The sequence below is a fragment of the Tasmannia lanceolata genome, unplaced genomic scaffold (assembly GCF_043159265.1).
Source record: "Tasmannia lanceolata isolate RefF3 unplaced genomic scaffold, GAP_Taslan_0.1 ptg000012l, whole genome shotgun sequence".
Classification (NCBI taxonomy): Eukaryota; Viridiplantae; Streptophyta; class Magnoliopsida; order Canellales; family Winteraceae; genus Tasmannia; species Tasmannia lanceolata.
Genome location: NW_027518689.1, coordinates 11,583,764 through 11,727,942, shown reverse-complemented (window position 1 = coordinate 11,727,942; position 144,179 = coordinate 11,583,764). Strand labels below are relative to the sequence as shown.

Genomic DNA, 144,179 nt, shown 5'->3' with positions numbered 1-144,179 from the left:
ACTGTCTTCTAAGCCAACCCTAAATCCAGTAGAAATATTTTTTAATCTAATCACATATTTTAAGACCTAAAACCATATTTTTCACCCATCCTCTTCACCTAGAATGTTCCTCACATAGATCCGTTCTACATCAAAATTGGGCAAAGTATTAGTCTTTCACTGGCCCTATATCAAATTTTGTATCAGAACTTAGGTTGAAAACAAGTCATCTGAAGATCTGGCGCAATAATTGAGTTGATAGAATGCTTAAATGTAGCATTTGAAAGCTTACAGTCCCAACTAGATTGGGTGGATCGTACCTACCGAGGTTAATTTTCATGCACGTTTTCTAGCCTTAGAGACTCCACCGACTGTACAAAGTCGAGAGTTTCTGCTGTTACAAAAATCGTTGATACCTTATATGGAGAACGTGAAATTAGAGTAACAAACAATTGCCACTATTGTCATACATAGCCAGTTCTGACGATAAATAGCTCATAAAATCCCAACACTTGCTTCCTTTAGAATAGCATTGAAGAACTTTGATTTGTAGGTGTGTACTTGTAAGCCCATGGGTTCAACCTTGGCAATCTTCTAAATGATGTTTTGATGATTACAAACACAAGTTGATTATTAAGTAATTTAGTTGTACTAATGATCTTGTGTTTAAGTTGAAGATTTCATCTAAGGATAAGTCAAGTTTCAAGTCTTAGAGTGTATAAATCTAATCCCTCATGAAAATTCACTTACATGCACTCAAAATAACTTAAAATAAGTTACATGAGTCAAAGAAATCAAGTCAAGTGGACCAAAGTCGAATGCCAAAGCAAAGTTTAAAATGGAAAATTCCAAAAAATGATAGGTGCTCGATCGACCATAGAATGGTCAATTGACCGAAGGTGGGTTTGGTCGATCGAACCTCAAGAGCTAGATTTTTTTATATACGCCTAACAGTTATATCTTCGGTTGACCGAGATGACCGTTTAAGGCTAGTCTTTTTATTTTGGGTTACCTTCTCTATAAATAAGGGTGTAACTTCTTTAAACCCGGAAACAACACTCTTTAAACATATTTGAACATATTTTTGAGCGATAAACACCCTTGTGTGTCTCATTGAGATTATTTTGAGGGATTAGAATAGGATTCAACTTGTAAATCTTTTTGAGAGATTTGTAGTGAGCATTCTGTGTATTTTCCTGTGTGAAAGCTTCATTTCATCTTCTTTATACTTGGTAGAGGGCAGCGCATCAACCCTTGAAGTCAATCTTGGGATCGTAGACGAGGCATGGATTCAACCTCGGGAAGCTTGCAACGGTTTGGACTTTACACGTAAGAAGTCCGGGTTAGTGAAGCCACAAAGAAGGGGATATCTTCGTGGAGTGGATGTAGGCTGGTTTGAGCTGAATGACTATAAAAATCCAAGTGCACTTTTCTTGACTCTTTCTTTCTCTATCCTTATTGTATCTTGATTTTTATCTTCTTAGTTTAAATTGTTTTTGTTCTTTGCTTTAACTTCATAATTAATCTTTAAAAAGGAACAAAAGTTTTAATAACCCAATTCACCCCTCCCCTCTTGGGTTGCCTACCTAGGCTGCATATTCCCAACAATACATTTATTGGTGTAAAAAATGCATTGGTGTGCACTTTTATTGGTCTAAAAAGCACAACAACCCTCTTTTCCGTGTTTAGAAAATCCATCGGACAAATCTAATCTGATCGTTCGCAAATAAATGGAAAAGAAAAAATAAATGCATGCACAAGATGAACACCATCATTTTACGTGGTTAAGCCATGATGCCTACATCCACGAGGGAGAACACATTATGAGAAAAACTACAAGGATTACAACGGTACGAACCTGAAAACCCACAACCCTTTGCCTTGTCCTCTCAACCAAGACCGTACCCAAGAGAAACTGTTTACACCCATTTTGGGTTTTACCAGTCATAAATAACTGGATCAACAGGTGACCGACCATGTGGATTGGGTCCACTTAATTGCGTGCCACGATGACACTTAATGGGCATATAGGGAAACACTCATGACCAAAAAATTGTATAAGATGGCGGTTATGGAAGGTATCCATCAGTGCACGTTCACTCTAAAGGAGAGAATTAGTCAAATGGGAATGAACTAGCATGATACTATCTGTTTGAACGACCTAAATATGTGGAATGTCTGTCGCTAGTCATGGGAAGGTAGAAGATGACCACCTGGACTATGGAGGATGTGAAAATAAGGTAACCCATCGTGGGTAGTTCCAGACGGTTTGCAGTAGCTTTAGCTATAACTCCGATTAAGGAAGCAAAGGATTCATCTTCCTCGATGAGTCTCTCTCTTTAGTTCTTTTTATCCCTCACATCAGTGCTGGGTCTGTGCTTGTTTTATTGTTTGGTTTGAGTCGAACGGTTTGTCGACCATGAGGATCTTCCACGCCCCGTGTGTGAGCCCCCCCTCACTCTTGAATTCCTTTTGTTTCGTTTTGCATTGCATAAGTGGATAAACGCCGCGCTTCCCATATAAAAAGTCCTCTCCATCTGCGTAAAACCAGTAGAACCCAAGGAAGAAGTGTCATTCCCCTCTTCTTCTCAATCGCTTGAAATCCAATCCCAGAAGACGGAAAGGTTTCAGTCTTTGACCACCCCCTTTCAAATTGAATTTTTGATCATTGCCTCGGGAGAGGCTGGCACGCACGCACCAACACGCGCACACGATCTAACACACGAACCCTGAGCTCACATACACATGCCCCCGGACCGAAGGAGGACCAAAAGCCGCACCTACACCATTTTTGGCACGCCCGGTGGGACATTGTGAACTTGCATGGCGTTAAATGCCCATAATACACACACGATCCGACCGAAGGAGGGCCAAAAGCCGTGCCAACAGAAATCTAGGAAACAACCCAAGAGAAAAACCTGAGAAGAAGCACTCTTCTCTCTCCATTTCTCTCTTTTTTTTCTTTTTTCTCACGTCTCCTCTTTGTAGCGGCCACACAAAGAGTCCCCACCCCCAAGAGAAACACATTTTCTCTCCTTTTTATAAACCTAGGTTTTTTTAGAAACTTAGAAAAACTTCCTTCTTTTGGACTCCATCGGTGATCACTCTAGTGTCCATAGCTCTGAGTCGGCGTATATAAAAATTGAGGTGTTAGTTAGAGAACACATCACGTACTACATTCAATAAATCTTCAGTTGATCAGAACAAATGCGGATGAACACGGCCCCACATGACATGTATAATCATGACTGTAATTTTAGTAAACAATCCCAATATTATAACTGATAGGACACAAATACGGCGTCATTCTCAGATATCGCCACGTGTTGCCCATGCAGAAGGAAAACCTAGCCATCATGAAGAAAGACGTTGGAAAATGATAAAAACCATGCAAACGTGACACGTGTCACCATCTAGGCCTCATCATCACAACTTATGGAAGGAAATGGCAGGCAAAGCCACGCGCGCCGGTGAAGCAGGGGGACGGCCCAATCCTGCAAAGGAAGACTTTCCCTCCATAATGATGAAAAGGGCCGCGCACCTCCCTTTAAAAAGGAGGGGGAAGGAAGAAGAAAGGGATCCACATTTTTCTTAAAAAGGATTTCACCCATTCTCAGCTTCACAAAAGAGACAACCGGAAAAAGAGGCGAGGTAACAACAGAGGAGGCTAGGAACTCAATCCTACTCTTCCTGCTAGTCCCCTCCGACCCACTCATTCATCCACCCAGAAAAGAACCCGCGCGCTGGCCCTGGTAACCCTGATCGAAAACCCCTTCCCCCTCTCGCTGTTCTTTATATTGATTGGTCGAAGGATCTGACTTGGGTGTCGAAGTGGTCATCCGGGACCCACCCCGGACCCCCTGACCCCCTTTGTTTGTGATTGCAGACCCCACGGAGGCCCTCTACCGACCGCGCGATCGCAGACCCGGATTCAGACGCCATCATATTGGCGCCATCCGTGGGACTCGTCGATTACTGAACGCCTTATAGCGATGATAAACCACACCCAACAGCAAGAAACAGGGGTAATCACCAGGAGTCAGGCTCAGCGCGCGCAAACCAACAGCTCAAGCTCCCGAGAGCCCAACTCACCACTCTCGGGCAGACACGAGCCCTCCTCTAGCGCACCGCAGATGGTCCCCACCATGGAGATGTTCAACGAACTCCGCCGGGAACTACTCCAACGCTTGCCTCCTCCGGCCACGGAGAGGCCCCCGACAACGCAGAACCGGACAGAAGCCTATGACGAAGGCAACGAGGAACAGCCAGGGGAGCGTCATTCCCGGCGAAAGCGAGCACCGACTCGTCGAACGCCGTCCCCGTCAGCGAATAGCCCTTTGCCCCCCGCAGCTAGGGGACGCCAGCGAGACATCGAGAAGCAGGCCACGCTAAGCCGCGCTCCCCCTGTCCAAGCTGTCCGTCTCCAGGAACCGCCCCTGGCTCGAGCGGAAGAAGTGGCAACCTCAGCGCAACCGCCCAACGTGGATCCAATAGCCGACCTACAGAGGCAGATTCGAGAGGTAAAATTAGAAATGAAGAAGCCCTACGCCCACGGCATCCTCGACGAATGGGAAAGGGAAACGGCATCCCATTCACCGCGAAAGTCCTAAAGACCCCTGCAGAAGCAGGCATAGACCTCTCCCGTTTCGGTCTGTATGACGGAAGCACTGAGCCCCTTGAGTTCCTCCAAACCTTCAAAAGGGTAATGACGCTCCAAGGCGTGTTGGACGAATTCATGTGCAGAGCCTTCGCCTCCCTGTTAAGAAAGACCGCTAACGAATGGTACATGAGATTGGAGCCCGACTCCATCGCATCCTTCCACGAATTCGGGAGGAAGTTCAGCGCAAGATTCGCCAACAACCGCCTCCGCCATGATCCAGCGGACGCCCTCTTAGCTCTCCGGCAGGGAAGAAACGAGACCCTAAGAGACTTCATGTTAAAATTCAATGCCGAATTGGCCCAACTCTCTAACATGGACGTCCAAATAGCGGTCGCCACACTGAAGCATGCCACCACCGATCCGAATTTAAAGCTGCATCTCACCCTCAAGCCGCCACGGGACCTATAGGAACTTGAATCCAAGGCCAACAAGTTCGTACGGGCAGAAGAAGCCTGCGCCCGAGAGCAGAACCAGCCCGGCCCCGATGAAAGAAAAAACAACGACGGCCGAAGGATCCTGAGGCCGAGGGCCGAGGAGAGACAGGCGAGCCGGAACCCCAACCCCGTCTTCAAAAGACTGGGAAGCGTCCCGCTAAAGGTTCCCCTCTCCCATGTCCTACTAGCCATCAGAGATCAGGGTCTTCTGACCCCCCCCCCCAAACGAATCGCCACGGACCCAAAGAAGCAGTCCGCCAAAAGGTTCTGTGAATTCCACGGGGATCACGGCCACGAAACTGACCATTGCTTCCACCTCCGCCTCCAGCTGGAAAAGATGGCCGAGGAGGGCCACCTAAAACAATATCTCAGGAGCCCTGGCGAAAGCTCACGCGAGGTCCAGCACCCACCTGACGAGCCCGGAAGCAGGCATCGGTCACCCGATAGGCGCCGGTCCAGCGGCCGCCGCCGATCCACTAGCCGGCATCGATCCCGGAGCAGGCATTGCTCCAGAAGCAGACGTCGATCCCGCAGCAGGCATGGCGCACACCACCATCAGCGCCCCCGAAAAGACGAGCCCCCCGAACAACCACAGGCCCACGAACAGCCGCCTACCATCATAGGAAAAATCAATATCATCGCGGGAGGACCGGCAGCGGGAGGGCCGACAACAGCCGGTCGACGGGCCTATGCCGAGCTGGTGTTCTCCATGGATATGCCCTCCAAAAAGGCCCGAACGGATCCGCCCCGACAAGACCATATCATTACTTTTTCCAACGAAGACCTCGACGGGCTACAGGTCCCGTACGACGACGCACTAGTCGTCAGACTAGTCATCGCTAACTTCGACATAGGAAAAATTCTGGTCAACATAGGAAGCTCCGTCAACGTATTGCACCTCGGAACCTTGGAAGAAATGAAGCTAGGAAAAGAGAGACTGGGACCCGCAGAGTACTCCATCTACGGGTTCTCCGGTGCGTCCGTACGGGTCGACGGCAAGATCGACTTACCTGTGACCTTTGGGACGTACCCCTTCCAAAAAACCATTATGACCACCTTCATGGTCGTAGATATACCATTCACTTATAGCGCCATCATTGGACGCCCCGCTCTAAGAGATTTGGGGGCAGTGGTCTCCACCCCCCACCTCAAGATGAAATTCTCCACGCCAACCGGAGTAGGGGAAGTCCGGGGACAGCAGATGATAGCACGCCAGTGCTACGCAGCGAGCCTAAGAGGAACCAATGCTCCGGCCGAAAACTTCACAATCGGTAGTGAAGACCCCCAGCAGCGGGCCCGCACAATCAGAAGAGAACCCGCCGAGGAGCTAGACTCCATCCCAATAGCCGAAGATCAGCCGGAGAGACAAGTCTGGATAAGTTCCTTATTGAAGGGCCTCCTGCGAGACCAAATGATCACCTTCCTCAGAGCAAACAAAGACATGTTCGCATGGTCCGCCAAGGATATGCCCGGGATACCCAAGGAGTTGGCCGTTCACAAGTTAAACGTGAACCCAGCCCTTAAACCCGTCTGGCAAAAAAAGAGGAACTTCGCAGTAGAACGTCAAACTCATATAAAGGCCGAAGTAGAGAAGCTACTACAAGCCAGGTTCATCAGAGAAATCCGGTACCCCGAATGGCTATCTAACGTCGTCATGGTCAAGAAAGCTAGTGGAGGTTAGCGGGCCTGTATAGACTTCACAAACCTAAATCGGGCCTGCCCGAAGGACCACTACCCCCTCCCACGCATAGACCAACTCATCGACGCCACATCCGGACACGTACTCCTCACCTTCTTGGATGCGTTCTTGGGCTGTATCAGGTGAAAATGCACGAGCCAGACATCCCAAAAACAGCGTTCATTACCGATCAGGGCGTCTATTGTTACACCATTATGCCCTTCGGGTTAAAAAACGCGAGTGCTACCTACCAGCGGCTCGTAAATATCCGGGCACAAATCGGAAGGAACGTAGAAGTGTATGTAGACGACATGCTAGTAAAAAGCCTGAAAGCCACCAAGCACATCTCCGACCTTCAGGAAACTTTCGACACTCTACGACAAGCCCAGATGAAGCTGAACCCCACCAAATGCGCCTTCGGAGTAACTTCCGGAAAGTTCTTAGGGTTCATGATTAGCCAACGAGGGATCGAGGCCAACCCTGAAAAGATCCAAGCCATCCTAGACATGGAACCCCCGACAACAGCAGTAGAAGTACAAAGGCTCGCGGGTCAAATCACGGCCCTCGGCCGATTCATGCCAAAGTCGGCAGAGAAATGCCAACCCTTCTTTAAACAACTGAAAAATATACAGGAATTCGAATGGACCCCGGCCTGCCAAGAAGCATTCAACGCCCTGAAACAATACCTTCAGACACCACCCGTACTCGCCAAACCTGAGCAGGGGTAGGAACTATTTCTGTACCTGGCCATCAGCCCCACGGCGGTGAGTGCGGTATTGGCCAAGCAAAGCGACAAGAGGAAACATCCGGTGTACTACGTGAGCAAGACTCTCCATGGTGCAGAAGTCTGGTACCTAAACATAGAGAAATTCGCCCTCGCAGTCGTCTGTGCAGGCCGGAAGCTCCGCCCCTACTTCCAGGCTCACCCCATTGTGCTGCTAACCGACCAACCCCTGAGGAAAATTCTCCAAAAGCCAGAGACCTCAGGCAGGATGGTAAGTTGGGCCGTCGAGTTGGGGGAATTCGACATACAAGTCAGCCCGAGGCCAGCCATCAAATCCCAAGCCCTCGCTGACTTCATAGTGGAATCCACGGCCCTGGCCGCGGAGCCAGCAACACTGGAGAATGGCAAGGGCTCCACCGAACAGACAGCCCGCAGAGACGTGGCACCAGACTCAGCAGAACAAAGCGACGAGACTCATTGGACCCTGCACGTTGACGACTCAGCAGGCAAAACAGGGCATGGGGCGGGAGTGGTCCTCCACGGCCCAGAAGGATTCACACTGGAATACGCTCTCAGGCTAGATTTCAAAGCCTCCAACAACAAGGCTGAGTACGAAGCCTTACTGGCAGGATTAAGCCTAGCCGCAGAGCTTGGTGCGAAAAAGCTAAAAGTCCACAGCGACTCCCAACTCTTCGTCAACCAGGTGAACGGAACATACGAAGCCAAGGGCTTCAGAATGAAGAGATACCTCCAGAAGGTAAAAGAAAAACTGCAAGGAATGGGAGAGGTAGAAATCCTCCAGGTACCGCGAGACATGAACAATCGAGTGGTTGCATTGTCAAAAATGGCCGCCGAAGAGACCCATGACTTCGGCACCATGCTCACAGAAATACTGCCCCACCCCAGCATCGACGAGTTGCAAGTTTTGGAGATTCCACCTGGACCAAACTGGATGGACCCCATCATGCGATACCTGAAAGACGGGATATTGCCCGCGGATAAGCTAGAGGCCCGGCGCCTAACCACAAGAGCCGCCCACTACGTGGTCCACGGGCCCAGGCTCTACAAACGGTCATACACATGGTCGTACCTCCGATGCCTAGTACCCTCCGAATTGGAGTACGCGCTACGAGAAGTACATGAAGGAATCTGCGGAGATCACAGAGGCGGCAGGACTCTGGCTCAGAAAATTGTGAGGCACAGATACTTCTGGCCTACGATCCTCAGGGACGCCAAGGAGTTCATCAAAAAATGCAGCAATTGCCAAAGATATGCGACCAGCCCCCGCCAGGCGGCCACACCATACACCGCGATGGCAGGGCCCCTGCCTTTCGCCATGTGGGGCATGGATCTACTCGGGCCTTTCCTGAAAGCCTCCGGCGGGCGTACAATGCTATACGTCGCCATCGACTACTTCACCAAATGGGTTGAGGTTAAAGCCGTAGCAAAGCCCAATTCAAAAGCAACGGAGAACTTCTTCTATCACGATGTAGTCTGTCGTTTCGGCATCCCAACGACACTTGTAACAGACAACGGTCCCCAATTCGCGAGTGCTGAATTCGGCAGATTCTGCGATAGCCTAAGCATCGAGCACCATTTCGCCTCCGTAGCACACCCGCAGGCCAAGGGCAGGTAGAGGTAACTAACAGGATCTTGCTTCAAAGCCTCAAGAAGCGATTGGGAGAAGCCGGGAAAAACTGGGTAGAAGCGCTCCCTAGCGTCATCTGGGCCTATCGGACAACGCCGGGAACCGCGAATGGGGAATCCCCTTTCAACTTAACCTTCGGAACCGAAGCGGTCATTCCGCTAGAAATCGGCCTCTCCAGCTTCCGCATGGAGAATTATGACGAAAAGGAAAACTCTGAACTCCTACGGAACTCCCTCGACCTCGTGCTCGAAAAAAGGGAGCAGGCCCTCCTCTGAACCGCCTCCTACCAACAGAGAGTGGCACGGTACTACAACGCCCGAGTAAAGAAACGCTCGGTAAAGCCCGGAGACCTGGTACTACGACGGGCTGAGGTATCCGACCCCCACAACGCCGGGAAGCTCGCACCCAAATGGGAAGGACCATACAGGGTCGTTCGAGCACTCCGCCCTGGAGCCTACCAGCTAGAACGTCTCGACAGGTCCCCAGTCCCTCGCAGTTGGAGCATGGACAACCTCCGAAAGTTTTATCAATAAAAAAGGTAGGGTAAGTCCCTTGTTTTCCCTTAAAGTATGACGAGTGTTTTGTTTGTTTCCTTTTTTGTGTTTTTAGAAGCAAAGATGTATTTCCCTCCATAACAAATCAATGGAATAGCGTTTTTACCTGAGCCATACGCATCTCCACTTTCCGGCTCGTAGTAAATAAGGGACCCAAAAGAAGACAGGGAATGAGACAGAGGTATCACCGCCCCCCCCCCCCCCCCCCCAAAAGATACCCTAAAACGGTCCCCATGAAAAACAGGGAGTGAGACAGAGGTAGCATCGGGCCGATCCCCCTAAGAATACCCTAAAACGCTCCCCATGAAAAAAAGACCTCCCCTTTAAGGGCAGGCGGGACCCATTAACCCCGAATTGATCACTCGAAGGGAAGATAGTCCTTCCATAAAAAAGACACCCTACGAAGTGCACTAGGAGTACCCTCACCAGCAAAAATAGCCCGAAGAACAATACCGAAAGCTCAAAGAGCTCGCGGCACAACATGTATAAAGGAAAGAAAAATAGTTCAAATGTTATTACAGGCCAAACACGTCAAATAACACCAAAAAGAGAGAGCAAACTTCCCAAGGCATCCGAACACTACTGAGCCCCCTCAGAAGTCTCGGCAACTACAGGATCTGCCAAGGCAGCCACCTCCTCCTCACCCGACCCCGGCACTTCCACCGGTACTGTCGAAAGATCCTCCGGAGCACCTCCCTCAGCCTCATGCATCAGCTTGTCAAGGGGGAAGGAAGGATCGACCTCGCGGACGCGCCGCCGGCATTCAGCAAACGCATATATCTCAACGTCCACGCTAAACGCAGTTGCGGCCTTGAAAAACTCCTCAGAGTCGCGCCATTCCCCTCGCGCCTTCGCCAGCTCCCGGACATGCGTTCGTCGAGCCACCGCCAATTTGTCCGCCGCACCGCTCCTCCCTTCCATGGTTTTCCGGAGGTCCTCCCGAAGTCGAGTGACAGTATCATCAAAGGTCGCCTTCTCTGCCCGGGCTTTGTCCAAATCCTCGCTCAGCTGCCTGACTCGCTCCTAAAAAACACCTATCTCAGCCTCATCCTCGAGCAGGCACTGCACCATCCTCCTGGCATAGCTTTGGGACTACAAAAGCAAGCCATCAGAAAATTTTCAATGCACAGTCTCAAAAACAACAAAGAGAGAAAAATACAATCAGAAAAACTGGCCACCCGGTACTTACGCAAGATGTTGATTGAAAATACTGAGCCCCCAGGGCCCTACGATCAAAGCCCTCCAACTCAGCCTCATCGCCAGGAAGGGCGGTGGTCACTCCTAGCTCCACCCCAACCCGGGGATTTGCGAGAACGCTATCCTCAACGCCAATCTTCCAGTCAGGTTTAAACAACTCCCCTCGCACCTGGAAGCTCTGCGGCGGAAGCTCCACCTGCTCCAAAAGAAGCTTGGTCATAACCGCACCTTCCATCCAGCTTGGCGCGTCCTCCAAAAAGGCAAGAGGATGCGCCGCCCGATCAGTTTCCCCCTGTCGAGCGCCACAAGGGACAGCCCTCTTAGCAGAAGGCTCCAACTCCGGAGGAGAAGACCTAGCCACCCCCTTTTCTCCTACCACTCGACCAGAGGGGCTGGAAGGCACGGATGTCGGAAGCCTCGCTTGCGACCGGCCCAGCCTGGCCGCGGCCATAAAGTCAGAAAGGATCTTCTTGCGGCTCACCAAACTCTTCGTCGCCGCCGCAACCCCCTTTCCCTTACCAGCGTCACCAGAAGAAGACATGACTCCTGCCAAAAACGGGAGAACAACAACCGCTCAGAACAAAGGGAAACTACAACAACAAAAAAAGAAAAAAAATGGGGGCTCACCGCGATAACTGGCGGAACTCTCCCCCGTTCCCTTGCCCATACAGTGGGCCCTCCTCTCCACAGCTCTCAGCAAGCCAAGCCTCTTCAAGACCCTTTCCCATCTAAACTCAGAGACGTCAATAGCCTCCCCAGAGGCGAGCTTCCCCAAGTCGAAGTTGCTGTAATCAGACTCGTCAGGGAGGGACTTCCTCCGCCACTCAACGGAGCGTCTCCAAGAGCGAGGAAAGTCCCAGCCAACGCCCGGGGGAGGAATGATGGACACATACTCCTCCTTCCACTTTTTGATGGAAGAAGGCAAGTTCGCCGCAATCTTCACCTGAGGACGCTGGGTCAGATATAACCAGCTATCCTCCCCCTTCACCAACGAGCTAAGGGCAACGCAGGCCCGGAGCAGCGGGAGGGTAGGCTGAACCTTGTAAAGACCCGCCTTGGCCACAAAAGCCAAAAGAGTGCGCCAACTATTAGGCGCCAGTTGGGAAGGGGCCACCCGGTAAAACTCAAGGGCCTCTACTATAATGCCCAAGAGCGGAAACCTAACCGCCGCCCGAAAAGCCTCCACGTAGAAAGCTACCTCCTCCTCCGTGGCACCCTCGCACACCCCCTCCCTAGAAGAGGGAACCCTAATCCCGTATTCATCAGGAATGTGGAACTCCCTCCTAATCTTCTCCGCCGCCCCTTCTCCCAAGGTGTTCCTGAAACATGTTACCCGACCAGGACGAATAACGGCACCAGACCGGATGTCCCTAATCTCCGCCTCACGAGCAGGAGATTCCAAAGGAGCGGCCTCCACCGATGACCCAGAAGCCCCGGAGCTGTCTTTCAACTCCGTAGGCTGCTGTACATCTCCAGAGTCGCCACCCCCTCCCTCCACAAACAACTGCCTCCTTTTCCTTGGCAGAACCCTCTCTACCACTTCTACCGACTCAGAAGAGGGGCTCTGAGGAACAGTCGCGACAAACATCGCAAAACTATCAAATGTCGAATGAAATAAAAGACGCAGAAGTCACCAGAAGAAGGTTGGTGAAGAGCGATACGCACAAAAATCGCCGCGGAAGAAAACCCGTCTCACCCGAGGAAGACGAAGAACTAAGATATAGAAAGAAATCCCCAAAAAAAGGCCCTAAAAAGGGCTAGGGTTTCGACACGCGTCGATTGATCTCCCCTCCTTTCTAATCCGATGGGAGACGCACACATGGCGCCGATTGGGAAACCCAAGGGAACCTCCAAAAAGTCGAAGCGCCATACTAAAAGGACGTCGCTACCCCTACCGCTAAGTGACTTCCCCAACGTACGATGGCGAAAGGCTCGGAACCCTTCACAAGGGCCCGGCGTTCAAGTCCACAAAATGGAAAAGGCCACATACGATGGTAAAAGGCTCGGAGCCCTTCACAAGGGCCCGGCATACGAATCCACAAGATGGAAAAGGCCACGAACGATGGTAAAAGGCTCGGAACCCTTCACAAGGGCCCGGCATACAAATCCACAAGGCGGAGAATACAGCATACGGCAATTCCACCAAACAAGAAAAAAATATGTCAAAGCACAGCAAAAAGAAAGCGAACACAAGATACAAGTCATAAACCAAAAAAGAGCCATTCATAAATTACTTCCTTCCAGCCCACAGGCCTACAAAAGGGGGGAGTAAAAACAAAAAGGCACGTAGGCCCGGGCCCCCAAGGCCCCAACAAAAAGAGGCCTCCTCCAAAACCCTGCTCTTCCTGCCACCTCCAGCTCAGAGCGACTGGTCGCTAAAAGAATTTTCCGCATCAGAGATCTCCTTATCACTCTGCTCCTCCTCCGAAGAGCTCCCCCGACGGCGATTCTCAGCAAATCGGGCCTGGTCATTTAGCCAGCGCACTCGATTCCTCAACAAATCATTCTCCGCCCGCAAGGCCTCAATCTCCCGATCCATGTCAATCATCCGGCTGCAAACCACCATTTCCCTACGATGGACATGGGAGAAGAACGACCGGTGGCGATGAACAAAAGCTTCATGGGACTCCCTCTCATAGAAAAGAGGAAGGGGAGAGCGCGGGGAAAATCCTGGAGGCGGGTTCCTCTCAGGAATCGCTTGCCGGGGCCCCAACCCGTCGGGGTTAGTCTCGAGACTGCTGGGAGGACTCCCCTCGGTAGCAACTCTCCCCCCACCACTAATAGAGAGACCCTGGAAAGATGACGACATCTACGACGAGCCCGAAAATAGACCGAAAGAAAGCAAAAAAAAAAAAGGGGGAAAAGAAACGAAAAGGTAATCTGCATACAAAGCAGAAGGACTCACTCCTTATAAACCTTATGAAAGACCCATGGGCAAGAATTCAAAACAACTCGCCTACACGTGGCGGTTGCCCATTTGTTGGCCAGCTGGCGCCACATAATATCACCACAGTTCCTCGGGAAGGACCCGCCGGACGAAACGGCACGTCTTCTCACACCCCAAGGCCCCCATAAATGCTTTCGTCACGATATTCCTTAACCAGGTAAACAAGCCTGCCCCCTTGGGCCAGTCAAGGGGCCGAAAAGTAGTATTATGACGAGACATAAAAAACGGCGCCATTCTCAGCTTTCGCCGTGTGTCGCCCATGCACTCATGCAGCCAAACCTCACCACCTCAAAGCACCCCCGACTCTTCCCCACCAAAGGAGAGGGAGGGGCCCAGAGGCAGGAAGGCAAGCAAAAGGGGCCCGACCCCAATCCCCCCAAAGAAAAACGCGCACCCAGGACCGGGGCCCCGGCACGAGGCCACGGCCCACGAACACGACGGGCAAAGGAAATTAAAAAGCGCCAGGGACAGGTTCGAAACCCCGCACAGGCCCGGACTGACCGTCACAGGTCCTCACAACCAAGATAATTCATATCAAACAGATGGAAAAAACAACACAGAGAGGCGCAGCGCGAATTCATAAAGATCACCCATTCACATCATCCTGGCCCACAGGCCTACAAAAACTAAAGGAAAACAAGAAACAAAGCGCAGGGCACGCAGGCCCCAAAATCCCCAACAGGAAAAAGGAAAGGCACGCAGAAAGACAGGAGAAACCGGAGACTAATCAGAGGAAGACTCCTCTCCCGAAGGGTTCCCCTCCTCTTCCCAGGAGCTCTCCAGTAGGGGGTCCACCTCGTATTCAAACAGCTGCTCATTGAGAAGGTCAACCTTTTTCTGTAGAGCCTCGTTCTCCCGCTTCAGGACCTCGATCTCCTTGCCCATCTTCAAATTACAGCCACGTAATTCTGTTCCCTGGTGATAGGCTCGGGAGAAAAAAGACCACTCCCTAGCAACACGGGAATGGGACGATTTGTCTTCCCTAGGCAAAGAGGAAAGGCGAAGGGGGGGAAGCCGGAGAAAGAACCCGGGTTCCTCCTAGCCTTCTTCCGACGAGCCGCAAGATCCTCCCCCGGATCGGAAGACAAGTCGAGGTCACTCCACGATTCCTGGAAGAGGCGGGCCTTGCCCCTAACTCGCGGAGGAAAACCAGACATGTTGTTGAAGAAGGCACGAAAAGACACCTACTATAAAGCACCAGGGTAATCCCCCTTTTAAACTCAAGAAGGGAATCCTGGTGCCTCAAAACAAGGCAACCCATCTAACGACGCTACCGTTTCCCGGGGACAGCCGCCGGATAAAACGGCACGCCTCCTCGTACCCCGAAGTCCTCGTAAATGCCCTCATCATGGCGTCGCTCAAACAAAACGTTACTCCCTTGGCCCATTCAATGGACCAAAGGAGTAAGGGGGAGTTATGATAGGACACAAATACGGCGTCGTTCTCAGATATCGCCATGTGTTGCCCATGCACAAGGAAAACCTAGCCATCATGAAGAAAGACGTTGGAAAATGATAAAAATCATGCAAACATGACACGTGTCACCATCCAGGCCTCATCATCACAACTTATGGAAGGAAATGTCCAGCAAAGCCATGCGCGCCGGCGAAGCAGGGGGACAGCCCAATCCTGCAAAGGAAGACTTTCCCTCCATAATGATGAAAAGGGCCGCGCACCTCCCTTTAAAAATGAGGGGGAAGGAAGAAGAAAGGGATCCACATTTTTCTTAAAAAGGATTTCACCCATTCTCAGCTTCACAAAAGAGACAACCGGAAAAAGAGGCGAGGCAACAACAGAGGAGGCTAGGAACTCAATCCTACTCTTCCTGCTAGTCCCCTCTGACCCACTCATTCATCCACCCAGAAAAGAACCCGCGCGCTGGCCCTGGTAACCCTGATCGAAAACCCCTTCCCCCTCTCGCTGTTCTTTATATTGATTGGTCGAAGGATCTGACTTGGGTGTCGAAGTGGTCGTCCGGGACCCACCCCGGACCCTCTGACCCCCTTTGTTTGTGATTGCAGACCCCGCGGAGGCCCTCTACCGACCGCGCGATCGCAGACCCGGATTCAGACGCCATCCTAGATACTTAAATGGAAAGGATAATCTAATCAAAGATCAATAAGATCGATGAACCCGATAACAAAAACATTGTACATGCAACAAAAATTGACATTAAGGAAAGAACCTTAACAGCTACGTCTACTAAGCATGTTCATGCACCAGAGTGGTTCCTTGCACCTGCCTCGAGAACATAAGAGAACTACTCGTAGGAAAGGCACTATAACAATCAATCATAAAAGGCAATGTACGGGCCCATATGAGGGGACATAGAAGCTTGTCTGAAAAGAAGAAGGGACATAGTGGGCATATTTGTAAAATCAAGACCATTGATCTTGTAGAACATAATGAGACGTGGCAGATGATCTTGATCCCAGCTTGAACGGACATCCCAAGGAATACAAAAATCAACAGTTAGGATCATCTGACAAAGGTATTCTCAACAATTGTCTTCTCTTCTTGCACCGCCGTCAATAATACAACGATGAAGGGTATTATTGTCATTCCAAAAGAAAGTAGCCGATAAGTTCTGATGATTTCTGACGGCTGAAGCCGAGCCGCAAAGCACCGTGCTGGGTGTGTGGATTTTTGTGGGACAAGGTGGGTCCCAGTAATTGTCTTTACCTCTCCTTCTACGTTTTACAGCTGTCAATAATAATAAAGTGAAGGGTATTATTGTCATTCCGAAAAGAAACTAGCCGAGAATTTCGGCTTATGCCAAGCCACAAAGCACCGAGCGTGGGGCTGCAGATTTTTTGTGGGACAAGGTGGAGCCTACTGTCATATTGACATGCCTAGTGTAGGCCCCATATGAGCAGGAAAGAGTTGGGCCAGCTGCCAGAGGAGTTTGTGGGTCCCACTCCCAGAAGAGATGACACGCTCCGCTCCAATAAATAGAGGGCTGAGTCATCACTTCCCTAAATTCCGAGTTTCTCTCAAGAAAGCGACTGATTTGACGGGATTCCTTGTCTTTTCTTTATCCTCCCTCGTTCTCATCTCCATCTCCTTGCCTCTTGCACAATTACCAAACTAACCTCCTTTTTTTTGGCTCTCTCCTCTTTTCTTTCCGTTTCAATCTTTTTCTCCTCTTTTCTATTATTTTTCCCATGTGAAAAATAATTTAAATGACCAAAATAGCCAACTATAGAAATTTTCTATTTCTCCTTTTTTTTTTTTTTTTTTTTTAATGAAGACAAATGCTAAAAAGACTAGTTATAATAGAATTTTTTCCACCTCATATAAATTTAATAAGACAAAATCTATTGAAAAGTGAGCCAGTGAGCCTGCGTGGCTGCTCTCACATGCAACAACCAGCCACAAAATGCCTTTATGCAATGGACCCAAGCAAATCCCTTTCTATTATTTTGTGAAGACAAATAATAGAAATTTTCTATTATTTATACTCCCCTCAACGTCCCATATTTGTCAAAAAGTACAGTGAAACCCGCTTCATAGGACTAATCCAAACCATTCATTTGTTGGGCCACAATGTAAATAGGCTACATCCCATAGATCGTCTCCATAGGATGATTCTAACCATCCGATCAACCCCTCTATAGATCAGCGGGTTAGGATCATCCTATGGAAACAATCTGGATGACCTAATCTAGCATTTGTTGGGCCCTAAAAATGATCATACGTATCCCAATTATTGGTACTTTATCAAAAGAAAAAATTGAACCATTGATATTTATTTTCTTCCATTGGGTAGGATCATCCTATGGAAATGTAGAGTCCATATTATTTATGAGGGTGTTTCACCTTTCTCGCGACCAAGTGTGTCGCCCAAAATCAGCCCATCACTTATTGGTGAATGGCTAAGATTAATCTAACTGAAAAATAGGTTATTCAATCTCAACCATTCACCAAAAAGTGAATTGGATGATTTTGGGCGAGGGCGACACATCACAAAATTTAGAAATCTCCTCAAATTGGAGGGTTAGGATCATCTTATGGTATAGATATTTTGGGACTAATGAGCGTCTTTTCGTGCCATGGTGCACCTATGACAAATCCCAAAATATCCTTGTTTTTTTGTTGAAGAAAATGAATGTCAATCTTCCAAATTTCGATGATAAACTATCAATAAACGGAAATTTCGGAACATCTAACAGGGAAGATAAGGCCATGTTCAATCTTGTGAGATAGATTAGATGGAGGGTTAGGATCTTGAACACGTGGCATTCCCTCTTGAAACAGTGGAGTGGGGTCGAAGCACAATAGCATACCCTAAAGGCCCTGTTTTCAAAATATATATATATAGAGAGGAAACTGTTGGTGCGCTTAAGCTCACCAAACTTATGGTGAGCTTAAGCGCCCAATCACATGGGGGCCCACTTTGTTAGGATGATCCAAAGCATTCATTTTAAAGTCCCTTACATAGATAGGGGGTGTACCAAAAATCAGCTCCATAGGATCATCCTAACCCCTCCATTTGTGGAGGACAAAAATGGACAAACACAAATCTGCCCATTTTTTATCCTCCACAAATGGAGGGATTAGAATGATCCTATGGAGCTGATTTTTGGTACACCCCCTATCTAGACCTGGCAAAAGTGGCCCGTGCCCGCGGGTCGACCCGGCCCACCCGCAAATTTGCGGGCACGGGTCTAAGTTTCCGTGACCCGTCAAAAACCAACCCGCGGGTGACCCAACCCGCAAAAACACGGGTCGGGTCGGGTCAACCCGCGGGCACCCGCATTTTTACAGTATTTTTTAATCTTTTTGAGAATGTTATCATCACTGCTGTTTGTTTTTTATGAGTAACTCCTCACTTTATAAAAAGTACGGTATGTCCTGCACCGTAGGATTATCCAAAGTTCCAAACCGTCCATTAGATGGGCCATACCCTAAATAGTTTATGCCCCAAAATTATTTCCATCGGTTGATTCTAACCCTCCGATCTATAGAGGGTTAGGATCAACCCTCTAACATTCAGATTGGAGGGATAGGATCATCCTATGGAAATGATTTTTGGAGCATAACCTATTTAGGCTATGGCCCAACTAATGGACGGTTTGGATCATCCTATGGTGTGGGCCATACATAAAGTGAGAGTGCCCAGTAGTGTTGATAACATTTAAATGTGGTTTTTATTTTATTAGAATTTGCTATCAAGCTTCTCCTTTGGCAATTTCCCGGCAAGTGGTCTTTGTGTATGCAAAGATGCGCGCATCCAAATGTTGCTAAAATGTTCCTATAAAATGTAAAAAAGTAATCATTACACCACAAAAAAGTAAATTAGCTAAATTATAAAGTTTTGAATGAAAAATTACCTAGAAAGGGTTATAAAATTTTAAAATTACGAAAAAAATACCAAATCACATATCGGAGGTTATGACAATTACGGGAAAAATAGAGGCTGTAAAATCAAAATAATTATTACAATCCCATATTTGCGGGTGACCCGCGGGTTGACCCGGCCCACCCGCGGGCCGCGCGGGTCACGTAAATTTTGACCCGCCAAAATGCGGGTCATTTTCTCACCCGACCTGTGGACCCGCACCCGCATCACCCGCGGGTTGACCCGGCCCGACCCACCCGTTTGCCAGGTCTACCCATATCTATCATAAGACCTTGCAAATGAATGGTTTGGATCACCACATGTGATTGGGGAGCTTAAGTACACCATAGGCTTGGTTCGCTTAAGCTCACCAACAGTTTCCTCATATATATAAAATTATTGTGAGCTTGAAGCTCATATAGCTTATATGAGCTTGAGGGCCAAACACATATGGGCCCACATTTTTAGGATGATCCAAAGCATTCATTTGAAAGGCCCTTACATAGATAGGGTGTGTACAAAAAATCAGCTCCATAGGATCATCCTAACCCATCCAAAAGTGGAGGGCAAAATGGACAGACACCGTTTGCCACAAATCTGCCCATTTTTGCCCTTCGCTTTTGGACAAGTTAGGATGATCCAATGGAGCTGATTTTTGGTACACACTCTATCTATGATGGGGCCTTGCAAATGAATGGTTTGGATCACCACAAAAAATGTGGGACCCATGTGTTTGGGCCCTCAAGCTCATATAAGCTATATGAGCTTCAAGCTCACAATCATTTGCAATCATTTGCAATCATTTTCCTCTATATATATATATATATATATATATATATATAGAGGAAACTGTTGCTCACCAAACTTATGGTGAGCTAGCTTGCCCAATCACATGGGGGGCCACTTTGTTAGGATGATCCAAACCATTCATTTGAAAGTCCCTTACATAGATGGGGGGTGTACCAAAAATCAGCTCCATAGGATCATCCTAACCCCTCCATTTGTGGAGGACAAAAATGGACAGACACAAATCTGTCCCATTTTTATCCTCCACAAATGGAGGGGTTAGGATGATCCTATCGAGCTGATTTTTGGTACACCCCCTATCTATGATAAGGCCTTGCAAATGAACGGTTTGGATCACTCCTCAAAATGTGGGACCCATGTGATTGGGCAAGCTAGCTCACCATAAGTTTGGTTAAGCTCACCAACAGTTTCCTCATATATATAATGGAAAAAATTTCTTGGGAAATTTTTTTCTTTCCACAATTTGAGAGAAATTATATATGATGGGGGATTTGCTAGCGTCCATCGCAGAAGGCATTTGGCGGATGGTTTGTTGCATGTGAGAGCAGCCACATAGGCTCACTTTTCAGCATATTTTGTCTCCATTCAGGAGGAGGCAGCCCTCAGATGCAAGAGACCATCTGCCAAATGCCTTCTGCGCTAGAGGGATGTTATCATAAATTGAAGGCACCTTTAGTAAAAATTGAATGGGTTTGGTTCGCAGTATATTTTTCAGGTGGGAAAAAAAACCCACAGTTTGAAACTTCAGGGGTATTTCAGCCATTTCACAGAGTGGGTTGGAAATTTATACTTAAACCCCGTATATATTTTATTCTTTTTTTAACTAGGATGACGAGGGTATTTTCGTCAATTAGCATTCAAAACGTTCGTCAGAGGCCGAAACCCCTCCCTTCTCTCACTATTATAACCCCCAAGCTTCCTGAACCAGAGAGTAACAATCTCTCTCTCTCTCTCTGTTAGAATTGACGGAAATTTTTGAAACCCCGTTTTGTTTTCAGTCAACTTCTTTTAACTGAGTGATGGGTGTGAGTAGCCCCTCATTTCCGATCTCCAACATCTCCGTTATGCTTATCACCAGCTTCTTCCGCCATAAGCCGTAGGATCTGTTAAATCCTCACCGTCCAATTTCGCGGAAGATATGACTGTTTGAGTTTCCAATTTGGATTTTGAATTGATGGCGGGAGGCCGGGTCTATGGTGGTTCCAATTTGACCGTTATTCTCCAAAACAAAGGGATTCCTTGTTCTACAGAAACACTTGATTCTCTGCTCATTTCAAGCCCTTCTCCTAGGTTTCATGGTAACAACACTTTTTCATATTTTTTTTCGTTCGTCTTTCCTTTTATGTTGCTGTTATGGGTCTCCTTTTGTTATTTGATACTTGGGTTTTTCAGGATTCTTGTGTTGCACAATTGCGCTGTTTGGATTGCTGGAATTTTCTGGAAAAAGTTTGGAAAGGAAAAAATTTTGGAAAATTGCACACTTTTTTTTTTACCCATGAAAAAAGAAAACTTGAACCAACCTTGTTCAATTTTTATTTAGAGGGATCTTCAATTGACGATGATATTCCTCTAAATTAACCATAATCATATTATTTCCCTCTAAATTGTGGTAAGAAAAAAATTTCTAGAAAAAAAAAATTTCCATCAGAATTTTTTTCTTTCAATCCAAACAGGGCCTTGGTCACTATTTTTTTCTTGCATATTTTGGAGTTCTGGTGATTACTTTTTAATCAGTACCTCTGAATTGTAGTTTGATATGCTTGATTGATTACTTTTTACATGTAGGAGATGTTTGATTACTTTCTAATGGTCTTTTTCTTTTTCTTTTTCTGCTTGCTGTTTGGTTGTTCTGGTAGATTTGTAATTGAGTATTCTTCTATAGCTGTGATCTGTTTTTAGAGTTTGCTTGATGGGTTTGGATGATTTCATATGATCTATGGATTATTATTCTTGTTCCTTTTTCGTTATATCTTTACTGATTATTCTGAATTTATTTTATCTCTCTGTCAGTAATCTTTTTATACTTTTCCTTGATTGCTTGGGAAGCTGCTGTTATTTTAATTTTCTCTACTCAATCTCTCTTATTCTGTAATATCTGGATGTTTATATATATACATATGAGAAAACGTTCTCTCTCTCTCTCTCTCTCTCTCTCTATATATATATATATATATATATATATATATATATAGGTAAATGATTGTGAGCTTGAAGCTCATATAGCTTATATGAGCTTGAGGGCCCAAACACATGTGGGATATGATTGTGGGGAAAAGGTTTATGAGGTATCGCTGATACCTCACCGTGAGCAGCCCTCTAGATACCCCATTTCCCCTAGTTGGAGGACTCATCCAACCCATTGGTTATATATATATATATATATATATATATATATATATATATGAGAAAACGGTTTCTACACACATGTGTAGATAAGTTATCTACACACTAGCTTAAAATACAGTAGAGGGCATATTTTTTGGGTGATCCAAACCATTCATTTGATTGGCCCTCACATAGATAGGGTGTCCATAAAAAATCAACTACATAGGATCATCCCAACCCTACGATTTGTGGAGGTAAAATGGTGTATAAACCTTCACAAATCTGTCCATTTTTTGCCTCCACGGTTTGAAGGGTTAGGATGATCCTGTGGAGCTGAATTTTTGTGGACACCCTATCTATGTGAGGGCCAATCAAATGAATGGTTTGGATCACCCAAACAATGTGGGCCTCCACTGTATTTTAAACTAGTGTGTAGATAACTTCTCTACACATGTGTGTAGAAACCGTTCTCTCTCTCTCTCTCTCTCTCTCTCTCTCTATATATATATATATATATATATATATATATATATATAGGTTTCTACACACAAGTGTAGATAGTTATCTACACACTAGCTTAAAATACAGTGGAGGGCATATTGTTTGGGTGATCCAAACCATTCATTTGATTGGCTCTCATATAGATGCGTGTCCACAAAAAATCAGCTCTATAGGATCATCCCAACCCTACGATTTGTGGAGGTAAAATGGACGTGCATAAAGCTTCACAGATCTGTCCATTTTTTGCCGCCACGGTTCGAAGGGTTAGGATGATCCTATGGAGCTGATTTTTTGTGGACACCCTATCTATGTGAGGGCCAATCAAATGAATGGTTTGGATCACCCAAACAAAGTGGGCCTCCACTAAATTTTAAGCTAGTGTGTAGATAACTTATCTACACATATGTGTAGGAACCGTTTTCTCATATATATATATATATATATATATATATATATATGAGAAAACGGTTCCTACACATATGTGTAGATAAGTTATCTACACACTAGCTTAAAATACAGTGGGGGCCACATTATTTGGGTGATCCAAACCATTCATTTTTAACGCCCTCACATAGATAGGGTGTCCACAAAAAATCAGCTCCATAGGATCATCCTAACCCTTCGAACCGTGGCGGCAAAAAATGGACAGATCTGTGAAGCTTTATGCACGTCCATTTTACCTCCACAAATCGTAGGGTTGGGATGATCCTATGGATCTGATTTTTTGTAGACACTCTATCTATGTGAGGGTCTTTAAAATGGATGGCTTGGATCACCCAAACAATGTGGGCCCCCACTGTATTTTAAGCTAGTGTGTAGAGAACTCTCTACACATATGTGTAGGAACCGTTTTCTCTCTCTCTCTCTCTCTCTCTCTCTCTATATATATATATATATATATATATATATATATATATATATATATATATATAGAGAGAGAGAGAGAGAGAGAGAGAGAGAGAAAACGGTTCCTACACATATGTGTATATATATATATATATATATAGAGAGAGAGAGAGAGAGAGAGAGAGAGAAAACGGTTCCTACACATATGTGTAGAGAGTTCTCTACACACTAGCTTAAAATACAGTGGGGACCACATTATTTGGGTGATCCAAACCATTCATTTTTAAGGCCCTCACATAGATAGGGTGTCCACAAAAAATCAGATCCATAGGATCATCCTAACCATTCGAACTGTTGAGGCAAAAACTAGACTAATTTGTAAAGGTTTAAAGACATCCATTTTACCTCCACAAATCGTAGGGTTGGGATGATCCTATGGATCTGATTTTTTGTAGACACCCTATCTATGTGAGGGCCTTTAAAATGGATGGCTTGGATCACCCAAACAATGTGGGCCCCCACTGTATTTTAAGCTAGTGTGTAGAGAACTCTCTACACATGTGTAGGAACCGTTCTCTCTCATATATATATATATATATATATATATATATACCTGCGTGTGTGTGTGTGTTGAAATGACTCACTTTGGTGTTTTCTTTCCTGCAAAAAAAAAATCATGGATCTAGGTAATGGATGTTCAATGTGATTGGGGGTTCCAATAATCTTGGCAGTGTTGCAGAGAGGAGAGGGGGAGGGGAGAGCATACTACGGAATCTTTCTAATATTAAGGCTGAGAATTTGTTTTTTTTTTTTCGGGTTGAGCCTCTAGCTCAATTGGCAAAGACAATGTTCCAACCCTGAGGTCGGTGGTTGAATCCTAGCTACCTACCCAAAAAAAGAATTTTGGTTTTCAGCTAGAGATAAATTGATAGATACTCTTAATTTAATGATAGTAAGTGTGATTAAGTGGATGGGCTTCCCATGTTCATCTGCCATGGGATGATAACCAAGCATTTTAGCTCATATTTTATTATACATCTATATTTACCATTTAAAAGAAAGAGATACACTTAATCTATTTTGACACACTTGGATTTTCAAGACTTTTAATGTTAGCTATGATATTTGGAATCTAATTCTATATAGAATTTCATTTTGATTTGGGTTCATAGCAGAATGTTGGTTGCTGATTTTCAAGTGCATAATATTATAATACAATTGCTTTAGTTGGATTTTGTTCAAATGTTGCTTCTAGAGGCATTTATGCTTTTATTCTGTATATTTCAACGAGTCATGCATTTCCACTCTCGAGAGGATTATTTAGGATGGCATATCTGGAGCTTGAAAAGCCCTTCCTCTCATCGGGTCTTACAATGGAAAGAAACATGAGTTCTATTACTTTATATTAATAACAGTTGCTTCCCACTTCTATATCTGGAATCCCTTTGCAGATAGTGGGAGGGAGCTCCATCTTGTGGTTTCTTATTGTTGTTTCCTGGTCTGTGGCATTATATGATCATTGCATCCCTTTTGATGCATCTTATTTGTCGTTTGCCTCCCAACCCACTTTAATTTGGGGAGCATAGATAGTAATCATGATTCATGTCTAGCTTGCTTGATATGTTTTGATGTTTATGCTCAAGAGCTTTGATTTCAATATGTGGCTTTGGATTTTTATGGTTTGCCAATTTCTTTTGTTTTTTTCCTCCCTAAAAAATGACTGATCTCAGTTTACTCGATACACACATGTCGGCATGATCGTCCCATGGGAAATATGGACTATTGAATATGGCAAAACACTGTTTCTTGAATAGATCTTTTGCCTTACTTGATAAGCCTAGAGAGCATTTGTGGTCTTAATAAGCCTCTCACTAAATTTGGTGCCTCCCTGTCCAAATTGTTTGTATCTGTTGTATAATTGAGCTTTGCAGGGCATTGGGGGTTCTGGAACCAGGGTTTTTTTTTGGAAGCGCTAGGTTCTGTTCATGAAAATTACTTTATTTTCACAACTGGTTTGCTGGTCATAGACTACTTTTCTTTGAATTGCTGGATTTTATTCTGCAAAAAAGACTTTGTGATAGTATTACAAGTCTATGCTTACCAACAAAAGATAAGGGGAAAAAGGATGAAGTTCTCAGTTTCCTTAAATAATTTTACTGTAGAGGATCATTTTCAAAAACAAAAAAAAATAAAAATAAAATAAAATAAAATAAAATAAAATTTACTGTAGAGGATTATTACCTAGTTCAATACAAATGGTGGTGATTTATTTTTACATGATACATAATGTTATTTATTTACGGATTAATAGTGCATCAATGGTAATTTTTTCTGTTACTACAATTTGTTATTTATTCAAGGGAATAAGGGTCCAAATAATATCTTGGGTTTCATGGTACTTTTATTTCAATATAGGATGCTTTGGTCTTTTATGTCATGCTACGACTGCACTTGAATTCACTATTTCTTTTTTCTTCAGTAATCCAAATTCACTCCATTGTGACTGAATTTAGTTTTTCAGGTAATGAAGTTATATACTGAGCAAGATGTTCAACTTTTTTTATGTAAAAACAGAAAAGAAATGGTAAGTTATATAAATACACTAGAGGGGGCGGTCCCAAGTAAGAAAAAGGGGTGAATATATCATTTCCCAAAACAAATTACTGAAGCCGAGATATGTGATCAAGTATTTGATACTTAACAATGGATCCAAATTCTTTTTATCACCATCCATTAAGAGAAAGAAAACAAAAACTTTCTCTGGTTCCTATTTTCAGTAACCATTTGAGAAGAGAAATGCAAAGATTAAATGAAGCATTGAGAATCTCCACCATCCATTATTGTCTGGATGTAGCAAGAAAAATAATGAAGTCTCAAAAATCAACTGAAATTAAAGTTACTCTTAGGAATCGAGAATATAGATTATATGTGCTTTTGCTTTGATGTATGTTGAACGTTTGAAATTTGGGTGACTATGGTCCAGGCTCGAGATCCATGGTTAGTTTTGATCCGTTTGAAGATGCTTGCGGAAACACACCAGAGAGACCATTCTACCGGGCCCTTGATCAGGAAGAAGGTAACGAGGACTTAGACGAGTGTTTTCATCAACCTGAGAAGAAGAGGCGACTCACTTCTGTTCAGGTTCAACTCCTCGAGAGGAATTTTGAGGTCGAGAATAAGCTCGAACCAGATAGGAAAATCCAGCTTGCAAAGGATCTAGGACTGCAGCCAAGGCAGGTAGCTATATGGTTTCAGAACAGGCGGGCCCGATGGAAGACAAAGCAGCTGGAGAAAGATTATGGAGCTCTGAAAGCTAGCTATGACAGTCTTAAGTCTGACTACGACATCCTCCTCAAAGAGAAAGAGAAACTGAAAACAGAGGTAACCATTATTCCATTGTCTACTATCTTCTAATTTTAATTGATGCTTTGGTCTTTGAAAGTGACACCTGAACAGTATTTAATGAAATGCTTTTTTGATATGATTAGATGAGGAAGAAAGTAGAATAATATTCTAGGGTGCTTTAAGTACTTTAGTAATCTAGGATAAGCAAAGGCTGAAAGTATTCTTCACGTTCACATTGGCATCTAGGTTATATTTCTCATTATCGCTCAAGAATATCCAACATATTCTCTCTGTTTCTTCGATTGGTGAAAAGAAATTCTGAAAGTGTCCTTGATCACTAAGTGAGGAAAAGTCGAATCATTGTTAGTTAAAAGCCATGTTACACGGATTTTTCAAAATGGGTGACGTGTCGAATCATTGTTAGTTAAAAGCCATGTTACACGGATTTTTCAAAATGGGTGAAGGTACCCATGTCGGATTCCAATACTTCAAGATTCTCTGCGATACTTCTAGATCTCTTTCATCTATTTGTTTTTTCTAAAATATTGCTACCTCTACTTTACAATAACTGCTTGTTCTATTTTTTAGCCAAGTATTACAGGGGAATAAAACATTATATTTATTTAGCAACTTTAAAATTTGAGAATTGATCCAAATATTTTGGCAAATCCACGGATCTTTCTGTTTTAGGTCTGCTGAATCCGACACTGATATCTATGTCAGATTCTGACACTCATACCCATATTGATGCAATATAGCTTAGTAAGATAAATTTCTTTCGGAACTGATAGTAATATGCCTTGACAACCTCCATGTGAGACATTACAGCAGTTCCTGTGAATAGTTCAATGACCACATCGTTTTCCTTTATGTTTGTAGACTGTGGAGTTCTTGCTCAAATTTCTTTGCAACAATCAGTCTCACCTCATGAAACTTCCTTTCTCACAGGTTGCCGTCCTCACAGACAGGCTCAAAGAAAATGTAAAAGGAAGTTCAGAAATTTCTGAACACAGCAGCCTCAATTCTCATCTTCAGTCACAAAGACCTGCAGTTAATTCAGTTTCTGATGCAAAACAACCAGGTGCACCGATTGTAGCCTGTAAACAGGAAGAACTCAGTTCGGCCACTAGCGCCATCTTTGATTCTGACAGCCCCCATTACACCGATGGAGGACACTCTTCTCGATTGGATCATTCAGATTTCTCCCACACACAGGAAGAGGAAGAAGACCAGTTGAGCAAAACCATGCTGCCTCTGGCCTACCATTTTCCCAAGCTTGAAGATACAATTTACCCGGACCCGCCTGCAAGCTCATGTAATTATGGATTCCCAGTTGAGGATCAGTCCTTTTGGTTTTGGCCTTAATAAGAATTTGTACATGTTATGTAGTTCTTTGTTTTCTTTCCGGCGTTTTCTTCTTAATGTAGTGTGATAAGTACTAAGAAATAAAAGCCATTAATGGCACCTTGAATCAGATGTCTTGATGGGTTCTCTTCTCTGCTGCTTTCTGTCTGAATCATAATTTGTATTTTCATTTGCGAAAAATAGAAGGGCTTGTTATTAGTTTCAGCTCTTGTCAAATTTTAAATACCTGATTATAGTGGAACGAATTGAGGCTGCAACTGAAGTTCACTTCTGCATTGCATTGCATTCTGGGTGTAATTTGTGTGTTCCATTGAGGCTGCAACTGAAGTTCACTTCTGCATTGCATTGCATTCTGGGTGTAATTTGTGTGTGAACTGTAATATTAAAAGCAATCTTTTTTAAGTTAATATTTGTGTGTGGAGGCATGATAAACTGAAGGGCACCCCCGTTGGTTGCACATCACCAAAGTGCATTTAATGTCTTTGACTTCTACATTTTTCGGTTCTATTATAAATGCTCTTTGGTGATATGCAACCAATGGGGGTGCCCTTGCATCTGATATTTGAAAGGGCGTCCTTGAGTTTAGCATTCCTCTAAAAGTGAGCATTTGAGTTAATAATTTGTGAGTAAGTTGTAAGAGGTATTCTAAACTGAAGGGCGCCCTTGTAGAAATGAGGTGAAAGGGCGCCCCCATCGGCTGCAAGGAGTAGCTGTGCATTTATAATGGCTGAAAGTCAAGTGCATTAAATGCGAACCTAACCTTCCCCCCCCCCCAAGACAAAGGGGGTGCCACTTCACCCTATTTATGCAAGGGCGCCCTTCAGTTTAGAATAACTCAAGTTGTAATGTTAAAAGTGAAGTTTTAAGTTAAAGTAGCTTGGGGCTTAGCCTCTATCTCAATTAGTCCTAAGTCCTAACACCTAGTTAAATATTTTGGAAGTTGAATGTATACTGTAATTATTCTATCCACGTTGGTCTCTTTCCTATAATTAAAAAAATATAATAGGAAATAATATCAACACTCAACGTATTAATGGCCAACTGGAACCATTCACTATTATGAAATCATGAACGGTTCTTGGATTTGGATCTCTAATCTGGTTTCCTTAATGGCATAAGAAAATAAAATTAATACACGACTAATACTAATCAGTATCCATTATCAATTCTTTTCAATAATGAATCCTTTTTAATTTCAATTATGCAATTATAGCAACAATTATGTATAAGTAAACCCCAAGAAAGAAATTGTTACACGGATACCTTACGTAGTAAGGTATCTTATATTCCTATAGGCTCTGTTCACTTCTTTTCCCCGGAACGGAAAGGAAAGGAAAGGATTTCGTTTTCCTTTCCTTTCCAGGTGACATGGCAGAAGGAAAGGAATGAAGAGGAAAAGGCTTCGTTTTCCATGGAAAGCCTCTTTCCGATATATTTAATAGGAAAGCAAATCTCAAGTACTAGGGAAAAAGTCAATTTCCACTTCATTTTTAGCCTTTAAATAAGAAATTCCACATTTGATAGTAGTTTTCCCTGGAAAAAAAGTGAACACAGAAATTCCGTCTTGTCAAGGAAAAAAAGGGCTGTTTTCCAGGGAAAACAGCACCAGGGAAAAGAAGTGAACAGAGCCATAGAGAATCATCGTGATTCAACCTTTCATTGAATATATTGAATATAAAATTGAAATTATGCTATAGCACGAACGTGTTGCCCCAGGTGGAACTGGGATAATGGGATATGTGAATAGCTAGACGGCTATCTCTACATGTACTTAACAAATACAACTCACTCCTCTTACGTACATCAAGCGAATCATATTCTACTAATTTTATTAACAAATGGGTAGAAATCTCTCTTCTCTGCGAATCACATTTTAAACAATGAATCAATCAAATAAGTGAGGGAGAGTCATCGATGGGGTTTCACAGCGAAATTTCTGGAATGGGTGACAAATGCCTGTATATGAAAGAGAGACGCGTGTATAAGGAAATTACTAAATTTATGAGGACTTAGTCGTCTGTTTCGACTCGAAAACACACATCTAGTAGTTTTTTCAAAAAGAAAAAAGAAAAAAATCCCTATTTCCCTATCTTCTTATATATAATAGATAGATGGGGAAATGATATCAGTACTTCAATGTTTTCGTTTAGTATTTAAAGGGTTTGTAAGAGCTTTTTGATAACTGTATTATCCTTTTGACAGCCCTTAAAATACTAAAACGACAAGATGCTTTCTCTCTTTCCTATTTCTCATTCAACCATCTCTCTTTCATGTTGGGTATATAAAGTATAACTCTTATATATATTCTAATACAAGCCCAATAGGTGATGGATCAGGTGTAGTGGCCCATATGGGCTGGAGCCCATTAACCTCTTTAAAACCCATATTTATCTTTATAAATAAGGGTTGGGGGCAGCTGTCATAGTATTCCAAACTAGATACTTTGAACGCAATGCTTCAAGCAACTCCACCGCCTTAACATTTCTTGAAGCAAAGGAAACCCTAACTCTTAAAACGTTTTTGGGCGTGGGTTGCTTCCTCGTTGGGTTTGTCTCACACGATTGTGGTTCTCCCACAAAAATCGATTTGGCCGTGAGATTGACTCCCTCAAAATTCAATTTGGTCGTGGGTTTCTTCCCACGCACAAATCAATTTGGCCGTGGGGTTGCTTCCTCCAAAATTAGTTTTTTTGGCATGGATTTTCTTCACTCACAGTAAACAATTTGGGAATTTATGCCACTGGTTTTTCCAATTGGTTGAAGTTGGGTGGAACTTTATGTGGGGGTTTGTCAAATTTCATCTGTGGCTTATCTCTTGGATTGAAATTCTTGTTAAAACCCTCTTGGGTAGAAAGGTATTGCCGAAACTCTCTTGGATTCGGTTCATGGAGTTCGGCTTTGAATTCATCTTGGATTTGGTTTTTGGATTTGGTACGCGATTTGAAATCTCGCGATACGCAATCAGGTGTACTCTTTCCACTTTTTACTATTATCTAATTTATACAATGGAAAAGACTGCAGTTTCCTTTGAGATGGTCAAACTTCAATCGTTTGGAGGTCAAACTTTAATCGTTTGGAGGATCTGAGTTTGATTCCTGGAAGCAAAAGACTCAATTCGGTCTGAAATACGTGAATGTTTTCTATACCGTCTTGAGTACCTTTGCTGATTTGGTTGAAAGTGTTAAGGAATCTCAATGGATTCGAGATGAAGATTTCTGCAAAGACTGTTTGTTGAACTGTCTTTCAGATCGTCTTGCAGAAACCTATAGCAAATTTGAAACTACCAAAGAAATTTGGGATAATTTAGACGCTCAATTCAGAAAGGAGGAGGAATTGTCCAAGACTCACCTTGTGGACAAATTCATGAATTTGAAGTTCCAAGAGGACATGGAAATCACTCCTCAAGTAACTGATTTAGAGAACTTGAGATCTAAATTAACCAATGAGAAAATAGTAGTGTGTGATCCGTTTCTTGTGGGTGCAATCATATATAAGTTACCATCTGCATGGCACTCTTTCAAAACTGAAATGTATAGAAAGAAAGTGCAAGTGGAACTGGATGATCTCAAACGATGCATTCGAATCGAAGATGAAAATAGAGCTAGGAATAACTTGGAGATGGTTAGACAACAACAGTCAGCTGCTAACACGGTGATAAATTCCAAGAAATTTCCTCAAAAATCCAAGTCACCTAAGAGTGATATCCCCAAGTTGGAGGCCAAAAATACTATCTTTAAGAGAAAGAATGGCAAGTGCTACAACTGTGGGAGATGGGGTTACTTTGCAGCAGATTGTAGGCAACCTAAGAAAGTTAAATCTGACACACCACAAAAGGCAACTACTGTGCTGGTAGATAAGGCTGAGCCCAAAAGTTTTATTGTCATGATGGACAAAGATCATGCCAGTACTTCTTCAGAATGGTGGTTAGATACAGGTGCCACTTGTCATGTTTGCAACTCAGAGAAACTTTTCACTGATGTTGCCAAAGTAAAGGAGACTGTTACAGTGGCTAGTGGAGCAGACGTAGAAGTTACTCACACTAGTACTGCGAACTTGGCCCTTTCTTCAGGTATACTACTAACTTTAAAAGGTGTTAAAGTAGTTCCTACTCTTCAAAAGAATTTGATTTCCATTGGTCTGCTTGACAATGCTGGCATGTGTTCATCTTTTTTGGGTGGTAGAGTAACTTTGACTGTTAACTCTTATTATTTTGGTTGTGTTTTCTTAATCGATGGTATGTATAGATTGGATTTAGCAAATGAGACTATTAGTCAGGTTAGTTTACCACTTATTGATCAAAAGTTGTTACACAACCGATTGGGACATGTGAACTATCAGAAAATGGGTCAACTTGCTAAAACTTATAATATACTATTAAATATGCCAATTAAGTTTGACAAGTGTGAGGTTTGTGCTCAAACTAAGATCACTAGAAAACATTTTCGTCAGGTTTCTAGGAGCACACAACTTCTTGAGTTGATACATTCTGACCTCTATGACTTTAAAAGTTTCACTACTAGAGGTGGTGAGAAGTATTTGATCACATTTATAGACGATGTGTCAAGATATTGTCATAGTTATTTGTTAAAATCAAAAGATGAAGCTTTTGATAAGTTTAAAGTTTTCAAGAATCAAGTTGAATTGCAATTGAAATTGAAAACTAAGAGATTTAGGAGTGATGGAGGATGAGAATACACAACGACAGGGTTCAAGGAATTCTGTGCCTCTTAGGGCGTAATCCTTGAAACTACTGCTCCTTACTCGCCTCAATCTAATGTCATAGCTGAACGTAAGAACAGGACGTTAACAGAAATGTTAAACTCTATGTTATTGACAGCTGGTATGCCTAGATGTTATTGGGGAAACGCAACTTTGACTGCAAATCACATCCTGAATAGAGTGCCAAACTCAAAATGCTCATTCACTCCTTATAAGTTATGGCATAAGCATCTTTATAGATATGATACTCTTAAGACTTGGGGCTGTATTGCTTATGTTAGGATACCAAACCCTAGGAGACCTAAAGTGGGAACTAGAACAAACACTTGTGTTTATCTAGAAGGTGCAGAAGATAGTGCTGCTGATCGGTTTTTAGATCTATCAACCAATATGGTTATAGAATCTCGAGATGCAGTTTTCTTTGAGAATAAATTTCTCAGAGATTAGGGTTTGACCATACCAGGCGATACAGAGATGGTTACAAAATTGCTGGTTGAGTCTGAACTAGTTACTTCTGACACTAGTCCAAATCTGATTTCTAAATCAGTTCCTGTAAGAGTTTCTACGAGAGATAGAGTACCTAAAAATTTTGGTGCGGACTTTATGACCTACCATTTAGAGAACGATCCATCATCCTATAAGGAAGTGATGAGATCTGGGGACTCTTTGCTGTGGGCAGAAGCCATTGATGATGAAATGAGCTCTCTGCTTCAAAATTTAACTTGGCAGCTAGTCGATTTGCCAAAAGGGGCTAAGACTGTGAGCTGTAGGTGGTTATTGAAGAAGAAACTTAATCCTAACGGATCCATAGCTCGGTATAAAGCATGTTTAGTAGCTAAGAGCTATACTCAAGTGAGTGGGATAGACTACTTTGATGTCTACTCACCGGTCTGTCATTTGGCTATGATAAGAATTCTTCTTGCTTTGCCATCTATTGAGCATTTTGTTGTGCATCAAATGGATGCAAAGACAGCTTTTCTCAATGGAGAACTGTCAGAGGAAATCTACATTAACCAACCTGAAGGGTTAGTCATGAAAGGTTTTGAGAACAAAGTTTGTAAATTAAACAAATCTTTATATGGTCTTAAATAAGCAACTAAATTGTGGCATCAAAGAGTTGACGAAGTAGTAAAGAGCTTTGGATTTCTTATGAGTTACTCAAATAAATGCCTTTATTATTGTTCTGTGTCGAATAAGGTCGCAATTATTTGCTTGTATGTAGATGACATGTTGATTCTTGGTTCCGATCTCTCTGTAGTGAGTGACGTGAAACTAACCTTGGATAAAGAATTCAACATGAAAGACCTGGGTGTTGTTGACACCATTCTTGGTATGAAAGTAAATTTTAACAAGCAAGAGATTTCCCTTAGCCAAGCCCATTATATTGAAAAACTACTTTCTATATGGGGATGCAGTGAGTGCAAACCGATTGAGACACCATTTGATTATACCAAGAAGTTGATCTCTAATGAAGGAGACAGTGTGAATCAGTTAGATTATTCTAAACTGATTGGTAGTCTCATGTATGCTATGAGTTGCACTAGGCCAGACATAGCCTTTACTATTAGCATGCTGAGTCATTTCACTAGTAATCCTGGCCATGAGCACTGGGATGCCCTTATGAGGCTGATGAGATACCTTAAGGGTACTCAAGATTATGCTCTATGTTATGATGGCCATCCTCCTATCTTGGAAGTATATTCTGATGCATCAGGGGGCTCAAAATTAAGAGACAATAAGTCTACCAGTGGTTATGTGCTTACCCTGGGTGGAGCTGCTATTGTGTGGAAGTCGAAGAGATAGACTTGCATTGCTCTGTCATCTATGGAATCAGAACTTTATGCTTTAGCTTCTGCAGGAGATGAAGCAGAGTGGATAAAGAATCTGATTATGGACATTCCACTGACTCGGTTAAGGATTAATTTCTTAAGTGTGTTATGTGATAATCAAGCTACAATTATGATTGTGAAGAACTCACTCTTTAATGGTAAGAGGAGACATCTTAGGCTGAAATATGCCATGATGAATTATCTCATAGAACATGGGATTATCACTTTGATTGACGTGAGATCAAAGGATAATATGGCCCATGCTCTTACAAAAGGATTGAACAAAGATCGAATATTCAAAACTGTGAGGGAGATGGGATTAAAGTCTGTATAGACAGAGGAGATGGGTTAAAGTCTATGTAGAAATTACTTAATCTACATTATCCATGTTATGGACTTAATCTACATTATCCATATTAGTTTGAATTTTTCGAATCTTCCTCTTATGGCCCAGATAGGCACTTGATATGTTTTCCTAAATGTTTGTCGTTGTTGTGTGTCATTCCATACATAGATAACATGCCCTTTTTGGGGAAAGATTGTACATTCCATACATAGATGATACAACTTAATTCAAATTTTATTATCCTTTTTGGGAAGGGTTGGGCATTCCATACATACATGATTCAGCTTAACTCAAATTTGGATAAGAAGACTATAACATTCCAAATGGAAACATGAAATGGTTCTTTACAAAAGAAACTAGTTTGGTCTTGTTCTTTATTGAAACTTGACAAAAATGAATGGTTATTTACAAAGGAAGCTGTTTAGGTCTTGTTCTTTATTGAAACTTGACAATGATGCTTATGGTGAGAGTGATACTGATACTTTTCAGCCATTTTGAAATTGTATTAAGTTCTTCTTCAGGTAGAATTAGATACTTTCATGTTTACACTATTTGTTGGATTCATTTTCATGAAATCCATATTTGGTAATTCACAGGGATTGGCGAAAAATGAAGAGCTTGTCTTAATTTGGACTTTGATGAGGATAACTTACTTGATGAGTAAATCTTCTAAAGTCATGGAGACTATGCTTTCATTTCAGTATGTATAAAGTTCACTTGTTTGTTGAACTTTATTTTGAATTTCGATGAGAATCATACCCCATGAATGAATTCCTCTAAGATTAGTGGGGTTCACTTATATGTGAAACTACTTTTGGTTGAGTTTAGATTGTACCTACAACTCTTGGTTAATCATAAAAGTATTCGTGTTTTCTGATGGATTATAGATCTTTTATGATATGGTGATGTAGATGATTAAATATTTTGTTTGAACATCACACTATCTATCTATTGAATTGTGTTATATGTAGAACATAAGGAGGAGATTGTTGGGTATACAAAGTATAACCCTTATATATGTTCTAAAATAAGCCCAATAGGTAATGGATCAGGTGTAGTGGGCCCATATGTGCTGGAGCCCATTAACCTCTTTAAAACCCATATTTATCCTTATAAATAGGGGTTGGGGGCAGCTGTCATAGTATTCCAAACTAGATACTTTGAACGCAATTATTCATGCAACTTCACCGCCTTAACATTTTACACTCAAACACAGTCCATGTATCTCTCTTCTCCTCAACCCCTTTCCTTCTCCACCACCCACTCTCCCTCAGTAACTTCCAAGAAGTGGGAAACAAGTATTGCTCTTAGATTAAAAATGGAATATGAATCCCTAGCTTTTAATCTAGAGAAGAATCAATTCGGTTGTCACATTTATACTTCCCAATTAGAAGGAAGAAACGGAGCAGGGTTTCTTGGTTGGCATCTCTTTTATAGAATGGCACGGATTGTTCTTAGATTGGTAATAGGTTTCTTCTCCTACCCAAGATTGCTCTGGTTAAAGGTAAATGCCCATTTTGGGTCACTTACTCTCAAATGCTTTCTTTTTAAAAGAAAATGAGTCTCTACACTTGCTATGGTTCTTTTAATTTGTTTCCCTGTCTGGGAGGGTTTTCCTAATTCCACTTGATACAACAGAAGGCCATTGATGAGTTTCACTTGGGACAGTTTTGATTGCAGGAATTTTTTGGAAAAGATTGAAAAGGAAAAACATTTCAGAGGTTTTCTACTTTTTTACGAATGAAAAAAGATTACTTGAACCAACCCTATTCAATTTTTATTTAGATGGATCTTCAACTTATGATAATATTTTTCTAAATTACCCATGATCATATCAATTCACTCTAAATTGTGGAAAGAAAAAAAATTTCGAGAAAAAGTTCTGTCACAAACACTTTTCTTGTAATCCAAACAGGCTTTAATTTAGTATTTTTTTTTCAAATTCACTTATCAAATACAATATTCAATTAAAAGGCATATGTGCTTTTTTCATGCTATGATGCTCCACTCACTAATTCCTACCATTAATTATTAAAGTTCACAATATTAGATTAAGGCATAAGCATATGTTTGTTTACATTTCCATTGAGGCATTGCAAGGCTTTGCACCATCCCTCTTTGTGTGTGATATAATGTCAGCAATGTACTTGTTTTGAGATAGTAGAAGACCACCAGAAATGTCCTGAAGTACTATGCAGAGAAAGTACCGAGCTTTACCAAGGTCCTTGATGGCGAATTCATGACCAAGTTGAGCAAGAAGGAGATTGAGGGCCCCACTATTATTACCGGTAAGGATGATTTCGTTGACATAAACGAAAAGAAGAACTAGTATATTACTATGATGGTACAAAATAGAGACGAATGCGACCGAGAGCCATGAAAGCTTAAGCCAAACAAGAAATTGTTGAGTCGTGCGTACTAGACACGAGGGGCCTGTTTAAGTCCATAAATAGCTTTGTGGAGGCGACACACATGCAAAGGGGTGCATGGATCGGCAAAGCCAGAGGGGGTTGGGACATATAAACTTCTTCGAGAGCTTGCCATGTAAGAAGGCGTTGTGGACATCCAATTGTTTGAGTGGCCAACTAACAGAGAGCGCAAGCAAGAAGATAATACGTATTGTAGTAGGCTTGACCACATGGCTAAAAGTATGACCATAGTCTAACTCAGCCTGTTGTGTAAAGCCCTTGGCAACAAGGTGTGCCTTTAACCTGTCAATAGTCCCATCGGCTCATCATTTAACCTTTTACAACCATTTGCAACCAACAATATTTTGGCAAGGTGGAGGTGGAACAAGGGTCCATGTGTCGTTCCGTTGTAAAGCATTGAATTCTTCTGCCATAGTCGAGCGCCACTCAGGAACTTTCGACACTTGAGTGAAGCTAGTCGGGTCAGAAACAATATCAAATTCGGCTATCAAGGTCAAAGGGTAGTGAGTGGTTAGTAGAGCTTTAGGCTTATGTATCCACAAAGACTAAAGCAACATGATTCATCCTATGTGGGGACAATACATGTCTTAAGGACATCGAATTCAAATTCGTGCCTAGACTCATCGATAAGCGACGGTGTACTATCTGGTTCTTATTTTAGTTTCATCAAATATGTTCTTGCAATATCATCAAATTTATTATTGTAATTTGAAATCACACTATTCCTTGAACAAAATGATCAAATGGTGGAGACACAAAATCAAAGAATGAGGCATAAATTTGGAGATAGACAAGTGTTAGAAATTTTAAAAGTTAAAATAGTTGAAAAAGTCAAAGATGCATTTTCTTTTGTTTAAATTTGGAGGGAAGATTCAAATTAAAGTTTCCCTTTGTAGACACCCCATTTTGACCGAACCCAAAGATACATCTTGTTTGATTAAAAACCCCTCATATAATTGAATTAGTGTCTCACATTTCATCATAGGGTAGTTTAAGGTCCCAAGTAGGTCCCCTTTAAATTTCGTCAAAATCCGCCAAGAATTTTCTAATAAGATGAGCCGAGTTAGATAGTGCAAAAGGAGAGTGAAATATCGTGTAAGCTAGCCAGTTTTACACTAGAGCAGAAAGCGGGGTGCATTATAATGCCGCCCATGAAAAGTTTTACTTGAAATTATCCATTTTTTTTAGTTAAAACACAAAATATACATAAAAGGGGGTGTCTTGTAAACTTAAAGGGGTAAAAAATTATGCATAAAATCTATAAATAGAGGGTGTGGGCTCTCATTTGAAAAAATTAGGGTTCTTAATCTAATTTTAGAGAGGGGGAGAGAGAAGATTCTAGAGAGAATGAGATCTAGAGAGAGAAAATGAGGAGAAGAAGCTTTCAAGAAGAGATCCAAGAGAGGAGCCCAAGATATGCTAGAATTGAAAGTTTCTCACACAAGGTTGGTGGATTTTGAGTTTATTTTAAAATTTATTTTGAAAATTGGCCTAAAAATGATAAATCTAGGCTAAATATGCATAAAAATTGTTAGATCTAACAATCTAGGGCTAAAATTCATCAAAACATGTCTAAAATCATGTCTAATAACAAGATCTAAAGCAATTCACCTCGGATTTGAGTTCTAATTGAATTTCGATGTGAACATAGCAAAATTAGGTGACGTCCAGCCTCAGTCTTGCCATTTTTATCAATTCTTGGTTATAATTTGTAAATAATTTATACTTTAAGGTGTAGAGCTCGTTGAGATCTTCGATTTGGCATATTATGGCCTAAAATTGGACAAGAAACGAAGAAGTTATGTCAATTTTAAGATTTCAACTGAAAATTTGGGTTAAAATGGTGAATTCCTGGATGATTTTTCTGAAAACCTTTAGATCTAATGTGTTAGGCTTTGGAATTCAAAAATATATGTGTTAATATTTGTGTGATGTGAATATCTAGTGAAATTCATGATAGATCTAGGGTTTTGATGTGAAATGCTATTCTAAGAGGTTGAAAATATTGAAATACATGCTGTCCAGATTTGTATGTGTTTTTTTGTTAAATTCTTGTTAGAATTTACAAAAGTGATACACATAAAAGTAATAAAGCTTTTCAAGACCTTCAATTTTACATATTTTAAGCTAAAATTGGGCAATAAATAAAAAAGTTATGGTAATTTTTTACTATTTCAGCCACTTTCAAAGGCTCAAATGAGAAATCTCCTTGATTTTTCTCATTTCTATCATCTTAAGCTTTGAATTTGAGCCTAATATTCATTAATTCAAATCTAGAAACATATGTAATACAAAGTTTTAGAGCTAGGCTTCTTATATGTGAATTTTGGCTTTGAAATGTCATGAAAAACCTTAAAATTTCATGCTGTCCAGATTTATTTTTCACAATTTTCAGTCAAATCTGAAAGGAATGGACTACATAAAGTTGTAGAGCACTCCAAGACCTTCAATTTGACATATGATGGCCCTAATTTGGAAAATGAACGAAAATGTCATGACATTTTTAAGATTTCAACCAAAAACACCATATTTCCAGCTTGTGGCTTGACCGGAGATGGTCGTATTCCGGTCACTTCCGGCCAAATCCAGCCGGAGTTGTCAACTCGGAAAGTTTTCATCAATGAATTTTCTGAAACTTTGGTTTTGAATACTTCTCCTAAAAATGTGTTTTGGTTTCTCTGTTTTGCAAAACAAAATTGAAACTTTTCAAAACAAAACTGCATAAATGAAATCCGAAATCAGCCTAAAGATTGATATTTTCCGGCCACTTCCGGCAAGAAGTGGCCGAAGTTCATAACTAACCAAATGTGCCATGATGTGTCCCCTACAACGTTTATGTATATCACTTTTGCTAGTTTGGCCATTTGGATAGTGTGAGTTTTAATAAACAGTTTCAGCTTCCATGTAGAATGGAAATGCATGCTTTTGATGCTTGATTCATACTTAGCCTAGTTTGTGATTAATGAGATGAAATGCTTTGAATGTTTTGAGTTTAGTTTCTAATATTATACATGTTATAGGCTTTCACTCGTGCTTAAGTTAAATGTTTTGAGTCATGCTATGTTTGGATGCCTTGAATTCCATGCTTTGTGTAATACTTTGTGATGCAAAAATGTTAAATGCATGCAAGTGGAAATCAAAATTGAAATGAAAGATGTGAAAATGATTAACTAAAAGACGTTATGAGGCAAGCTCAATTACATTAGAAAGTTACTCATAGGAGGTATGTTTAGCCTCATTTATTGAACCATCTCTAAGTTGTACCCCAACTTGTACCCCCTACTAGTTGGAGACCAACTTGGTCTGTTAGTTGCCTCGTCCCTATTTATCATTGCAAGGACAATGATAGGGATACTTGGAGCCCGCTTCTGTGTCTAGTGGATTTAATCAGTCTCACTGGCACTCTTATTTACTCCTATTTTGGTAGTGTTATTAGCGAGTCTCTAACTTATTTGCCCCCCATTTTGGTAGCATTATTAGAGAGCCTGTGACTTACTTGCACCCCCTCTTGAGTGTTGCTTGTTTAGGAGTTTATCTCTTGGTTTAGAAGTTTGTCTTTTAGTTAAGGTTTAGCCCTATAGTTCGAGAGTATGCCTTTAGTTAGGAGTCTATCTTCTAGCATTGTCTTGTTTCTTGTATAGAAACTATCTCAGTCTTATTAGAACTTTGCTTATTTGGGATCTTAGATCATTTTTATTTTTCCTGTGACACTAGTTTACTCGTTTTGGGATCATTTTACTTGTAGTGAGTTTACTTGTTTAGGAGTTTCCCCTTCTAGCCTTAGGATTTGGCCCTAGGGTGCTGTTTTATTTGGTTGAAAATATTTTTAAAATTCAAAAAATTAGAAATTCAAAACTTAAAAACATTAAAACATTTGGAAAAGTGAAGATTTTGAACGTACTTTGAGAGTTTGTTTCTGAACTACGTTGGCTTGATCCTCTTCCACGAGGAACGCAGGCAGCTTGGGATCTTTACCCCAAGTCCAGTCAAACCTTCAAAATGAAACCTTTTAAACCTTAAAAGAAAAACATTTTCAAAAAGATCTTCCTCTAGAGTTAGGAGTTTGTCATATATAGAATGTTTTAGAGTTTTGTGTTTGTGTTAGAGTTAGAAGTTTGTCCTAACTAAGAGTCTGTCTGGTCAGTTGGCGATCCACATCGCGAACGAATGACTAGAATAGAATGCGTTAGTGATCCCGTTATTTTTCTTAGGACACAGCCTAGTTGCACATAGGGTATTGGGCCCACCTGCATTAGTATAGGACAAAATTTACATTTAGTTATGGCATATAGGGTGTCTTAAAATCTACAATCCACTTGAACTTAAGTAATCGCACAAGAAGCTTTAAAAACTAGACGAGTCTAGTTTATCAAGTCTAGGATAGCGGTCCTAGATGTGTTAAGCATCATAGTTTAGAATAGACGCGCAAGAACTACGTGACTTTAATTCCTGTAGAGGCGGGGATACGTAGGCGGCTTGGATGGATGTAAGGCTGTCCAAGATTCGGGCGAAAACATTTACAGTTTTAGGGTTTGTTGTTAGCATTTTAGGATTTGGGTCTGCTATTCAGCATTGTTTCTTGCATAGGATCATGCTAGTGTGTTTACTCTTTTTTCTGGTTATCTTTAATTTTTTACACAGCTTCACATGTTTACACACATTTAGCTATAGTGCTGAGTTATTTTCCTTCTTGCTCTTCACATGTTTAGACGTAGTGTTCTTATTCTTTTACTGTTTCCTTATTGTTTATTCACATGTTCAGACATAGCTTATTTACTCCTTTACCATCTTCTTTATAGCTTATTCGCATGCTTAGCTATAGTTATTTGCATTTTATTGTTGATTCACATGCTCATATATAGTTCTTTAGTGCTTACTCATTTATTATTTCATGATCATATGCTTAGCTGTACTTCTTTACTGCTTTATTGTTCATTATATCTGCTATAACCTGCTCAGTTGTAGCTATGCATGCGTATGTTTACTGCTTTCCTATATGTGATGAGTTAGAATTAGATTTGTTAAGTTAGGACCTGGATGGTTATTTTCTTTTGCCCATCGCCGGGTCATGCATGTTTAGGTAGACGTTTTCTCAGGGATGTCTGTTTTCAATTCACATGATTTTTGCCCAAAATTCTTCGAAGTTAATACAAATGACATAAGAAACCGAGTGCGCTCGGGCAAGTTGGATGCCTAACACCTTTCCAACTCGTAATCAGGCACGGACCCTCTCTTATGTGGTTATCTATTGCAAACAGAGCATTTGTTTTTTGTTCCGTGGCCTATCCATGGATGTCGACTCTTTCATAGTTTTAGGTACGTCTTGGTTTCGAGGCTTTTGTCTCTGGATCAAGAGGTATCTCTTATATCGCCATACATCACTTTATTTCGAGAGTTCCTTAGTAGAGCTCTCCTTCACATGTGGAGATCTAAAGGGCCGACGGGGACTCGTCCCTCGCCGCCTCCTCGGATCGGGGTCAACACCCTCTCTTGTTTTGAAAGCAAAAGACTTGTTTGAATGGGGACTTGAACCCAAGACCTTGGTGTGTGTGTTTGAAAAAGGGAGCTCTCATCCACAAGCAAAATCAAATAGCCTACATTGCTTTGGAACAAAATTCTTCTCATCCATATAAGATGGAGAGTTAGAGAAAGGCTTGGGCCTTCAAGGGGCTTTAGAATTTATTGGATCCTGGGCTTTTAGAAGAGCACAAGCCCATGTTCAAAACACACGCTCGTGCGCGCCTTGCCGGGGTCCGGTCCGTGTTTGGGTACAATTAAAGTATCTTTTTAGTGCCCAAATCGTATTTAATTTTTTCATTAAATTAAAACAGTTTTTAATCTCCCCACATTTTTTGTATTAGCACCCCTATTAAATGTGGGAACCGTTTTATATCCAACAGTCATATTTGTGACTGTTGGGAGAGAAACGTTTAAGTCACTAATTGTGGTGATTAATCTCCTTCCAACGGTCACTTCCTCATCTATAAAAAGGAGAAAATAACACCGTTTGGAAACAGATCTCTACACACCAATTCTGATTTCTAAAGGCAAAATACATTCTGTTTTATCGTCTTCTTCCTTCGTTCCTTCCGTGTCTGAGCACTATTCCAAGGTGGTTCTGGGTGGATCAGTCAGCGAGTGCACGTGGACTAGAGCCTTTCTGACTGTTTTATCTTGGAGCGTCGGTTCGCGGATCCCGTTGCACCTTAGGGGGCGAATACGATTCTTAAGGAGAGTGACCATGTGCCACAACTCAGCCTCTCTTCCTCAAATTTGATTTTCACAAGGTTTTCGACAAAACAGATAAGTACTGATTCATTTTTATTCTTACTGGAAATTTAAAACAGTACCCAATTTGGAGACCGAATAACCTTTTTCATCTCTGGATTTGATTAAGCCATAAGTCAGACCCTATTGGACAAATATAATTTAAAACAGTCTAAGAATCGTATATTTACCAGATCTGATCTTATGGCTTCTGAGAATCCAAATCCAAGTAATGTTCTTCCCATCTCTGTTGAGAATTCCAATCCAAGTTCGGTTGTTCGCACCCCTGTTGTGAACAGAATTCTAAATACCGTTCCAGATTTTTCCAAAATCGAACACCTTACTAGATTGAATTACAAAAGGTGGAAACAACAGATCTTATTTGCTTTCCAAGTGAAGATGCTGCTGATTTTAACAATTGGAATGATGCTGATTATGTCTGCAAGAATCACCTGTTAAATAGGTTATCAAATGAGTTATATAATGTCTATTATGCCTATGAACATGCTGTTGATCTTTGGAATGCTTTAGTAACTAAATATGAATTAGAGGATGCTGGAAATAGGAAATATGTGATAGGAAACTTTTTAGACTTTGCTATGGAAGATGGGAAACCTATTTCTGCCCAAATAGATGAGTATCAGCTCCTAATTGGAGAATTGGCTAAGGAGGGTATGAAGTTACCTGACACATTCGTAGCTAGTTCTCTTATTGAGAAACTACCTTTGTCTTGGAAAGATTTTAAGATCGGAATGAAGCACAAGACAAAGGAATGGACCTTAGACCAAGTAGTTATTCGGATTAAAATCGAAGAGAAAACAGACTAAAAGATAAGCAACAAAAGGCAAAAGAGTATACCTCTAAGGCAAACATTGTTGAAACCAAGAATGATGGGTCTAAGAACTTGAAACCGAAAAAGGAAAAGAACTTCAAGAAATCTGGACCTAAGAAGAAAGGAGTTTGTTTTTAATGTGAAAAACTCGGACACTATAAGAATGACTGCCGACACCAAAAGACTGGTTAGTCCAGTGCCAAGGTTAATTTAACCGAAGCGGATGTAATTGCAGCGGTTGTGGCTGAGGTAAATCTTGTGAAAAATCCAAAGGAGTGGGTTCTGGATACAAGTGCTACCAAGCACATTTGTGGAAACCAAAGCTCCTTCTACAACTACACCATAGCTAAGGAAGGGGATCAAGTTTCATGGGGAACTTACGGACCTCAAAAGTCGTTAGAAAAGGCAAGGTCTTGCTGAAGTTAACTTCAGGGAAAGTACTTGCACTTCAAGAGGTGCTGCATGTGCCGGATATAGGGCATAACTTGGTGTCAGAAGTACTTCTCAACAAGAACAGACTGAAGCTCACCTTTGAAGCAGATAAAGCAATTATTAGCAAAAATAATGTGTTTGTATGCAAGGGCTATAATGCCAATGGTTTATTTGTTCTCAATGTACTTGAAATCTTAAATGAAAAATCATCTTCTTCTACTTAAATAGTTGAGTCCTTTGATATTTGGCATGGTAGACTAGGCCATAGGAGTGCACCATATATTAAAAGACTGCAACTTAGGTTTAATAAATTGAAAAATTGAACCTAGTGAAGATAAATGTGAAATATGTGTTGAAGCAAAATTCACAAAGAAACCACACTTTAGGGTTGAAAGAAAAACTGAATTGTGAGAAGTAATTCATAGTGATCTACCTGATTTTAAATCACTTGATTCTAAAAGAGGTAAAAGATACTATGTAACTTTTATAGATGACTACTCTAGATACACTAAAGTATACATTTTAAGAACAAAAAATGAAGTGAAAAATCAATTAGACAAAAAGATAAAAAAGACTTCGAACGGATAGAGGTACGGAATACTCTATAACTAAGTTCTGTGACGATAATGATATTATCCATGAAACCACAGCCCCTTATCAACCAGAATTAAATGGTATAGCAGAACGAATGAACAGAACCGTAAAGGATATGTTCAATGCTATGTTGATTAGTTCTGATTTACCTTTGAACTTATGGGGAAAAAGCACTTTTGTCTGCATGTTATATCTATAACAGGATACCTCCCAAGAAGAAGGGTCATATACCTGTTAGCCCAAGGGTTCTTATGGGTTCATTCAATCACCTTGTTTTGATGATTAACAAACGCAAATTGATTAGTCATTTATGGACTAATTGTTTGCCTTGAATGTTGTGCTTCAGATAGGTAATTTATAAGTTAATTCATACTAGCACACACCTCTGTTGGCCTATGCTTGAACATGAACCAAACAAAGGACAAAGGAACTGGAGCATACTCGGACCAATCATGCCTTGGAGGTACAACCAAGGAGTAGCTCAACATTAGTCATCATAATGCAAGACAAGGTCATTCAAAGGCAAGATTAAGTTCAAGCCCAAAAGATGGAAATCAACTCAAAGGCCCAAGCTATGTTCAAGCATCAATGGAGTTGATTGAAGACAAGTCAAAGTACCAACAACATCGAAGACCAAGCTAAATTTAGAATGTAATGGTCAATCATGTACTAACTAGGTTAAAGGCACAAAAGAAGAGCTAAAACCAACCCTAAATTGAACTTAAATGGTTAGTGAATGATCATGGTGGTGTCATCACATATTTGGACCCACATGACATTCCATTTAACATGGTAGATGTGAGTTCCGAAGGCCCAAAGAAAATCAACACTTAAAACCTGAAAACATGTTGAAATAGCCTTCTCGGAGCTCTGAGAAATTGTCCAGATTCAAAATTTAACTTGTAATAGTCTACTCGGAGTTCCGAGCGCGGATTCTGAGAAGACCGTTGGGGAGTCTAAAAAAGTCATATTTCACTCTCCCCAACATATACGAACCTTTGGGCCTTTGGAAAAACACTCAATGACATAACCTAACATTCCTTGAGCATTCAAAAAGGTATTAACTCAATTTAATCAAGGATTTCACTCTCATCTTCTCTTGTGCCTTAATCTTTGCTAGTTCTTGAGAGACCTTAGGAATCCAACTTGTTTATCTTTCCTTGAGTGAGAGTGAGTGTGATTTACTTGTAATCAGCCTACTAAGAGGCAAGTGTGCTACATCATTCTTCTCGACATTTTACTTCGCAACAAAGGGCGCCGTATATAAGACCCTTGGAGCTTCGACGCTCGGATTGTACTTGGCGGAATGAACATCGTATTTAAGTTCCTTGGAAGAAGAAAGTGGATACCTCAAGGAGACAAACTTGAGAAGAGTAGAGTAGGTCTTAGGCTTAAGACCGAACCACTATAAAAACCTTTGTGTCAAGCTTCTTATCTATTCCTCTCTTCTCTATTGGTAAGTGTCTTAACTCTTGCATTTGAATCTTTTTCTCAATCATTTTTAACTAAATTAAAAACTAGTGCAAGCAAAGTTTTTAAATCCATAAAGTTTTAAAAGAAACCCAATTCACCCCTCTTGGGTTGCTAAGTGGAATTTCAATTGGTATCGGAGCTTGGGCTCTTACATAGGATTTCTCTTGAAAACCTACAAGGAAAAGATCCAAATGGCAACCTTCTTTCAAAATAGTGAGGGACAATCAACTACTAGACCTCCCTTCTTCAATGGCATAAATTACCCTTATTGGAAAGCTAGGATGAAAGTATTTTTAAAATCTTTGGATTTTGATGTATGAAGAATCATTAATAATGGATATAAAGAACCCACAAGTGACATGAGTCTTTGGGATTATAATAAAAAGAAAGAATCCACTATTAATGCTAAAGCCATGAATGCTTTGATTTGTGCCTTATCTCCCGAGGAGTTCAACCGAGTTTCTACTCTTGAATCCGCTAAAGAGATATGGGATATGCTTCAAGTAGCACATGAGGGGACAAATCAAGTCAAGGAGTCCAAGATGAATCTTCTCTTTAGAGAATATGAACTCTTAATGATGGACCCAAATAAAACAATAGCCAAAATGCACACTAGGTTCACCAATATAACAAATGGCTTGAAATCTCTAGAAAACAAATGTCAAACAAGGAATTAGTTACTAAAATTCTTAGATCTTTACCTAGAGAATGGGACCCTAAAGTGACCGCCATTGAAGCAGTAAAAGATGTGTCTAAAATGGGATTAGAAGACTTGATATGATCATTAATCACTTTTGAAATGGTTCAAAAAGGAAGAGACACATTAAACAAACATAAAGAAGATATAAAAAAAAAAGTATAGCTTTCAAAGCAAGAGTTGAGAGTGAGGATGAGAGTGAAGAAAACATACAAGATGATGATCTTGATCTCTTCACCAAGAGATTCAAGAAATTTCTCAAGTACAAGAAAGGAGGTAATTCAAGCCAAGGAAGAAATAGACCTTCCAGCAAAAAGGAGATGAGATGCTACAATTGCAAGAAGGTTGGACACAAAGCAAAATTGCCCACTCAACAACAACAATGACAAAAATAAGAAGAATAGAAGAAATGGTAAGAAGGCTTTGTGTGTGGCGGCTTGAGATGAAGGGAGTGTTTCATCTGAAAATGAATCAAATGGAAAAGATGAAAATGACCTTTGCTTCATGGGACTTGCCGATGTGACAAATGACATCTCCATTTTCGAGGTAAATGATCTTAAGGATATTTGTCATGAATTCTCTAATGATGAATTGATTGTTGCTTGTGAAAAACTTCATGAAAACTTAGATTTACAAATTGCAAAAAATAAAATAATGAAAAAATCTTTGTAAGACATAACTAGAGATTTTGGTCATTTGAAAAAGGAACTTGATTTGCAAGTCAAAACAAGTGAAAATTTAATTTTGGAAAATAAAGGTTTAAATGAAGAAGTTGCTAAACTAATTTTGGAAAACAAAAGTTTGAAAGAGGAAAATAAAAACTTGATTTGAAATGGAATGAAGCAAATATATCTTTTCAAAAGTTTTCATGTGGAAAGAGCAAATTAGATGAAATTCTTGAGAACAAGCTTGTTTCTCTTGAAAAAGTTGGTCTTGGATACCAACCCTTTTCTAAAGGAGAAGCTTCCTCGAAGAACAAAATTTTGAAGTACTCATCTCACATGCATGCTAGTTCTAGCTTATTTGTTCTTACTTGTCACTGTTGTGGTAGAGTATGACACTTAAGATTTGCATGTAATGTTAAGAAATAAAAAACATCTAAGTTTATTCGGGTTAGAAAAGATAAGCTTGATGATGTTGATAACCTTGAAGGCCCCAAGATGATTTTGGTTCCAAAACCCTCAACATTAATATATCTTGCTTATCTTAGATTTAGGGGTATGTGTTTTAATTTAAAAGTCTTTTGAAAAATGTAGTATAGATACCATGAGCTTATCTTTAATTGATTCACATGTATCTATATCCATATGAGCTTAATTGATGAATATCTTTTTGAAAATATTCAAACTCTATATGTTTAAACTTATGTACAATGAGACTTTGACATATTGTACTTAATTGCAATATCTATTGGAAAAGGTTCCCTAGATATCCCATTATGATATCTAGTTATATTTGAGCTTCAATGTGAAAATCATTAGAAATATGTGTCTAAATACATGTGTACATCTTAAACTATCTCTATGTATCTAGGTTGAGCCTAATGATGACATCAGTAGAAAATGTACCATAGATAAAAGACTTATATTGCTTGATTGGTACGTATCTATATGTATTTTGGCTAAGTGCACACATCATAACTTATACCACATTGCACTTAGAATAGATAACTTAATGTGAAAACCATATCTATGCTTAAATGATTATCAACCTCACCATTGTCCATGAGTTCATGTTAAACTCATAAATATACATATTTCATACTTGAACTCTAGTTTGGACAAATTTGGCTTTTGCTAGATTATTTGGCATTTATATATCATTTCTTGTAAAACTAAGAAATAAAATTCCATATCTAGAAAAATGATCACTTCTTAGACATCTTTAATGCCCAATGTGAGAAAACATGTCTATTTCCATGCACCTAGTTGTCCTTCACACCCACTGACAAGACTTTCCTATTATGTGATAAATGACTATCTCTTTATGTAATATGAAGTCTTTGATGAGTTATGTGTATGTGTTCTAAAAGCTTATATTGGATATCCTCTCATGACTAATATGAATCTTGAAATTTAGATATATTATGTGTAGTCATGATAGTTTTTGTTGGAATACATGTATCCAATGCGTTTATCACTTAATGAGTATATCCTTAGAGTCCTTGGATCATTTCCTAGATTCATATAAGAAGACATTTTGTAGGGAAGTCGAAAATTGTCTAGATTCAATGTATGAAACCCATTGAATAAAATTAAAAATATCATAGAATATTAAAGAATCTAGTATCATATTTTGGCATTTACTAAAAAGTGGTGGTTGTTACACAATGCATTGTGATGGGAATGCTTGACTCCGTCACATTTTGGTTTTCAATGGGCTTATGCACTTTGTGCTGAATGCCTTATCATGTTATATGTGATTTGTGGATGTAGATGTAGATGTTTGGTCCATGTACCTAATGTGTCATGTTCTTTGTGTCCAAACATAGTAGACTATCCATGGGTGTTTTAATATAGATCATCTTGCTTTTCTATCATTAATAGCCATGAGATCTACAAAATATTCACATAGAATGTTTAAACATGAAAAATGCCAGTATATGTGAACCTATAATTAAAGAAAGAACATTAAAAGTAATACTCATTAAAAATCTTTAATTAAAAGCATGTGGATCTAATTGTTCTATTCTTTGCCTATTATGTATTTTGATCTATGTATATCATATTAGAATACTCACATGATAGATCACTATACATATTCTATAAGTTTGAGTGATTCAACATATCTAAAAGCTCTCACTCGTATCTCATGATCTAAATTGAAAAGATAATCTTATTCATATCATGAGAGTGTGCATATTCTAGATTGATATATCACATAAATGCACATAAATGAGTACTAACCCAACTCGAAACTCAAAGGTTATATATCTTGGGTTAAAAAATGAACTTAAGCATTAGTCTTATCACACTTATACAGTGTTGATATTGATTATATTATGCAGAACTCTAAATGTACTTATCACCCCTTGATTGGTATTATCTACATGTATGAGATGTCAAACCTTAATGTCAAAAGCTATTCAATCGATGCTCATGCCTTCTTTTGAAGGAACAGTACCATCACCTTAAATTAAAACACTTAATCGTTTGGCCTTATGCCAACATTTCAATCATGGGTAGATATCTATATTTGTGTGATCTCCCTGGCTTGCTTGTATGTTACATATTTAGGGAAGTGAAATCCCAAAGGGCAACAACCAAGAGGGGGTGAATTGGCGTCTTTTAATTTTTTGTATTTGAAAAGCTAGGGAAAGTGAGATTAGCCTAATTAGTTCTAACCCTTGTTCAAGTTATATTCAAAATAGAAGGGAAAGAGATTACCAACACCACAAGAGAGAGGAGAAAAGTAAGAAGACCACACAATGATTTATAGTGGTTCGGTCACAACTTGACCTACTCTACTACCCAAGTACTTCGCCTTTCCTTGAGATTTTCTCCACTATAATGAGACTCCTTGACACCGCCTCACAAAGCGTATACAACATTCACCACTTCAACAAGGGGACACACCCTTGTATTACAAATCCACCTCCAAGGACGTTCTTCTTCGTTGCACTCCAGCCTTGAAGCAAGAAACTCATCTTTACAATCTCAAAAACAAATGAAAGAATGATGAAGGAAAATGAAAAACACTCAAGCATCTTGTAGGCGTATACAACTCTCAAAGCTCACAAACCTCCCAATGATTGAAACTAAAAGCTTAGGGAGAACCTCTTGGCAAGAAATGAATGCAAGTTTGAATGCTCAAGAGATTTGAAGAAGAATCCTTTTGATTTCAAAGAGTAAAGCTCTACTGTTTGATAAAATGCTCAGAAGATGTGGAATGCGATTTTTCTCCATTTTTAAATACCCATAGCTGATTTAGAAACCCTCAATGGCAAAATCGTAATAAAACTGGGTAGGTGGGGTAGTTGCACCCATGGTTTTAAATTTCGACCGAATTTCGAATTTCGGTGGAGACCGACACCGAAACCACCCAAAACCGAAATGGTCATTTATTTCGGTCGAAATTTCGATTTTTCCGAAATTTGACCCAAAAAATATTTTTTTTTCTAAATTAATTTAATATTTCACCGAAATTTCGGTAATTTCGGCCAAAATTTAATAATGAATAAAATATTGGTTTCAATTTTTGTACCAGATTTCGACCGAAATTTCAGTTGAAATTTTGAAATTTCAAGGTCCGAAACCGGTACCGAAACCGAAAATTTAAACCTTGGTTGCACCTACCACTGGCAAGTTCAAACGCCTCTTTCGCCGAACCGGCGCGGTCGCCCGCCCTTATCCGGCGTCTCATTTTTATTTTCAAAATTTTTATTGTCGCGGTCGACCGGGGTCACTGCAGTCGCCCGCCGAGGGCTACCTGTTCGAAAAAATATTTTGGCTCGAAAACAATATCGCGGTTGACAGAGGGGGTCGCGGTCGTCCGTAGAGACCAACCTCAATGATTTCGCAACATTGAGAAATCATCCCGCAGTCGACCAAGTTGGCCCGGTCGACCAGCCCTATAAATTTTGAGATGCCTTGGAATTCTAGGTAGCATCCCGCGGTCGCCGGCCTAGCCCGGTCGACCGGCCCTGCTTTAAAAACTCATTTTTAAAATATTTGTGAGAGGGACTTAGGGCCTTGGTCTTTGGGCTTTAAACATGTGTTTTCAAATACATTAATACACTTAGAAAAATAGTTTTAAATATGATTTAAAAACATCAAAACATGCAAACATTAAATGCCAAGAGAACTCTTATGCATTCTAAACATATAAACATTGAGTCTTCTTGATCTTCAATCTTCTTGGGTGCTTGCATGAGTCTTCCTTTGTCTTGAGATAGTCTTTGAACATGTTCTTGTGCTTGTGGTTCCCTTGTTTCTTCAATACACCATATGGCTTGGAGGTTAACCACCAATACTTGACTTTCTCCAAGACTAGCCCTTGTTCTTCTAGCTTCAAGTGTTGACTTCAGTGAAACCTGTCAAACACAATAATAGAGAAGCCATTAGCAAACTACCATGAATTTGGATTTATTGATCATCAAAACAAGAGTGGGATGTACCATTGGGCTTACAGGAAGTATATTTGAATTGTAGAATATGATATCGCACTTAGGGAGAGCATGAGCCAAAACTTTAATATCTTTTGTGCTATGCTTGTTTATCATGTGGAGCTAGACTATGATTATCATTTAATCATGATAAACTGACACTTGAAGTGTAAGTGTCATTATAGCCCAAGGGTTGAGTCTAATGTGTTATCTTTTGGTAAATATATCCAAAATTCCTTGAAGTCTATTTGTGGACAACTCTTTGGAGTCATACATTATATGATTCATTTTCAAAGGGGGAGCTTAGAGTTAAATCTTGTCATTAGGGGCTTATCATTTGATGTTTAATGTGTATATCATTTAACATATGATAAGCACACTCATTTGGAGCATAATTGCTCCATATATGTTAGATTAGGCTTGTCTTATGCTCTTATTCTGGTATCACCTAATATTTTTGGTATCATTTACCATTTCCTTTTGGTATAGACAAAAAGCCCATAGCCTAGGACCTTAGTGCCATATCCTCTTAGGCTTCATACTTATCCTGTATAATCAATTTGGTTAGATTTTAAATTTGGTATCATCTATTCCAAGGATAAGTATTCTCTAGAGCTCTAGAGTCTCCTTCATATGACATTCTTATAGTTGTCTATCAAATTCCCTATGAAAAGATCTCGTCATGTGCTTGTACAGTGATTTGTTCTATTTATTCATTATAAGTTTTATTGACCATGTATTCACTTTTATATTTTTAGCCTATTATGCCTTGTCATATCTTACCTCATAGGTTTCACCTAAGGCCAATGACAAATCTTTAGGGGATGAGCTAATTTTTGATATCTTTATGTTCATATGGACTATAATGATATGTTTGCATTGTCCATTTTGACATTCCCCACTTATTATGCTTAAATTTTCATATCTTAACAAAAAAAGGGGGGGCTTATCGTGCTAAACTTTACATTTACTCTATTCCCTTCATGATAAGTATAACATGAGCTTTATATTGCCATATTATTCTTGTGAAATTAATTACGGGTCAGAGGGTTACTCAATTTTTTGTTTTATTCATATACCCTACAAATTTGAGCTAAAATGTAATGTCTCTTTGTTTTTTCTCCAACATAGACTTGATTTACATTTCGTATCTTGTTTCTATGTTGTTATGCTCTTATCATGGCATCTATACCTTGTTTATCTTGTATTCATGATAAGAAATTAGGGGGAGCATCTATATTCATTGAATATCTTTCATGCTTTGTATTGTGCTTAACTGTTAATCCTTCCTTTTTGCACATGCCAAAAGGGGGAGAATTATGAAATTGATTAGATTTCCATAATTCATATGCATTCTATACTATAATTTGGTAAATCTAACTTATGCATATGTTGAGGGGGAGTAGTTATGCTTATATTATTTCTCTAATCCTCATAAATGATTTCTCCCACCTCTCTAATCAATTTGGTTTGTCATCATAAAAAAAATGGAGAGATTGTTAGCCCAAAGGTTTCATGGGTTCATTCAATCACCTTGTTTTGATGATTAACAAACTCAAATTGATTAGTCGTTTATGGACTAATTGTTTGCCTTGAGTGTTGTGCTTCAGACAAGTAATTTATAAGTTAATTCATACTAGCACACACCTCTGTTGGCCTATGCTTGAAGATGAACAAACAAAGGACAAAGGAGCTTGATCATACTTGGACCGATCATGCCTTGGAGGTACAATCAAGGAGTAGCTCAACATTAGTCATCATCAGACAAGACAAGGTCATTCAAACGTTAGATCAAGTTCAAGCCCAAAAGACGAAAATCAGCTCAAAGGCCCAAGTTATGTTCAAGCATCAATGGAGTTGATTGAAGACAATTCAAAGTGCCAACAAGATAGAATACCAAGCTAAATTTAGAATGTCATGGTCAATCATGTACTAGCTAAGTTAGAGGCACAAAAGAAGAGCTAAAACCAACCCTAAATTGAACTTAAATGATTACTGAATGATCATGGTGGTGTCCTCACATATTTAGACTCACATGACATTCCATTTAACATGGTAGATGTGGGTTCCGAATGCCCAAAGAAAATCAGAACTTAAAATCTGAAAACATGCTGAAATGGCCTTCTCAGAACTCCGAGAATTATTCTCGGAGCTCCGAGCTCAAAACTCCGAGACAATTTCTCGGAGCTCCGAGAAATGGTCCAGGTTCAAAATCTAACCTGTAACAGTCCACTTGGAGTTCCGAGCGCGGATTCCGAGAAGATCGTTGGGGAGTCCAAAAAAGCCATATTTCACTCTCCCCAACATATATGAACATTGGGGCCTTTGGGAAAACACTCAATGACATAACCTAACATTCCTTGAGCATTCAAAAAGGTATTAACTCCATTTAATCAAGGTTTTCACTCTCATCTTCTCTCTTGTGCCTTAATCTTTATTAGTTCTTGAGAGACCTTAGGAATCCAACTTGTTTATCTTTCCTTGAGTGAGAGTGAGTGTGATTTACTTGTAGTCAGCCTACTAAGAGGCAAGTGTGCTACATCCTTCTTCTCTACATTATATTTGGCAACAAAGGGCGCCGTATTTAAGACCCTTGGAGCTTGGACGCTCAGATTGTACTTGGCGGAATGAACGTCGTATTTAAGTTCATTGGAAGAAGATAGTGGATACCTCAAGGAGACAAACTTGAGAAGAGTGGAGTAGGTCTTGGGCTTAAGACCGAACCACTATAAAAACCTTTGTATCAAGCTTCTTATCTCTTCCTCTCTTCTCTATTGATAAGTGTCTTAACTCTTGCATTTGAATCTTATTCTCAATCATTTATAACTAAATTAAAAACTAGTGCAAGCAGAGTTTTTAAATCCATAAAGTTTTAAAAGAAACCCAATTCACCCTCCTCTTGGGTTGCTAAGTGAAATTTCAATACCATATGAATTGTGGCATAACAAGATGCCTAGCTTGACTCACTTGAGAGTTTGGGGTTGCTTGGCTAAGGTTAAAATACCTGAACCTAAGAAAAGAAAAATAAGACCTAAGACTTATGACTGTGCATTCATAGGATATGTTCAAAACAGTACAGCCTATAGATTTCTAGCTTTGAAATTAGTTGAAAATATCCTAAAATATAACACTATAATTGAATCTAGGAATGTTGAGTTCTTTGAACATCACTTCCCTATGAAGAAAGTAATTCATAAAGAACCTAGTAATGATTTAAGAAATCAAACTGAAACTGAAAAGGAATTGGACCCTGAGTTTTAAGAACTCGGAAGACGTAAAAGACAAAGGAAAGAAACAAATCTATGAGATGTGATGTTCACCTATCTAATAGATAAAGATCCTGTAACTTACTCTGAAGCTGTAACTTCTCCAGATGTTGTGTTCTTGAAAGAAGCTATAAAAAGTAAACTGGACTCATAATAGAAAACCACACTTGGGAACTAGTGGACCTTCCACCTGGAACTAAAGCACTAGATAGCAAGTGGATATTTAAAAAGAAGCTAAAATCTGATGAGACAATTGACAAGTTTAAAGCAAGGCTAGTGGCTAAGGGCTTTAGACAGAAAAAGGAGATAGATTATTTTGACACTTATTCTCCTGTTGCTAGGTTGTCCACCATTAGGACATTATTAGTTGTAGCTTCTATTTATAAACTGGTAATACATCAAATGGATGTAAAAACAGTCTTCTTAAATGGAGATTTATATTAAACAACCAGAAGGATTCATTGTGTCTGGACATGAAAACAAAGTTTGTAAACTAATTAAGTCACTGTATGGCTTGAAGCAAGCACCTAAACAGTGGAATGACAAATTTGATAGTATCTTAATTACAAATGGTTATAAGATTAATGAATCTGACAAGTGTGTTTACAGTAAGTTTAATGGTGAAAAAACTTGTAATTCTTTGTGTATATGTAGATGATATACTAATTATGGGTACTAGTTTGGACATAGTAAAATCAACTAAAAGGTTTTTATTGTCAAACTTTGAAACCAACAATATGGGTGAAGCTGATGTAATTCTAGGAATGAAAATCATCAGAAAAAAAAATAATAGTCTCAGTCTCACTATGTAGAGAACATTCTTACGAAGTTTGGACAATATGATAGTTCACCTGTGAAAACACCTTTAGATTGTCAGGTACACCTTAAGAAAAACAAAGGTGAGATGGTATCTCAAAAAGAATACTCAAGTATTATAGGTTCAATGTCATATTTGATGAACTGTACTAGACCTGACATAGCACTAGCAGTTGGAAAACTTAGTCAACACTCATAGACCAGGACATGAATAATGACAGGCTTTGACTAGGTTGTTGAGGTACTTAAAATGTACAATGAACTTTGGACTGCACTTTAAGAGGTTTCCTATTGTCTTAGAAGGCTATAGTGATGGGAATTGGATATTTGATTCATAGATTTAGTGTCTACCAGTTGATATGTATTCACCCTTGGTGGTGGTGCGATTTCTTAAAAATCGGTTAAACAAACATGTAGTACAAGTTCCACTATGGAAGCGAAATTTATAGCCTTAGCCATAGCAAGAGCTGAAGCCGAATGGCTCAGGAATTTCATGACAGATGTGCCTTTATGGCCAAGGTCAGTTCCCTCAGTGTCTTCACACTGTGACTGCCAAGCTGCTTTAGCCAAGGCCAAAAGTAAGACCTATAATGGCAAAAGAAGGCATATTCGCCTGAGGCATAATTTGGTAAAGAAATATTTGAGTGAGGGAACAATTGCACTCGACTTTGTCAGGTCGAAAAGAAATTTGGCAGATCCTCTAACAAAACCAAAGATAAATAAGGTGTTATATGAGGCATCAGTAGGAATGGGGTTAAAGCCCGTGGCTTAAACCATTAGTGATGGACACCCAACCTATGTGAGAGGAGATCCCTGGAAGTAAGTTCAATGGGTACTAACAAGTCACCGGATGGTTTGTTAACACTATCACCCCTACTCTTTGATGCAAAATGATGGAAGATAGTGTTCGCTGCAAATGAGGTAGGATGAATTATATACTCTTAATCAGTTCATAACTTGTATTGGGTGGTATGTTACTTGCAGTTCATACTTGATTACTGACCTAAGTGAATTTGGAGGTGAGGCCACTTCCTATGAGAATTTAACGGGTAATTCTTTAGAACATTCATGAGAACCAAGAGGGGAACAAGGCCAAAATATTCCAATACTGTGAATGAAGCACCAAGGAATCGAAGGTAGGGTGTGGGTGACAGATTAGTTGGTTATACATACGAGGAAAGGTTGAATGAGTCTAACTCTACCCGTACTCGGTAACATAATATGTTTATCCTAAATATCGGTTGAAGTCCAAAAGACACTGATCTGAATCCACTATATTTTTCTAATGTGCTCAGATACTTCTGTTTTCAAATTTCAACTGTATTTTGAATCTTGTGGAGGATTGTTAGAAATTTTAAAAGATAAAATAGTTGAAAATAGGTCAAAGATGCATGTTCTTTTGTTTAAAATTTGGAAGGAAGATTCAAATTAAAGTCTCTCTTGTTTTGAAAGCAAAAGACTTGTTTTAATGGGGATTTGAACTCAAGACCTTGGTGTGTGTGTGTGTTTGAAAAATGGAGCTCTCATCTACAAGCAAAATCAAATAATCCCACATTGCTTTGGAAGAAAATTATTCTCATCCATATAGGATGGAGAGTTGGAGAAAGGCTTGGGCCTTCAAGGGGCTTTAGAATTTGTTGGATCCTAGGCTTTTAGAAGGGCACAAGCCCATGTTCAAAACACACGCGCGCCTCGCCGGAGTCTGGGTCCAGGTTTGGGTACAATTAAAGGATCTTTTTAGTGCCCAAATCGTATTTAATTTCCCATTAAATTAAAACAACTTTTAATCTCCCCACGTTTTTTGTATTAGCACCCCTATTAAGTGTGTGAACCGTTTCATATCCAACAGTCATATTTGTGACTGTTGGGAGAGAAACGTTTAAGTCACTAATTGTGTCTGAGCACTATTCCTAGGTGGTTCTGGGTGGACAAGTCAGTGAGTGCACGTGGACTGGAGCCTTACTAGCTGTTTTATCTTAAAGCGTCGGTTTGCGAATCTCATTGCACCATAGGGGGCGAATACGATTCTTAAGGAGAGTGACTATGTGGCACGACTCAGCCTCTCCTCTTCAAATCTGATTTTCACAAGGTTTTAGACAAAACAGATAATTACTTATTCGTTTTTATTTTCTTACTGGAAATTTAAAACAGTACCTAATTTGGAAACCGGATAACCTTTTCATCTCTGGATTTGATTAAGCCATAAATCAGACCCTACTGGACAATTATAATTTAAAACAACAAGGCAAGCCAATTAAGGCATTCTCTTAAAGAATTTAATTTCCCCTCTTATGTAGGTGGCTATCGGGATATAAGTATTGATGATAGTGATACAATGCTTATGGGCTGCATCCCAAGTTATAGCAACCACTATGCTCGTACTTGGAGAAAAAAGAGAAGATTGAAAGAGGAGTGCCAATATCTAAAACAAAGAGAGTAAAAACACAATTAACAAAAGATTATTTGAAATGAGACCATAAGGCTTCTTTTATAGACAACAAAAAGACATGAAGGCACCGTTCCAAATGAAAGTAAGTCTTTTGAATAAACAAAATACTTTTTTCACAGCACAAGTGTCTCATACTCTCCATAATGTAAACTAGTAAAAAACCCAGTGCGATGCACGAGAGATCAAAAATAAATAAATGAATTATCTTAGATCATGATCACAATTTTGAATCTACAAATCAGTCAAAAGAGATGAAAGCATACAAAACTTGGTGAAAAATGCCCTTGCCAAACCACATCACAGAGACCAATCCCCGCAATTAATGAAAGTAAAAAAAAAAAAACTTCAAAAGAATCAACTTACTTTTCTAAAGTTATTGCACACAAATAACTTATCTGATGCAAGGGATTGTAGTAAGCTGTTAAAAGTGGAGAAGAAACATAAATCATACATCCAACGTACAATTAAAGATGTTTTCCACATGCTTTCCTATCAAGAGCTAGTTGAGCAACAGAAACTACTGCTCACCATTTTGTTAGTATTAACAAAGTAAACTTCAAAATGACTTGTAATTCTGTGTTAGTTTAAACTACAATGACCTATTAAACACGCTTTCCAAGTGCTCATTTCATCCCAATAAAACCAAGTTAAATTAAAAAGAGAACCTCAACATTTAAATCAAAGTTTTGAGGTGGCAAATGGCCTTTCCAAACCACACCAATGAGACCAATCCCCACAATTAATGAAACTGAATTGGCATAAAAGAATCAAGCTACAACCATGAACACCTGTTTGGATCAATTTACTTTGCCTTTTGATGTATCTTTTTTTTTTTTTTTTTGTATCTAATAGCTTAGGGGTCCCCCCTAGTCCCCTTGATTTGTAATCTCCTTCTTTGGGAATAAAATGTCACTTTTCAAAACAAAACAAAACTTATCTTTCAAAAGAGTTACTCCTTTAAAGGTATTAGGTGCAAATAACTTATCTGAAGCAAGGGACTGTAGTAAGCTAGTAAAAAGCAGAGAAGAAACATATATCATACCCCCAAACGTCAAATAAAGATGCTTTCCGCATGATATATGCAAATGACTACAATGACCTCTTAAAACCCAATTGAGCAACATAAACTACTTCTTGCTAACAAAAACTGTACTCATACAAAGCTGAGGCTGAGGTTATAGGCCGAGATGAACAGAATGTAAATCCAATTGATTAATGTGATATTATACACTATGAGTAACTTCAATGTAAAAGAATCAAATACAAAAACCAGATAAATTGCAATCGAAAAGCTTGATTGGACATGCTTTAGACATGCCTATGAAAAAACTGCAGTGAGTCCATCTCATGAGGGTCTCTTCGTCATGACAAACATTCAAATTACAAAAATGAAAACAAAGATCTTAAAGTCGGGCATCAAAATGAAGTTTCAAAAAAAAAAAGCAAAATCGTAGTTTGAGAAACCCCAGTCCCCATCCTCAATCATTTTGTCAAACAGAAAGAGTATTGTACAAAAATAAAATATCAGAGTTTCAAAATAAAAACATAATGAAAGCCAAAAATATGCAGAATTACAACAAAGAAAATTTCAGGATACCTGAACGAGGAAATGTGACACGGGAAAGAAAATTCCATGATACCAGCAACAATAAGGGACCATAGGTAGAGGCAAAAAAGATACATTTGGAAGCATGGATTAATTGGACCTGGAAGGTACCCCATAACCATACAGTTTACATTGATAGCAAGACAGTTAATTTATTTTTAGAAAATAACCATACAGTTACATGTTAAAGAATATGAGAAATTATGAAAACCTGGATTTCACTTCCACTTCTTATAATTTGTAGGCTTCTTTCATTTCAAAATATATATTAAAAAAAATGAGATAGAACATGCATCTGTTCTATTAAGAACCATACCAGAGTAGACACCAATTTCACTCAAATTCATTGAATTTAAATTACGAATTTCTACTGTAAAACAGATTTGGAATGTCTTCTATGCAAAAATATACAGAATGTCTAGATAAGGATCAAATGCCAATGCTCTACTCAAGATTTTCAATATGCAGATGTTCTCTATTCAACAATAGATCCCTAAGAAAGATGCGCCATGTCAATAAGAACTTTCTTCAAGATATATGACCATCTGATACAGAACATTAAAGGCCATGATATATCACACATCCTAGGCATTGCCAGTCGTGAGAGTTCATGGTAAAACTTGATGTGTTATAACACTACCAAAGAAAAAACATATCATGCGTTTTGATTTCTTGACTCTCAAATCTTTCTAAGAATCAATGTGAAGACCCATAAAACATACAGCTAGGGGAATGTAAAGAAACCTCTTCTCCATTTAATGGAATCCTTCTTCCACTCATCCCGATCCATCTTTCGCTTAATACAGGCTAGACAGAAATGCCAACAATATGAAAATGACATAATTATCAGCTTTAGAAAAGAAAATATTCAATAGATAACCTGGTTTGAAACGAAACATAGCATTCATAATTCTGCAAGGAAACATAGCACTTGTAATTCTGCAAGGAAACATAGCATTTGTAATTCTGCAATTTGATTTGAAGAATCTTGAAGTATATGCAAAAGGCAAATGGCTAAAATATAGGCGATGGAAGACTGAAGATTTATTTGTTCACGTGAACAAATGATAATATATTGCAACATTATAAAGTGTGTGAATCTGCAAATAATCTACACTGAAGTGATCATGACCTTATACTGGTAAAAAAAAATTAAAATTAATCCAAATCAGGATCAGACCAATTCAAAATACCTGATAAACATAGTTCACCTTCAGTCCCCAAGCACATCAAGAACATTACCCTTAACTGGTAGTAAATGGGAAACCATGAATTCCACAAACTTCGGTACCAATCAAATAAGAACTTCAAGGTGAAATTTATCATGGGTCCCAAAAATATGAATTGATGAAGATATCTATATCATGAACATGGATTTGAACAGAGATCATGCTATGTGAAATATGTAAGCTATCATTCAAGTGTGGAAGAACATCTATTCAATAAAAATGGGCTAAACCAATTATCTAATTCACTCCCTTTAGCGTAAAGAAATTCTTGGAATGTAATCAAGAGTATTATGTTTCATTCCATTGAAACAATCCAAGATATTTGCACGTTATGTTTCTAGAAGTCCGTTGGTCCATTTTCCTATGCAATTGGAGTACTGGGGTTTTAGGGCATTCCATCAAAACTGCAGTATTGGGGTTCTGGAGTACTCCATTAAAACCCAAATTGAAGTATTAGGGTTTTGGAAAACTCCTTCAAAACCCACATTTGCTTTGATGGGATTGCGATACACATAATATCTAGTTCACTTGCTTTTGGGTAAACAAATTGTTAGAATGTAAGCAATAGTTAGGGCTTTATGCCCATGAAACAGAACCCGCAAATTGCAAGTTACGTTTCAAAATTTTCAGGTAATGCTCAGTTTTCATACACAAATTCCAGTATTTGGTTTTCGTGTATTATGTCAAATTTTTAAACCTAACCGCTAATCTAATAAAAGAACGTAGCAGATATCAAATAAAGACAAAAAAAAAAGGGAAAACGGGCCTCATCTCTATGTAAATCTAAACTATTAAAAGCCAAACCCAACCATCTTTTTGTTGGGTTTCTTTTGCAGATGCATTTAAAGAAAGACCCATGAATAAGAAAACACTAAATTTCCAGAAATTCAGCAGATTATGACCAAACACAATAAAAAAATTCATTCAGAAATATTAACATAGAAAGCAACAAAAAAAACGGTGATTGACCTCAACAGCCATGGCGTCGAAGAAATCGAGGCTTTGAACTCTTTCCTCTTGGAGAAACCAGAAATGGAAAAATAAAGGAACATAAGCTACAAAAGAAGTAAAAATGAAGATGAAGAGCAACATACGTGTTGGGATGGATTGGGTACTAAGGGACTTGGGACTTGGGACAGAGGAAGAGAGAGAAGGACACGCGTTCGTTTGTCGAGGAGGGCTTAAAATATCTCTAAAAAAATCTCTGGTGCATGGAATAGATAAAATAGGGAGAGACGATCCTACCCTTGCATATAGCCGTAGTTTACAAATTGCAGTGAAGGGTTAAATGGTCAAAATATTCAACTATGACGTGTTAAATTGAGAGAGTTTACAGAAAATTCAAAAAAAAAATCATTCCTTTTCTCGAGAGAGAACGAGAAAGGAGATGGGACACGTAGCAGAGGAATCAAGCATAGCCTTTGGTCATTAAAAACCATACGAATATGAATCATTTAAGGGCATAAAGGTAAAAGCATATGAGAGACTAAAAGAGAAAATTCGGGAGAAAAAACAAATTTCCCTTTTTCTCTTCCTATATTGTAGTAGATGGTAGTAGATACCATTTCACACAAAAGAAGTGCCTCTATTAAAATAAATAAAAATATGAAAATATTTTTAAAATATGCAGTTAGCATGGATTGACCAAAGGATACTATTCTTATAATTCATAAGGAATTGAGCCACGACTCTAATTAGCATGGATTGATTTTACCACTGTGAACCCCACTGCGAACCAAAAGCTCAATTTTGCCAAGAGCCAGTTTTGGGCTCTCAAAATCCAAAACAAGCAGGGCCTAAAGCTTCTTTCGAAATTTAATTGATGCAACCGTTTCTACTTTTCTCGCAATCTCCTGACTATTTTTCGGGACAACCAAACAATAGTTCCGGCAGAATTCTGTTTCATATAGACTTCATATTCCACTACTCTCGAAGTTGATGTTCTGTAATCATATAGACTTGAAGTGCGCCTCTTGTGACATAGTGGGCCCTGCCTTAGGTTGATATGAACCGTCCAATTTATAGGCCGTGGTTTGGATCACGGACGCTACAAAATTCACTGCAATCAAGTTATCCTATTATCCGACAATGTGTCCTTATTTTAGTTAAAAATGAACCGGTTCCATATATGCATTTTCTAACCATCCATGTTCAACACCAAAAGATATACACATTTTTGGACATTATTATTGGGGATTTGCTAGGGACCATATAGCAGAAGGCATTCCTCATATGAGCAATTGCATGTGAGAGCAGCCACCTCAGATGAATCAAATAAATAAGACAAGATCTATGTCCACATTGCTTCTCTCACATGCAATAGCCCAGCCATGAAATGCCTTCTGCAATGGTCCCTAGCAAATCCCTTATTGCTTGGCATAATCTTTGGGACAAAGCAGATCAAAACCAATGTCTTTGAAAGGGACGGCTCAGATCAACCTAGTATGGGACCCACTATGCCATCGCGTCCTACCAAAGCATTCCTACCAACTGGATACCAAGCTAGGACATATCAGATGGACGGTCTAGATCAACCAAAGTGAGGGCTACTATTAGGGCTGCAAATGAACTGAGCCGGATCACGAACATGTTTGGGTTTGGCTAATTAAAAGCTCGACTCTGGCTCGTTCGTTTACTAAACGAGACGAACCCGAACCCAAAAATTAGGCTCGTCAAATAAACGAGCCAAACTTGAGCTTTGTATAGTTCGGCTCGGACAAGCTCGTGAACTTTTTAGGCTCGGTTCATAAAGCCGAGCCGAGCTTTAAAACTCGGATTATGTTCGTTATATTTATATATATTTATATATTATTTAATGGTATTTATTTGATTTTTTAGGCTCGGCTCATTAAAAGCTCAGCTCGGGCTCGTTCGTTTACTAAACGAGCCGAGAGCCTAGCTCGAGCTTTGCTAAATTTTGATGAGCCGAACATGAGCCAAAAAAAAGCTTGTCACAAGCCGAGCTGAGCCTCAAACTTAGCGAGTCGAGCACGAACACCCCAATGTTTGGCTCGGCTCGATTGCAGCCCTAGCTACTATCTCACAGTGGGAATGCCTCATTATATTGCAATGAGGTGTTTGATGTTGTTAGGTACATTACCGATACGCCAAAAGCTCCAGAGCTGATGGAACGTGTTAGGCAAAGCCCTTTAAACCTGTCACATAACAGGCTGGGTCCCACCCAGTCCCATACCTAGGCGGGCTCCCACCTAGGACCGTAACATATCACCAAGCTTCCGCACCCGCCGTCCTCGGCGGCCCACTCTGTAACAGCTTTCACTCTGGCCTTTTTTTTCAGGTAGCCATTTTTACAGGTTGCCCCTCTCGTGACTTGAACACGGGACGTGGTGGCTACTCTGATATCAAATGTTAGGTACCTTACCGAGACGCCAAAAGCTCCAAAGCTGATGGAACGCATTAGGCAAATACCTTTAAACCTGTCACATAGTAGGCTGGTCCCACCCAGTCCCATACCTAGGACCGTAACAGATGTTTGTTACTTTCGTTCAATCGACCTAAAAGAAGGCGAATCTCATTTTCCTAACACGGAAAAACACGCCTCCAATTCACCTCTAGAAAGAAACGTTTTTTTTTTTAATATTGATTTTGGCCGTTGCAAAAGCTACCACTGCCAAGCAAGAACACAGAGAGAGAGAGAGAGAGAGAGAGAGAGAGGGAGAGAGGGAAAGTGAGAAGAAAAGAAAAATGGGAGAGAAAGGAAACCCTTGGCCTGAAATCTTCATACCCAATTCATGGAAAGAAGCTGCAAATTCCATAGCCTTCAATTCCTCAGATTCGCCCCCAATTGCATTCATCTGTGGCGCCAAAAATAGCGGCAAATCCACGTTCTCGCACCATCTTCTCAATACTTTATTGGACAGGTTTGAAAATATGTCTCTAAAAACCTAAGTTTTTCTTTATACTTCATAGTTTCAAGAATGTGTTTCTCTGTTCTTGTTGTAATTTCTTGTATTTGTTGCCCTTTTGGGTTTTCTTTTACAAACCGGGCTTGACTGGAAACTTGACCGGTCGGGTACAGTTTCAGTTTTCGGTTAAGTGTTGTGGAAGTGGTCTTGAACCGGTCAAATCCGACGTTAAATCTTTTGTCTTCACATTTTTTTTGATGGACCGGTCTGCTAAACCGGCCGGTCCGGTTTATCTGAACGCTGTTTTTACTGTGGCTATTGGAGACTTGCTTATATTGATTCATTTGTTTTTTCAGTTATTATAAAGTAGCTTATCTTGATACTGATCTGGGGCAACCAGAGTTTACAACTCCTGGTTGTCTTTCACTTCACGTCATCGATGAGCAAACTCCAGGTATGTTTTTTTTTCTTTCTTTTTTATTTTTTGAGTTGTCATTTCTTAAGTAGTTGGTTGATTTTCCAAACAGCTGGAATTGGAGTGGGTTTTTTCTTTTTTCTTTGTGCTCGTATGACCAATATTTTGTCCTATTTCTTCTTCTCAGATTTGACAATCCTATCTATGAAAACACCAGTGAGGTATGCATTGCTAAATCTAGGTGTCCTCCTTTGTTTTTTTTTTTTTTTTCTATTGTTGCATTCACAAGGACATGTGGGGATGAAGGTCTTTAACAAATTAAAGGATTTGGTTCTTGTCATGTTGCTTAATCTATATATTTGTTCAAGACATTATGAATTATACAATATCTTGAAACAACATGAGCGTAGTATATTCATTGCCTAATAAGCTGGGAGGAGTATGATGCCATACATATATTAAGAAATCTTTATTTATGAAATGGGTCTTGATAACTCTTGGAACGTGCCATTCAAAAAAAAGAAAAAAAACAATGTTGGCATGTTCTCCCATCATTTTTCTGTTCAGTTGAAACTGGAAAAAGAAAATGCAAAACTGAAAATCAATGGGGACATAACATTTATGGGTCTTGATGACTGTTGGAATGGAGACTTTTTTTTTTTTTTTTTTAATTTGTCTAATGTCCGTTGACTAACTCAGTCATTGGGCGGTTGCCTTATTTTTTGATAAAGTTTTCATCCTCAAAAAAAAAAAAAGAAATCAAATCTCCATGCGTCCCTCATTTTAAGATATGTAGCATAATGCAGTTCCATCGGGCACAGTCTTCTCACTGCCATTCGACATGCTATCTTTAACCTGTTTCATGTTTCAAACATCTTGGATTAACTATAAAGCTAAACTAGTGTACATGGGTGAGCATCTATTGGCTAGTTGCATGTTTAGTTGGTTAATGCTATATACAGAGCAAGTGTACTCTTATCAATGCATGCATTCATCCTGTGAATCACATGGATCCATACGGCATATATTATGAAAACACAGGTTATGCTGACACAATTCAGGAGCATGCATAAATTATGCCGGCTTATCATAGGGGTATTTGATTTATGAGATTGAGAATTCTCTCTTAACTACCTTGCAAGTCTTGTGTGGGACATTCCTATCATACAGGCTCTTGTGGCAGATTTTATATGTTGAGCTTGATTAACTACTTTGTCAAGAAGGTTTCTTTTTTTAATTGTTTTTTATAAATGAATTCTCAACTAATGTGACTGGAATCACCTTCAATCATGTGTTTAACACCAACCTGTCCTTAATGATTCACAATTCAGTTAGCGCCGATCTCTCTTCAGCTTCATTCACATCTGCTACTCTACAAGGCTTAGAAAACATTTAAGAATCTCATTTGCATGATTCCTAAATATCCCCACAATCCCAGCTTGTCAAGGGTTGCCTTCGGAGCTACCGTCAAAATTAATGTTGCTTATGTCAAGCGCTATGTCACAAATATCCTTCTTGGGATTTTCTCGGCAAGGGAAAATCTCGGGATATATTAAATTTTTTTATTTTTTTCGGGTTTATATCGGAAAAAAACAATAAAAATAAAATTATTTAAAAAATACGTAAATACATTAGATTTAAGGAAAAATATCGTTAAAATATCGGGATAATATTGTGATATTATCGTGATATTTTGTGATAAAAATGAAAATATCGCTATCTTGGGATTATTTTGGGATTTTATCGTTTTATAAAAATATTGCAATAAAAACGCTATGTTTTGAAGATATCGGAGATATTTGTGACATAGGTCAAGCGGAGGGGGGCACCAACATGGCGATACTTTTTTATTTACTTTTCTTTCCCTTCTAATCCTCTTTCAGTTGTGTAAAGAAACACAAGAGGGTATCACCCATTTTATCTTTTGTACTCAGCTAATAGATCTACTTCGATTTCCATTCTATACTATATAATATGGTGAACCCTAAAATTCTCTGGGACAAATTTTCCCTAGGCATCTCAAAAATGCACCTATGATACTACATCTCATAGTAAAAATTTGCTTGTGTACATTTTGGTCCTTCAAAAGTTGCTTTTATGATGCTCACATATTGTGGACGTTCAGTCAAATATGTCTCATAAGGAGCCCAGTGGAGTGGAATGGATGAACGTGTGCAACATGTATGCATTTCATTTAAATCTTACATTTTTGTTTTATTAGTTCAAAACGATAAAAAGATATATTGTCAACAGCTAGAGATTGTCTATTCTTGAATCTTGGTATGATTGGAGCATAGCTTTGTTTAGTGTAGCGATACCATATAGATTATTGCTGTTCAACTTTGTTATTTGGGAAAGTCTTTTTCTTGTGCCTTTACTTCTTGGTCCAGTCATTCCTGTTGGAGTTACTATTCTGTGTTCCCGCTTAATGTTTTCTGTTAATTTCAGGTGCTTTTTCTTTGGTGACACTTCTTCAAAAAGAGATCCAAAAGCTTATTTGGATAACATCTTCCGCCTTTATGATTACTTCCAAATGGAGTACTATAAATCAAATGAGCTTGCAGATTCAAATATTCAGTTGCCTCTTGTTGTTAATACACCTGGATGGGTGAAAGGTGCATTACAACTTTGACATTATTTGCTTTCTTGAATTATAAATTACATTCTGACAAGTGGAAATTATAATGGAGTGCTTGGAATCTTGTAGCAGCTCATGTTAATAGGTAGTTCTATGGTATTTATGAATAAAATAGGGCAGTACAATTTTGACATTATTTGCTTTCTTGAATTATAAATTGCATTCTGACACGTGGAAATCATAATGGAGTGCTTGGAATCTTGTAGCAGCTCATGTTAATAGGAAGTTCTATGGTATTTATGAATAAAATAGGGCAGTGATAAATCAACCCCATATATCTTAAATCGACCCCCAAATAGCGCAGTGCTTAGGGGGTCGATTTATCGCTGCCCATAAAATATACTTCTATCAAAATCGCCTTACAAAAGTTCACTTGTTTTTTTTTCTATCCAAGGTGTCGGTTATGATATTCTGGTAGAGATGTTGAGGTATATTTCTCCCACCCATGTGGTTCAGATACGTATCTCTGCCGAGAGTAAAAATTTACCGACGGGGGCATTCTGGCTGGATGGGAGTCAAAAGAGGTTGGTTAATTTGATTGATATCAGTTCAGCACGCCAAGACTCCTCAAACAGATCGTGAGTTCTTATCTATATAAATATTCCGTCTCTATGTTCCGCCAAGCAGTTTTGCTTTTGCATTATGAATTGAACACAAATTTGATGCATTCGTGTCTTCTACTCATCGTAAATGTTTCACAAAATCTGTTTCGGCTTTTACTAAAATCCATTTCGTACATGAAATCTGTTGCTTGTACTTGCTTAGTTCTAATTTCATGCAAAAGCAAAGATTATCTATTCTATATAATCAGCTTATTATTTTTTTGAATGGTAATATAATCTGCTTATTATTACTGGAAATTTTATTTTATTTTTCTATTTGAAATGCTACACATTAACAGACTTACCTTCCACATACTAGGGTGAAGCAGATAATCATATGTCAAGTGTATTTTATTTCTGGGTTTGTCGCTGAAATATGTTGACGCTGAATGCATTGCCATTTTTCCATGTGAACGCATAGGAATACAGATTGACCCGATAGACATTGAACATTTGCTTCTTAACTTTTAAGGTTTGGGTTTAAGAGGAAAATCTAAAAAATTATTCGATTGGACCGAGAATTGCAATGCCTCTCTTTCACAATAGTCATCATCTTAGCATTAGATGTTGTAAGGAGACCTAATGGTATGAGGGAGCCGAGTGTAATTCCATGAATGTAAATAAAATCTGTTTTGACTTTTACTAAAATCCATTCCGTACATGAAATCTGTTGCTTATACTTGCTTAGTTCAAATTTCATGCAAAAGCAAAGATTATGTATTCTATATAATCAGCTTATCATTACTGGAAATTTTATTTGATTATCTATTTGATATGCTACACATTAGCAGAGAGCTTCCTCGTACTGGGGTGAAGCAGATAATCATATGTGAAGTGTGTTTGAAGTAAAACGTTGACTAGCAATTTATTTCTTCTGGCTTTGTCGCTGAAATATGTTGACACTGATTGCATTGCCATTTTCGCACGGGAATTTATATGAATACAGATTGACCAGTTAGACATTGGACATTGCTTCTTAAGTTTTAAGGTTTGTGTTTAAGAGGAACATGGTTAAAAAGTTCAGTAGCGGCCATATAAATTTGATTATGTGGTTGAAAAGTTCTGAAAACCATTGTAGACTTCTATTGTAGCATAAGAAAAACTTCTAATCACAAGGAGATCACTTATTCCCCATTTCATGGAAGTTCTCTTCTCTAATAAAATAGACACAAGTAACATGAGAGCATAAATAATAAAAGAAATTGGAAAAATAAAAATAAAAAGAGAACTTTGGGCCACCAATATTGGCACTACCATGTTTTAATAATTGCACAAACGTGGCTTCTCTTTTCTTTTTTTAGTTGGCATCTGAGAGCTTTTTGTGAACTGTAATGACCTTTAACAGTTGTTTAAATAATAAAAGAGAAAGTGGGTTAGTGTTTTTTTTTTTCAAAAAGAAAAAGAAAAAGACTGGTTAGTGCAACTATCAAAACATGTTAGTGTCAATATCAGTTGCCTAACCAGTGTTTAAAAATGCAGTTGCGGCGCAGAACGCGGCCGAAGAAAATCCTAGCCAACTCGGCACGACGCGGTCTAGTACTCGGTTCATGCGGCAAAGTACTCGGTTGACACGATCATAATTCAGGAGAGTTAAAGGAGTTTTTATTGACTCTATGGGCAAAACGGGGAACACGGATGCTGTGCAATGCGGAACGCGGTCAAGGTAAAAGGGAGTCGACACAGACACTGGGGAGTTTTAATACTCTGAGCCTAACTTTAACCTTGTATGTTTGAAATCATAAAAAAAATAAAAAAATAAAAAAAATAAAAACTCTGAACACTCCCCTTCAAGTTGGAGTGGGTGTCGATAATTCATTGCTGGGTTGGAAAATTAGAACCCCAAGGATTATAACCCTTCTGTCTGCCTTGGTAAAAATGTCTACAACTGATCTTCCATCCTAAGAATTGAAGACTATTCTCCTTTGTGAAGTCATTCTCCTAGGGCTGTCAACCGGTGCTGTTCAGGTTGACCTGTTAGAGATTTTGTTAGCCAAATCATTTAGTCATTGTACTTGTTCGGGTTGAACCTGTTAGAGATTTTGTTAGTCTAGTCATTTTAGTTATTGCACTTGTCATTGATGTATATGTGATGTAATATGTTATCGTAAATATCGAATAGAGAGTACCCAGGAATTTTGTGTCTTCCTTCTCTATCTTCTTCACATCAAGGCAAAGTTTGACAGCATCTGAATTTCTTCCTTACCATTCAAAAGGAAAGCTTTGAATCATCTCCCTCATATTTATATTGTTTCTTTCTTCTATATCTTCTCTATCTATCATTGATATGTATGTGATGTAATATTTTGTTGTGAATATCAAATAGAGAATACCCATGAATTTTGTGTCTCCCTTCTCTATCTTCTTCACATCAAGGCAAAGTTTGACACCATCTGAATTTCTTCCTTACCATTCGAAAGCTAAGTTGTGATCATCTCCCTCGTATTTCATATTGTTTCTTCCTTCTATACCTTCTCTCTATTTATCCATCTACCTCATCAAACAATTCTAGATCCTACCCTTATTCCATTTAAGACTCCAAAACCCTTTTTCAGCCCCTTTCACTCAAAACCCCAGTCCTTTTTCTATTATATTTAAAATCCTTAAATCTTATTCCTACTTCATTCGAAACCCTATATTCTCTTTAGCCCTAAATCCTCATTTCTCTTTTTCCCTCTACTCATTCACATGGTTTGAAATATAAGCTGTTATAGATACTTATCAACCAATGTCTTAGAGGGGATTTGGGGGAGGGGGTGGCTTTTGGGGTTTCCTACAAGTAATATTATCAATTTCTTAGAGGGGTTCCTACAAGTAATATTATCGATTTCTTAGAGGGAATCGAGGACAAGGACACAAATTCTTTCTCCTTTGGATCAGCTAACTAGGTGAGGAATGACTATGATGTCTAGGAGGAACAGGCACAACAGGTGGAGAGGGGTGAAGCGGCTCCTAGGGATATCAATTGGGGGAGGGGCGGGATGCACTCTAAAAGGGAAGGTAGAACAAGTTCGTAGGGGAGGATAGACTCTGTTAGTGTCACTCCATTCCATTGTATGAGGAGGTTCACTAGAAGATTTTGCTTAGGAGAAGAAATCAATCAAATCCATAGCTGCAGAAATGTCATCCTCTGGTACCATCTTGGAATCCTCGAATGAATCCTACAAGGTGCAGGTGGAGGCCAAGGATTGTGGGGAAGTTCTTAGTTTGAGCAGATCCTTGGGTGTTAATTTTGCTGTAATGAAATAGGATAAAGAATGTATGCTAGCTTGAAATTAATGTTATCGCTGATTACCTGAACTTCAAGGGAGGCTAATCTTGATTCCCCTATTTTCCTGTTTTCTCGAGGTTTCCCTAGGGCAGTTGTTCTTTCATATTTCTTGTCAAATTTTTTTCTCAAGGGGGCGTAAGTGTAAATCAGATTTTAACTTTCCAGAAGTTATTTCCTGAGAATTTCATTTGGTTTTTTTAGTTTAAACAACCCTTCTGATTTCTAGAAATCCCTAGTTTCTTTACTTGAAAGAGAGATAGTAGAGAAATCCATAGGTAGCTCACACCGGGCATCGGCATTCTACCGAATTTCCGAAGACTCGGAGCGACGTCCTCCAAATAGCGCCGTTGTTCTGCCGAATTTCAGAGAACTATTGGGCTATTTTTCAATAATAGCGCCGTTATTCTGCCGAAATCTCGGCAAACCCGAAGCCCCTTCGTCCAAATAGCGCTGTTGTTCTGCCGAATTTCGGGGAACGCAAGGCCCTATTGTTCAAATAGCGCCGTTGTTCTACCGAAATCTCGGCAAACCCGAAGCACCTTCATCCAAATAGCGACGTTGTTCTGTCGAATTTCGGAGAACACGAGGCTCTATCATCCACATAGCATCGTTGTTCTGCCGAAATCTCGGCAAACCCGAAGCCCTTTCGTCCAACTAGCGCCATTAAGCCGCGGGTTTCTCAACAAGCGTCCTCGCTCCTCTGGTAAATTTACATTTATTTCCCAGCCTTTTGCACTTCCATTACAAAACTCGGTGCAGGGTAGTTATGGGATTTATGGCTCCTTTTGCCCAAGATCCTGTAATGTAAACCCCTCTCCTCTCTTTAAATAGGGCTACATTCCCTCTCCTTATCCCGCCACTCTGTCTCCTGTCCTACCATAGACAAAAGAGACACAGACGAGAGCCCTGATGCTCCACGGCGTTGGACAAATGGAGGGAATCATAAACTCAGAGTTTTTTTTCCCTTTTTGTCTTGTCATTTTCCGTTTGATTTAGTTATCTTGATTGAGGTCAACTGCGAGATCCTTCCGGGACTTATATTACAACATACGACTTGAATTAGGATAATAACTGCTTATGTTCTTTTCTTTGTAAATTCATTTTATTTACATTCAGGAATTAAGCCTAATTTAAATAAAGGATAAAAAGATGAGTTATTCTGATTAAATTCTTCAAAAATGCCAAATCAAGTCAAGAGACTGAGTTCTCCCGGGCAAGAGGGGTGCCTAACACCTTCCCCAATTGTAACCATAACCCTTACCCAAATATCTGTAAGGACCATGCCTTAACAAACAGAGCAAAATTACAGGTTCTAGGCCCAGAGCAAAAGAACCCCTTTGGTTACTGCTCCTTCAATGAAACTCGGGTATCTATCCCAGTTTCATCGGAAGAGCAGGCATGGGTCCTAGGCCCTAACCTAGGTGGCGACTCTGAGTTTCTCTTCCTTGTGAAATCCAGACTACGATCCTGAGTTCACAAGAAACACAGATCAACAAACACTCCCAGAAAACCCGACGTGGTGATTCCTCGCCGCCCAGCGCGCGGGAAAAAACTGGCTCCCACACCCCCCACTGTGTTATTTATTAGTCTGCTCCTAGCTATGCATAGAAAACATTGTTAGATTTGATTTCATGACTGTACATACTATAACTTAATCTATTTGGACAGGAATATATATGTTGAGTATGGCTATGTATGTGCGCACCCCTCTGTAGGTGCATTTCTGTTTTTTATGTATTTACACACACACACACACACACACACACACACACACACACATATATATATATATATATATATATATATATATATATATATATATTACGTGCGTGAGAGAACTCTCATTCACGTTCTCTCCAAACTTCCTCTTCCTCTCTCTTCTTCTCTTCTTCATCTCATATGGTGTGTTAACATGGTATCAGAGCAAGAAGATGAATAAGATAGGAGATCAAGATCAAAGGTACTAAACCCTAACCCTACCTGACTCTAACCCTTGCTGCACCACTTAAACCCCTCTCTTTTTTTCCCCAGTTAACCCTAACCCTAATCCAACCTTCCCTTGCCGCACCACTACAACCCTTCTCTGTCTTTTTTTCTAGTTAACCTAATCCAACCAAACCCTTGTCTCACCACTCAAACCCTAACCCTAATCAAACCTTTCAGTGCCACACCTTCCCTTTCACTCTATGTGAGTGCTGCACCACCCTAGCAGTTTCACACCACTTCCTTCCCTTCCTACACCACTCACATCCCTATTTATCATCATTTTTAACCTTAAATCCGTACCTATCTTTGCATTAATCCGCTTCTATATACTCGTATTCATGTTTTAAACAACTGGTGCTTATTCTTTATCATCTTGTTGTTAGTTCCCGATTTTTTAGTGTTGTTCCCATGGTGACAGTCTATGTTAGTGATTAAAGTGCTCCTTTTTATCCTGGAACCGTATGTTTGCATGTATTTGTTCATGGTTTGATAGTCATTTAATGGTCATCAGTTGGTGATGATCCGTTAATCATATGTCAGATAACATTTGTGGTAGTGATCAGTTGTTGGTTGGTGGTTTGATCATGGTTGATGATGATCAGTTGTTGGTGGTAGCTCCATTTGTGGTTTTGTTAGTTGATGGTTTGATCGTGGTTGATGATGATCAGTTGTTGGTGGTAGCTTCATTTGTGATGTTGTGAGTAGTGGTTGAGCGCCTTTTTGGTGGCCATTGTTTTTTTATCAATGATATTGCCTCAACTTCACACATCCTTGCACTGCGATTTATTGTGGTTCTTTGCAATGGCGGTTCCTTCCACCTCGTCTACAGTCTCTTGTTCGTTTCCCGTGACGTCTATGATGTCCATCAAGCTTGATGGATCAAACTATCCTGCCTGGAGTCGATCTGTTCAGCTCTGTCTCCATGGGCAGGGCAAGTTGAGCTTTATTATATCGGATCCCCCTAATCCGAAGGATGCCTCCTACGACGAGTGGAGCAGGAGGATGCCCAACTTCAATCACTCTTACATCAGAGTATGGATCCGAAGATTGCTAGTCATATGTTGTTTCTTAATACCTCTCGCACAGTTTGGTTACGTCCAGAGACTCTATTCGGGGACTAACAATCTCACTCGGATCTGTGATGTTTACAATAATTTCTTCGGTGTTAAGTGGGGTGAAAGATCTATTTTTGAGTACTATTTTGATTTTGTTAGCCTATGTGAACAGATAGATGTATATCATCCTGCATCCACCGATCTTGCTGAGTTAGCAAGGCAGAAAAATGAGATAAGTGTTGTTTGGTTTTTGGATGGACTTGGTCGAGATTTTATGCATATTCGTCAGCAGATCCTAGGCCTTAGTACTTTACTAGACATGGATGGGGTCTTCTTTTGGGTTCAGTGAGCATTGCGTGTTGATCCTCAGGGTGATATGATTGGTGAGCAGTCTGTCCTTGCCGTTCAGTCTGGTTGCAGTCGAGGCATTGGGGGTCGCGGTCGTGGTCGCAAAGGTTTTGGCCGTGATTTAGGGGGAGGCCGTACCACTGGTGGTCGTGGATCCCGTTATTGTTCCCATTGTGATATGGAGTGGCATGCTGTTGATTTATGTTGTGATTTACCTGCAGAGTTGCGACCCTCTAGAGCTGCACATCATGTTTCAGGGACTTCTACAGAGACTCCTACTGCTATCTCTCTTATTCTTCCGACACCCTCGTGGTCTCTCACACTGAATACGAGTCCCTTCGACGCCTACAAGAAAAACGGAAACAACTAACTGCCACTCTTGTACAGAAGGTAGCACCATCCTGCTCTCTCAGTCATTCCAGTTCATGGCTCATTTACTCTAGAGCCTCACATTAGCCTCCTTAGCACCTTTAAGCCTAACTCTTCTTCTACATTGGTTACTTTGGCTAATGGGGCAAAGTGCCCCATTTCTGGTACAAGAAACACTTCTATCAGTTTTTATTTATCACTTTCCTCTATTTTGTGTGTTCCTAGTTTTCCATGTAATCTTCGTCGTAACTGTTCGGTGATGTTCTTTCTTCTTTTTGTTCTTTTCAGGATCTGGTGACTGGGAGGAGGATTGGTTCAGGACATGAAGTGGATGGTCTTTACTACCTTGACGGTGATTCTGCACCTACTACGGTGAGTACTTCGGTTGATTCATTGATGTGGCACTGCTGGATTCATTCATGTGGCACTGTCGTCTTGGTCACCCTCCAGATGATGGTCGACAGTATTCTTTGGCTGTGTCTAGTCCTATTAGTCAGTTTCAGTGGAGTCTTGTCAGTATAGAAAACACCATCGTGTTTCCTATCAGCCACGTTCAATTAGTCGTGTGCTACATCTGTTTGAGCTGGTTCATTCTAATGTTTGGGGCCCCTGTGGGACTCCTTTATTTGGGTATCAGTATTTTCTTTTATATTTGTGGATGATTATTCAAGAATGACTCGGTTATATGTAATAAAAGATCGTTCTGAAGTTTGTAATATATTTCGCTCCTTTTATGCTGAAATCTCTAATCAGTACTCATGTTCTATTAAATGTTCAAGCATAAATATTGCGCGTGAATATTTCTCTGTTGCTAATGTTTTTCGGGAGTTTTTACCTTCTCGTGGTATTATTCATCGGACGTCTTGTGCCTATACGTCTTAGCAAAATGGTGTTGCAGAGAGGAAAATTCGATATCTTGTGGACATAGCTATAACTCTTCTTTATCAGATGCATGTTCCTAAATCCTATTGGGCCGAAGCAGTTATCACTTTTTGTTTTCTAGCGATCCGTCTTCCACCATTTGTTCTCGAGAATCTCGCCTTTCTCTGTCTTACATCCCTCTAGGACTCCCCTTCCCTTACTTCCACGAGTATTTGGGTGCACGTGCTTTGTTCATGAGTTTACTCCTGGACTAGATAAATTGAAACCTCGAGTGATTAAATGTATTTTTTGGGGCTATTCTCGCACTCAAAAGGGCTATATGTGTTAGTCCTCAGCTTCGTCGTGCTTATCTGTCTGCTGATGTTTCTTTTTTCGAGGATAAGCCTTATTATACTGGACCTATTTCTACACAGGTTCCAGATCTTGAGGTTCCCTTACCTCTTCCAATACCTATCTCAATATCGATTTCATCACTTGTCGTTCAACCCAAACCTTTGCAGGTTTATTCTCGTCGTCCTCCGCAGCCTGCAGGTCCAGATGCCACTTCATGCCCTTCATCTCTGTCACAGTTCGCTGGACCATCCGCTGCTCTTGAGGTAAGTGATTCTCCTGTTGAAGCTCTGATAACATCGCATACTACTCATCATCCTATATCTGATGTGGTTTCTTATGCTCATGTATCACCTTCTTATAGTTCCTTTTTGTCATCTCTATCCTCCGGTTCTATTCCTCACTCTATTGTTGAGACTTTGGCTAATCCAGGTTGGCGAGCAGCTATGGATGCAGAGATGGGGGATATGAAGGAGAATCACACATGGCAGTTGGTCTCTCTTCCACTAGGCGCTGAGGTGGTTGGATGTAAGTGCGTATTCATAGTGAAATACCTACCGGATGGGACAATAGAACGACTGAAGGTTCGTTTGGTTGCAAAGGGATATACACAGACATATGGCATCGATTACTGTAACGACCCGAATCCGTCGTGCCGCTACAAGCAAGGAATGCTACTAAAAATCACAAGAATTTATTTTTTAAAAGGAACATAATGAGAGTTTATATTAACTACGACAATCCAACCATTGATCTTATTCCAAATTAGAACTTCCAGGTTCCATCCACAAAACAAAGCATACAGTTCGAGCTGTCACTCTATTTATTAAAGCAATGAAATAAGACCCTAATCTTCTAATTAACGATGTAGCCCGTCATTCCCAACGACTCCGATGTTGTCTCCCCATAACCTAGGCCTCTTCATTGACAAAGGCTCCTTCATTCTCACCTCCAAAATCTGAGATGTAATCAGGGTTAGAGCAAAGTTTATACAGCGGCTTCAGCATGGTAAAGAAAACAATAATACAGTTGAATACTTACCATACCATCCTCTAGGTATTTAAAAATAGAAACTAACATTCTACATATGGATTTCAGTAAAGTTGAGTATCCTGAACAATTTACAACTTAAACAATTAACATTTCAACCAGTATATCTAGAGAGCAGGTGAGGAATAAAAAAAAAACAAGTTATCATGAATGATGTATGCATGTCATGAATGGAGACGGCTAACCCCAAGGCCTTTTGGCTTTTCCCCCAATTCTTTTCTTTCCTTTCTTTTCTTTTCTGCCCGTAGCCTTGACCGCACGACTAACCCCTACCACCCGTCTTTAGGCAGGGATGTTATGGTTTTAGATTACGGAACACAATTATATTGCCGAACCGCTTCGGGGATGGATCCCCTCAGATGCATTGCCAACAAAAGGTTGTACACACTGCTCATGTCGGCTTTGGATTTAAAGTCCCAGGTAGGTGTCATCGACCTCCCTAGTTCCCTCTTTTTCCTGGCTGCCCATGCATGGTTATTTGTTTGTGATTCACGACATATCACCTCACTAGTGTTGTAAGAAACATAACTGGAGTCATCATACTTACATACATTCCTACAGCTTCCAACTTACACTTAACAGTTAATTAAGAAGAGAACTTGAGATTTTATGCATTTAATAACTAAATAGAAGGCTACAAATCTATCAACAGTTGTATAAGAGAGAAAATTAAAATTATTAACTACAACAAGAAAGTATTGTAAATACCAAAAACATTATTGTAAACATTACACATGCGAGTCAAGCTGTTACTTGCCTTACACCGTACGAGCGTGATGGACAGAAATGGATCCCACTAAGGAGAAAGGTGCAATGACCCTGGAGTAAGAAGGGATAGAGTGTAACTTGTCACTTTTTGTTGCTGAAGAGGGTCATAAAGAGAACTCAACACAAGGTCCAGATTTTTTTGTCTCGTTTTGGGACTCAAATCCCCCTCACAAAACAATACCCTTGCTGCCCCAATTTGGGGCACAAAAGCCATACTCAAAACAGCACATTTGCTGCCCTGTTTTAAGGGCAGAAAACTCACACCTACATAAACATCTCTGCTGCCCTGTTTTTGGGCATAATTACTCACATTCAAATTACTATTGCTGCCCTGTTTTGGGCATAATAATACACGCATAAAAAGACTCTAATTGTTGCCCTTTCTAGCATAAATACACCACACAGACAGCACTATTGCTGTCCAGATTTGGGTATTAAAATCAGCAAGTAACCCAAACTAAGTGTTGTCCTGTTGGGCCCGACATATACAAGGAAATCAATTATAATAATGGGTTTATGCATAGGATTGTTTAGATTTGGGTATAAAAGTGCCATTTAACGAGTTATATACACATAAAGGCATCTAAAGATCTTATACGTAGAGTACTGATATTTTAGGAAGCCGACACAAACCTTTATTCAACAAGTCATATGTCCATAGTACTGAAAAGTCACTTTGTGGGGTCTATGCACCTAATACTGCTGATCTTCATGCATAAAAAAAAAACAATTTACTACTCTTGTAAGAACTAACACGCACAAGGTCCCAAATCCGATCATTCTTTTATCCAAGGATAATTGTAGAAAACCGACCCCACTTTGATTGTATTATATATATATATATATATATGTATTGATTTTTTTTTTGAAATAAAGGCCTAGAACACTGTCGAATCTAATTCTTTCCACCTATATATATATATATGAAGGCATCATTGGATTTATCATACGCGCAAAACACTGTTATGGTTAGGAATCGTGCAAAAATCATTTCACAAGCCCTACACACTTAGCACTGCTAAAATTAGGAGATTACCCAAAATCACTCGAAAGGTTCTATAAGCAAGAACTGTTGGTATACGAACCAAAAATAAAATTTTTCGTTTTATAAGAACTGTTTAAATACAAAACTTATATGAAGAAAATCATTTAAAAGGCCTTATATGCAAGAACTGATGGGATGCGAAATACACACACAGATACACACACACACACACACACACATATATAGTACCTAAAACAATAAATACAAATATAAAGTCATTTGATCAATTACGACTGTGTAAAACCTATACTTGCAATTGTCTAAAACCTATACTCCCTAGGGCTGGTGTCCTGGGGTTTCTCGGGTCCAATTGGTAGAAGTGACTTATCTGAAGCGGAAGTTAGAGCGGCTTATCATGGGATAAAGCATCTGAATAGAGAGATTTATGATAGGGTGATTGTGGAAGGTGATTCTTCCAATGTTATTACTTGGCTTTCTGAGAGAGTAGTTCCTCCATGGAGATTCCTTAGTTTTTTTTAGGAAATCTCTGACCTCATCTCGGATTCGTCTATGGTGTTTAAACATGTTAGGAGATCAGCCAATGGTGAAGCTGACTCCCTTGCTAGATTAGGGGTTCATAAAGTGGGGTTGGAGTGGTTTGACTTTCTTCCTCCATGAGATGTTTTCATTGTTGTTTTTGTTGTAATTTTTATTTTTCTCCTTTGTAATCCTTGAGGACCATCTCAGTTCTCTTTTTCCAATATATTGCCAATTCAAAAAAAAAACCTATACTTGCAAAAAAGTAAATACAAATGTATATTTATTTGAAGGCTAAAAAAAATACTTATTTATGTCATAGCTATCATGTGTATGACTATTCTTGAAAGAACATTTCATCTATATCGTAAATACCATAAACGTGAACTGTTCTTGTGAGAAAAAAATATCCAGATTATAAATATCATGTATGAGAGCTTATTCTTAAAAGAAAAGGGGTCACTATGAAGATCTATATCATGGATCTCATTATTTCCCCTTTTTTTAAAAAGAAAAATCACTTGGATCTTAACATTAGAGTTTGTTTATTAAAGACATCATTAAATCATAAAATAACAATATACTTACTTGGATTCGATCATGGTTTTTCGAAGGGACTCGGTCTAACTTTCTCCTTCTCTTTATTCTCCTATTTCTTTTCTCTCTTTTATTTTATTTTATATTTTTTGTTTCCACTCGATTCTCCTTCTCCTGTATTGTTGGCGTGAGTGGATGGGGAGAGCATACGTGCTTTCTTTCTTCCACTATCTTTTGATTGGTAAAAGACACCTAAGGTGAATCAAGAGATATGGCAAGCTGCTAAAAACCCAACCCCTTGATCTTATCTATAAGGTATGTTAGCTATTTTTAAGGGATTTAAATTTTAACAATAAGAAAGACCAAACAAAAAGATGCGTACAAAGAGTTGTGCGCACGATTCTCCCATCAGTGGAGATCGTGCAATTGCCCACAATGTTAGGAAATCTTCTATTTTATCTCCCATGCACTACTTTTTGATTGGTCGATGGATATTCCCAATAATATCTCATTAAACCTAGATTTCTAGATCATATTCCAAAAAAATCAGAGAATATAATCAATTTTTAGGATTTGAACAAATTGGAAGTGGGCCCACACTCCATTTAGGAGTGTACGCATGTCTTCCCATAAAAGGAAAAACATGGGCCTCTTCCCATAAATTTTAATTTTTCCTTGTTTTAAGTGATATTTTCTGCGGAAATTATTTTTACAAGTCTTATATTCTTCTCTCGTTTAGGGAAATTTAGTTATAACCTTTCAATAGCCATTGATCCTAAGATCAATGGATCTAGGTTAATCAACAGGGAAGAAGTGATTAAATTTTAAGATCGAGGGTTGATCAACGATGGATCAGCGATCTCCACCCTCAAAAATATGATCTAATGATCCAATGGCCTAAATCTTAAGGCCTCTAAGGAGAAGTCTAATCGCAGTCATTGCAATTACACGAACACATTCTCTCCTGTGGCAAAGATTCCTTCCATCAGAGTTTTGATATCCCTTGCCGTCAACAGCTCATGGCCTCTCTATCAGTTAGATGTCAAGAATGCCTTCTTGCATGGTGATCTGCAGGAAGAGGTATATATGAAGCAATCTCCTGGGTTTGTTGCTCAGGGGGAGATGAAGAATGTTGTCTGCAAGTTACAAAAGGCGATATATGGTCTTAAGCAATCTCCCTCGTGCTTGGTTTGGCAGATTTAGTGAGGCAATGATACATTTTGGGATGAAGCAATGTGTTGTAGATCATTTAGTGTTAAGCTCTTAGGGCAAAGATCGTAGGATTTTTATTGTATACGTCGATGATATCATCATTACATGGAGTGACAGTGTAAGGATACAAAGGCTGAAGGACTTTCTCTAGAAGGAATTCCGCACCAAAGATCTTGGTCGTTTGAGATACTTTCTAGGGATAGAGGTAGCATATTCTCATAGAGGGCTATCTCTCACAAAGGAAATACGCACTGGATATATTGGAGGAGACTGGTCTTCTGGGAGCAAAGCCAGTTGAGACTCCCTTGGACCCAAATGTCAAGCTTTCACCTGATCAGGGGGGAGTGAGTAGAGGATCCAGGCACATACAGACGTTTAGTTGGGAGGCTGATTTACCTCACCGTCTCATGTTCGGATATTGCTTATGCAGTTGGTGTGGCTTGTCAGTATATGAGTGCTCTCATTTCATTGGTCGTCAGTTATTCAGACGGGAAATACTTGAAGAAAGCTTCCGGTAAACGACTCCTCTTCAGAAGAAACCATAATCACATGAGGATTGAGGGATATTCAGATGCAGACTGGGCAAGATCTCCTCAGACAGGAGGTCCACAAATTACTATTGTACGTTTATTGGAGGTAACTTAGTGTCGTGAAACAACAAGAATCAGGAAGTTGTACCAAGGTCAAGTGCAGAAGCTGAGTACAGAGCCATGACCTGTACAGGTTGCGAGTTGATCTGGTTGAGGTCATTCTTCTCAGAGATTGGGCTACCCTACTCGTCATCGGCGTCGCTCCACTGTGACAACAAGTCCGCCATTCATATAGCCATGGATCCAGTCTTTCACAAGCTGACGAAACATATAGAGGTGGACTGTCATTCTATTCGTCATCGGATTCAAGAAGGGGATATTTGCACTGTGTTTACAAGATCAAATGATCAAATAGCGGACATGTTTACAAAACCATTCAGTAGGGCTAGATTGAGCAATTTATGTAACAAGCTGCGAATGTATGATATACATACTCTAGCTTGAGGGGGAGTTTTGAGTGTGGCTATGTATGTGTGCACCCCTCTATAGCGGCATTTTTCTCTTTCTTTATGTGTGTATATATATATATATATATATATATATATATATATAGAGAGAGAGAGAGAGAGAGAGAGAGAGAGAGAGAGAGAGAGAGAGAGAACATTTCCTACACACTTGTGTAGGTAAGTTACCTACACACTATGGTGATCCCCCATATGGTTTGAAAGTGCAGTTAGTCATCATGAGTAACGGTAAACTGTGCATGCATTCACTCTATGGTACGAGTTAGTGACAAGTATATATATATATATATAGAGAGAGAGAGAGAGAGAGAACATTTCCTACACACTTGTGTAGGTAAGTTACCTACACACTACCTTAAAATACAGTGGGGGCCCACATTGTTTGGGTGATCCAAACCATTCATTTGAATGGTCCTCACATAGATAGGGTGTCCACAAAAAATCAGATCCATAGGATCATCCCAACCATTCAAACTATGGAGGCAAAAAATGGACTAATTTGTGAAGGTTTATACACGTCCATTTTACCTCCACAAATCGTAGGGTTGGGATGATCCTATGGATCTGATTTTTTGTGGACACCCTATCTATGTGAGGACCATTCAAATGAATGGTTTGGATCACCCAAACAATGTGGGCCCCCACTGTATTTTAAGCTAGTGTGTAAGTAACTTACCTACACAAGTGTGTAGGAAATGTTTTCTCATATAAATATATATATATATATATATATATATATATATATATATATATATATTACATGCGTGAGAGAAGACTCATTCATGTTGTAACGACCCGATTTCTGTAACTGGGTTTCTACGAGCAAGAACCTGCTAAAAACCACTCGATTTTTTTTTAAAAACAATTATAATGAATATTAAATAAACCATAACTCTTATTCCAATAACAAGAATTGTTTCATTACAATAAATTTAACTAAATCCAATGACTCATCTAATCAAAGTCCCAATAACTAGTCAATCCAACTTAAGAAAATTTAAATAATCAAAGACGTCGACGAAGAGTATCGTCTCCCTCGTTTATTTGCTCCCTTATTTCCTACTCTCCTAAACGTCCTCCCTTGCAAACGCACCTTTGCTTACGTTCCTGGGAGAAAAACTGGGTGAGAAGAGCAGATTGATAGAAACCAAGCAAGTATAAAAATCCAAGTCGAACAACAGATCAAGATCCATATTTAGGAAATAAATAAAATAAACAGAACAGTTGAATTTCCATAATGATGATTTACAAAAATTTCTACAACATAATAAGAGAAACCATTTTAAAAAACGAAATGTACTTGCAACTGAAATGAAAAGAACTATCTACAATATGAGTAAGTATTATTCAATTACATTCTTAATCGTTACAAATTTTTAACCCAGGGCACTCCAGCTCCCAATTTGCTTGTTGCCCTTGCTGACACGGTCGATTCTGCGTGGACTTATTACGGCAGATCATACTGCCTAGGGACTCATGGTCTCCATAGGATTCTGACATCAACAAGGGGTTGCACGGTTCTCCCAAGTTATATACTCTTAATTCCGGGGATAACTCAATGGTCTCCCATCACCCTTCCCTATTCCTCTTTGAACAGTTTTCTATTTTTCTATATGGCTTTCAATTACTTCCATGTGATAAAAAAAACAACCAACTTAACAATTATCCATTGACAATCAAATTTCATTCAAAACATATGATATAGGAAACTATAATTCATTTAACATAAAACAATTTAGAAAAAACCATACAATTAGAATACTTTCACCATCCTTATTGTAAGAATTGAAAAGTCATACAAGCACAGTTTAGCTATTACCTGCCTTAACGATCTGTGGACAACGAAAAAAAAGAGATGCGAGTCTCACTGATGAGCGAAGAAGTCAACCTGTAAGTGACACACTCAACTTCTAAGCTTTTATTTTGCTACAAGAGACTACTAATTTCATAGTTTTCATACTTCTATTTATCGTCTCAAATCTGGACTGATTTCCATACTCCAACTACACCTACTTGACCACCCCAAATCAGGTCCCTTTTTTTTTTTTTTCGAGCCATACACTACACATCAGCACATAAACTGTTCTTGTTTTCCTAAATGGCATCCAAATGGTTCTAATCGGGACAAATTTAAGTCCCAAAGTTCGGGCACATAATTAACCCATCTTTGGACCATTACATGCTCCGCTAAGATGCTTAAATGTCCAAATTATCGCTAGTAAAACTGCTGAAATTGCTAAATTAAAACTGCTGAAATTGCTGAAAAAAAACTGCTGAAATTGTACAAATAAACTGCTGAAATTGCAGAAATAAAACTGCTGAAATTGCTGAAATAAACTGCTGAAATTGCAGAAGTAAAGCTGCCGAAATTGCTGAAATAAACTGCTGAAATTGTTGAAATAAACTACTGAAATTGCAGAAATAAAACTGCTGAAATTTGCAAGCAGCTTCATAAATTACATGCCTTATGAAAAGTGCTATAAGGGTATCTCTTTGTAGATTTTTACACAAAATAACTTGGTAAACCAATCTGAAGAAAGGTCAATCATTGAGACTACATCGGTACTTAAATGAATCAGAAAACTACTGCGTATATATATATATATATATATATATATATATATATATATATATATATATATATAACTGGCTCGTTTAGTCTTAAAGGGTGTAGCAAATAAATGATTTCATACCCATTACTGTTTGGTCCATTAGGTCTGGCCAAAATCAAGGCTTGTAATTAACATTGTTTAACCAAAAACAAAAAAACAAAAATAGTCGAAATACATCAGTGCATAAAAAGATATCGAGTGTCTAAATTTTTTTTCGTAACATAAGTTCGTTTGATTCAAAGTTCATTAAGAAATAAGTATTAAAAGGATTCTCAACAGTTAAAACATTCAAAGAAAGTATTTTCTAAAAAAAAAGATTTCATTCGAACTTATATATTTAAGCATTGTTTTGTAGAACTTTTACTGAAGAAATAAGAGCCGTTTAAAATCCCTTCAATTTAACATAAAAATTTTCCACTAACATTATTAGACAAATAAAATCCCTTCGATCTTTATGATAGTGTCAACGGTTGACATAAAGTCCAAAACTTCGGTTCGATTTCTAAAAAAAAAAAACAAGAACCATAAGTGAAGTACTTACTTGTATTATGAATCCCTTAGTATAGATTTTGCCCCAAGTTGATCAACCCCTACCTCTTCTTTCTTTCTTTTCTTCCTTTTCTTCTTCCTTTATTTTATTTTTTTTGATCTCACTCTCTCTTAGGCGTCCAGCAATTTGGATGTGGGAGAGAATCCAAGATATTTATATTTTTCTCTTTTTTTTTGTTGCTGTTTTGGTTGGCTTCCCTAAATTGATAATTTAGAATCTCTAAAATCCCTCACCTAACTTAATCCTTATGATTACTTAATCTCCAAGCAACCCTATCTCTTTCAGCAATTACCAAAAAGAAAGTTCGTAGTATTTTAGCAAATCTATGGAGCCCACTAATTTTCGCCCAACAAAAGAATTAGAAAAGAAAATCGTGCAAACTTCCCTTGTTGGGAGTGAGTCACGATTGGAATGTCCCCATTATCTTATATGACTTTCTTATTTAATTTAGATTGCCAAGATTTCTAACTCCCTAACCTTTTGGATTGAAATCTTATCTAAAATAGCTTTACTAATCTTTATGGACTCTTAACTTTCTTTCCTTCATTCTTCTTAGCAAGATATCTTGATAGATATCAAATCCACAAGGTGGCCCACTCATTTAGGCGAGAATGGGAGGGGAGAGATTTTTTATTTTTTTTTGTAAAAATATGAAAACGCCTATTTTTTTGGGAGTGAAGATACGGCCAATTCTTGGAGGCCTAAAGTGAAATCTCAATTTAATTTTACTAGCCCAAAGTACCCCTAAACTAATGTCTAGTGATTTACTCTTGCATGGGCAATTTAGTCACACCCCTTTTAATTAGCAATTTGGGGTGGAAATATACATTTTCGATTTACAAACTAAAATAAAAAGGGTCAGTTTTATGATTATTATATAGAATTCCACCAAAAGTCGAAATTAGTATCTCCACTGATTTTTATGAAGTGCCAAAAAATGCCCCCTAAAGGTCTCGGTTGTTACACATGTTCTCTCCAAACTTCCTTCTCCTCTCTCTTCATCTCCTATGGTGTGTTAACAATATATAACTCACGGTTACCTACAACATATAATTTTCATGTTTTCTGGGAAGGTGCAGAATTGTTTCTGGCTCGGGTTAATGGCTTGATTCTTTCTTAATGCACTTATTCAATCCTAATGTGTGTCTTTCGTAGGTTGCTAACACAAAAGGATGGACGCCTCATGCGGGATACTCGAATCATTGCGTACTTCAGACAGTGCTTTCGAAGTGACTTGAATATCACAACAAAAAATGAACTTGCGTATGCCTTGGCTTCTCATCCTCCTTATGAAGTTCCTATCTCGAGATTTAAAGTTATGCATCTCCATCGCCAGGTTGGATGGAAGCATTAAAGAACTTTTGCAATTTAGTTCCTATGATCTTAGTTTTTCCCTTCATTTGGTTTCATTACCTGTTTAAGATCTGAGATATATCCAATATAAGAATTATTAAGAATTTCATCAAGAACTGGTTAAGATGCTTTTCATGAAAGGTTTAACATTTCTTTATAATGTTCTTGTCAGTTTAGCCGTGTAGTAAGATCATTTTTAAAGGGAAATAATATTTGCCCCCCCCCGCACCCACAACTCAGGTCAGCCATCTCTAGTGTAAAAGAGGACTCATAAAATACAGTTGAGGCGGCTGTCCCAACTAAAAAAAAGGAGCGAATATATCGCTTCGCTTTTTAAATTTGAAAACTTCTTTTATATTCTAAATTTCCACTTTTGCCACTTCTCTTAGTCTTCTGACTTGCTTTAAATTTTTATGTCAGGTTCCATTCAGTGAAATCTTTCACAGTTTAAATGCAACAATTGTTGGCCTGGCAGTTAGTTCTTTAAAGCCTACAGAATCTAAAACTTCTACACCTTGGTGTGTTGGACTTGGTGGGTTTCTTTCTAAAGTATGCCATCTTTATCAATATTGAATATTAGTATGGCTGGATAACTTTTATTTGATTATATCTCCTGAGTCTATATTATCTCTGCTGATGAAATTCACTGTGTCATAACTGATGTTTTGAAAACAGATATATTATCCTCTCCAGATCTGGATTTATAAATATATAATTCTTACTTATTTCATCTCTTTTTCTCTTTTCTTGCATCCATTTTGAATCTCTTGATGCTATTTTTATTTAGTGATGTATTCACTCATAATAAAGTTATATTGGTTATTAAATTTACAGCACAAATTTTAATCGAGTCTAATATTCAAGAATGTGATATGAATAATATATCTAGAATAACTACTAATTAATAGTGTGCTGAATGCTGATGCTTCTTGCAAACAACTGGACAGCTATGTATGTTACGGGAAAATGTGCAAGATGCCTTTAAGTATATTTGGACACCCCACCTACTATATGTAAATTGTTCAAAGTTTTGTTAGTGAGGAATTTCAATCTTTCCTTTTTAGCTAAAGGTGAACTCCATAGAAACTCGTTATATTTCGGGCAAACTCTGCCCCTATGTCATTTGTCTGCCTCTCTCTCCTTATATGTTTATTTTTTACTATCTCAACACAAGAAAAAATCTGTCCTTTCCTATGGCCTTGGTAAACAAATTCGCTTTTTCAACTAGCAATCCATCTTTATGCGGTTGGTTCTCTTGTGAAATAATGGATTAGGGTTATGTTAATGTATGCAACGGGGGCTTTGTAACTATTTGTGTATACTACAAGGTGTCATTTTTAAGTTTATTTAATGATATAAATACATGAGGAGGGTTAACCGACTAGCTAACTCCTCTCTCTCTCTCTCTCTCTCTCTCTCTCTCTCTCTCTCTCTCTCCATCCTTGTATACTATTACATAGTATCAGAGCAAAACACCACAAATTGCATATAGGATTTTCTCCGTATTCTCTCCATTTCTTCTTGTTTTTTGTTTGTTCCAGTTTGAGAAAGAAAAAACCCAAACCTTAGCAAGGACTAGTCACAGCCACATAGGGATTAGTTCCCCTCTTGGTTCTTTGGTAGAAAGATCCACCATGTGTGGTTAACCAAATCTAAGGCTATCACAACCCTTGTTGGGTTTTGATGTTGCAGCCGCAACTTAGTTTTGGGTTTTTCATGTTCCTGCAACCCAGTGTTGGATTTTTTATGTTGCTGCAAATCTGTTAGCATTTGGGATGTTGTTATGTTATAACCGTCGTGGGCTTTATCAGATGCCGCTAAAACCTTTGTTAGGTCCTGTTGATACTGCTTCACTCCAGAGTTTGTGACAAGTTTTTCATTGAAGAAAAATAATTCTGGATGTTTTCTGTGCTGCGTTGGTTTGTGTGTGGACTAAGCCAACCTTTGTTAGATTCCCTATTTTCATTACTATAAAGCCCAAGAATGATGACCATCAAATCCAATCAGTGTTTTCCTAAAACTCTTATTTTCATAACCTTTAGAATGGTGTCTTCTAATAAACTCACCATGAATTGCCACTTTTGGATTGATGCAAAGAATCCAAACCCATGATTCTTATATACTTGCAGAGGCTCAATTTATCGTATCGGAAACACTACAATAACAACACTTATACCGGATACTTCGTGGTTACTTATGTTGATCTAAATAATTATTACATTTCAAATATATATCACTCTTCGAATTAACTATCGTGGTTTTCGCTTATTCATGTCGCATATTTACAATTTAAATTTTGAGTATTTGAGTCTTATAGATGTTTTGCAAATTTTAATTAATTCCATTATCTAAGTTAAATTTAGTTCAGTGTTATGGCATTTTATTTATGCATGTCTTCTGTCTCTCCTCATGATATGGGAGACTCATATCTGTATGTGTCCCCTACATTTTGAAAAAATTCCAAGTGTCGTATTGTCATTACCTTGTCCATATCCATCTTGGTATTATAGATCCAAAGACCGCCACCACAGGGATCCGATGGGATGACAACAGCTCCACGTTCTAGACAAAGGCAAGGTTTCTCAAGACACTGACTAAATTTTAGTTTCCTGAAGAAGAATTTCTAGAAGACCCTTTCTAGCCTATAAACCATGTCTCCACCAAAATATGTGATTTAGAGAAAAAATCCTCCCAAGAACAAGTTGTTTTAACCCCTTGCAAGCTTTGAATGAAACCTCCCACAGACTGAACGATCGAGCACCTGAATAAAAATGAATTTTCTATAAGCCTTTGAAGTTCCCTCCAAATGACTTCAAAATTTTGCCATTAATACCCGTTAAATGTATTAGTCATTGAGGGTATACTAGTTATTTCACTAGTATACCCTAACCGTGTAGCCCACTCATACATATACATATACATATACATACACACACATGTATATATATACATATACATATACATATACATAAACTCTGGTCTCTTTTCCCCCCTACATTTTCTCTCTCTTCTTCTTTCTCATTCACAATGATATTGCGAACATGGTATCGGAGCTCCAAAATATCTATATATAAAGGGCGGCCCAGTGTACGAGGCTCCTGCCATTGCGGGGTCTGGAGAGGGCTATATATATATATATATTCGTGTTTGAGAGTGGAACAACTCTCTCATCTCTTTTCTCCAGTACATTTTTTCTCTCTTCTTTCTCATTCACAGTGATATTGCGAACTTGTTATCAGATCTCCAGGACATGAGAAGATATCACACACCACTTTGGAGATGCCGTCCCACCTTCAACCTCTCCCTTGGATGCCGTAAACCGAAACCTCACTGTTATTCGTGCAAAACTCAAAAACCCATTTTTCTTTTTGCCGTAAAACACAACCCCCATATCCTTTCGCATATCTCCATATCTTCTCCATTCCACATAATCCAACACCCATTCCATAACCACCTCCATTGGAAGTAACCCTAATACCTTATTCTTTCTCTATTAACTCCTTTTTCACATTTACACAAGCCCCAAATCTTTTTTTTCTAATTGCCCCCACCCCAAAAAAAAATAAAAATAATAATTCCATAACCATCGCCACACACCTCCGCCCAAAACCCTAACCGCACTCCCCCAACCCTAACAATACCCCACCATTCTTTCTTGGAATTTTCAACCCCAGACCCTAACCACACCCCCACCCAAACATTCTTTCTTGGTCCTTTCAAACCCTAACACCTCCACCCCCAAATCCCCAATCTAATAGTACCACCCCCTCTAAACCATTATTGTTTGGACCTTGCAGTCCGGAATAGTATTTTCCGTTGGTTTGATGATCTAAACACTCATCCTTCACCCTTTTTCATACCTTTGTGTTGGCTCTGGGGCCATATTTGTTGAATTCTCCTTCTTGGTGATGCTTCTGTGTGTCGTAGGGGTATTTCTTTGTTCCCGAGTGATGCAACCCAAATGGCAGGGCTGGTTTGTTTCTATTTTCCTGCATATCAATTAGGATAGATTTATTTCCATAAGGAAGGAGAGATTGAAGAGGAGGCTAACCATAAAATAAGAGCAGGTTGGTTGAAGTGGAAGCTTGTTTAGGAGTTCTGTGCGACCGTAAAATTTCTACCAAGTTAAAGGGAAAGTTTTATAAGACAGCCGTGAGGCCAGCCATGCTGAACGGCTCAGAATGTTGGGCCACCAAGAAGCAGCATGTGCATAAGATGAGTGTAGCGTAGATGGGAATGCTTAGATGGATGTGCGCCACACAAGGTTAGATAAAATTAAAAATGAAGATATTCATAAAAAGGTGGGGGTGGCACCAATTGAGGAGAAGATGAGAGAGCACTGCTTAAGATGGTTTGGACATATCCAACATAGGCCTTTGGATGCTCCAATGAGAAGAGGCGACTCGTGCCAAGTTGATGGAGTAAAAAGAGGTTGGAGCAGACCGAAAACAACTTGGTAGAAACAGTGCGGAAAGACTTGATAGCTAGGAACATAACAGAGAACATGACCTTGGATAGGAGAGAATGGAAGAAAATGATCCATGTAGATGAACCTAACTAGTGTCAGGATTAGACTTAGTCATTTTGAGCCGGGTAGATTCTTCCACCTTCATCATGAAAATTTTCTAAAGGATTCATAAGCCGACCCCAACTGGTTTGGGACAAAGACTTAGTTGAGTTGAGTTTATGCTTGCCAATTAGGGGACTTTCATTTCTGTTGGAATATGTAACTTGCCTAAGGGCATTTAGAACTTTGTACATTCCTTTATGTTTTAGTATAAAGATGAGTCAGGGGGAGATTACCCTAACTCATTTATCTGTCTCTCTAAACTTTCGGTTAACATGGTATCAGAGCCTTAGGATTCTCTGATCCCTAGGGTTCTCTATCAGCCTCCACCTTCTCCGACACCCTCACATAGCCGACCCCCCCCCCCCCCCCCCCCCTTCCCTCTCGTCGCGAAACCCTAATCCCAACTTTCATCTGAGGCACAACGGTATTGTATTTTTTTCCTCTTGGGAAGGAGTCGTTTCCTCTGAGTCGAAGGTATCAGCCCCCCTCGCCACCATCTTCTTTTTCCCTGCGCATACCCCCTGGTCCTCTCTTTGCTCGCCCCCTTGCAGGCACCCGCACCTCCTGGCTGGAAAACTTTTTCCAGGAACGAGGATTTGCACCTCCCCAAAATTTACCTCCCGCCCCCCCAAATCCACTTTCCCAGAAATTAGTTTCCAGGGCTGCAATCCGCCCCGCCCCTGGAATTTTTTTTTCCAGCCCCCAATTCCTAGGTTTGCAGGTAAGCCCCCCACCCCAAGTTTTTCAACCAACATCATTTTTCCTCCTCTTCCTTTCATCCCTCGGTAAAACCCTAAAACTCTTTTCTCCCTCTTACTATGTGTTAGATCTTCATCTCCTATCCTATTTTGATTCTTGTTTGTTTTTGCGGCTCCTCTCTGTGCCTCATGACTTCCCTCTTGTCAAGCTTCATCGATGACCATCATTCTTGGAGCCGTGTCTAGCTTTCTTGGTGTGTCCTAGTTTGCCCACCTATTCAATTATCTACTATTATTCGTCTTGGTTGGATTGTCTGTTTCTTTCTTTCTTGTTGTTATGGAGGAGGTGCTTGGCAATCCTTCCACAGGAGTGGCTCCTGGTGTTCGTCCGACACCCTCTTTGGCGTCTTCTTTGTCATCATCTCTCTCTGTGGATGGATCATTCCCACAGATCACTACTGTTAAATTGGATGGGGCAAACTACGTTACTTGGAAAGCAGCCATCGAGAAGTATCTTATTGCCCGTGGGAAAGCCCACGACATTCGTCGTGATCCTCCTGCTACGACGGATCCCACCTTTGATCGATGGGTACATGCATCTTCGTCAGCAGATTATCGGTTTCGGCGATATTCCTTCCCTTACTGAGGTTTACTCCCGCGTCTAGCAGTGCTCTCCTGGTGATCTAGTGATATTTGTTCCTATTGATGGTTCTACTCTCGCGACCTATGATGGCAGTACTCGTCCGCCTCGTGGTGGGTAGGGTTGCAACTCGGGTCGGGCGGGTCGGGTTTTCTAGAACCCTACGCTACTCAAGAAACAACCTCGGGTCGGGTCGGGCCGGGTTTTTTTGGGGAAAACCCGTGATTCTTAAACCCGGCCCTACTCGATATAATTTCTCGGGTCGGGTCGGGTTTTTCCGCATTGCCGCCTCCAACTTCATGCAATGACCTCCTTTTTATTCCAAATTGTCCTAATTTACTCTAAACCCACTTTAAACCTGATTTTAACATGTTGATTGAAACATGCTGATAAGTGATATGATTAGACAGAGTATGATTTAAACATTTTCTAATCGTTAGTGGCCAGACTGATCTGTAAGCTTTTAAACACTACTCACTAAATATTTATGCAAAACACAGGTTTTGAGGTTCGATAGAAAAAGAATGCAGTCATGGCCTCTGTTTGCCTATAGAGAATGACATAAAATTATTTTTGTGGTGGTGATATACTGATATGTATCCTACAAACATGTACATGAATGGAAAGCATGAATAAAATGGACAATCAAATATGAGTAAAGATGCCACTGTAAACAAATTAAAGAACTACAAAGATTATTTTATGCAAGAAATAGACCTTTTTATGACTTCGATGGCCATCAGAGCAATAGGCAATTGAGGCATAAATGCGAGAAATAGACCTTCTTTCGTTCGTGTCTTACACTCTTACTGTCTTGGTGAGATGAGAAATGAGAATTACTTAAATTACCCATATCAATGTTATTATTTATAACTTATAATATTAAAAAAGGAATAAGTGCGGGTTTTCGGGCAGGCCGGGTTTTCCACCTTTAAAACCGGCCCAACCTGAGAATCACTCGGGCTTTGGAAAAGTAAACCCCGCCCAACAACTTACCCGGCCACTTTGAACCCGACCCCTGCTTTTTTCGGGCCGGGCTGATGCGGGCCGGGTAAAACCCGACCCAAGTTGCAACCCTAGTTGTGGGGCCTCCTCTGGTCGTGGCCGTGCCGGCCGTGGTGGTGGTCGTTCTGGTGGTGACCGTGGCCGTTCTTTTTGCACTTACTGTCAGCGCGAGGGACATTATATTGACCATTGTTATACCCTGCATCCCGAGCTTCGTCAGGCACGCTCGGCTCACATGGGTGCTACTATTGCTTCTGCTTTAGATTCCGCTCCCTCTGTTTCTGTTCCTGCACCAGCGGATTCCACCTATACATTATCCCGTGCTGATTATGAGGAGTTCCAGCGTCTGAGGCTCAGTTCTCGTCCTCCCTCTGCAGGTTTCTCCCAGCCAGGTAATTCACCCACTACCCTTCTATCTAGCTCAGGGTCATGGATCATTGACTCTGGCGCATCCAACCACCTGAGTGGTAACTCTTCTCAGCTTCATTCTTTTCGCTCTTTCTCGTCTACCTCTCAGTCTATCACCCTTGCTGATGGGTCCACTACACCTATCACTGGTGTTGGTCATACCTCCCCTCATCCTGCTCTTACCTTATCTTCTGTTTTATGTGTACCAAAATCACCATTTAATTTACTTTCAGTTAGCCAAATTACTAAATTTCTTCACTGTTCTGTCTCATTTTTCCCATTTTACTGCTTGTTTCAGGATCTCTCGATTGGGAAGACGATTGGAACGGGTCGTGAGGTAGATGGACTCTATCGTCTTGACTGCCGGTCGCTTACCGTCTTACATAGCTCTGTGGATACATTTCAGTGGCATTGTCGCCTGAGGCATCCTTCACTTCAGCGGCTGCAGCAGACTTCTCTGGTTCCCAGACCTTTTTCTGGTTTTCAGTGCGAGTCCTATGAACTCGGGAAACACCGTCGTGTGTCGTTTCCGTCCCGGGTCATTAGTCGAGTGTCTAGTCCATTTGAAATAGTCCATTTTGATTTATGGGGACCTTAGGTATAAATTCCGTTCCGTTCCGGTCGGAACAGACCGGAATTCCGGTTCCGGAACGGAATGGGCATATTTTCCGTTCCTGCCGGAATTCCGTTCCGGTCGGAACGGGCAGAATTCCCTGTTCCGGCCGGAACGGTCTGGAAAGGCGGAAAAAATTCAAAAAAATTCGAAACAAATTAAAAAAAATTACTAAAATGCCATTAAGGCCGTTGGGGAGCGTATTTTACAGATTTGCCCTCGTTTTATGACCGTTTTATGGTTGTTGGGAGGGCATTTTTCGTCTTTTTCCAAAAAAATTCAAAAAAATAAAAAAATCCAAAAAATTACATAAATTCATTTATGGCTGTTGGGGAGTGTATTTTACACATTTGCCCTCATTTTGTGACCATTTTATAGTTGTTAGGAGGGCATTTTTCGTCTTTTTGCAAAAAAAATTGAAAAAATAAAATAAAAATCTCAAAAATTACAGAAATGCCATTATGCTGTTGGGGACTGTTTTTTACACTTCTACCCTCATTTTATGACCGTTTTATAGCTGTTGGGAGGGCATTTTGCGTCATTTTCACCCCAAAAGCTATAAATAGCCCTCTAACCATTGTTTTTTCACAATTCTTTTTTCACAACTCATTTCCTCTTCAAATCTTCTCCTACAACTACAACTCTTTTATCTCCTACACTACACTACATACAACTATATCTACTTCTCTTACAACAACAAAGATCATCTCAAAGGCTTTTATTATTCCAATTCCACTACAAGCTCAAGAAGATCAAAGGCTTTTTTTATCTCCCTACAACAACAAGCTCTACTATACTAAAGACAAGGGCTTCTCTTCTACAACCTAAGGCTTCTTCAACTTATTCTCTCATCCAAAAGACGTAAGGAAAGTTAAAGCTTTATTTGATTCATTCCTTATTCTCTTTCTCTCCATTTCAACTTAAAAAATGAGTTCTTCTGGAGGAGCCTCATCTATTGGTTCCGCACCTGCTAGATCGGATGACCCGGCATGGGCTTATGGCCTAGTAATTCCGAGTCAAAAAACGGTGTTAAATGCACCTTTTGTGAAAAACTCATAAAGGGTGGAGGTATAACCCGGTTTAAAGAACATCTAGTGGGTGTTCCTGGCGATGTAGCGGCATGTAAAAAAGTCAATGCCGATGTAAAATGGAGAATGACACAAATGTTAGGCGAAATGAGAAAAGAAAGGGCTAGGAAAAGTGTATCAAGGGCAGAGGTGGGTAGTTTTTATGCCGCACCAGAAGAAGAAGATGTGGAGGAGGGGGAGGGGGATGAGGACGACGAACCGATGGGACCACCTCAGCCTAGGAATAAGGGGAAAGCAGTTGTTGTAGAACCGAGTGGGGCAAAGAGGAAAAAGAAGGGTCTTGTAGGGGGGTTAAGAGATTTCTTTGCACCACGAACAACCCCTGGATCCCAGCCAAGCATTAAGAGTGCTTTGGCAATAAAAGAAACACTTGATAGGGCAAATATGGCAGTTGGCATGCTTTGCTATGATGCCAACCTGCCTTTCAATGTTGCTAATTCACCATATTGGCAGCCAATGTTTGATGCCATAAATGCAGTAGGCTCAGATTATAAGGCGCATTCTTTTCACGATTTACGGGGGGGGGGGAATTGAAGAAAACTGTAGAAGATGTACACAAGTACTTGGGGGAAGTTAAGAATTCATGGAAAACTAGTGGTTGTAGTATTATGGCCGATGGATGGACAGACACCAAACAACGTGCCTTAATTAACCTTTTGGTGTACTGTCCTAAAGGAGTAGTTTTCCTTAAATCTGTTAATGCATCTGGCATAGTGAAGAATGCTGAGGCATTGTTTGCAATTTTTGATGGGATTGTTTTGGAGGTAGGTCCGGAAAATGTGGTGCAGTTTATAACTGATAGTGAACCAAGTTATAAAGCTGCTGGGAAGAAGTTAGAAATCAAATATGCCACATTCTTTTGGACTCCGTGTGCAGCCCATTGTTTAGACTTGATTTTAGAGCACTTGGGCAAACCAGATGTGTTTCCTCTCATAGGAAGCATAATTGACCTGGCTCGGAAGATTACGAGGTTTATCTACAACCACGCAGCTCTATTGAACTTGATGAGACAGAAATTCACGGGTGGGATGGACTTGTGTCGTCCTGCGTGGACTAGATTTGCTACCATTTTCATTAGTGTACAGAGTCTGGTGCTTCATAGGAAAGCCCTACAACAGATGTTCGTGTCTGATGAGTATGCTGCTAGTAGGTACATTCGACATGGATTGAGTGAAGAGATCGTGAGTACAGTGTTGGATAAACAATTTTGGGACAACTGCAAGCATATTCTAAACATCAGCGAGCCATTGGTGAGGGTGCTGCGTTTGGTAGACCGGCAAGACAAACCAGCAATGGTTACATATATGAGGCCATGGATAGGGCCAAAGAAAACATCAAGGCTAGGCTAAAGAACAAGAAGTCAGATTTTGCTCCCATCTGGAGGATTATTGATCAAAGATCGGACAAACAGCTTCACAGTACCCTCCATGCAGCGGGATACTTTCTTAACCCTGCTCTCTTTTTCAGTTCTACATTCTCCAAGCATCATGAAATCACCCGAGGTTTGATTGAATGTATTAATCGACTAGTACCTGATGAAGTTACAAAGGACACCATCACCAGTCAAATTGAGAACTATCGGGAGTCCACTGGCATGTTTGCAATGAAGATGGCAATCCGCAACCGAGGTAGATTGGGACCAGGTATATTGGTTTGTTCATTTAATTAAGTATATTTTATTTAAAATTTCCACAAGTAAATGCTTAACTATTATTGTTTCCTTTACAGTTGCATGGTGGAACCAGCTTGGAAATGACGTCTCGGACTTACAGAGTTTTGCCGTCAGAATTCTCAGCCAAACCTGTAGTGCTACTGGATGTGAAAGGAACTGGAGCACTTTCGAGCACATCCACTCGGCAAAAAGAAACAGGTTGGAGCACCAGAGGTTGAATGACTTGGTATTTGTCCATTACAACCTCAAGTTTCGAGAAAGGTATGCTACTTAATTGAATTAGAATTAACTTTCTCATATTTCACCACGTGCCTTTAAATTTTAAGTATTACTTATTAATTTATGTTGGACATTCTTTTCAGGGACTTAAACAGAAGATCTTCTACCACTAGCGACCCACTGAGTATAGATCACCTAGATGTTATGATGGATTGGGTTGCGGAAGATGAAGATGTCATTCTGACACCAGACGACATTGGATGGGAAAATATTGAAGCGCCTTCTAGAGTTGATGCGGCCGACGACGAGCTTGAGGACGCAAACCTTGAGGACACTCCTCCAAGAGGTGGTGGTGACAGCGATGATGAGGGCTACTAGTCGGTTGAGTATGATGATCCTCAACCAGATTCACCACCATTTTGATTTAGATTTAGAGATGATATGAGATGTGGCTGGCACTCTGTATTTGGCTTTTGTTCTTCTATGTTCTACTTTTTTATGTCTTAGTTGTATTAAACTTTGGTTTTTAAGTAATAAAGATGTCTTTTAGTTCATTTAAGTGTTTCTTATATTTTTCTAACAATTTCTAATTTTTTAGGATTTTTTTATTATTTTTAACTATTTGTTTTGACCGGAACGGAAAGTTTCAACCGGAATGCCGAACAAAATGACCGAAACACCGGAACGTTCCGTTCCGGTAGCCAAAACGGAACGGCGAACGGAACAGAATTTATAACTAAGATGGGGACCCTCTAGGGTCGCGTTTAGTACTGGCTTTCGGTATTTTATTGTGTTTATTGATGACTTCGTACGCATGACCTGGTTATATTTACTGAAGAGTAGATCTGACGTGTTCTTTGCTTTTCGCACATTTCATTCTGAAATTAAGAATCAATATAATTGCAATATTAAATGTCTTCGTACTGACAATGCTAGAGAATACTTTTCTGATACTAATGGCTTTCAATCCTATCTCTCCCAACATGTGATTCTACATCAGTCCTCATGTGCGTACACCTCTCAACAAAATGGTGTTGCTGAGAGGAAACTTCGTTAATTGCTTGAAGTAGGTCGCACTCTTCTTTTTTCAGATGATTGTTCCTAAGGCATACTGGAGTGATGCCCTTCTCACGGCGTGTTTCTTAGCAAATCGCCTTTCGTCCTCCATCTTAGAGGGTGCTTCTTCTTTCAAGATTTTATCTCCTAGTAAGGAACAGTTTCCTCTGACACCTTGTGTATTTGGATGCGTTTGTTTTGTTCATCACCTTGGACCTGGCCGTGACAAACTCGATCCCCGGTCTGAGCGTTGTGTCTTTCTGGGGTATTCCCGTACGCAGAAAGGCTATCGTTGTTATAGCCCTCGTCTGCGTCGTTGGTTTGTCCTAGCCGATGTTACGTTCTTTGAGTCTGAGGCATTCTTCCAACATGGCGCGGCATCTTTCACCCCTTCTCTCGAGTTCGAGGTCTCACTTCCCTTACCAGATCTACCTGCTTCTCTTCCGTCATCTCCTGTTTCCGTGCAGCCAGCTTCTGCAGATTCTACTTCTTCTGCCACGTTGGAGAAGCCAGCTCCACCTAAAATTACACAGCAGTATCAGAGGCGCCAAGTTACCGATAGGTCTCTTCTACCTCCTCTCGCACAATCATCTTCTGAGCCGATGATCCCTCTCTCCCGCTCGCAGGTATCTTCTCTTCCGCCTTCCTCTGTTGTTTCTGATTCTCCTATTGCATCTCGTACGAAATCCCGTTCCAGTGCACATCCTATTTCGAATTTTGTTTTTTATGATAAGCTCACCAGTACCTTAAAGAGCTTTGTTTCCTCCTTGTCTTCTATGTCTTTACCACAGTCAGTGGCTGAGGCTCTTGAACATCCTGGTTGACGTGATGCTATGAACCTAGAAATGGGCGCTCTTCATAATAATGATACATGGGATCTGGTTTCCCTACCCCCTGGTGCCCGTCCAGTTGGTTGTCGGTGAGTTTTCTCCATCAAATACCTCCTTGATGGTACTGTCGAGCGCTTAAAAGCACGGTTAGTCGCAAAAGGATACACTCAGACTTTTGGTGTTGACTACACCGAGACCTTCAGTCCAGTTGCGAAAATTCCCTATGTACGTGTGCTCTTGTCTCTTGCTGTTAATCATAGCTGGCCCCTTCATCAGTTGGATGTGAAGAATGCCTTCTTCCATGGAGACCTGACTGAGGAGGTGTATATGGAGCAACCACCTGGGTTTGTTGCTCAGAGGGAGGCTTCCTCCTACGTGTGTCGCCTACACAAGTCACTCTATGGCCTCAAACAATCTCTGCGTGCGTGGTTTGGGAGATTCAGTGAGGCAGTCATGCGCTTTGGCATGAAACAATGCGCAGTAGATCACTCAGTCTTCAGTTATCACTCTTCAGCTGGGTGTATTTTGTTGATAGTTTATGTGGATGACATAATCATCATAGGGAGCAATTCACAAGGTATACAACGTTTGAAAACCTTCTTGCAAAAGGAATTCTCTACTAAGGATTTGGGTCAGCTCAAGTATTTCTTGGGGATAGAGGTTGCTCGTTCTTCTTGAGGCTTGTTCCTATCACAGAGAAAGTATGTCTTGGACTTGCTAAAAGAAATAGGCAATCTTGGAGTTAAACCAACTTCTGTACCCATGGACCCTAATGTGAAACTCGTTCCAGAAGGAGAGTTGTTGGAGGATCCTGGCAGGTATCGCAGGCTTGTCGGTAAACTTATATATCTCACGGTTACTCGGCCAGAATTTCATATGCTGTTGGAGTTGTCAGTCAGTGTATGAGCTCTCCACGTACTTCTCACTGGACTGTGGTGATACAGATTCTCAAGTATTTGAAAGGGGCTCCAAGGAAGGCATTGATGTTCAAAATACATGGCCATGTGAAAGTTGAAGGCTTCTCTGATGCAAATTGGGCTGGATCCCCAGCAGATAGACGGTCCACCACTGGGTATTGTACATTTGTAGGTGGCAATCTTGTTTCATGGAAGAGTAAGAAGCAGGATGTTATAGCTAAGTTCAGTGCAGAGGCTGAATACAGGGCAATGGCACAGACAAGCACATAACTTATTTGGCTACGTTCACTTCTTTCTGAAATTGGCTTCATTTCATCTTCTCCTTCGCAGCTTTATTGTGACAACAAAGCTGCAATATACATTGCCAACAATCCAGTCTTCCATGAGCGCACCAAACATATTGAAGTGGATTGTCATTTTATCTATCAAAGAATCCAGAAAAGAGAGATTTGCACTGTGTTTACTCGGTCAGGGGACCAATTAACTGATATGTTTACAAAGTCCTTAAATAAGTCAAAATTGAGTGATATATGTAACAAGCTAGGAATGTATGATATCTACATTCCAGCTTGAGGGGGAGTGTTGGAATATGTAACTTGCCTAAGGGCATTTAGGACTTTGTCATTCCTTTATGTTTTAGTATAAAGATATGAGTCAGGGGGAGATTACCCTAACTAATTTATCTGTCTCTCTAAACTTTCAGTTAACAATTTCTATTTTAATGCATGGCCAAATGAGACACATGCCCATTCTATGCATAGCTAATTAAGGGCATTTAGGATTGGGTTTTGTTTTACGTGGGTTGCCATTAATATGGTAGCATCAATTTAGATGTTTTATTTTTTAACTTGCATGAGATTCCTTTTTATAGAATCCTCCTAATTTATAAAAAGGGGTGGTTGAGTCAGGTAATGGGACTTTTGATTCTGATTATGAAATTAATGAATTTGAAGAGAAAAGTTCATTCTTGGAGTTTTCTTCTTTTTCTTTCTATTTTGCTATTGTAGGGCGACAATTTCTTATTCTTGTGGTTTGTTTTGGCACTTCCACTGTGCGCGACTATATCACTGAGCCTCGTGATAGTATATGGGACAGCGTGCATATCGTGGCTGTCGTTGTGGTTGTTGGTTATTTCCTCGTCGTGGTTGTCGGTGATTTGTGTAGGGCAGCGTGCCGACAATTGGTACGCCTTCCGTATTGTTGTTGATTTGTTGTTACTTGTTGACTTGTTGTCGACATTCACCGTGGCTACGCCTGCCCCGTCTACCACTGCTGCCGGTTCTTCTTTCATGTTGCTTCCTATGGTACCGATGACCTCCATCAAGCTTGATGGATTGAATTCCCCTGCCTGACATCGGACGGTTCAGATTTATCTCCGTGCCCAAGGGAAGACTAATTACCTTACGAGGGATCCTCCTCCACTCGAGGACAAGTCACATGAAAAGTGGAGCCATGAGGATGCTATCATTCAGACTCTTCTTTTTTTGATGGGTATCATTCACTCTTCTTTTTCATTGCATGGAGTCGAAGATTGCTGGCCACATGATGTTTCTTGACACTTCCAAAGATGTGTGGTGTCGCATCAAGACACTATTCGTGAGAAAATAATTTGACGTGAATCTGTGATGTCTACTCGGAGCTCCTACGTTTGCAGCGTGGCGACCTATTTGTCTGAGTATTATTCCTAGTTTGTCACCTTGTGCGAGCAGCTTGATACGTACCTACCCTTCTCCACAGATCCGACAGTGTTAGCAAGACGACAATGTGACTTGCGCGTTGTCCAGTTTCTAGATGGCTTGGGGCCCGAGTTCCTTCCCATGCTTCAGCAGATCTTGGGCCTTGGTTTGTCTACTCGGAGCTCCTTTGTTTTCTCTCGCATTCAGCCTTCCATGCGGACCGAGACCCACGATGACTCCTCTGTTGAGTGATCTGCCCTCACCATGCATTCTGGTTATGGTCATGGTGCACGTGGTGGCCACAGTCGTTGTCGTCGTCGTCGTTATCTTGGCATTGACCGAGACTCAGGGGGAGGCTGTGGTGTTGGAGGCTGTGGACCCTGATACTGTACCCATTGTGGTCTGGAGGGCCACTCTATTGATATCTGCTATGATCTTCATCCTGAGTTGCGTCCTCGCAAATCTGCTCGTTTCTTTTGCCACCTCAGAGAGTTCCTCTCTGGCCCCTGCATCTACTGATACTGTTAATTCATTGGTTGTCTCGTGCTGAATATTGTTAGAATAAGCCTAGTAGGGGCATTCTTGTCATTGTAACCTTTCTCTTATTATACAAATACTCCGGTGAGGGGGAGCGTAGAACTCACTCACTTTTCTCCACTTCATCTCCTCTCCAACCTTTTATCAGAGCCCTAGGGTTTTGATCCCTAGGGACACCATCGTCGCCCTCCTTACCAATCTCCACCCATAGCCAAATCCATCTCCACCAATCTCCACCCAAAGCCAAATCCATCTCCACCCGAAGCCAAATCGATCTACCGCTCCCAACCCATCTTCTATTCCCACCTTAACCCATCACTTATGGCCAGGGACGGAGCCAGGAATTTGCTCCACAGGGGGGCAAAGAATGGTGTTATAGCATGTTGGGGCCCACCATTTTAGACTTCAAATTCTTATAGGCGGGCCCACCATCTCCCCCTATCCCATGCATAAGGTGGAGCCCACAATTTAAACCTCATATTTTGATATAATAGGGCCCAATATTTACACCTTATGTTATGATGGACAGAGCCTACTAATTTACATGCATGCATGGCATAGCCCAAGAAAAAAAAAAGATCCCTTTCTGCTATGAAAATCCAAATAATTCTCCAAATTTTATATGTTGCCCGCACATGTAGTCCAATATTTTTCAAAAAGGACTTTGAGTCCACTTCATAGGATGATCCAAACCATTCATTTGTTAGGCCACAACATAAATGGGCTGCAATGCATAAATAATCTCCATAAGATGATCCTAACGGGCAATCACATTGTAGATCGGAGGGTTAGTATCATCCTATGGAGAAGATTCAAGGAGTGCAGCCTATTACATTGTGGCCTAACAAATAAACTATTTGAATCATCCTATGAAACTGCACTTGCAGACAACATATAAAATTTCATTAATTACCTATTTCAGTTATGAGTTTTGTGTTGGGATGTATGGTCCACCATTTAACAAAAAGGACTGTACAGCCCACTTCATGGAATGATCCAAAACTGTTCATTTGTTGGGCCCAACCATAGATAGGTTGTGCCCCAAAACTCATTTCCACATGATGATCCTAACCTTCTGATCTGTAGAGTTAGGATCATCCTATGAAAATGATTTATGGGGCACAAACTATTTACATTGTGGCCAAACAAATGAATGATTTGGATCATCCCATGAAATTGGGTACAGTCCTTTTTCAAAAAACACATACCGTCACACACAATATAAAATCTCAATTATTTCCGCTTTTGGCCTTCAAATTTCTAAGATATTTTGTTGTTACTAGAGAGAGAGTTAAGAAAAAAATGCTATAATATAGGTGCTTACGGAAAAAACGCTTAATAAAACTCACTTCACGGATAAAAGGATTTACCAAAAAAGGCTAAAAAACCTATAACTTGCGGAAATTCTCCCAATTTTCAGGGTGGGGGGGGGGGGGGGGGGGGGGGTGGGCAGTTGCCCCCCCTTGTCTCCGTCCATGCTTATGGCAAACTCATCCCACCATAACTCTATTCCCTTACGGCAAACCCTCACCGTATTTCTCCTCTCCATTATTCCCTTACGACAAACCCTATACCCATCCCTCTCCCGTAATACCCATCCCAATCCACCCGTACCCTCTTTCCCTTAATACCCATCCCGTAATACCCCACAACCCATCCCACGCCCGTAAGTCAACCCCCAACCCCGTATTCACTTCCGTGACCCCAATGCCCCTACCCCTTTTCGTATTACCCCCCCGCCCTCTCCGTACTAACCCGGGTGCGATTCCCCACCCTCAATGACCCCCAGTGCAATTCCCCTTTCCGTATTAACCCATCCTCTCACTTTCGTAACCCCAATACCCTTACCCCTTTCCGTATTACCCCACCCCCTCTCCGTACTATCCCCAGTGCAATTTCCCGCCCCTTACGACCACATCGGTGGTCTTCCTTCCCTCTTACGACAACATCAGGCCCTTCTGTCGCTACGTCACGCCTTTCCTTGTCCCGCACGCCATTCGTTACCTAAAAACATCGATTTCTTGAACCCTAACCCTAATTTCCACACTTAATCTCTCTTCTACCCTCATGTGCTGATTTCTTTTCGTTGTTTCTTGACATTTCCTTCGCAACTTTGTCTCATTTTCTCCATGGCTCCATTATTTCTCTTCTCTCTTGTCGGCGGAGCCGCGATATGAACCATTGTTTCGGCTAGTTGGTTTCTTCATCTCGTCTTTCCGTCCCTGGTGGCCAATTGTTGTGGATGTTTCTTCGTCCTCGTCATTTGTTGTCATTATGGAGCCACCTGTCATTGTGGATCCCTCTCTGGGCATGACCTCTGAAGTGCGTGCCCAACCACCCCCTTTGGCTACCTCTTCTTCTTCTCCTAGCTTGGCACCTGTGGAGGGCTCTTACCCACAGCTGACCACTGCCAAGCTCGATGGGTCCAACTACTTATCCTGGAAAGTTGCGGTTGAGACATATCTTCTTGGGCGGGGCAAGGTCAGTTTCCTTCGTCAGAATCCTCCTCCGCCCAAGGATCCTTCATATACTCACTGGGAACAGGAGGGCTCATTGATTCGGACTCTCCTTTTGCAGAGCATGACCCCTGCCATTTATTTTACCATGATTCTCCTTCCGACCGCGAAGGAGATTTGGATCACACTGCATTGACATATTCTGGGGTTGAGAACCTCACGCGTATCCGTGCCACGTATTCTGAGTGGATACGTCTGCGCCGTGGTGACATGTCTCTTGAGACTCACTATGGCCTGTTTGTCTCTTTGTGTCAGCAACTTGACATATTCATGCCTCTTACATCTGATGTCATCGTCCCCCGCCGGCAGCGGAAACAGATTCGAGTGGTGCACTATCTTGAGGGCTTGGGCCCCGAGTTCACTCATTTGCGTCATCAGATTCTTGGATTCTTGGTTCAGGCAACAATCCATCGCTGAGAGAGGCCTACTCCCGTGCACAACAGTGTCTTGGAGAGTCTACGTCACGGGTACCTGTTGACAGTTCTGCTCTAGCTGCGTATGATGGCGGTAGTCACCCTGTCAGGGGTAGGGGTGCAACTCTGGTCGGGTTGGGTCGGGTTGAGGTCAACCCGAACCCGACCCGAGCAACCATTTGCTCAACCCAAACCTGACCCGACCCGAGTTCCAACCCGAACCCAACCCCGACCCGAGTTCAACCCGACCCAACCCGAGATTTTAAGCTTAAAAAATAAAAAAATAAATTAAAAATGTCGGGTTGCCAAAGCCCTCAACCCGAACTCAACTCTGGTTGAGAAAACCCAACCCGAACCCAAACCCGAACCCGACCTGAACTCAACCCAACCCCACTTTTTTCCGGGTTGAACCCGTCGGATTCGGGTTGAGCCTGCCCAAGTTGCACCCCTTGTCAGGGGCGGTGGTTCATTTCCACGAGCCTGTGGCAGTAGCCATGGTGGCGGGCGTGTTGGTGGTGGACGTGGACATCCTTATTGTAGGCAAATATATCATTTTCCTAGTATTGATTCTAGGAGTCTATGTCTGCGTAGTTGGATTACTCTTATTTATTAGAATATCTAATGCCAATCATCATGGTCCATGCAAGACTGATTTGAGTAATTATTTCTTTGGGATTTACTAGGGTATTTCGGAGAAAGGCATTTCACGGTTGACTTTTTCATGGGAGAACAGCCACCTCAGACGAATTAAATGAATAAAACAAAATCTGCCGAAAAGTGAGCTCGGAAATGCCTTTCCACGAAATCCCCAAGTTAATCCCACATGAATTAAATGAATAAGACAAAATCTGCTGAAAAGTGAGCTGGGAAATGCCTTTCCATAAATTCCCAAGTTAATTCCTATTTCTAAAGAGGATTGATATAGCCACACTTCTCACTAAAATGCAAAAGTACGGTTGGGCCCTATTCTTTTGTTCCTGTTTGGATGCACGTAATATAGAAGTACAAAGGAAAACAAATTTCCATTTCATTACTATTCTTTTCCCTCTTGATTTGAGAGGAAAGTCAAATTAACACTAAAAAAGAGCTTGTATTTGGAAAATTTACAGCCAATCAAACCATACTGGGAAAAAGAGGAAAAGGAAAGTATGTCCTTTTACTTTGATTTTTCCTATTTTGCACAACAAAACAGAACCTACATTAAACCAGATTAGTTCCATAATTTCCGTAAAACTAATCTTGTCCAGAATCCAGATAATGGTAGGACAAATTGCTGATTTTCCCGGACTTTTTGTACGACCAAACATACCCTTAAACATTAAAACCAGATTAGTTCAATAATTTCCATTAAAAACTAACCTTGTTCACAATATGGTACGAGAAACTCCGTTCCATACATCTTGACCTCCTAACGGTTCTAAACGATCCATAAATCCCTTGGAACGGTCTCGATTAACATACTGCCTTCTATGAACACTGCCTCACGAGAGGCATTATCAGCCATTACATTGAATTCGCGGGGAAACCATTGCTTACTTACATATCTGTAACCTTCCCAACGACACAGATCATTAAACATACGCCTATAATAATATGGTATACGGTTCATAGGTCTATGAAAACAGTCGATCGCAACCTGATTGTCTCCTTCGAGGATGCTGTCATGTAGTCCATATTTTTCTAAGAATTTCTTACCAAGGTAACCTGCCGTCATCTCTGAATGTGCACTATATTCCTCAACCGACGTGTGATACAAAAATTCACTGAGTGGTTCTCCTTTGTAGTTTCTCAAAATTCCTTTCGGAAGAGGCACCCACACTTCCGCTTCCCCTTGACGCAGCATCAGTCACAGTCATCAGCATACACTCATCAACAGATTAACTTTTGACAATGTGCATCAAATCGGAAGATTCTACTTTTGTTTCTTAATGAGACATTTCTTGTAATCTAACGTATGTCTATTTTCAATCCACATGTGTTTGATAGCGCATGTTAGAGAATATTAGATCTCCACCATTGGATTTTAGTCTTTAGAGTATATGAGATCATCATATCTCCACTGTTGCAGTAGATTAATCTTGATTAGGCAACAAGTTATATTAGAATTTGTCTTTATCTAGTTCTTAGTTTATCATTATCCTTTTTATGTTTGTCCCTTAAGTTTTCTATTTTACTACTGATTGGGGTTAGTTGTAATAAGAAAGATTAGTGAAATTAGTTTTTAACAAATGTAGGGTTAGTTGTAATAAGAAAGATTAGTGAAATTAGTTTTTAACAAATGTATACATCAATCTCTCTCATCAAACCTTCTTTGGAAAGATATCTTCTTCTCCTAATATTAGTGTTCATTGGTTTGAAAGATATCTTCCTCTCCTAATATTAGTGTTTATTGGTTGGGCATTGATTAAATAAAAAATTCATAAGCATTCGTACACTGATCATAAAGTTATTCTGTAGACTATTTCCCTATGATTTGTGGACACGGACACGAGTGTCGTGTGTCGACACGGACACGGCAAACTCCCAAAATTTAGAAACGGGGACACGGCTAAAATACAAAGTACATATGATCATGATTGTAGATACGGATTCGTGTGTCGAGTTTCAACACGGGTATGAGTTGTCTGACATGGCAACAAATAAAAATCTAGAAAGAGTGACATTTACGTACATATAAAATTACTAATTACAATCATAATTTGCAACAATAGAAATATGGTATTCATTTAACAAACTAAAAGTGTCCAAAGGAGTGTCGACACTTGTGGACACGCATGTCGTGTTGGACACGGCAGGACACGTGTGTCGACAATAAATTCAAACTGTCGGCTAATCATAGCTATTTTCGTATTTTTTTGGGAATCTGGTTTTGCATACTCTAATAGAATCTTATGTTCTGGATTTACTTAATGTTTTCTTCAATCAGGGCTTGTTAGGGGTGTAGACCTTTCGAAAGAGCTACTCTATTTGATTACACCTGTTCCAGGTTACAATCTGGAGAAGGTCGATGTTCTTTTACAGGGGTTTATTGAAATCCCCACTTGTTTGTTGCAGGTAATTATCTCTATCAGAACACTATTCTTCTTATCCTGATTTTCTTTAGTATAAACATTTATAGAGCAATGATAGATACATGGGAGCCCTTGCATAAAGAGCGGCAAAAGGGCTCTTCATTGGATCCCCATAATTTTCAGTTACATTTTAAAATTGGTTGAAAAAGAAAAATCAGTTACATTTGATGACGTGGATCCAATCATGAGCCATTTTGAGGCTCTTTATGTAAGGGCTCCCTTGTATCTATCATTCCTCACATTTATAATGCTTCATTCTTAAGATTTTAATTTCTTATCCTGATTTTCTTTGTGATAAAACCCTTATAATGCTTCGTTCTTAAGATTTTAAATTTAATGTTTGATCTGCAGTTACAGATTGTGTGGTTTTGTAACTGTGTGTATTAAGAATGCACAAGATTTTTTCTTACTTTATGGGTTCACTTCTATATCATTTCTGGGTTCACTTCTATATCATTTCTTAGCCTGCGTATTAATTATATAGTCTGTTTAGCAAATTAACATCTTTGTAATGCATATATAATCATTTATCTTTTATGATCAATTAACATGGTGTCAGAGCTAACCTTTCAAAAAAAAAAACATGGTGTCAGAGCTTTGTTTGATAATAGTGCTCAAGCATTTTGCTTCCAAATCAATAATTTTGAATGGTTGACCTATTCCACAGTCAATTCTTTGTTTTGCAGCAACTTATTGTTGGACTTATCCTTCTAATATTAATAAAAGTTATACTTTTTTATCCTTAATTCATTCAGATGTGTGGTGTTACGAGAGAGATTGAGAAAGAGAAAAGTGAGTTAGGGCTGTCTCCCCCTCACTGATTTATTTTTATATTGAAAGGCAAGGTACAATTACTAGAATGCCCATAGGCTTATTCTAACACTCCCCCTCAAGCTGGAATGAATAAGTTATACATTCCTAGCTTGCTACAAATGTCACTCAACTTTGCTCTATTCAATGGTTTTGTGAACATATCAGCCAACTGTTCTGCAGGACGAGTGAATACAGTACATATCTCCCATTTCTGAATTCTCTGACGAATGAAATGACAGTCGACTTCGATATGCTTTGTTCGCTCATGGAAGACTGGATTGTCGCAATATAGATGGCAGCCCTGTTGTCACAATACAACTGTGAAGGCGAAGGAAACACAATACCAATCTCAAACAGGAGTGACCTCAACCAGATAATCTATGTACTAGTATGTGCCATTGCTCTGCATTCTTCATCAGCACTTGACTTTGCAATGACTTCCTGCTTTTTGCTTTTGCATGAAATCAGGTTGCCTCCCACAAAGGTACAATACCTGGTAGTCGATCTCCTATCGGCAGGAGATCCAGCCCAATCAGCATCAGAGAACCCCTAAATTCTCATATCACCATGCCGTTTGAATAATAAGCCCTTTCCTGGTGCACCTCTTACAATGTCGAGCTTCTCCTTTCTTATCAGGCCGAAGCGTAAGACCTTCTTACAATGACGAGCTTTTCCTTTCTTACCAGGCCAAAGCGTAAGACCCTCTTGCAACACTCAAGCTTCTCCTTTCTAATGGGCTGAAGCGTAGAACCCCTCATAATCTTGATTCGCCTTTCTTAACGGGCCGAATCGAAGACCCTCTCAAAAACAAAATAGAAAAACTTTCAAAGCCTCTTAATAGGCGGATTACAAATATAATAGCTCACATAAACTCTCCAAAAGATAGCAAAGATAAAGCGTATGGAGATCCTCTTGATAAATGTAAATGTACAAATCAAAACATAGAAGAGGAAAACTAAGGAACCTTCGATTTTCAAGTTTAGGCTCAAAGAATTTGAAAATGAAGTGCCAAAAGGTTGCTTAGTTGGTTTAGGATAGGGTTTAAATAGCCCATGAAGAAATATGATCATTTCGGGGCAAAACCGTAAAAAATGGAGTTGAAAAAGTCAAGCTGCGCAAGCCCCAACGGCTACATTTCGATACCGGCACGGTCGACCGAGGTGTCGCGGTCGCCCGCCCTATTAGACACTCTCTTTTTTATTTTCAAATTTCAAACCGGCGCGGTCGACCGAGTCATGGCGGTCGCCCGGCGAGAGCTACCTGGATTTTTATATTTATGTCTAGTTCCCTATCCGCGGTCGCCCGGCCCGACCCTGATGGATTGTTTCTGGGTTTCCAGAAACACACCCGCGGTCGCTAGTGAAGCCCTGGTCGACCGGCCCGCTATGCTTCAACAGGTGCTAGATTTCCAGCCACCTTGCCGCGGTCGCTCGGGGAACCCAGGTCGACCGGCCCTGTTTGAAAATCCATTTTAAAGTTAAAATCTTAGGGACTTTGGGCCATGGTCTTTGGGCTTTTGTCCAAGGTTTTCAAATACATTTTGGGGAGTGTGTAGATGGTTTTCAAAGATGTTAAAGTTTTTATGAAAACCATTTTGAAAACCTTTTTGAAAGTGCACATACAAATAACAAGAGGACTCCAAATACAATCTAAAAAGATAAAACCTTGAGTCTTCTTGGATTGCTTGGCTCCTCCGCACTTTCTTGGACAACTTCTACTTGCGAGTGAACTCTTTGACTTTCTTCGGCTCTTGTGACATCCTCCATTCCTTGAGCATATTGAATGGTCCATGAGGTGTCACCAATGCTTGTTCAACTCCAAGCTCCTACTAGCACTTGCTAGGCATGCTTGTGGGATCTTTGAGTTTGAGCTCTTGACTCGAACATCTTCCAAGGTTGATGTCTTCAATGTAGGTGCAAACTCTTTGGTTCCTTTGCATCTTGATTCGCAAGCCATGTATTGTGTTGAGTTGTATAATGGCGATATGACATGTCAAGTTCCTGTCTAAGGTACAGCACTACAAGCAACACATTAGTCCATAAATACTAATCAATTGGGTTTGCTAGCATCAAAACAAGAAGGTAAGGTGAATGATTAAACCATGGGAACCCTTTGGCTTACACAAACCATGCACGTGGAGATTGCTTCAACCCATATAAGGATTTCCTGAGGTGACAGACGGAAGATGACAACTCCCCCTGAGCAACATACCCTGGAGGTTGCTCCATATACACCTCTTCAAGGAGGTCGCAATGCAAAAAGGCATTCTTCACATCTAGCTGGTAAAGATGCCAGCCATTATTGACTGCAAAGGACAACAGAACCCGAACTAAAGGTATCTTCGCAACTGGAGAAAATGTCTCATTGTAATCAACACCGAAAGTCTGAGTGTACCCCTTAGCAACGAGACGAGCCTTCAGTCGCTCAACAGTACCATCAGACAGATATTTAATGGAGAACACCCAACGGTAACCAACAGGTCGAGCACCAGTAGGTAGAGAAACCATATCCCACGTCTGGTTAGAATGTAGAGCACCCATCTCAAGGTCCATGGCAGCGCGCCACCCTGGGTGATTGAGAGCCTCATCCAAAGATTGTGATAATACAAGAGGACATAGAGAGCACAAAACTTTTGTAAGTAAGAGTTAGACGATCATAGCAAACAAAATGAGATATAGGGTATGCAGTAGAATGAGAACGAGTATGCGAAGCAATAGGTGAGTCAGATACAACTACAGGATAGGGGGGGAGAATACCTGAGTAGAGGGTAAGGGGATCTCTGCATGTGAAGACGATTTGTCGGGGTGAGGCTGACGCGCTTGTTGCTGACGATGTTGATATTGAAACTTAATAGGTGGAGGATCCACTCTGGGAAGACAGGAGTCAACTTGACCAGGAAGGAAGTCAGAAGTGGATGGTAAAGATGCAGGAGTTTTGGACAGGAAGAGAGATGGACACCTCAGGCTCCAACCTGGAAGAGGTAGGGATAGAACCAGAGTCGAAGAAGGGTTCAGACTCAAAGAATGTAAAATCGGCTGATACAAACTACCTACGCAGACTTAGGGAAACATAATACAGATGATAGTGGCAGATGAGGTGAATGACAAGTGGTGTCAATACCAATAATGGGAGTAGTGGAACCATCAGCTAGAGTAATAGACTGAAAATCAGATGGAATGAGCGAAAAGAAGAGAGCTGAGACGAGTTACCAATCATATGATTTGAGGCTCCCGAGTCAATGATCCAAGACCCTGAGCTAGAGAGTAAGGTCGTGGGTGAACTACCTTGCTGAGCAAAGCCTGCAGTGGGATGGGAGGCACCCTGTTGAAACTGTTGTAACTCCTCATAATCTGCCCTCGTAAAACTGAAGGACTCATCAACAGAGGTAGAACCAGGCGCAGAAGACACTGTGTCAGAAGGGCCAGCTGTGGTGAGATGAGCTGATCGAAGTGGGCGAAACTCTGGATGAAGCGTATAGCAAGTCTTGATCTGGTGGCCATCACGTTGGCAGTGGGTACAATAAGGAATTAAGGACGGCCACTTCCACTACCAACTCGACCACCACCACGGACAAGACCACGAGCTCTGGAAAAAGAACCGCCTCCTCTGGGTGGCCGAGAACCACCACCACCATCATATGCCGCGAGGGCCGAACTATCAGAGGGGAGCTGTGATGGAGACTAGCCAAGGCACTGCTGTGCACGAGAATAGGCCTCAGGTAACGACGGAATGTTGCCTGACCCTAGAATCTGATGACGTAGACGGGTAAACTCCGGACCTAGGCTCTCAAGGACCACTCGAATTTGCTCTTGCTGCCAGCGGAGAACATTAACATCAGAAGTGAGAGGCATGAAGATGTCAAGCTGCTGACATGAGGAAATAAACTGCCCATAGTGAGTCTCAAGAGACATGTCACCACGACACAGACGCATCCACTCAGAATAAGTGGCACAGATATGGGTGAGGTTCTCAACTCCAGAATGGGTCAAGGCAGTGTGATCCCAGATCTCCTTGGCAGTCGAGAGGAGTATCATGGTGGAGGAAATGGCAAGGGTCATGCTCTACCAGAGATGACTACGAATCAAGGCATCTTCCTGTTCCCATCGAGTATACGAAGGGTCCTTGGGCAGAGGGGGATCCTGACGAAGAAAACTGACCTTTCCTCGTTCAAGGAGGTATGTCTCAACTGCAACTTTCATGGGTAAGTAGTTGGTTCCATCAAACTTGGTAATGTTCAACTGTGGGTAAGAACCCTCCACAGGTGCCAAGGTAGGAGGAGAAGAGGAAGAGGTAGCCGAAGGTGGTGGAGTGTCACAGACTTCAATGGTCATGTTGGGAGAAGGATCGACAATGACAGGTGGATCCATAAGGACAGCAAGTGACGAGAGAACTGAAATACCAACAACCAATGGTTACAAAAAAGGTGGACAAACTAACTAATCAAAACCACGGCTCATAGCCCGGCTCCACAGGCCACGAATAAGAATAGAGATGGAGACATAACGAAGACGGGACGAATCCGCGAAGAGAAAGTGAAGAGAACTGACTGAGTCAGTATATGAGTGTGTAATTAAGAGGAGTAGTGGATTCTAGGGTTTGGGTTTGAGGACAGAGAAGGAGGAAAAGTCAGAGGATGTCGTGGGGGTGGAAGAGAGCCCACAAAGTCGCGGGAGGGGGCCGGGTGGGGTTCAGGATGTTTGCGGGAAGGAGGGATGGGTTGTCCGGAGGATGGGTGTCGCGGGAGGGGGTGGGATGGGACAGATGGGTCGGGGGGAAAGAGGAGGGTGTCGCCAGGGGTGGGGAGACACCAGTTGGTGTCGTGAGGGAGGGGTGGGGGGACAGATGGGGTTGGGTGGGGAGGAGGGGTGTCACGAGGGGGGGGAACCAGTAGGGGTGTCGCGGAAAGCGGGGGGGACAGATGTGGTCGGGTGGGGAGGGGAGGGGTGTCGTGGGGGTTGGGGAGGAGGGGTGTCGCGGGAAAGAGGGAAAGGGATGGGGGGGCGGGGGGGGGGGGGTGGCGGGAGGGACAGATGGAGTCGGGTGGAGATGGTGGGTGTCACGGGCAAGGGTGAGGGGTGAGACGGGATGGGGAAACCCAAGGGAAATAGGGAGACGGGATTAGGGTGAGAGAGATGGGATTAGGGTTTAGGATTAGGGTTAGGGATGGAGATGGAGAAGGTGGAGGCTGATGGTGATCCCTAGGGATAAAAAACCCTAGGGCTCTGATACCATGTTACGAGAGAGATTGAGAAAGAGAAAAGTGAGTTCGGGCTGTCTCCCCCTCACTGATTTATTTATATACTGAAAGGCAAGGTACAATTACTAGAATGCCCATAGGCTTATTCTGACATGTGGGTTCCTGTACCTTTATTGTCCGCTTCTAGATTTGTTATTTTATTTTTGAAAAAATAGATTTTGTTATCTTATCTCGTTCATTGATGTTCATTCTCATCTTACTTAGATATATTTGATGAAACATCACGATGGAATTGTTGTGAGAGAGAATAGAGAGAAAGAGCAAAGTGAGTTAGGGCTAGCTCCCCCTCACTATAGTATTTATATATTAAGAGATAGAAATAGATACAATGACTATAATGCCCCTACTGGGCTTATTCTAGCACTCCCCCTCAAGCTGGAATGTATAAATTATTCATTCCGTACCCGACACGTATGGGGTGCCGGTACGCCCCGGGTACGTCCTGGGTACGTACCCCATTTTAAAAAGAAAAAAAAAAAAATTTTGGTTGTTGGGTGCCCACCCTCTTTCTGCTGCTTCTCTTTCCTCTCCTGTACTTCTCTTTCTTTTCCTATACTCGGTATTTACATGTAAACCATTTAAGTAAATGTTACATGTAAATAACGGAATACCGCCCATATGGATTTATTAAAAATAGTTTCAAAACCCAAATCTAAAAAGAAAAAAAGTCAACTCTCCTGTTCTAGTACAAAATTCAAAGAAAAAGGGTCGGGTCAAAATTTTAACTTTCTTAACTTCCAAACGGTGGGGTATTTTTCAAATTTTAAAAATTCATAAAATTTATCGTGTCTAAACATTATTAAATCCCAAAAGTCCGGTAAAAAAGATACAATGCCGATCTCAGACAAAAGTGATCTCAACCATATAAGTTTTGTGCTTGTGTGCGACATCGCTCTGTATTCTGCTTCAGCACTCGACTTTGCAATGGCATCCTGCTTCTTGCTTTTCCATGACACCAGATTACCTCCTACAAAGGTACAATACCCAGTAGTTGATCTCCTGTCTACAGGAGATCCAACCCAATCAGCATCAGAGAACCCCTCAATTCTCATATGACCTTGTCTTTTGAATAATAGGCCCTTTCCTGGTGCACCTTTCATGTATTTAAGAATCTGAATCACTGCACTCCAATGTGAGGTATGTGGGGAGCTCATATACTGGCTGACTACCCGCACAGCATAAGATATATCAGGGCGAGTAACAGTGAGATATATGAGCTTGCCCACTAGTCTTCTATACCTGCCAGGGTCCTCCAACAAATCTCCTTCTTCTGGAACTAGTGTTAAATTTGTCTCCTGAAGACGAGACGAGACGAACACAACCCAATTTTTCTCCTTAGTTTCCTGTGTTAAATTTGTCTTCTTTGTTTTCATCTCCCGTATCTTCCTAGCTTCTCTATGGGCTCATCTTTGCACCTCTTCTTCACTCGTGCGATGATAAGAGTTAGGGTTTTCGAAGAGGCGGAGAAGATGGAGGCTACGGGGTTTCCCTAGTGATCAGAAACCTAGGGCTCTGATACCATGTTGTGAGAGAGAATAGAGAGAAAGAGAAAAGTGAGTTGGGGCTAGCTCCCCCTCACTATAGTATTTATATATTAAGAGATAGAAATAGATACAATGACTATAATGCCCGTACTGTGCTTATTCTAACAGAAATCACAAAAATCTTTTACAAAATGATGCAAACTTAATTTGATGCTAATTTTTTACTTTTCTAGGATGTGAGTACTTATGCCATGTTTTAAAGGAGTGTTTCCTCAATGATGGTATCGAAACTCAATTTCCTTGCTTTTACACACTACAAAAAAATCGTCTGTGAGAGAGAAAAAAACCATAATCCATTAGATTAACTCGATTACTTCTCATCAAGATGAACGTACCAAAATTCTATTGGGATAAAGCAGTTTTAAATGCATCATGTATGATTACTCACATGCCCACTTTTGTCCTGGAGGGAAGTTATTTTATTTATTTATTTTTTGCATGGAATTTCCTGGAGGGAAGTTATCCTCTCAAACTTCTCAAGTCAGATAATCTTTTGTTTCCTCTCCCTTTAAAGGGGTCTTTGTGTGTGTGTGTGCATGATTTGGGTCCAGTAAGAAACAAGTTAGATCCTCTATATAAGAAGTGTAGTTTTTGGATACTCTATTATAAAGGAGACAAATGTTTGTGTCCGGTCACTCGGAAACAGTTTATATCCAAAGATGTCACTTTGAAAATATTCTATATATTTTTCCTCAAGTTAAATGATTGCACCTACTTCTTCTAAGTCTCTTATACCCCTTCTAGTTGCTATTGACAAGATGTTCTAGCACATTCTATGTGGAATAAAACTATGGTCCAGGAGATGGAAGTGCACACTTGAGAAATAAATAACTTGGGATCTAGTTGACATGCTGATGGGATAACATGTTGGATGCAAGTGGGTTTATACCAAGGAAGCAGGATCTTCCCTGGGAGTGGGGAACCTCGATTCCCGGGTTTTCGAATCCGAAACAGGAATCTTCTCGAATCCCCAAAAACTGGGAATCCCGGTTCGGATTCGCCGGAAACCCGATTCCCACTTTTGGGAATCACAGTTTATGATTCCCCGGAAACCCGATTCCTACTTTTGGGAACCGCGTTTTAATATTATGTGAAACGCGATTTCCCGATGATTCGCCGGCGACTCACCGGCGACTTCATGATTCCCGCTTCCGACCATCCCGGAAGCCTTCGATTCCCGCTCTGGCAACCTTGGTTTATACGATGAAGTACAAACTACATAGAGAGGTTGATAGATATTGTTGGGGACCTAGGTAGAACTCACTCTTAGCTAGCCGTGAAGGGGAGGGTGCCCAAGCGCTTAAAATCCCATCCACATCTCCTCGCATTTTTTATGTGGGATCTTTGCTTTTGCGTGGAACCCCAACAATCTCCCCCCTCCACGTGGAAGCAACATGGGAACTACTAGATCTTCTCCGAGGGAATTTCACCGTCCTCGGAGGCACACCGGGTTTACTGAGATCTTCCCTGACGGAATTTCATCGTCCTCGAAGGCATACCGGTGTTTACCACGCCTCAGCTCTGATACCATGTGAACCAACTATAAAAGTTTTAATAACTCCAACAGCTTAAGCTTTTCGAGTAATTGGTTGTTCCACAGATATAAAGCTCTCCTTGTGTCAAAAGGCTTCACAATCATTCTCCCCCTTTGCTATGCTAAAACTCAATGCATGTTCTTCTATATGTTGCCGCCACACACTCTTGGCTGTTACATCATCTAGATATACAAAATGCACTTTTTCACGGAGATCTCTAGGAGGAAGTCTACATGTCACTGCCTCCAAGATTTCATCCTCATGGGGAGATAGAGAAGATGTGTGGGCCATTCATAGGTTGAAGTAATCGCCAAGGGCATGGCTTGAGCAACTTAATACAACTCTTTTTTAGTACAACTTTCAACTGGTTACTTATGATTACGTCTTCATCAGGAAGACATCAGGTACTACCACTGTTCTTATAGCATATGTGGGCGACATTGTGCTTACTGGGGATGGTTCATGAGAGATTGAAAATAACAATATTTGCAGAGTGTTTTTGTGATCAAGGATATCGGTTATCTTACCTACTTTTTTGGGATTGAAGTCGCTCATTCAAAGCAAGGCATCTTCATTTCTCGAAGCAAGTATGTTTTAGACCTCCTCAATCACATTGTTTTACTGGTGGCAAAGCCATTTGACAGTCCGCTTGAGGTTAATCATCGGCTCTTTACTAAGACTACAACTCCTCTTCATGATCCTTCCAGATAATAGTGAATGGTTGGATAGCTGATTTATTTGGCCATCACATACACAGACATTGAATATGTTGTGAGTGTGGCTAGTCAGTTCATTTATTCACTATGTATTCATCATTGGGAAGCTACTCTTCAAATAGTTCGCTGTCTCAAAGGATCTCTAGGAAAAGGTTCTTTGTAACAAAATCATGGGCACTCGAAGGTAATGAGATATTGTGATGCAGACTGGGCAAGATCCTTGGATGACTAGAAAATCAAGCACGGGCATAATGAGAAAACTACATGCCATTCGTTATTGAACGAGAATGTCTTGATTGGCGGAAGCATTGGAGTTTTATTTATGGTGACATACGTCGAGGGATGAACAAATAATTTAGATTACCAGGATAACTTTGGATGGAAGTATCTTACTTTGGTGGTTAACGCGTAAGCAGAAACAATGCACAGTGGAAAAACTACATGCCATTCGTTAGATTGATATAATGGTTCAACTTGTGAAAAAGTTCTCTCCAAAGAATTTTCAGAAATGTAAAATACTACGGGCTAGAACTATGAGGAGAAATCCAAGAACACCAAAGCTCGTGCGATAAAATTATTCGCTTGCCTTGAGATCCCGAAAACTTGGTGAATGGACCTAGCCAAGCAAGTGTACAAGAGACACGTTACTTCATTCATCCAGATCCAGGCTTGTGTCCAAGGATTGATAGCACGGAAAGTATTGACATCAAGAGACAAACAAGAATTGTACTTGTTATCCAATGACAGTTTCGATAGACACTTTTCGTCCACGTTCTTTAAGGATTCAGAAAGTAGTCGTCATCCTTCACAATTGGTTCTGTCATACCATGTCTCATAAACATTATATTAAGATCAAGAGGGCAACAAACGTTATTCAACACGCCTAAAAGAGGCGAATGGTTCGACATAATCAGCAAAAGCTGCGGCAACAAAGTCATCGATTGTTGTGTTTGGGTGCCAAATTTTTACTACTTACTCACGGTCAGCCTTTGGAAGTGGTGGAAATGCCTTATGGTGTCTTATGCCATATGTGATAGTGTGGCACATTTGGAAGGAGAAAAAATAGTAGAATTTTTAATAATAGGCACAAACCAATGGGTAGACTGGTATCATAGGTAAAAATTGAACTAATCCTTTAGGCAAAGAAGAGTAAGGTATTGTGCTCACACCCAACCTAAGAAATATTGAGCACTTGGAGGAATATTGGGAGAAAAGACCAAGAAATTCTTCGAAACTACAATGGGAGTCAGCGCTACAAGAGTGGATAAATCTGAACTTTGACCCAAGCCCGAATGGTAAATCGGGACGAGCCTGTGTGTGTGGGGTGGGGGGGGGGGGGGGGGGGGGGGGAATCATTGCATTGTTTTAATGGCCTTCTCTGGGCCGACCGGAGAATGTGATTCAAGTGAAGCGTAGTCGAGGGCTCTTTTTTGCGGTCTTCAAATTTTCATTTCTTCTATCAAAGGGAATCTAAACATAGAAGGAGATTCCTCTAATGTCTTAGCTTGTGTGCAAAAAGAATAACTGGCACTTTGGATGTTGGTGAGAATTATTTTGGAGGTCTTAAGATCGTCAATAAAGCCCAGACGATAGTGGGAGAGTACCATCCGACGGCCGATGAATCCCAGATTATCAGGAGATCGGAATGGCATCCGTAGTCATGTGTTAACTGATAATAACACATGATAATATATCACTTTGGCTCTGTTTCCTTCCATGTAAAATGGGTCCAAAACAAATTGTACACTCACTTTTCCATTTTAGGTTTATGCCCATTTTACTTTGGTTAATTCATTTCCCAGTCTTCTGCTTTTATTGGCTTTCTATGAGTCCACAGCGGCTAACCTGGAATTGACTTGTGGATGAATGGCCGCGAATCAGAGGAGTATAAATCGTTTATTGATTTTTTTGTGGGAGACTGTAGCCTAAGGGAGGACAGGTATTGCTCTAACAAAAGCTATTTCATTCTTTGCCCCAATGATGGCCTTTCTGATCTTTTTTCAGCCCTAGCAGTCCTGTAGAATCGGAAGTGGAGAGTCGAGGCACTAGTATCAAGCCATTATTTTATCATAGACATAGATCGTCAACTGAGATGTCAGTCGTTTTGGGTAAAGGTGTTGAGAGACCAATTACTAATAGGCAACATTTTTTATTCTATAGGGAAACCCTCATGTAAATTAGGAAACAAGTGCCTTACTGACGAGAAGCCGCAGAGGCAGAAGGAAAATCAGGGTGTAATCTGCATCTTCTATCTGGTTGTAAATTTATTTTAGATGAAATAAATTAAGGGTTGTCAGTCAAAAAAATAATAATATCACCTCAACAGATGTTTTAAAGAAAAAAAGAAAGGGAAATGATCTCCCCCCTCCTCAACGGTTTCTGTGAGAAAGTTTCACTGCTTGAGGATAGATTCATCCCCTTTAAATTTATTTTTTTAAAGAATGGCTCACGTAGAAGAACCCAACTAGAACCATGATTAGAGCCGGGTAGATTCTTTTTTCCTTCTTCATGAATTTTTCCTAAAGGATTCATTTAGTCGATCCCAACTAGTTTGGGACAAAGGCTTTGTTGAGTTGAGTTGAGTTTTTAATGAATGGTTCACTGCTTGAGGATAGATTCATCCCCTTAAATTTTTTTTTTTCCTGGGGGGGGGGGGTTATCATTTCCCTAAAAGAAAAGTCCCCTGATAAAATAGCAGACATACCGCTACAGTGGTACAGGTGACTACATTAGAATGGCTATTTTGTGATACTCCCAAAACAGGCAAATCTTTATATTTTTGCCTTTGTGACCTGGTGGTCACGAGTTCGAGTCACAGAAACAGCCTCTCTGCAAAGCAGGGGTAAGGCTGCGTACACCTAGCCGTCCCCAGACCCCACAATGGCGGGAGCCTCGTGCACTGAGCCGCCCTTTTTCTATACAAAATGCTCAGAAATTGGTGACCCTCTGCACTAATCTGTACAGTTAGACTATATGTCATCTTTAGTTGTTATATACTCGCTCAATGCTGATTTTAACAGTTAACCACCATCTATCATTATACTAAGTGGCCGGAGATTCACAAAACTGTTTGCTATCTAGGATTCTGAGCTCTTCTTCTTTCTGTGGTTTAAACTGTTAATCTGTTCTCAGCTTCTTATTCTAACCATTGAAAACTTCTGTAGGTGCGTGGATGTATGTCACCCTACATGTCTATGGATGTGCTTCCTGCAAATTAGAGCTTATGGTGCGCCAGAACTGTTAAGCGCCCTTAACTTAAACTTATGTTACTTTACAGTTAACACATGCTTTGATTTTTAGCTCTCCTAATAGTAAGTTTTTATATGTAAATAAATCGTTATAGTTAATTAACTTATATAAATCAAATTTGAGAATTAATTAAAATATTTTGGTGAATTCACAAATCTTTCTTTTTAAGGCTGGTTAGATCTAACACTCAATACCGGTGTCTGATTCTGATACTCATACTCGTAGTGATGGAACATAGTCTATGGTTGTCTCTTATTGGGGTTTATCGAGGTCTCCCACAGAGTTTAAGAAAGATTACATAAGAGATGTATTAGGCTCCTTTTCCTATTATTAATCAGAATAGCTGTAAACATAGGAGAGCTCAGAACAACAGTAGTTATCTTAATGCTTGAGTCGCTTTGATTCAGAGATACATGGTTTTTTTGTCTATAGCTTGGACCCCTTGCTACAAGAAAATTAACCTTGCTTAATTCCCAACAAGCCCTAAACAGCCATTCAGAAAAAAAGTTTTAAGATAATGAAGAGTGCCAATATCAAACAAGGGAGAGCAGATATTAGTTTTTTACTTGTAGACGCCTCTTTCCCATACATCACCTCTTTCCCATACATCACCAACGAATTGGGAGTTAGGAATCCTTGGATAAGCTGTTCTTGGGATTGGTTACACTTGTTTGTACAGTATACCCTATCCATTGGGGTTCTTCTTGTCTTCTTGATGCAAACGGAGGATGGCTTGCTATCCAAGGATAAAACAACCCCCGTGTTTTTGTAGTATACCTATCCATTGGGGTTGTTCTTGATGTGAATAGAGGATAGGGTGCTATCCAAGGATAAAATAAACTGTCTTGCTATCCCCATGGATAATAGTCTTTCGAACTGTCATAATCAGGCCTTTGATCAAATTTTGGTTCGGCATGGACTAGTTCAACGGTCTTCACTCTGTGACCCAAAATTTAATCCTGAAATTTGTTCTTTGGAAAATGATTTTGGGAAATGATATATCCACCCCTTTATATGCTAGAGGGGGTGGCCACGAAAGAAAAAGCGGAGAATATATCAACTTTTTGCAAGATTTGTTATCAACTTTTTTGGTAAGAATTATTTCAGGTGAAACCTCTACAGATGTTTTAGCTAAAGTAATGTTTACCTAAAATAAAGGCATTAACAATCTTAGAATAGTTGTAGGGCATTGAATTCTTCTGACAGAAGTACAACAGCCCCTCCATAGTCATTGATACATTGACAGAGGGTGTTCCTGTTGATAAGAAGGGGCGGATATATCACTTCCCATCTTTTTTTGTCTTTCCTTTTTCTCTGCTACGTTTTTTTAACCAAGGATCAATTACCAAGGGGGGACAAAAATTAGGTGGAATTATCAACAGGACCCATGCTTTTTCAGAAATTATCAACGAGGGACAGAAGATGTATTGTCATTAAAAGCTGGACGAAAATGCCCTTTTCTTAAGCAACACGTTTTGCTTTTCCACTTTTCCACTTTTCCTCTTCTCTCTTCTTTCCCTCTTTTTTTTTTACTTTTTTCATTTTCAACTTTGTTTTTTTACCTTACCAGTCATCTTCTTCATCATTTAGCCACCATTGGAGGCGGGAAAACTCGAAAATTTGAAACGTGAGTTCATTCCCATCTATCTCTCAATATCTAGGTTTTGTTTTTCATTTATTGTAGGGTTTTGCATTTCTCCTTCTCCCTTTCAATGGAGGATGAGGAAGATGAATTGTACGGTAGAAAGAAGAAAAACATGAAAATGAACGAGTGAAAAAACAACAGGAAGTAAAAACGTGTTCATAAGGGACTTGATAAGCCCATTCGGAATTTGGTAACCCCATTTTGATACTCAACCCCAGAGACTTGAAAACCCCCTTCCAAAACTCCAGTACCCTTGGATAATTTTAAGGGATTTGATAAGCCCATTCGTAAATTGGTAACCCAATTTTGACACTAAATAACCCCAATCCCAAATACTTGAAAACCCCCTTTCAAAACTCTAGTACCCTTGGCCAATTTTCAGGGACTTGATAAGCCCATTCGGAAATTGGTAACCCCATTTTGATACTTGATAAGCCCAATCCTAGAGACTTGAAAACCCCCTTCCAAAACTCCAGTACCCTCGGTCAATTTTCAAGGACTTGATAAGCCCATTCAGAAATTGGTAACCCCATTTTTTATACTAGATAACCCCAATCCCAGAGACTTGAAAACCCCTTTCCAAAACTCTAGTACCCTTGGCCAATTTTCAGGGACTTGATCACCCCATTCGGAAATTGGTAACCCCATTTTTTATACTAGATAACCCCAATCCTAGAGACTTGAAAACCCTCTTCCAAAACTCCAGTACTCTCGGCCAATTTTCAAGCACTTGATAAGCCCATTCAAAAATTGGTAACCCTACTTTTGAGAGTTACTAACCCCCTTCCAGAGAGTTGATAAACCCCTTCTGCTACAAAACCCCATGCCTATAGCAACTCTTTTAATGGCATTACAATTCTGCTCATGATAGAAATAATAAAAGAAATGGATGTTGTTTTCATTAAATGTGCTTCATGTATTACATCCCAATTTATGTATTACAAAATAATAATAATTATGTAAATAAAAAAATGTGTAGCCATCCATTCATGTATTACATCAAATTTTTTTTATACAACCACTTTTCTTCCAAAAAAGTGAGTGAAGCCATCCATGCATTATCTTCGGAACTCACCCTAAAAAACAAATCGCTTAAACCCTAAACAAGATAAATCAGAAACAGAGGAATGAAAAATAGTGCAAAACCCTAAAAAAAGAAAGAAAAACAAAACCTAAATACAAAGAGATAGATGGTAAGAACTCAACATTCAAGTTTTCAAGATCTGCCAGCAACAATGGTAGCTGAACAAGGAAGAAAATGACTAGTAGGGTAAAAAATCAAAAAGGTGATAATGGAAAAGTAAAAGAAGAGGGAAGAAGGAAAAAACAAGGTCAAAACGTGTTGTAAATGCCAAAGGGCATTTTCGTCCAGCTTTTACTGATAAGACCCCTTTTGTCCCCCGTTGATAATTTTTGAAAAGCATGGTTCCTGTTGATAATTTTGCCTAATGTTTGTCCACCATTGGTAATTGGTCCTTTAACCAATACCGCCATACCGGATTAAAACTCGAATTTTTCTAGTCCCCTTTTTTTGGTGAATCATGGTTTGCTAACTATGGTTAAGCCCCAATGTAAATAAGTCTTACTGATAAAATCATCTCCATAAGATGATCCTAACCCTTCAATTGGATGACACCATATATAAACCTCTACAGATCGGACAGTTAGGATCATCCAATATAGGTGATTTTTGGAACACAACCTATTTACATTGGGGCCCAACAAATGAATAGTTTGGATCTTCGAACTAACCAAACCAAAACTCACCTTTCACTAGCAACCAAGAGCAAATTAGTGGACAGGATCATTCTATTGCGATGATTTTTGAGGCATTGTCTATTTACATTGGGCCCAACAATCGAATCGTTTGGATCTTTGAACAAGGTGAGCCCCACTCTATTTAAAACAAAATATGTAAGCCTGTGCACAGACCTTATATAACATGTATTTATTAGAAAATTCATTAGGGCCTATCATATTCGAGATCCAAACTGTACGAAAATAGGCTGTACCTTGAAAATCATCTCCATAGGATGATCTAACTCTCCAATCTATAGAGGTTTATATATGGGGTTGTCCGTCTATAAATCAGAGGGCCTAGATCATCCATTGGAGATGATTTTATCGGCAAGGCCTATCTACATTGGGGCCCAACAGATAAATGGTTTGGATCTTCGAACATGGCCGACCCAAGTGATTTTATTTTAAAAATAAACTATATAAAAAAGTAGTATGGCATACCTTATTCAAAGATCTAGACCATTCAGTTGTTGAGCCCAGGGTTCATCTTGAGAGAGAGAGAGAGAGAGAGGAAAACAAGTAAACAACTTGGGAAGTGATATATCTGCCCCCTTTGATCACCAGGAACACCCCCTGTCACTGTCACTGTTTGTGGCAATCAGGGGCATTGAATTCTTCTGACATAAGTACAACAACCCCTCCTTAGTCATTGATACACTGATAGGGGGTGTTCCTGGTGATAAAAAGGGGCGGATATATCATTTCTCAAAAAATGCGTTTAAAATTTTGTCATTTATAAAATGTAGTGGGGTAAAGTTGGATGGTTGGCCAAAAAACACATTTAATACGTATAAAATGTGTTTAAACGTGTTTAAAACATTTTCCACAAAAAATACAGTTTTTTGTATTGGAAAAGTTTTAAAAGGAGCATCAAACGACACCCCAATAAAACACATTTTTTAAAGAACACTCAGTTTAAAATGGAGTTTTGCTAACTATGAGCTTAACAAATGAACATTTTGAATCTTCGAACAAGGTGGGACCCAAGTGTTTTTTTGTAATAGGCCTTATGGTGTTTGCATGTAAGTGCACGTATTTAAAGAAAACAGAGTGTGGTTTACCTTGTTCAAATATCTAAATATATATTTTAGAAAACAGTGTGGCTTACCTGGTGTTAGGCCTAAAATCGGTAACAGATACGGCAGTGACGAAAGACCTGATCTGGCGGGCCAAGGGACTGAGCTGAAGGAATGAAGCCTTGCACAAGAACGCACGAGGTCAGAAGACCAACTCAGAGTCGTACTCCGGACGGGCCCTTCGACACTCAAGTAAGTATGAGCAGGAGTGCAGAGCCAGAAAGCTTTAAGAGTGGCCCCTTAGAAGTCATTACTCCCCTGCTTTGAGCCTTTAGAGGCCTTTTATAGAAGGAGACCTGGGGTGGTTGGATTACCTACCCCAGGACAGGTGTCGACCCTTTTGTGGGTTTAGGTTCACCTACTATTAGGCAATTACCGAATTACCCCTGGGCAGGTGTTGGATTTGTGGTGGGCCCCTTAAGGGCCACGTGTCGATAGCTAATTGGTCGTTGCTTTTCATACCCCATCAGTTGCCCCCCAGTTCTCCAAGTCAATGTGATGATTTGGGGAAGTATGAGGCTGTGCTCCGGAGCGGCTGGAAAAATGAAGCGAAAGGATCTGTCCGGCCAAGCCATCTGGGTGGCCTGGGACGAGCATAAACTTGGAGCGAAATCTGTCCGGCCAAGCCATCTGGACGGCCTGGGACGGGCATAAACTTGGAGTGAAATCTGTCCGGCCAAGCCATCTGGGCGGCCTCGGATGGGCAGAAACTTGGAGTGAAATTTGTCCTGGGCCTCGGACGGGCAAAAACTTGAAGTGAAATCTGTCCGGCCAATTCATCTGGGCGGCCTCGGACGGGCAGAAACTTGGAGTGAAATCTGTTCGGCCAAGCTATCTGGGCGGCCTCGGACGGGCAGAAACTTGGAGTGAAATCTGTCCGGCCAAGCCATCTGGGCAATCCATCTGGGCGGCCCTGGGCGGCCTCGGACAGGCAGAAACTTGGAGTGAAATCTGTCCAGCCAAGCCATCTGGGCGGCCTCGGACGGGCAAAAACTTAGAGTGAAATCTGTCCGGCCAACCCATCTGGGCTGCTTCGGACGGGCAAAAACTTGTAGTGAAATCTGTCCGGCCAAGCCATCTGGGCGGCCTGGGACAGGCAGAAACTTGGAGTGAAATCTATCCGGCCAAGCCATCTGGGCGGCCTGGCACGGGCAGATTTTTGAAGTGACAAATCTGTCCTGCAAATGGCCTGTCCGGCCTGGGACGGGCAGATTTTGGAGGGGAAAATCTGTCCGGCCAAACCACCTGTCCGGCCTGGGGCGGCCAGTAGTTGAAGTGTAAAATTTGTTCGGCCAAGCCGTCTGTCCGGCCTGGGACGGCCAGAAGTTGTAGTGTAAAATCTGTCCGGCCAAGCCGTCTGTCCGGCCTGGGACGGCGAGAAGTTGAAATGTAAAATCTGTCCAGCCTGGTCCGGCCAGTAGTTGAAGTGTAAAATCTGTCTGGCCAAGCCGTGTGTCCGGCCTGGGACGGCCAGAAGTTGAAGTATAAAATCTGTCCGGCCAAGCCGTCTGTCCGGCCTGGGACGGCTAGAAGTTGAAATGTAAAATCTGTCCGGCCAAGCCGTCTGTCCGGCCTGAGACGGGCAGAAATTTGAAATGGATGTCCGGCCAAGCCGTCTATCTTGCCTGGGACGGCCAGAAGTTGAAGTGTAAAACCTGTCCGGCCAAGCCGTCTGTCCGGCCTGAGACGGGCATAAATTTGAAGTGGAAAATCTGTCTGGCCAAGCCGTCTGTCCTGCCTGGGACGACCAGAAATGAAGCGAATTATTCTGCCTGGCCAAGCCCTCTGCACGACGACTAGAAATGTTTTGGCTCTGCACTTCTGCTCATACTGACTTGAGTGTCGAAGGGCCCGTCCGGAGTACGACTCTGACTTGGTCTTTTGACCTTGTGCGTTCTTGTGCAGGGCTTCATTCCTTCAGCTCAGTCCCTTGGGCCCGCCCGATCAGCTCTTTCGTCACTGTCGTATCTGTTACCGATTTTAGGCCTAACACCTGGTTCAAACATCTGAATCATGGACTTGATAGGGGCGAATTTACCAATGTCCTGAATCTAATAATTCTTTAGGGGATTTGCTAGGCAATTTCGTAGTTCCAAATCAAAGCACTAGAGTTTTGGATGAGAAAAGAAAGCCAAAATGATTGCAAGTGAGTTATTAGGGCTTAAGAGGGTTGGTATTGAGTTAAAGAATTAAATAAACGCAAGAGAGATGTATTTATAGCCATTTTAGCCTAAAACTAGCCAAGGTCGAAGTAGTGGCTTCTAAAGCTTGCGAAGATGGAGGAGGTTAAAGAAGGTCTTTGGGTTCCAAACCAAACTTGAAATCTCAGCTACCAATTGAGTTTTACAAACCCAATTCTATGAATATTGTTGGGGGTAAAATCGACACTAATCGACAATGAATGACGCGTGGCACTTCTGAATGTTTAGAAACCGACTCAGAGTTTTAGACGGAAAGATAGCGAGCATTATCCTCTCCGAATAAATAGTAATGTCCAAATTGGGAAACTGCCTCTCATAGAGACAGCGTACCCTAAGGCGGTAACTTTCGGTCAATAGGAAGTTGTAGACACCCCCATTTTGCTAGATTTTTAAAAAAAGTAAAAGATTTGGTAGTTTGTCAAGTTTCGAGTTCGTATTCCACCTAGGATTAGGCATCTGTGCATTTTAGGGTAGATTTCATTTCATTATGGGAGTTTTGAAGTTAATTCGTGATCCTGAAGGTCTCGAGGGGGTTCCTTTGGCCTCTGAAAGATGAAAGTTCAAGTTTCCAAGCAAATGAAAAAACCTGCTATTTTTAGAATTTTCAGGATTTCCCTCATTTTTGCCTATTTTGCACTGCAGGGGTATTTTGGTCATTCCCTATGTGTCTCGTTTGACCCCCGAGTTATATTTGAGAAATCTTGAGTGATTTTACATATTTTGAAAAAGCTGCTATTTTAAGAAACTCATGGGGCTTCCACATTTTCATCATCTTATGAATATTTCAATCATTTCTCATATGTCCAAAATCATCTCGAGGGTACGGCTGATGGATTATGAGTAATTTTGTAAGATTTGGGAAACCTGCTAAATTTAGATCTCTCAAGATTTTCTCATAGTCTTGCACTTCGGGGGTATTTTAGACATTTCCAAATATATCATATTTGGTCCCTAAGTTGTGTCTAAAAAATCTTGAGTCCGTTCATAAATTTTCGAAAATCTGCTTTTTTTAGAATTTCTCAGGGTTTTCCCTAGTCCCGCCAAATTCTAGCACCTCGGGGTAATTTGGTCTTTTCCTGTGTAATTCTTTTGATCCCCAAAATATGTGTGAGAGATTATGAATGATTTCCTGAATTTTGAAAAACCTGCTAAATTTAGAATTCTCAGGGTTTCGCTTAATTTGGAAATTCTAAGTGTTGAGGGCATTTTCAGGGGATAGTAAATGATCCTGTTTAATATTACTCACCGAAAGGACCCAATTTTAAAAGTTTCTATTTTTAAAGTTTGAACACAAAGACTTTCCATTTTTAATTTTTCCCTTTAGGGGTGAACCAATCTAAGGGTATTCTGGTCGCATTTGGATGTCTAACAGTCAAATATGGGCATTTTGGTTCGAAAAGTTATTTTCCAAAAAAGATGATCCAATCATGTGTGAGGGATGCACCATAAATGTCAAATGGGTTGGGTCCATGTATAGAATGTTGAATTTAGAAAGATTTTATTGAATTTTTACGGAAAAACCCGAAACCCGTGTGAAATGGCCAATTGGGCTAAAGCCCGCAAAGATGGAGCTCATGTGGGTTCACCCATATGGGTCGACCACCATGGTGGGCGCCCCACATGGCTGACCCACATGAGTTGAGCACCCAACCTTGATGATGTCACAATGGTGACATCATATTTGTTGAAAGAAAAATAAAAAGAATAAAAAAAGAAAAGAAGGAAAGAAGGAAAAGAAGAATGATTGCTTAAAAAGATTTTCTTCCAAAGAAGTAATGTGGAATGATAATAGCATGTCTTGATTGACAAGAAATTAAGATTGGAATCAAATCCAATTTGGAAATAAGAAAGAAAGAAAGCAAGAGGGGAAAATTAGAAACAAGCCAAAAATGAGAGCTCTCACATTGGCAACTACTATTTCTCTCTTAACTCTAGCTTTTTTGTATAAAAATCAAGCAAACAATCCTGGGAAGGATCCAAAAAAAATCCAAATTCGTCTTTTTTCTCTCTCCTCAAAAGAAAAAAAGAGAAAAAAACCTCCTCTCTCTTGGAGTGTGTTCATCTCTCTCTCAAGTGTTCTTCACAAAAGAAATTCTTGAATTCCTTCTTCTTCTCCAAGGCATCACACAATCAAGGATTATTGGAGTGTTCTTTGGATCTTTTTTAGCGTATAAAAGGGTTGGACAAAGCGTATATCTTGGATCACCAACCCTAGAGATAAGGATCGCGATCAACGGTAAGGATTCCTCATCTTTGTGAAGTAGAAAAAGCATGCTAGGGTTTTAATTTTGATGGATCAAATCAATGAGTTTTTCTTTGAAATTCCAGTATGTTATAATATAGATTATGAGTTTTCAAAATCCAAAATTTGATCCAAAAATTAATTTTCCTCCATTTAAAAATGGTTTTCTTTTGTTTTTATTCAATATGGATTTAAATTAGATTATCAAAGCAAGTGTTTGAAAACATGGTTCTTTTTAAAAACTGACATTTTCTGGGTTTTATATAAAATACAAAACTACTGGAAACTTAATTTCCAACCGCGGTTCGGCCGTTTTATTTTTCAAAGAATAACCCCGAAAATGGTTATTTCTTGATGAATGGAGCCAAAAGTATATCAAATCATATCCAAATTTAGTGAAACTTTGTTTCCAGTAGTTTTACATGGTTTTTAGATCATCCAAAAATTTTCATATTTTTTGGAGTTTATTTAATCGGATTATTAATTATTTTAATTTCGGCTATTTTTAATAAATACCAAATCGTTTTAAAAATTGATGAAACTTTCCAGAATTAAAGCCTAATAATAAATGAAAGTTTCCATTAAAAAATATTAAAAAAAAATATGGTTTTACTGTTTTCTAATCGATTTCCCGTTTTACGTGCCATAAATCTTTTTCTTATTAAATTAATATATTTTTAAAATTTTTCTTTACAAACAAGTAACTTAGGTTACTGGAATGTTAGAGAAATATTTTCAATTAATTTTACAAAGCTTTGACAAGGTTTTACAATTTATTTTAATAAACGGGTTTTAACGCCTAGGAAACAAATTGATCTCTTATATTTAAAAACCAATTTTATGGAGGAGATTTAATTTTTAAGTTTTGAAATTTTGATAAGAAAATTATAATCTATTATATATCTACTGGAAGTTTTTATTTGATTTTAGGATACCATTAGGTTTGTTTTTTAAGTAATTCTTTAGTTTAATCTGATTTTTGTGTGAATTTAAATGGGCATCAAATCGTAATAAAAATCCATGAAAGTCATACAGTAGTCTACGATCATGATTATATTTATACTGTAAGAGTTTAAGTTGATTTGAAATTGATATGCTATAGGTTGCTGTGTTAATCTATAATCTGATTTGAATTTTGAAAAATCAGAAATTGATATCTAATCTTAATGCTAATTCATGCAAATTTTTCAGTAAGATTTAATCATCTATATATTTTTATTCTGTAAAGTTTGGAGTAATTTAAAATTGATATGATATAGGTTACTGTGTTAATCTATAATCTGATTTGAATTTTGAAAAATCAGAAATCGATATCAAATCTTAATGATAATTCACGAAAATTTTCCAGTAAGCCACAATCATCCATATCTTATTACTTGAAAATTTTAAACCGAGTTGGAGTTCGATTGCTTAGGGTTACTGTCTAATCCTAGCAATCTGGTCTTAATGATATTAAATCACAATTTAATAGAAAATCAATACAAAAGTTAGTAAAAATCTCCAAAAAACCTTAACTTTTCATCATAAATTCAATCCCTAACTTTTCTGAAACAGAAACCTTAGGGTTCATAGATTGCCTTTGTAAATTGGCTATACTGTGACAATTTAACTGCCGAGATCGTAACCATAATCGTATACTAATTGCGATCGATACAGCATAATTGGAGTGTGTAAATTATAGTATGTTATTGGCTCCGAGGTCTACTGTCCACGAAAATCCTGAGAAACATGTCAGGCAATAAGATATTATAACTTACGTGCTAAATTATACAAGGGTTGAGAGCACGATTTCCTTCCATGGTTGAGATTCGAGGCCGAAACTTGCGAACCATAGAGCCTTTGGTATTCCTTAGACGTTTAGGAATCGAAAATTCTCAAAAATCGAAAATCATTAAGTTCAACAAATCGAATTAACTCGATCCGCGTCTTAGGAGCCGTTGGATTACGGTCTCCTATCGTAGGAACCTTTAGGGCCCCTTAAGAACACTTACGTCACGTTGTGTCCTAAGTTTTAGGGAGTCCTAGAGTTAAGAGTCCAGCCTCATCACGGGCGTTTGCTATGGATAGCAACCGTGCCATAGATCTAGTTACACTAGTCACCCAATTTTCTCCTAGGACAAACCTAGTTACCTAGGATGTTGGTTAACCTGCATTAGTCTAAGGGACGTCTAGATAGGACAATATAGCATCTTAGATGAAGTCCTAGGATAATAAAATCTTCAACTTGAATTAAAAAATTTCTCTTAAACTGTTAAAACAGTCAATCCAGTCTAGGTCGGTGTCCTAGATGAGTTAGGTATAAGTAGCTTAGTTCAGGTGTACCGAACTACGATCGACTCTGATTCCAGTGAGGCTGGGATATGTAGGCAACTTGGATACTTGAGTGGTATACCAAGCCCGAGTCGGCTCCACACATAAGTGGTGGGGTTTTGTACATTAATCCTTAAATTAAAAGTAATTAAATCACTCAAGACTTTCCATAAAATTAGAATTTTAGGAGGACTTTTACTTAGACTGAATTCAAACAAATTAAGAAAATCAAGATACACATTTATGAATTACACTGAAATTAGATCTTAGGATGCATGTCACATAGTTCGCACATTAATATAGAGTTAAATGAGCCATTTAAAAGAAATTCAAAAGAGTTAACTTTTGAAATTGAAGACCGATTATCGGGAAGGAATGATGCATGTGGTGGTAACTCCCTATACCTTCCATTCTCGTAACCAGGTAACGAGTCTAGATTTCTGGTAAATTATGGGTCCTAGATCCCTCATCTAGGTGGCGACTCTGTCAATCTCTTTTGCGTGGAATTCAGATTGCCTTAGTAATCCCTAGTTCACGGAAAAGATGAATTAAATCACACATTGCTAGGCTCGGTGGCTTACCCTTGCCCTTATGGGTACTCGGTTGCACGTTTGTTTGCACCCTATGGCTTGGTTGCTGCCTGCTTGGTTGGGTAATTAAAATCAATAATAAAAAGCACATGCCATCCGCGTGGGTACGAGAGACCAAGAGAGATTGTGGCGGCTCGTGCCCCACCCTCTTGCGGGATCGGGTCCCACAGAAGTCCATTAAAAAAGTAATTTGTTCGTTAAGAGAAATAGGATATCTATTAAAAATAGATATAAACTTGTTTCCCGGGGAAGTCGACCAATTAGGCAAGACTCCTAAAACAGCATGATTCTAATCATTGCGGACTCTTTTCTCTATAAAAAGGGACCTATACCTTCATAATGGAACTACGCTAGACTTGATCCTCAAAGAAGTAGTACGCAGGCAGCTTGGCAACAACCAAGTTCAGTCACAATCCTTCTCCATCCATCTTCGTTAGTAATGCTTCGAAATCTAATCTTCTTCCCTTCAATTCCCCTATGATTCTGATTTCTAGCTTAATTATTGAGATATCATAATTCTGGTTCTGCTAACATTTTTTTTGTGAGTACAAGTTGCTTACAGATTAACTCTATCACCGTTAGATCGTGTATAGCGGATTTCGGCATCATCAGATTGGCGCCATCCGTGGGACCACGATGACAAACTCGAGATCAAAAACCTCAAAATCAGTCGCCAACCCATAAGGCGAAGGAGTAATGACCAGGAGTCAAGCACCGGCTACAATCCCCGAGAATCAGGTTCCGGAGAAAATGCCTAACAACGAAGATACTAATCCAGTCAAGAGATATTAAAACGCAAGTAGGGAACGTTTCAGTCACCCTTCAAGAGATATTAAAACGCCTACGACTCCCTCCATAGATGGTTCAAGATGTTACGGTTCCCCCGATAATTGCGGAAGTGAGAAATTCACCTTTAGAGGAGGAACAAGACGAGTCCCCCGAAGGTAGAAACCCTCGCAGGAGAAGACCGGTGAACCACCGACCCTCGGCTTCAGTTACTAGTCCCAGGCCGAATCACGGAAACTAGGGGTGCAACTCGGGTCAGGTTGAGGCCAACCCAACCCAACCCGAGGAGCTCAACCTCCAACCCTAACCCAACCCAACCCGATTTTCAACCCGGAATGGCTAACCCAACCCAACCCAAATTGGTTTTTCTCTAACCCGAACCCAACCCGAATTCCCAATTTGGGTTTGGTTTAGACATTTCAGATGAGATATTTAGTAAGGGAAATGTCACCCAAGTTCAAAACCAAAGGAAAAAAATAGTAAAACACTACTAGAACACATGCACATATTAAATAACTGCAAATGATCCGAGGAAAACCTGACAATCACAATCACAAGGATATGCGAGTGTTTAGTCCCGAAAAAAGAAGGTTGAGGTCATCCAATCAATTGATTTTTGCATGCTTCAATCTTGCGGTTGAGATCTCTTCTAGGTTAGGATTTTTACTTTAGTGACTTTAGCCCTTTACTTTTTGTTTTTGATAAGTATCTATTATTACATTTGCAAAGGATAGAAAGAAACAACAAAACATCAGAAACTACAAAGCACAAAAAGTAAAAAATGTGTATTACTCTTTGTCGGGTCGGGTTGCCTGATACCTAACCCAACCCAACCCGAATTTTGGTCGGGTTGCCAAATCCCAACCCGGACCCGAACCCAACCCAAATTTGGTCAACCCAACCCGCCTAAAAATCGGGTTCAACCGGCCGGGTTCGGGTTCAGTCCGACCCAAGTTGCCCCCCTAACGGAAATGGGGAGGCGAACGACCGATGGGCACCGGAATTGACTTTTAGGTCTATTCCGACCCAGAACAACAATGTCCCTCAAAGGGCTAATAGCGAGGAAAACCCGAATCAAGGGCAAGATAACCCGCATCAAAATTTGTGAGACGGAGTTAATGCGCCTGATTTGGGACTCTTTGCCGAACTTTAGCGACAAGTCAAGGAGATCCAGCGTCATGTTAAGAAACCTTATGAGCAAAATCTCCTGATTTAATGGGAGGATGAAATACAATCACCATTCGTAGAGGCCATCGCACGGGCCCAATTGATACCAAATTTCGATTTACCGAGACTTGACCTCTACGATGGTACGACGGATCCATTAGAGTATCTACAAGCATATCGGAGAGCAATGGAATTCAAAGGTGCTAACGACACAGTCATGTGTCGTGCTTTTTCTTCATATTTGAAAAAAGGAGCGAATAGTTGGTATGGCCGCCTTAAACCTAACTCCATATCTTCTTTTTGAGAGATAGGTAGGGAGTTTGTGACATACTTTGCTAATAGTCGGCCACAGAAGAAACCTGCCGACGCACTTCTCGCTCTCCGCCATGGAAAGGAGGAAACTTTACGATCCTTCATAGGATGATTCAGGGTTGAATTTATCACAAATCAAAGATCATAATCATGAGATGGTTAGAGCAGCCATGAAATCAGCTGTCCATGATAGAGATCTTAAGGTAGCTCTGAATATTGACCCTCCCAGAGATCTCCAGGAACTAATGGCAGTGGCAGACAAATATGTCAACAGTGAAGAATCTTTCGCCATGGAAAGAGAATTAGAACTCACCAAAGCTCTGGAGAAACGGAAGGAGGAGACTCGGTCGAATAACGGTCAGGCTAAACCTCATCTATCCATTAATCAACAGTCACAATCTGGCAACCGAGTTCCCTCGCAACAGTTTGAAGGTACAATTACACTCCTTTGAATACATCTGTTACAAACATTCTTTATGAGATCCGAGGAAAAGATCTCCACTGGCCACCGAAGATGAAAGGTACTGGTCGGAAGCGTAACACTAGCAAATACTGCCATTATCACGGCGACCATGGCCACACAACAGATGATTGTTACAACCTGAAGAATGAGATCGAACGGTTGGTGGCGCTTGAACGTGTCGATAAATACTTGGTGAATGGGAGGATTAACGGACCTTCTCGTAAATCCGAGGTTCAAAACACGCCCGGCCCCTCTAATCCGATCCAACCAACCAACGAAACTGATCAAACCAGACAAGTTTCCGAAGTTCGACATTCTTCGGACGTAAGGACTGATGCTCCGCTCAGAATTGCAGGAAGCATTGATGTAATCCCCGGAGGTTTTGCCTCAGGAGGACTGACGATTTCCGGACAGAAGGCTTATTCCCCCAAATTCATGCGGTGGAAACCCCAACAAAGAAGTTACGGTAGGAGTCGACCGATAATGAGGAACAGATAATCTTTTCTGAAAAAGACTATGACAAAGTCCACCTCCCCCATGATGACGTGGTAGTTGTCCGCCTTATTATTGCCAACTACAATGTAAGTAAAGTATTGATCGACACCGGTAGTTCTGTCAATATTATACATGCCTCGGGATGGATAGACTTGTACCGGTTGAATGGTCGATATACAGATTTTCTGGCAGGTTGATTCATATCGAGGGTAGGATAGACCTCTCTGTAACATTTGGTACCGAACCCCGTCAGAAAACTATCATGTAAACCTTCTTGATGGTCAAAGTCCCTTCCACCTACAATGTTATCATAGGATGTCCGGCTTTGAATAATAAACCTGAAGCAGTTGTCTCCACTCCCCACCTCAAAGTCAAGTTCCCAACAAAAGCGGGAGTTGGAGAAGCCAGAGGAGATCAAGAAAGAGCCAGAAACTGTTATGCTGACTATGCTAAAGTAGTGAAAAAAGCAAAGGAATCCGTCCAAATAGCTAGTACCGACCCACGATCGGATAATTACCAGACAAGTGGAGAACCGGTAGAAGAACTGACTCAAGTACCGCTGTTTGGAGAAGATGACGAACGGACAGTCCAGATTGGGTCACTTCTCACAGGTAAGTCCCGAACCAACCTGGTCAATTTTTTGAAAGCTAATGCAGATGTTTTTGCATGGTCTGCTTCAGATATACTAGGTATTCCGACGGACGTTGCCGTCCATCGGCTCAGTGTCGACCCTTCTCACCGGTCTGTTAAACAAAAGAAACGAAATTTCGCTCCTGAGTGACACAAAGCTATAAAAGAGGAGGTCAATGAACTCCTGCAAGCCGGATTCATCTGAAAAATACATTACCCAGAATGGCTCGCCAATGTAGTAATGGTAAAAAAGGTGAGTGGGAAGTGGCAGATAGTTGTGGACTTTACTGACCTTAATAAGGCCTGCCCAAAAGACCACTACCCCTTCCCCCGAATCGACATGCTGATAGATGCTACGTCTGGCCATGAGATGCTCAACTTCATGGATGCTTTCTCCGGATATAACTAGATGCTCATGTACTCCCCCGATATCCCCAAAATGTCCTTTGTCACAGAACAAGGACTATTTTGTTATAAGGTCATGCCTTTTGGCCTTAAGAATGCGGGAGCAACGTGTCAGCGCTTGGTGAATAAAATTTTTGCGTCACAAATCGGTCAGAATATGGAGATATACGTAGATGCCATGCTTGTTAAAAGCTTTAAAACAACCAATCATATTACCGACCTTCAGGAAGCTTTCACGGTGCTACGAAAATATCAGATGAAACTCAACCCCTCAAAATGTGCCTTTGGGGTAACCTCTAGCAAGTTCCTGGGATTCATGGTAAGTCAACGAGGCATAGATGCTAATCCTGAGAAAATACAAGCCATCCTCGACATGACACCTCCATGAACCGTGAACGAGGTACAACGACTCGCGGGAAGGATAGCGGCTCTGAGCCGTTTCATGTCCAAATCCGCAGAGAAATGCCTCCCATTCTTCAAAATACTAAGGAATATGAAAGATTTTCAATGGACAACCGAATGCGAAGAAGCGTTCGAAAAACTCAAGCAATACCTCCAATATCCTCCAGTATTGATGAAACCACTACCAAATGAAGAGTTATGCCTCTATCTAGCGGTAAGCCCCTTGGCTGTTAGTGCCGTATTAGTCAGACAGGAACAAAAGACAGAGCACCCCATATATTATGCCAATCGTGTATTACATGATGCTCAAACGAGTGTAGACACCCCATTTTGCTCCGCTTTAATCAACAAAGAAGTTAGTGTTTCGCTATCAGTTTGTCAGTATTCTCCATTTCGGTGTCCGTCCCCTATGTTTTCTCGATCTTTTCGGTTATTTCGGTCATGTTTTGCGTCGTCCTGATAATTGTTGAGAGGGGTTGTTTGCAAGAATCCGAGCAAGAGAGAATTTGGACCCATTTGATGGGCCCGCATTGAGCATTTGGATTAAATTTGGATCGAGCAAGTTGGCCCATGTAAGGAATATTCAAGTCATCTGTGGAGTTTACTATGGATATTAACGATCAAATTTTATAAGAGAAATAAGTGTACCTAACATGGAATGGGGTTCACTAAGTGGAAACAAGTGGACCCGTCCAAAATTTCGATGAATGGATCTCATGGAAAATTCGGCCAAGGAATAGGCCTAGCATTTGGTTGTGGGATTTAAAATTGAGCGGCCCATTAAATATGCGTGGGGCCCACCCAAAGTGATTCAATTTCTTCGGGGTCCGTATTTAAAAGTATTGAAATCTAACAGAAAACGATTTGTGGGCCACCAATTAAACAATATGGAGTAATTTAAGAGGTGGTGTAACCGATCCACATTGCAGCCTATCAATTGGACGGCCAAGATCAGCTTGCGACAATAAATTAGAGGAGCGAATCATTTATTCGGTAACCCACTAAATGGACAGTTCGAATCATTCAATGGATGCGATTTGCAGAACACAATTAATTTATGCCGTTGCTCATCAATTGGACGGTTTGGATCCTCATTGATTGCAGCTCATGTTTGACATTCTTTCTTTTCATGTGGGAAATGATACCTGCTCTCCCTCAATTTTTATAACAACACTCTTCACTATAATAATATTATAGAAAGATGTGGAAATTCGGTTAATTAAGGAAATGAGGAGTGTCGTTATTAAAAGAGGCGAATGGCATTCTAAGGATTTTGATAGCTTGCTCTAAAGGTGCTAATCGGTCTTCCCTTTCTAAAAGAGGGCACTTTCTTTTTATCTATTAGATTTCCTTAATCGGTGCAAGTGTGCAACTCTAGGAAATGTCCTAAATGGCCAAGTTGAATTTTTGGCATGTTCTGAAATCCTTGGGCAACTTTCTCTTTGGGATTTGCGACAAAGATTCATGCTTTCTAAGAACAACAACAGCTTTGGTAAGAGAAAGAAAAAAGAAACAAAAAAAGAAAGCTTTGGTCTCGATGGGCTGGAAAATAAACGCGGATTGGGGATGTTTAGATCTCACTCGGTTCTCTCTGATGAGGGGGGTGGACAACAGTGCTAGAGGGGTATATCCTTCTCCCATGAGAGGAGGGTGGAAAAAAAAAAAAAAGAAAAAAAAAAGAAAAGACCGAGAACAGAGCATCCCTCGTTCCCACTTCCTCCTCTTAGATATCAAGCCCACTCACCTTCCTCCATAGAAAAAACGGTAGTTCTCATCCCATATCTCCAAACAGAGCCGGAAGATCTCCATCTTTCTAAACAACAAAGCCCAAACTCCATTTCAAGAAAAAAAACAGAGAAGCTCTCTCATCTCTACATCTTTTCGAGATATTTCATCAACCCTCTCGTCTCTCGATCTCTCTAAGGTATCCTCACGACCCTAAGCTATCCATCTCTCGAAGCAAAATCCTGAGATCTCAGTTTCAAAAACTAAAAAAAGAACAGAGCGTTCTCTTTCTCTCTCTCTCTTCTCCATTGTTCCCTCTGTTTTCTCTTCTCTTCGCTCCATCTCTCAACGTCCTCCCTCCTCTCAGCACTCTTGGTTTTCTCTCATCCCTCACCCATCACTCATTTTCCTTCACGTCTCATCCCTCAACAGCCAGCATCTTTTCTAAAAAAAATATATATAAAAAAGAAGAAGAAGAAGAACGTGAAAGGAAAAAACAGAAACAGAGTATTGCATACTCTGTTCCTTTTATTTCTTTTCCTCGTACTGTCTCTCTCTAACTCTCCCTCTCTCTCTCTCTCTCTCTCTAACTCTCCCTCTCTCTCTACCCCTCTCCATCATTCTCTCCCTCCATATCCCTCTCCATCACTCTCTCTCTGTGTATCTCTGTATCTCACTCTCATCTCTCTGATACTCTCTCTCAATCTCTCTCTCTCTCGGCTTCTCTCTCTCTCGGCTTCTCTCTCACTCTCAACCTCGCTCTATCTCACTCTCAATCTCGCTCTCTCTCGCGCTCGCAGCTCTCTGTTAAGGAAAAACAAAAACAAAAATAAAGAAAGGAAAAGAAGAAAAAAATTGGATCAGATCGCACATCGGCGGGATATTTTCGGATTTTTTCGGCTTTTGGATTCGGCGAGGAACTCTATCATAGGTCGGTACCCTATTCTCGGATTTTTCCCGAGTCATCTGGTATTTTTATGAATTTTGCATGGTTTTTAGCATTTAATTAAATTTAATTCAATATTAAATGTGTGAACTAAAAACCATGATCTGCATGAGTGTTTCAAATCCGTTTCGTCCCAAAATTTAATACGATGTTCTACTTAAATAGAGTAAAATAACTATCGGATCGGATCGGATCGGACATTGGATCAACGGTTTTTTAGAATTTGAGTGAAGAGTAGAATTTTATTTGAAATTGGCTGAGAAATTACGAAATTCAAAAAAATAGCCATCTCAGGATGATCTATTTTTTGGAATTTTAAAATTTTCTTGTGTTCATCACATCAGAACAAGGTTGGAGGACGTTTTCCAGAATCGTAATTTTCTCGAAAATCGTGTTTTAAAAATAGAAAACTCTTCAAAAATATCTTTTCGACGAAGAAAAATAAAATATATACTAAATGAATTCCAAAATTAATGAAATTTCGTGGGAAAATAATATGATACGGATACATTCTATCATGAATTTTTGAGAATTTATTGAATCAGTTTGTATATTATTTTATGCTTTCTTTGAAAATTATCAGATTTTGGGAGAATTTTTACTGATGTCAGATCATAGATAAAATTCTCAAAATTTTTACAGTAATCTTATATTTCATATTTATTGTTTCTGTAAAAGTTTCAAGTGTTTTGGATCTTGTTTCTTATGGGATGTAGTGTTAATTCATAATCTGGTCTGAAAATTGCAAAATCCGAAATTGATAGTAAATAGTTTCTAAAATTCATGAAAATCTCGCAGCATGCTATTTTTAGTTATATCTTATTTATGTAGAAATTTCATTGAATTTAGATTTTTATTTCTAGTAGTTTCTGTGTTATTTTTGCAATCTGGTCAATTAATTGTTAAATCAAAATTAAATATGAGCTTAATGTAAAAATCTGTAAACATCTTCTAGTAAGCTACATCTCATCATATCTTGTTTCTGTAGAAGTTTCAACTTATTTCGAATTCGTTTACAACAGTTTCACTTGTAAAATCACTCTTATGGTATAAAATTGATAAAATTCATTGAAAATCCGAAATTAA

At 40.2% G+C, this 144,179-nt stretch overlaps 3 protein-coding genes and 1 long non-coding RNA gene across 6 annotated transcripts; 3 read left to right on the top strand and 1 right to left on the bottom strand.

The window, feature by feature from the left end:
- The first annotated feature begins 20,861 nt into the window (after nucleotides 1-20,861).
- LOC143887623 (uncharacterized) lies at nucleotides 20,862-28,482 on the top strand. The gene is made up of 3 exons (XM_077391729.1): nucleotides 20,862-21,267; nucleotides 26,625-27,022; nucleotides 27,935-28,482. Exons 1-3 carry the CDS (start codon nucleotides 21,144-21,146, stop codon nucleotides 28,349-28,351), a joined length of 939 nt encoding a protein of 312 aa, XP_077247844.1. The 5' UTR covers nucleotides 20,862-21,143; the 3' UTR covers nucleotides 28,352-28,482.
- Nucleotides 28,483-61,715: 33,233 nt separating this feature from the next.
- LOC143887622 (uncharacterized) lies at nucleotides 61,716-63,612 on the bottom strand. The gene is made up of 2 exons (XR_013254304.1): nucleotides 63,408-63,612; nucleotides 61,716-62,016 (listed from the first exon to the last, which is right to left on the bottom strand). It is a non-coding gene; the product is annotated as an uncharacterized LOC143887622 (long non-coding RNA).
- Nucleotides 63,613-65,965: 2,353 nt separating this feature from the next.
- Nucleotides 65,966-124,053, top strand: LOC143887076 (polynucleotide 5'-hydroxyl-kinase NOL9-like). Of its 3 annotated transcripts, XM_077391189.1 has the most exons (9): nucleotides 65,966-66,319; nucleotides 66,661-66,758; nucleotides 66,907-66,940; nucleotides 69,168-69,334; nucleotides 69,752-69,935; nucleotides 88,658-88,838; nucleotides 89,276-89,387; nucleotides 110,640-110,767; nucleotides 123,814-124,053. In XM_077391189.1, exons 1-9 carry the CDS (start codon nucleotides 66,144-66,146, stop codon nucleotides 123,865-123,867), a joined length of 1,134 nt encoding a protein of 377 aa, XP_077247304.1. In that variant the 5' UTR covers nucleotides 65,966-66,143; the 3' UTR covers nucleotides 123,868-124,053. The 3 variants fall into 3 exon arrangements, with proteins under 3 accessions (XP_077247304.1, XP_077247305.1, XP_077247306.1); XM_077391190.1 differs by lacking the exon at nucleotides 110,640-110,767; XM_077391191.1 differs by lacking the exons at nucleotides 110,640-110,767; nucleotides 123,814-124,053 and adding an exon at nucleotides 91,366-91,429 and having other exon boundaries at nucleotides 65,967-66,319.
- Nucleotides 97,262-100,292, top strand: LOC143887077 (uncharacterized). Its single transcript, XM_077391192.1, has 3 exons — nucleotides 97,262-99,520; nucleotides 99,606-99,810; nucleotides 99,912-100,292. The coding sequence occupies exons 1-3, from the start codon at nucleotides 99,190-99,192 to the stop codon at nucleotides 100,144-100,146; spliced, it is 771 nt and encodes a 256-aa protein (XP_077247307.1). The 5' UTR covers nucleotides 97,262-99,189; the 3' UTR covers nucleotides 100,147-100,292.
- Nucleotides 124,054-144,179: the final 20,126 nt, after the last annotated feature.

Excerpts from the sequence above, each read along its gene's own strand:
- LOC143887623 (XM_077391729.1), top strand. The coding sequence starts at position 21,144 with ATGGCGGGAGGCCGGGTCTATGGTGGTTCCAATTTGACCGTTATTCTC. Across the intron at positions 21,268-26,624 it reads CCCTTCTCCTAGGTTTCATG|GCTCGAGATCCATGGTTAGT; the intron begins GTAACAACACTT and ends ACTATGGTCCAG. Across the intron at positions 27,023-27,934 it reads AAGAGAAACTGAAAACAGAG|GTTGCCGTCCTCACAGACAG; the intron begins GTAACCATTATT and ends CCTTTCTCACAG.
- LOC143887076 (XM_077391189.1), top strand. The coding sequence starts at position 66,144 with ATGGGAGAGAAAGGAAACCCTTGGCCTGAAATCTTCATACCCAATTCA. Across the intron at positions 69,936-88,657 it reads CAAGACTCCTCAAACAGATC|GTTGCTAACACAAAAGGATG; the intron begins GTGAGTTCTTAT and ends TGTCTTTCGTAG. Across the intron at positions 110,768-123,813 it reads TCCCCACTTGTTTGTTGCAG|GTGCGTGGATGTATGTCACC; the intron begins GTAATTATCTCT and ends AAACTTCTGTAG.
- LOC143887077 (XM_077391192.1), top strand. The coding sequence starts at position 99,190 with ATGGATAGGGCCAAAGAAAACATCAAGGCTAGGCTAAAGAACAAGAAG. Across the intron at positions 99,521-99,605 it reads CCGAGGTAGATTGGGACCAG|TTGCATGGTGGAACCAGCTT; the intron begins GTATATTGGTTT and ends TTTCCTTTACAG. Across the intron at positions 99,811-99,911 it reads AACCTCAAGTTTCGAGAAAG|GGACTTAAACAGAAGATCTT; the intron begins GTATGCTACTTA and ends CATTCTTTTCAG.